Source organism: Cynocephalus volans, chromosome 7 (genome assembly GCF_027409185.1).
Source record: "Cynocephalus volans isolate mCynVol1 chromosome 7, mCynVol1.pri, whole genome shotgun sequence".
NCBI classification, from domain to species: domain Eukaryota; kingdom Metazoa; phylum Chordata; class Mammalia; order Dermoptera; family Cynocephalidae; genus Cynocephalus; species Cynocephalus volans.
This window is the reverse complement of record NC_084466.1, coordinates 39,555,881-39,700,059: the sequence shown is the minus strand read 5'-3', so window position 1 is coordinate 39,700,059 and position 144,179 is coordinate 39,555,881.

Sequence of the window (144,179 nt, the reverse complement as noted above, 5' to 3'; positions counted from 1 at the left end):
AAGCAAGGGAGAGAAGGTGGAGATGGCTGATATGCTTCTCTGTTGAGTGGGCATCATTGGAGGGATAAAGGAGCTAGCATTTACATAAAGACAGAAAGGCAAGCCTTTGTAAATATTTGCCAACTAGGAAGTCAGAGCAGCATGTGTTGGAAGGATATTATCATCCATTAAGAAACTTTTGCTGAGTTTTGTTTGCTACGTTTTTGAGATAATCTGCTGTATTATAGTAATTGGAATCCCATGTGCATTAAACTGTTGAAAAACTTCACGTACAAATATTTATATTTTATCTACTCTTGAATAAAACTTTCTTCTATTCTGTGGTGCTATTGTCTGTTGTACACCTTTTGCCTATTATCAGTCACAAAGTATCAGCACTGAATTATTCTGTCAAGTGTGAATCTAGGAACTTTACACCTGCCAGTTCAGACTGATTTTCAATATTGTGTGAAAATGCCAAGGAATGACCTGTCATTCTATGTTTGTGATAAGAGTCCTGTTCATGTTGCTCAATGGCTTGTAGAGTGTATCTTTGAAGAATTATTTTTGTATGGTCCAGTACATCTCAATATCCCAGGCCATAATTATCTTGTATACTAGGCCCTGAATAAAAATAGAGAAACTAAATTGAAAGGGTTTCTTTAGCTGGTAATGATATGTAAATATGGTAGGGAAAAAATTATCATCTCACTTTTATCTGAGACTATATAAACCCCAATTGTAAATAAATGCAAATTTTGTACATATGAATGTCTAAGGCATTTGTGACCAGGTAACATAAGTATACTTTAATAAGGTAGTTCCCCTCTTGTTATGATAACTGATATAAAATTATAATAACGTGAATGAGGGTTGTGGCAAATGTAGTCAAACTTCTTTCCCAGATTCAATAAAGCTCTCTTAAAATTAAGATGATGTTTTTAGAGGTCTGTGGTAAATTGCTCCATCTTTCTTTGGATAGATTCTGGCCTCTTATTTTGAACAGGGGTCAACAATAACAAGGCTGGGAGGCAATAGCAAATCTGTTTGATCGATGACTTCTGCTGGCAGGTCTGAGCCAAAAAACTGCTTTCCTGATACGTCTGGGGCCGCCTTCAGGTTCAGTCTTCACTTCTTGCCCAAGCACCGCCAGAGGCATTAGGCTACAGTTCCAGGCAATGAGATAGTAGCTAACACCGTGAGTGCTCACTGCACTCACCAGCGCACGTGATCTGTTCATAACAAACCTTTGTGCCAGTCACTGTTCTCAGCACTCTACAAATAGTAGCTCATTCAATCCTTGTAATAAAATGATGTCTCTCTTACTGAAAAGGAAACTTAGGTACAGAGAGTTAAAGAACCTGCCCAAGGTCACACAGTCAGTCATGACAAAGCCGGGACTCAACTCCAGACAAGCTGGCTCTGGAGTGTGCCCTCTTTACTGCTCAGCTATGTGAGGCACTACACAACACAGTGCTAAAGTTTCTGTGCTTTGCCCACGCTACGCTCTGTGTCTCATTTAATCCTCATAGCAACCAAATGAAGTAGATGATATTATTATAGCCACCTACTGGGGTTTGAATGTTTGTCCCCTCCAAAATTCATGTTGAAATTTAATTGCCAATGTAATGGTATGGGCAGGTGGGGCATTGACAAGGTGATTAGACCATAAGGGCTCTGCCTTAATGTGTGGGTTTAATACCTTTAAACCTGTTTGGCCTTCTGCCATGTGAGGAACAGTGTGCCTCCCTCTGGAGGATGCAGCCTTCAAGATGCCATCTTAGAAGTGGTGACCAGGCTCTTCACTAGACACTAAACCTTCCAACACCTTGATCTTGGACTTCCCAGCCTCCAGAGCTATAAGAAATTAATTTCTGTTCTTCATAAATTACCCAGTCTCAGAGTTTTTGTTATAGCAGCACAAATAGACTATGACATCCCCATTCTCCAGGTGAGAAAACAGAGGACTAACTTGGTAGAGGAGAGAGTTATGGGCAGGTGGAATATGACTCTAAATCCCATTTTCTTAACCAATTTGCTCTATCTAGATCTCCAAATGCAGGACAGAACAATGAAGATACTTTAGATTAAGAGTAAACATATTAATTACAAAGACCAAAATAAAGGGGGGCAGAATGATGATTAGGTTTAAAGTTAGTCACCAGAGGTGAAGCCTGCTCCCTTTCCTAGAGGATCAAGTGTAAACTCTCCACCATCAGAGCTAACCACCTCCAACTTTGGGGTCATTGCTTGCCTTTTAGCTGTACTACCTGTTGTTCTGTGTCCCCTTCTTCTCATGCCGATGTCAGCAAGCTCCTGATATCTCTCACCAGAATGCCCTGGGATGCACTGTCCACTGCCTGGAGTCTTTCTCTTCTGCCTACCCCCTTGGCTACAGTCCTCTTTTCAGTAAATACCTTATTAAAACTCAGCTCAAGGATCACTTCAACCAACATCCCTACCTTTACCTTCTCCTTCAGTCTATATGGAGTACTTGTTCCCCTTTTCTGGGCTGCCCTGCTATCCTTTCTACATCTCTACATTATAATTCTCTATTATGTATCTGCTTACCCAACTAGAGCACATCCTTCTTGGAGGCAAAGATTTTGTTTTACTTCTATTTGTGTCCACAGTGCCTAACACTGTACTTGGGAGACAGTAGGTTCTCAATAAATGATTACACATCAATGTACTAGCACAAGCCTGAAAAATCCTCATGGGAGGTTCTCAGAGTCTCCACAGAAAATCACATGCATTTCTGCTTGCTTTTCTACTTTGAGAAGACAGGTCAAGAATGTGCCAAGATTTAGAAAGAAAATTGTAAAAAGTAGAGGGGGAGGAAGGATGTGTTGAGGCTTTTTTGTGTGGTCCTAGTGTTGAATAGAGATAGAAAAAAAGGGGAAGGAATAGAATACACTGGAGGTTTTTTCTATCATGACCTAGGTTAATGCAGAATTCATTCAAAGGCTTTGTTTATTTTATTGTTTATTTTAATAATGTTTTTACTTTGGAATAATTTTATATTTACAGAATGGTTGCAAAGATCATACGAAACATGCCCATATACCCCTCACTCAGTTTTCCCTAACGATAATATCTTACATGACTGTGGTGCATTTGTCAAAACTAAGAAGCCAACGTTGTTGTATTACTATTAACTAAAGTCCAGTTTATTAGGATTTCACTAGTTCTTCCCTAATCTCCTTTTTTCTGTCCCAGGATTCCATCCAGGAAGCCACCTTACATTTAGTTACCATGCCTTCTTAGCTGGTTGTTAACTGTGGCAATTTCAGAGACTTTTCTTATTTTTAATAACCTTGACATTGTGTTGTAACCCTCTAGTTTGACTCAAAGTTCAGCAAAATTCCAACAAAATAGCAATATAAAATTATAATCTTTCTTATACATTTCTGAAATATCATGTGTCCTGACAGATTCACTTCCTGCCCTGCCCCCAGTCTCCTTGAGCCAACCAACTCTTTGGCTAGCTCTGAGTGACATTTTAGCTATCGGCCCCAGAAACGGTAGCATCGTGAGCTTCCTATGGCTTAGGCATTGGTAAGAATCTTTTATCCACCAATACAAGATATGATTGGAGGTCTGTGTCAAAGAGGTTGAAGCAATAAGAAGATATTTATTGATATAAACTACATCTTTCAAATATTTTTCAAGCCCTGCATATGTTAAACTTTAAAAGATTAATTTACAACAATGAGTAACGAACAGGAAAGCACTGGCTTTGGAATTTAGAAACTCTCAGTACATTTTCCAACTCTGCCACTTAAAAACTGTGTGTTTTCAATCCCAGCACTTAACCTCAATAATTCCACTGATATCCATCTGTAATTATAATTTTCTAACATGATAATATATGTAAAGAATTTTTGTGATCTCTGTAGCCTGATACACAAATTATTTTTTGTGGATCACCATTACTACTATCCTAGGCAAAAGTACATACAGACTAAAAAGATTTCTTGCATTTTACAAATTTCTATTTCAAATTTTCTCTTCTTAGTTATGTCTGGTTTAGGAATAGCTATGAAAACTATTTTGGTCTCTGGAACAAAATACTAACAGCCTGCTGTTGCTATCCAGTACTTACAATGTACCAAGCACCTATTTCACCTTCACTGCAACCCTACCACATAGGTGGTAGCATTTTCCAATTCTAATGGTAGAGAAGCTGAAGCCCAGGGAGGTTTATATAGCTTATTCAAGGTTATGCAGACATGTAAGGAGAGGAACCAGGATATGAATTCAGGAAGCCTGGCTCACACATGACAGCTCTTAACCATGAATTTCTATCACCTTTTATGAAGCTCCTCTAAGTCTATGACAAATCACAGAGAATGTTATAAAATTCTCTTACATCAATGAGGGAAAACTTGGGAAGAGCATAACTTTTTTTTTTTTTTTTTTTTTTTTTTCAGTTAGTTGGTATTACTTGGGCTTCATACCTTTATGATTGCAAGTTGAGGACACTGGTTCTACCACCCTGGTCCCTGGTTATGTCCCTCATTAAATTTAGAATTATTACTTTCCACTCTTTTAGATCATTAGTGGCCAACACATTCCCTGTGTGGCTTTTCAAGTCTTGATATATCTTTATTTATTTTTTTATTTTAATTTATTCAAATACAGTGTAGTTTATTTTCGTGTCCTTTACCAATTCCTCTTTCCCCCCCCACTCCCCCTGCATCAGCATCACATCTGTTCACTTGTCTTAATAAGTTCAAGCAATTGTTGTGTCTTCTTCCCCCCACCCCACCCCCTGTTTATTTGTTTGTATGTTTATTTATTTGTTTGTTTGTTTATTTGTTTATTTATTTATTTATAGCTCCCACAAATAAGTGGGAATATGTGATATTTCTCTTTCTGTGCTTGGCTTACTTCACTTAATATAATTTTCTCTAAGTCCATCCACGTTGCTGCGAATGGTAGTATTTATTTATTTTTTTATATAGCAAAGTAGTATTCCATGGTGTAGATATACCACAGTTGCCTTATCTATTCATCTGATGATGGACATATGGGCTGGTTCCAACTCTTGGCTATTGTAAATAGTGCTGCAATAAACATGAGAGTACAAGTATTCCTTTGACATGATGATTTCCATTCCTCTGGATATATTCCCAGCAGTGGAATAGCTGAGTCATATGGTAGATCTCTATCTATAATAGTTTGAGGAACCTCCATACCATTTTCTCTAAAGGCTGCACCATTTTGCGGTCCCACCAACAGTGTAGGAGGGTTCCTTTTTCTCTGCAACCTCGCCAGCATTTATCATTCTCAGTCTTTTGAATATTAGCCATCCTAACTGCAGTGAGATGGTGTCTCAAAGTGGTTTGGATTTGCATTTCCCAAATGCTGAGCACTGTTGAGCATTTTTTCATGTGTCTATTGGCCATTCATATATCTTCCTTTAAGAAATGCCTGTTCAGCTCCTTTGCCCATTTTTTAATTGGGCTTTTTTTTGTTTTGTTTTGCTTTGTTTTGTTTTTGGCTGAAAGTTGTTTGAGTTCCTTATATATTCTGGATATTAATCTTTTGTCAGATGTATATTTTGCAAATATTTTCTCCCACTCTGTTGGTTGTCTTTTCACTCTGTTAATTGTTTATTTTGCTGTGCAGGAGCTTTTTAGTTTGATATAATCCCATTTGTTTATTTGTTTTCCTCTGGTTGCCTGTGCTTTTGGGGTCATATTCATAAAGTCTGTTCCCAATCCTACTTCCTGGAGTGTTTATACTGTGTTTTCTTTAAGGAGTTTTATTGTTTCAGGATATATATTTAATTCTTTAATCTATTTTGAGTTGATTTTGGTATATGGTGAGAAGTATGGGTCTAGTTTCATTCTCCTACATATGAATTTAGATCAGAGTGCTATGGGTTAAATGTGTCCCCCAAGAGTTCATGTATTGAAAACTTGACACCCCCATTGTAACAGCATTAGGAGGATGGGAAATCCAATTACAGTATTTGAAAGGGGAGGGCCTTTATGAGGTGATTAGATTAAGTGCCACACCCTAGTGAATGAATTGATCCATTCATGAAGTAATGGGTTGATGGTTTAATGGGTGGTCATGGGTATGGTTCTGATGGCTCTATAAGTAGAGAGAATGAGCATGTTAACTCTCTCTTGCTTAGCCCATTCTTGCCATGTAATAGCCTGGTTGCCACAGGACCTTTCCCACACAAAAGAAGACCCTCACCAGATGTGTTTGCCGGACTTTGGACTTCCCAGCCTCTGAAATTGTAAGAAATAAATTTCATTCCTTTACCCAGTTTCAGGTATTCTGTTATAAGCAACAGAAATGAACTAAAACATATAGGGAACCAAAACTATAAAAAACTCAAAAAAGTAAACATTAGACACAAATAAATTATTGTCAAGATGTGGGGAAGGATGCAATAGTCTGACCATTTTTTAAAAATGTGGACTGTGAAGCTTATGAAGCTGACTCAGAAATAATCCATCTTCCCTGTTATTATGTGTGGCTGCCCCAGGTGCCTGGAATCTATCCCAGGATGGCTGCATTCTGAAGAATTCTCCAGCATGGAGCCAGCCCAGGGTTCACAGTGTGGGTGGAAACATCCATAATCCTGGTTGTAGCTATCAGATAGCCTCTTAAATGATACAGAATGAACTTTATGACAGGGAGCAAGTGTTATCCAACTGATGCAGGAATTTGAGAAATAAGCTTTATTCTAACTTGGTTAGCTATTGCAGCAATTAATATTGTTATGTTCTTGCCTTTGTATACTACTTTTTCCTTTTCATGGTGCTTTCTCAATGTTGCTTCTTCATACTTATTCAAAGTGGTGGCACAATGAACTTTAGACATGCTTTTACCTGCATTATACTTACTAAAGAAAATGCACATCCAGGAATTGCATTTATAGCATAATTTATTAGCTTATTTAAGTAGGGAGAAATTCAGTATGTAACTTATGATACCCACTTAGGCTAAAGGTAATTTCTTTCCCCACTGCATCAGTTCCTTAGGAATCTCAGTCACCTCAAATTATTCCCAAATATTTTTTTGAGTTCCTGGGGTGGGTGTTCAGGAAGTGGTCTCTTTCTAATCCTTCTGCTTACCAGTGCTGGCTGGTTAGCTCACTTGGGAGAGCGTGGTGCTGGTAACACCAAGATCACGGGTTCAGATCTCCATACTGGCCAGCCATCAAAAACAAACAAACAAACAAACAAACAAACAAACAAACAAAAAACCCCACCACCTAATCCTTCTGTTACCTACTACCAGGCAGTGATGGCCATTTTCCTCTTCTGCTCCTTTCTAGTGGGTGACATCTCCTTTCTCAGCTGATGTTCTCTCAAGGGACCCAGACCAGACTCTCCTCTCCTAACATGTAATCCCACTGCCCCATTTCTTCCCTTAGTGTAGATGTTTTCCCAGTAAGCCCCTCATTTACATAGACCTCGGCACGTTTTACTTCACCAATCGTCCCAATGTGTGAGACTTGCCTAAATCTTGAAGTGAACACTGTTTACACTCCAGTTTTCAGAATCACTATCTAAAGAAGCCAACTTTCCATAATACTGGTAATGCAACATTTTCATATCATAATGAAAATGCATTTCCTTATTATATAAGGGCTGCTTATGAAATCCCAGTACATTTCTCACAGCCAGATTAAACATTTTATTGCCTTTATTTTTCATCAACTATGCAAATTCTTTTTAGCAGGTTTCATTTTTGATTTAAAACCATTTTTTCATGAAGAACTAAATCATTTATGGCCATATGGTCTCATGACAATGCATAGTTAAGGAAAAACTCAGTGAATTTTATACAGGAATGCCTCTTTGATGTCCTTTCAAGTGAGAGAAACACACTTTAGGCCATGGAGTGAGGCGCTTTAAGAAAGAGCTCTTAAGTGATGATAAACATGTAATGTGGATAGTTGCCAAAGATAAAAGACATAAGTAAATACCATCTCCTTCCTTTTATAGAAAAAGAAGATATGGATGGTTTCTAGCAGGAGGAGTCAAAACAATGTACTCCCATATGTTACTTTCTATATGGAAGAAAAACAACAAAAAAAGGACATGTTATGGTAGATGCAAGGGGAAGCGAGAATTGATAGCACTGTGTGATGTGTTGGGGTTCTGCACTGACATATTCCACATGGTTTCTCTCCTGGATGCAAGGAGTTCAGACAAAACTGTAGGAACTGCCAATAATAAAAATAGTTATTTACTGAGAACCTCCTATGTTCTAGGTAATACAAGCTATGCATGCATTAACTTATTTCAGCCTCACAGCAGTATTCAAAGAACACGTCAATATTCCTACATGCAAACAAGGAAACCAAGGGTCGGGAAAGAAAAACAGCCTTCCAAGGGCCTCTAGCTAGTAAAGGGCAGTGCTGGGATCTGAGCTCAGGGATGCGTGACTTTAAAGCCATCACTCTTTCCACAATGCTGTTTCAGTAAATACATGAATAAGTGAATAAATAAATATTCCACGCTGTGACATATCCTATCCTCTATTCAAGTAAACACCTATCTGGAATAAACAGCCAATCAGAAAGCAAGTTCCAAGCCATTAGGAAGCAATGTGACATGGTCATAAGGAACACCTGTATGGGAGATCATTAAAGCTTGAGTTTGAATCTCAGAACCACCATTGATTAACTGTGTTACCTTAAGAAACTAATTTGCCTAAGCATTTATTTCTTCATCTGAAAACGAGGATAGCCCTATTCTCAAAAGACATTTTAAAGAATTAAATGTTGTCATGTATATGTCATCTGACCCTCTTTCTTGTTGAAACAAATGGGATAATATTAACATGTATGGCTACTGGAGTCCACCTGCATGACCATGGTCTTCCTGCACTATCCTCTCAGCTATCTCTGACAGCCCTATTTCTGTCTCATGTCATGTTCTTGCCGCAGAACCTCATCATTACCTCTTCTTCCTACTCTCCACGAGAGAACTCCTCTCCTAGACTCAGCCCGCCTTAGCTAGTAGCTTTCCTGATCTCTCAAGCTGCACTATGGTTTGTGGTAGAGTCAGGAAGCAAATAGATTTCTTCCCAGTTGGGGGCCATACTTTATCATGTGAGCCTCTAAAGCAGGCTTTTGTTTCCTGCCTAGAGCAAAATTTCCTTCATAAACATAACTTCTTTACTTAATGGTTCTAAACCATCCCTTCTTTGACCTATAAAACCAGTTTCTCCACCTAGGAGAGGACAGATGTCATGCATTCCCCATACATCATCCATTTCCTCATTCTCTCTTCCCATCTCCTTTCTCCCCACCTCCATTCCTCTACCATCAGCCAAAATACTAAAGTCCCCTATGTACGTGCTACCATACGAAGATACCTAGAATGGCTACCAGCTCATTCATTTTGCCAAAGTCTAGACTCTGAATTCTAATTTGGTTCAACTCAGTCTGATGAGACAATTTCATAATATAGCTTCTGTTATATGGCAACTGTTAAGTGCTAACGGCCTTCCCTAATCCTGGTATTATGTAGGAGCCTACAGATTTAAAGTAATGCAATCTGGGCCCTCCAGGATGTGGCAGTTGAAGACAGTGTTGCGAACACAGGACAAAGAAAGAAAATTATTACTATAAATGCCTTGCCGTTAAATATGCAAATATCAGCACCTAGCAATAGGGCAAATGCCTACAAAAAGATAGACATGAAAATTCTACATTAATAGACAAAGAGAGTCTTTCCCCATTTTCTTATCTAGGGAAGATATTCATGGGGAAGTTTGGATTCCAGAGTGTGATGTATGGAGGTATTGGAGGCTTTATCCATCCCTGGAAAAGTGTGTGAGGACTAGGTAAAGCCTAACAAAAATTCCAGAGTGATCAACTAAGGAATGGGGACAGACAGAAAAGCCTGCAAAGGCAGAGAAGCTAGGCAAAGAAATGTTACCTTTGTTTTAAACTTATGGTGAATATGGCCTAGAATTAGAGTGTTCTGGCCCTCAGAATACACAGAAGTGATAGAAGACTCACAAAAAAATTACCCAAAAGAAATACAGAAAATTGCATCTTTCTTAAAATGTCAACATAATGCTGACATCTTTCTTTATACCTCTAATGTCTCTCCTTTCTAGGTCTCTAATTTGGCCTTTTAGACTCTGCATGACCCGGCACCTACCTAACTCTCCAGTCTAGAAACACAGTTCTTTCAATTCCCCAGAAAGTATCATCTCCTTAAATCAGTGCCTTTGTTTGTACTGATTCCTTCCACCAACGCTTGGCTTTAGGTCTTGACTGTACTGTTACCTTGCTGGGCAACCTCAGGCAAGCCACTTCCAGTCTCTGAGACACAATATCTTCCTCTTTATTAGAGTGAATTGGGTGAGAGCATCTCTAATTACCTCTTCTCATCAAACATTCTATGAGTCTATGAAGATTCAGTAGAATGTTATTGGCATAATACCAGGCTCTGGGAAAAGGGCAGGTAGGTAATTGACATTTTTTAAGAGGCTACTGTAAGGCTTTGTTTTGACCTAGCAAGAAAAAAACATGCTTCACTTATAGAATTTCCCCAATTGCAGGAAGTGTGAGGAAGGAAAAGTAATCATCCATTACAGGAGTAGAAATATATTATAAATATGTTACCTTAAAAATATTATTTACTAAACATATGTAGGTCAATAAAGAAGTCATTTCTACTATAACTGCTGACCTACAGTCATTATCATTACAAATTGACCCCCTTTCTTAAACATTTCCATAACCCTATGCGTTTACTCTGCATACCTTCTGAAGATTACTCAAAACCTCTCAAAATCCTTGGTCTACCTCTTCCACTAAGATCCTGAGATCTTAAATATTTTTAACTGATTCTTACACTTGTTTTAGGTCTACTCTTCTTTTTTTCCCCCCTTTCCAGAGATTCCTCCATTTCCTCAATCATGTCAATTCTCAGGAATGTGGCTTGTGGATATGAGGAGGGATAGAATCTGGGAAAGGAGAAGAAACAAGTGAGAGTACAGATCAGCCCCAGGGAAAGCCATCCCTAGAAAGGGCCAGTCATCACAAACCTAGGTTCATAGACGTCATGGAAACATAGTGAAATGCTACGCAGTTGTTAAGATTAAATGACCCACTGATCTGGGAGGATTGGACCAGGGTCCAATTCAGAAGCACAGGCAGGTGCCCAGTTCAATGTTGGTAGCAAAATGGGTAAAACCAGGAGCTTCTACTCAAATCAGGTATAGAGATACAAGAAATGAAGTGAAGTGGATGGAAGAGATGTAGGAACATCGCCAAGTGGGGCAAAAACAAGGAACTGAGACTGAAACAGAAGATATGGACCCTCTCTTAAAACAAACTGAAATCACAAGTTCCTCAGTATTTCTTGTTCCTATTGGGATTTTTGTCAGTCTTTCCTTTCCAACTCTAATACATATGAGAAAACACATATTGTACCACATGCAAACTAAGCACACAAACTCTGAACATAAAATACATAAAGTAGCTATTTAATTCCTTTATTTTGCCAGACAAATATTTCCTTTAAAAAATGAGTAGCATACATTAAATATAAATGTGATTATTTAATTTTAGCCATAATGTGGAAATGATAATAATTCTACTAATATTGTGGATTTTTAATTCAGCATTAATTCTGACTTTTGAAGTACCGAGTACAAGTTGAAAGACCCTGACAACAATATGGGGATTTTCAACTACACATGCAAATATGAATTCACGTATAAGGGTATTGTGGAAATAAGACTCTCAATGTGCTGACAAGAATCATAGAACCTGTCCATCTTCTCGTAGTATTTACTCAAGAACAGCTTTTTCCTGATTTGATAATCCTGGTTTACTCAGTGTAGAAAAGAAGTAATAACAATAAATAGGAACACACTGTATGCTTATCTAACAAAAAGATTCTAGCTGGGTTGCTGAGTTTGTTAAATCCTATGTTCTTGGAGAAGAACACTGTAGGGTACCAGTTCAATATGAAAGAGTAAATTTGGCAACTGATTCATGTTGGGAAAAAAATTAGAATGAAGTCTTATTGAAAATCACTTCTTCTACCTGTTGTTCTCTTTGTGATTAAGGTGTCTAAGATTTATCTTTGCTTTACAATACACAATTTTGGGATATTAATGCAAGGGAGATGTCTATTTCAGAAGAGTGAAAGATGTTCTTTGAGAAAAATTATAACCTTTCCACATATACACCTCTATACCACCTGCAGTGACTTTTCCATTACCTGAGCAAGGATACCTGTGAAACTCCTAAATCTTCAAAGCGTTATCTAATTTGCTACTTGAACAGCTGGTAAGAGATGTATACCTTTGTTTAATCGATAGCTCAGAAGATGTGCATTGCAGGCCCTCATGAGAAAACTCAGCTTTAATTTCACTGTGATAAACCATTTGCCAAAAGCTCAGTGGAAGTGCTGATTTTTGAGAGGAAAGCAATGCTTATGATGTGGGTAGGGAGGGTGACAGCCTGCTAAAGCATTTGAGAATCACCTTGAGTGCTTTTGCAAATTCCATGTTGACTGCTAACATCAGATGTGGATACTCAGGGTGACTCCATTCCTCCCAATCTTTCCCTCTCTTACTCTCTCATATGCCCTAGACCACCGTAGCCCTAACTCCCAAAGCTGAGAATCGTATCTTCACTATTACTATTACTGATGGAAGAAAATCCTATTCTTCAGATTTGTTGAGGCCATCAGAGGCCCAAAACATTGAAAATATTGTGGTTTCCACTGACATTAGTTCAAGATTTAAATAATTTTAACAGTCTAAATAACAATGACACTGTTCAGAATGACAGAATTTACATGTATGCAGAAGTTAAAACTGTGTCTTTCCAGATTTTTTGGCTTTATTCTCCTTTTCTTTCTCCCATGCTTTGCTTGTTGAGTTATTCAGCACGGGCTAGGGCAGAAAATATTTGAGGACCATTGATCTAAGGGATGTTAACTTTCTATTCCTCCAAAGTTCTCTAAATGCTATTACTGACCTAGGTGAGGGCATCTGAAAGTAATATACCTGGACTATATTATCTTATTTTCTGGAAAAATGTCTTCACTGAATTATGATTTAATTTTATGCCCTCAGCTTTTATAAAAGGTCATTTTTGAAGAATAGTCATTCATCCATTTGGAGAGCCATTCTGTATCTTTTGCAAAAGCTGGTGGAAGACTGCACATCCTGTAACCCGAAGTCTCTTCCATGAGCATTCATGTGACAGATTTCTCCTGTAATTTAGTGAGAGGGAAAAATTTTTTTCTCTCCAGTTAAGTCTGCATTCCGCTTTTGGAAGAACATTTAAAACTATATAATCCAAAGTGTTTTTCTTTTTATTTGGCTGTTAAAAAGTGCAAAATTAGTTTTAGTTCTTTTAGCTATAACTAGTTCACCCTCCCAAAGGAAAATGTTTCTCTGATCACAGGATAAAACATCATCCTGCCTCTCCTAAAATGTGATTTATTTTTCATCTAAAGGACACTGAATCTTTCCTTCATATTTCCTGCAAGAAAGCTTGAAGCAATTTTGTGCCCCATCTTCAGTAAGTGATAAGGTTTTTGGGGTGCACTTTGTTTTCTAATCTCTGTTAGGTTCTCCTCCTTGCCTCTTCCTTGCCTCTACATTTGCCCTGTGTAGTCTAGTGGAGCATATCTGACCATATTGTTAATGTCTGTATAAGCCACTTTTAACCTCCCTTCATCACTTTTTTTTGATTAAAGGAGAATAATCAATGAGTGAATGAATGAATGAATGAGTAGATATATAATTTTGAATGGCTACTGGAGATTTTTGTTACATTTCTTCATATAACTATTTTTAAAATTTTCATTTTTATGTACTTTCCCATTTTAAAGTCATATGATTTCTTTCTGTAATTAGACATAGTGTGATATATAAAAACATTATGATAAAAATAATAATACCAATAATAATGGCTAAAAAGTTATAAAGGAGTAAGAAAGGCAGAGAGTTTGGTTTGGTAAGTAGGCTGAGAGAATGATAAAAGCATCTGCCTCTAGCTAGACAGAAATCGTGAAAAAATATGGAGGACACACAAAGCATGACTAATTTTTATTGATGAGGCGTTCTCCAGTTCTCTCTTCCTCTTGGTTTTTGTCTTTGTCTTAGGTGTTTTTATTTCCCCCAGATACAATTTCTTTGTTGAAATCTCCACATTTACTGCTCTATTTCTTTTTTCTTTAATGCTCCACTCAGTATTAAAAATACTCTCAACTATGAACCTACTTAGGTCTAAATTATGAAAATGTTGATAATGTAAGAAAAGTCCATGGAATTTACACTGCTAAACTTTGATTCTTCATTGAAATATGTATCTAAGTACAACACTGATTAGAGAATACCTTGCCAAGCCAAACTCATTTTACTGTTAAGACAGTATTCTCAAAATCACATGTGCAAGAGAGAAGGTGGGCATAAAGCTAGCAGCATCTGAATATAATGAGGAAACATTCTAGCATAAACCTGAGCAAATTAATAAGTGTTAATGGGAACGTATGAAGATGGTGTGGGAGAGGGAAATATACAGCTATGAGGGTTTGTGAGTATAAACAATGAGGTGATTTAATAGGGCTAAATACTTTGTAGATTGTGTTGATAATTTATGGCTTTCTTCGAAAATGCTATACTAACCTTTCACTCTGCATTTCAGATGGATGTGTTTGTGTGTGTGTGTGTGTGTGTGTGTGTGTGTGTGTGTGTGTATCAGTAGTTCTCAATGCGGGAGGGAATATGTGATAATTTTGCCTCCCAGGGGACATTGGCAATGTCTGGAGACTTTTTTGATTGCTACAACTTAGGTTAGGAGACCTTCTAACATCTAGTGGGTAGAGGCCAAGGATGCTACTAAAATCCTGTAATGCACAGGACAGCCCCCACAACAAAGAATTATCTGGCCCCAAATGTCAATAGTGCTGAGGTTGAGAAACCCTGCTCTATCTTAGCCCTGTTTCTGCACTCAGTCATTTAGTGTGTTATTGTGTAGGACACTCTGAACACAATACCTGGCCCAGTGGAGATAATATAGTTTATAAAATATAGTTGAACCCTTTCAAAGGGCTTATAGTGGAATCTGGCATATAATATACAAACAACAATAATTGAAGTAGAAAATAAGTACAAATAGGGTGATTATTAAAAAGTGCTATATGAACACAGAATGAAGGAAAGATCATTAATTCCTCACTTGGTATAGTTAAGAGAAATCTTTTTTAGTAGAGTGGCACTTGAATAAGACTTCAAAACTGTGAAAATATGACCACATTAAATAAGTATATGACTACACTGACTACACAAAAAATATTTCCTTTTAAACTAAACATAAACATGCTTAAAATACCAAGTTCCTTTCATTTGCATCACAGAGAGAAGATAATATATCTGTGTAGAATTTCTTTTCCTGTTATTCATTTTTGTTGTTTAAGAGAAAATACGCATGGAGGTGCCCTATATTATCCATTACACAGCCTTGGAATTTGCTACTTCTCATGGGCCCAAGGGACTTTTACTGACGATCTTGAACTACATTCAGAAGCATTTGAAATCCACCTGACCAAAATGTGATTTTGCACTTCTCTGTTAAACCAGATCAGCCCGGAATGCACCCCTACTTTTCAATCAGCTGCAGCAGTTCCATTAGGAGAAAAAAGTCTACACGCAGCTAGCCTGGTTTGTGCACAATTTTTCTGCAAATTTGACCTTTTTGAGAATACAATAAGTATATTTTAATTTTTATTTTGGGAAACTGAATAACCTAAATATTTACTTGCAATGGCATAATGTTTAAGGAAACATTATGAAGACGTTTCAGGATCCTCACTAGATAAAAATAGCATCGTCTACTTTGAAACCAGTTAGATTCAAATGGAATAATGAACCCTAGGTCATTCACACTGAGATTCATCCAAGAGAGTTCAGTAAATTAAAAATTTGTAGGGAAGTGAATCAAAGAATCCTTATTTTGTTGGAGACCTTTTAATCATTCTAGAATTCAAGCTATCTATTTAAAAGTATATATTTTAATAATCTTGGAAGCTATTGAAAACATAATAAAGCGCAGTGCAAAAGATCTCTTCCTCTAATCATAGCATTTATGTATTTTATAAATATGGGCAGACATTATGAGCTATAACTCAAATACACATTTGTAAAAAAGAAAAGGTTAAACTGCGCATATTTAGTAACATCTTACAAAATTGCATGTGTTCCTTGTTTTATGAACCACATTGTTCAATATCTTACAAGCTGCACTTTAATCCCAATAAAATTTTTTTAAGTGGAAATGACATTAGGACTTTAAGTGAAACAGCAGACCTGGCTCCCCCGTACTGCCATGTCAGCTGTTTCTAACTTGCCGATACAGATCTGCATTCAAGTGTCGCAATTCAGGTCAGAACCAATGTTTGGTTCGCTAGCTCCGAAAAGTAATAACTCTTACAACTGCCTGGCTAGATAAATATCTGATTAAAGAAAAGTCTAAATGAATCTGAAGATGGTTTGTCCATACAGAGATGTAAAACAGTTATTACTCCAGGCTTTCTGCAAGGTTTGAGGAAGACTGGAAAATTAACATAGGCCACACAGAAAGGCAGAGAGCACCAGCGAACTGACTGAGTTTCAAACTGTCTAACTTTTCAGTTGTGTGTTTTTTACATGTTAAGTATGGTTCAGAAGATTAAAGTCTTCATTTTAGGCAAAGAAAGGAAATAATGTTTCCTGTCCCATTTGCCAAGCTAAGTGAACAACTGTTCCTGCACAATTAGAATTGTTAATTGATTTGAAAACATAGGGCTTTGAAGGTGGAAAACTGCTGACATTATTTCAATGGGGAAATACACTCCTGAGAGAGAGTGCTGCAGTACAATTTCTCTCCTTGTTTTGTTGAATATACATCTATAAAAACACTGTGAATCATGCAGTAAAAACTGCTGTGCTGATATCATAAATCTCTGATAATAAAAATTTCATTGTTGAAACAATAAAATAGACTTTTATTATAACACAGAGTATCCACCTAAACATTGTCCTTTTAGCTTCTTCGAGTTAAATGTATGCACAGTTTTACAGTCTATAAACAGATCTGGAATAAAAGTTAATAAATGTCAAAATTTGCATTTCAAAAAATTCTTGCTGCATTTTAGGGAAGATCAATCTATGAACCTTTCAACATTATGTCAAATGAAATGCTAATTGTACCTTTAGGAATTTCAGAGACAGTGACAAGAAACTAAATGCTCTGTTCCTTTGCATCAGCAAGTCGAGGATAATTGTATATCTACTCTTGTGAACTTCTAAGAAAAAAAAAGAAAAAAAACTATGAAAAAAGGGTTTTCTATTCTTTAACTCAGGAGGGTAAACTCCTTCAGCCACCCTCCATCAATCTACCTTCAAATAAAGTGTGTTAACATGTTGACAGTGGACAAATCACACAGTGCTGCATTTATTCATTTTATAATAGGTTTGTCAAATGAGCTTCAGTTAAAGAGATTTAAGAGTAAGAAAAATTTTCAGCCAGAAATAACTGACTTATTCCATTCAAATTGATGTAAAGTTTTAAAGGTGTACTTCTTAAAAGCCTAATCTTTATTAAAATGCACAATTTTTGAAGGCTAAGTCACAAAAATAAATACCAGTGGCCCAAAAAGTGCTTTTATTTTCCCTACCCTTAAGATAAAGCACTAATACATCCCTTCCCTTTTCTGTAATAAATCTTAGCACTGTATCTCTAAGAGATACAAATTATCCTCTACACTGTCTTACAAGTGTGAGTATAGATTGTACCAATGAGCAATGTTATCTGGAAAACAGCACTTAGTGTAAGGTTTGTACCATTTTTTTGAACATTATCCTATTTGTGACACTGCCTTCATTTCAGAGACAGGTTGCTGAAATATTTGATACACTTACACAACAGTGAAAAACGAAGGTCTGTGCACCTGAGAAGCAGCTCATGTTGTTAACCTGCAGCGTTTGGTCACCTGTCATCACTTTGAAAGTAAAATAGGCATTTTTACCTTCTTCGAATACCATTATAGATAGCGCTGAGTCCGAAGCAACAATTGCTCTCCTCCACATTTCTAATCTGTACGTTGTCTATTGATATGTTTTAGGAATAGGAGGCAAAACCACTTCAAGTGTTTAAAAGACTTCATTTACAAAGTATATGACCCAGGGCCATTTTCGGGCTCATATCGGACAGCCAATTTGTAATCCTGCTGCTTGTATGAAAGAAAAACACCCGAGCATTCTTACAGAACACTCACAATTTGATTTAATAAACTCTGTGCTTTAGAAAATTCAGATGAAAATACACGTTTCTTACTCTACTGGATGGCACAATTTTATACAAACTCAAAGTTGCCTAAAAAATTTTTATTTTAGGTCTTTGCTCCACATTTTTTTCCACTTAATTGAGGAATATGTTTGATCTAATCCCATTAATCTTTAATAAAAATCGGAATTCTCTACAAATCAACAGAAATAAAAATATATTTAATAAAAATATGTAAATAAATTAGAAACATTAATAAGCATTGTCACAAAACAGCAGCTTCAACTTACTTCAGATGTTGATAATTTCTATATAGTGAGCAACTCTTTGATGGCCTATTTATGAGCATCCTTTTGCACATGTGACTTGCATGACTGGATATGGATTCTATTTAATTTCTGGATATAAGACAGTACACCTTTAGGGGTAATGAAACAATAGGGGATAAAAGAGCATGTGCCTGCTTTGAAAAAAGTTGAATATGTAAGAGTGGTTCCCAGGCATAAGTATTATGAACAGTTGGTCCAGTATAAGAAAACAGTAACATACTATTTTACAGTAAATAATGTTTTACAGAAATTTCCCAACTCTCGCTAAAATGTACAATTCCCAAAATGAATGCAAAGCTAGCAGCTATTCTGAGAAACTGGCAAGCAAATTTCTCAAGACCAGCATTGTTATTAATCATCCTAATTTTGTTCATGTTGTGTTACATTGGGGAAAAATAGTTGTACACTGGACAAGTATACTACTAAACAAAATGCTCGTCTTTTTCTTAAGAGTCAAAATGGAAGGCTAATAAAGACCATTTAAAATAAAAGGGCCCATTACTCCTCAGTTTTATATGAGCTTACATGCTTTCATTGTGCAGAGTGTGTTATTAATTTAACATGCCAGATTCATAGGTTTCTGCAATATCAGGTTTGATGTATTCATTATCGGCACTCAGTACATTAATTCACGCTGAAGTCCGGTAAATCAAAATTATACCATCTGGCTTCCTGTTCTTAATGATGAATTTGATGTAGGGGTGATTAAGATTGTTAGGCTTTTGAATTTTAATGTAAAAATTAGGGGATTAAAAAGGCATTTAGAAATGACCAATAGTTAGAATAAACTTACTGACAGGATCTAATTTGTGTACTTGCTAGTAAAGCTCTATTTTAATTAGCAGCCACAGTCTTTCAGCACAAGCTCAAAGAGACAGAAGTTTAGTGATTAAGAAGATGAAGCTGTTAAATTGATAAATTGACCTTGAAATACTTGTAACTGTGGGGGATGGCCCAGTAACTCAAATTGTTAGTGTGTTGCATTGTCACGTGGGGAACTGAGTCCACAAGTGACCCCAGACACAGAATTTTGCTTTTTCATTCTCCTTTCTTCTTTCTTCAGGGGGTAGGATGGAGGCGTGGTTCACTTCACATTCTCACCTTGAGGGTAGAAGCTGGGAAGCAAAGATAAACAAATAGAAAAACCTGCAGACCTAGACCTACCAGTTGGCACTATAACAGCAGGAAGGTGAGGCTTCCATCACTGTTTCAGAGCCCCTTGACAGGTGACATTTGAATAGTATGTCTAAACTTGAAAGCATTGTATTGGTCCTCTCGATTGCCTGCTACAATGATGCTGTACACACTCGGTGAGGTGTCTGGAAGGAAGACACTCGAGCAGTGAATTAATTCAGGAAATCTAGGGAACAGCCACCAATAGTCTCCCTTTGCACCATATTTCAGAAGATTTCTAAGTATCTGCAATATAGAGCATGTATATAATACACAGTGATTGCACTCAAACTTGACATGAGACTTCTTTTAATTGAAAGACCAATCTGACGTGGATGTTCCTTTGACAGTTAAAATTACCTCTGATTTTAACAAAAGCACTTGAAATATTACACCGAACTCATTACACCTTTTCTGCATAAAGAAGTTTAATAGTTAAAACAAGTTAAGACAGAATAGAATCTTAATGTACAATATTATTAGAATAATATAAAGAAACATCCTCATTTTTTTCTAATACATAAAGCTAAAAGTGCAAGAAGACGTACAATAGAAAAGTGAGGTTGAAAAGAGAATTATTTCCTGAGAATAAAAAAAAAAAATCTACTATCTTGTGCAGTCCCTTAAAATAAGAGGCTTTAGTTCCTGTGAAATTAATAAATGTAGTCACTAATGCACTAAAATACAATACAGTCAGAATGACTTACATCAGAAAACAAGTACATCTGTATATATCAACAATTTGAAGGATTCTGATTCCTGGCAAGTCAAGGAATATTTTAAATCTTATATTTTAGAGGAAATCGAATCTTGACTAACCACTGCAATTTATGTCATTTTAAATAAGATATATTTGAATAAGTATATTTTTCATGCCCTAAAAAGACTGATGTCTTCTTTTATAAGATCATCCTGTGACACACTTGAGTAGGTAGGTATATTGATTTTTTTTTCTTTTTCTGATGGCAATGAAGTGTAAATGGAAAATATCAGACTTGGCAATCACTTAAACCATGTGAAAATTTCAGAGTGAAGGCTATTAGAGTCACTTTGTGATCTCCCCAGATGACCAAGGGTGGGGGGAGGAGGAAAAAAAAAAAACATTTCTACATTTCTGCAGATCCTTTGTGTGACAGCTAAGGAGAATAACATTCTTTCTAATACGCCAGTTTTCGTCTCTAGTTGAGAATAACCTCGGTGCTTTCTTATGTCACTGGCTGAGAGAAGATGAAAGACCCAGCCTTGTGTAAATGGCTTTGTCTAACCATCAGTCTTTAGCTCTGCATGGCAGCTGTACTATTGACATTAGCTTGTGCACTGGGTGAAATTGAAGTGAGTTAAATGTGACCTTGGCTTAGTTGTTGAAGTAGAAATGAACTCTACTGGGAGTGAAAAAAAATAAGACCAGTTTCTCTAACTTCATTTTTTCTTTAATGAGTTTAACAGCACTCTTAGGATTTGATACATTTTATAAAAACGCTTTATTTCCTTCTCTATTATATACTGAGTAATCAGCATTTAGTAAGTGTAGCCTGCCCTTTCATTGTAAAATCCTTGTTTCAGGTATTTATATGCCATATTCTTTAAAAAAAGAAAAAAAGTCACGTTTATTTCCCCTTTTTCTCCCTTATTAGTCATAACCCATAAATATGGACTGAAAGTTTGCACGCATATATTTCTATTGACTTCAATAATAAATACTGAACTACTGAAACATTCTTAAATGCTCAGTGTTTCTTATGACATCACATTGTTCACTACGTTACATGTGTGTTCACTAAACAAACTGCTGGTAAATCATTTGCAGTGAATACGTGAGACCTGCAGGTAGACAGGATAGCCTGGAATGCTTCTAAGGCTGCACCTCCTTTGTTTTTCAAATACAATATGAGACAGTGTTTGTATCAAAAGAATGCAGGATTGATTATATTTTTTTGATGTAGACAATGCCAAAAGTCTTTGGAGTTTAACTTCTATCCTGAACATTTGTAACTCATATATACATGTACATACATAAATACATTTATTATATATGTGTATGTTATGTATATATGTGTATGTGCATATGTATTCATGTTGCAGATATGTGTATACAGATAAGTGTGGTTTATGTATGGACATATTATTTTAGCTCATAATAATGATACATGAGCAACAACTTAGCTATTTCAAGTTGTTTCTGTCATCAAATTTATCAAAAAACCTCATGATGGGAGCATTAATTAGTCTACCTAATCGAACTTGAATAAGCACAATCTAATCTCCTTACATTTTGCAATTTACATATATTTCACCAATAACACATTTCTACCTATGCCCTGTAGTGATATCACTGCTGGGTGTTAATGTAGTATGCATTTTTGGCTTCTTTCTTCAATCATCTTTATATTACTTTTGTGCTCCAAACTTTTTTCCTTCTCCCTGATTGTTTTAGGTGGAATCATAACTCTCCAAAGATATCCACATTCTAGTCTTTGCAAGCTGTAAATATGTTAATTCACATGACAAGAGGACTTTGCAGATGGAATTAAGATAAGAATCTTGAGATGACAAAATTATCCTGGATTATTACATGGGTCCAGTGTAATCACAAGGGTCCTTACAAGAGGGAGACAAGGGGGTCAGAGTCAGAGAAGGAGATGTAAGAACAGAAGCAGAGGTCAAAATGATGTGGGGCCATGAGTCAAGGAATACAGGTAACCTCTAGAAGCTGGAAAAGGCCAGGATAGAAACAAATTCTTGCTTAGAGCCTCCAGAAGGAACACAGTTCCACCAACCTAATTTTAGACTTCTGACCTCCAGAATTACAGGATAATAATTTTGTGTTAATTTAAACCACTGTTTGTAGTAATTTTTTACAACAGCAAAAGAAAACCAATACATTGATGCATGCATATTTCAGTTATTTGTGCACAGTAGAACACAGTAAAGCATAGTTACAGTCATTTAAATAATTTGCTTACTAATTATTGTTTTCTCAGCTTTCACATTTGTGTTCAAGCAAGTATAGAATTCATAGTTACCACATTTAGGAAAGGTTCACGAGTAAATTTCAAAAATGGAATCACCACAGTCTTTAGAAATAGATGACAAATTGGAAAGCCTGTAGGCAACCCTGCATGTATCTAACCATAAAAAGAAAATGTTGTGACCAACTGCAGAAGATCAACATAACACGAACAGAGAAATGGAAAAGGTCTTCATTTGGACGAAGTGTTTTGGGACAACGCCACTGTGGAGAGCTGACCAGATGCCATTCCTTCCAGAGGGCAGGGTCAGAATTGTTTATGGTGAGGCCTTTCAGGCAAATTGAAAGGAGGATGGAACCAGGAGGTTTGTGATCGACCGAACCTGACCGCTGCAGATTTACACAGGGGACACCCATGGGACAACAGAGAAGATGACCAAGGATTTTAAGGCTAGAACAAGAGAGAGTTGCTGTGCTTATGCTTCTGCATGTATTTGCTTACAGGGTATACACGTTTTTGTTTCACATATGAAGATACTTCAAAAAGTTCATGGACAAATAGAATTGAAAGACAGTACAAGCTGGCCAGTTAACTCACCTGAGGGAACGTGGGTATCACCAAGGTCAAGGGTTCAAATCCCTGTACCGACCAACTGCTAAAAAAAAAAAAAAAAAAAAGATAATACAAATCTTTCCATGAACCTTCTGAATTTGGAGATAAAAGCTAACTAGGTATGGAGTGAAGCACTTTCCCCTACAGTCTGTACAGTGTCTTTGGAATGGATCTGATCAGAAGGCCTTACTCATGCTAAACAGGCCGTGCTCTTACTGCCTCTCTGCAGAGGCGATGCATGCTTGGTGAGGCGCCTTGCCATGATAGACTGAGCAAGGGCTTTGGACTTTTAAAGCAGACACACCACACTGGAACTGCAGCACTGCCCCTTTGTGAATACGTATAAGTAGGTTACCTAATCTCTCTGAACCTCACTTATCTCTACCAAATGGCACCAATAATGCCTACTTGGCATAATTCTTATGGGGGTTAAAAGAGAAGGTAAGAGAAGTATCTAGTGATGTCTGGTGTGGAGGAGGTGCTCTCACTTCCCCTAGGTCTATGTTAAAGGAGAGGGGCTATAATCATTTTGAATGATCAGTGTGGCCTGAAGTTGGCTGTTCTCCCATACACAGCTTATTCTGGGTTTCTCCTTGGCTTTCTACAGTCTGTATTCATCTTGCTTCTTCCTCCTTCTCGTCATCTCCAGTTATCTAGCATTCTGAAGACCTCCTAAAGATAGATGCCTCAATTCCTTTCTCGAATCATTAGAACAGAACCACATTTATAACATTTCCAATTACCCTTCTCCAATTCCACTTATAGAGGAGACAAAAGAGAAAATATTTACTTGATATTTGCTTCATGCCAGGTACAGTGACACGTATTTTCACATATACTAAAATATCACATGTACATGTTTTTGGTGTTGTCATATACTCTTATTGGTTGCTGTGCAGGTAGAAAAGTAAAAACACACAAAATGGTGAAATCCTTTTAGAAAATTGATTAGAATCAATAGAATAAATTGATTAGAATTGATTAGAATAATTGTAATATGATTTTAGAAAAGGGAATATATCACCAGGGTGCCATGATACCAAAGCCATGAATTTAAAAAGGAACCACATATAACTCATGTAATCTTTTCAACATTAGGCTGACATAATATAGATGTTCGTTTATCATGCAGATGGTAGGAATGAAAAATTTTCAACTGCTATTCCACATACATGTATTGTGCAAGGGATCACCGGAATGCTTTTTCAGCTGGCCAGATGGACCCCACATCTAGAGTGTGTATGGAGAGAGGGGAATGTATGGAGAGATACCAGAATAATTCGGGGGCTTTTCATATTGTACCCCTTCATCAAGATTTTGATAATTTGCCTCAAAGGAAGACATATCTGCTCTATCTTAGTGAAGGAGTATGCCAGAAATATCCAGAGCACATCTTAACTTGCACCCCTCCCCCCCCAACAGAAGTGGTTAAATGTCCTCTTGGAAAGGTGCCTGCCCTTCTGGCATTGAGAATAATTTCCCTGTGGTGAGTCACTGCTCCTGATGAAGTATATCAGCATCTTGCTGGGAACCGCTTTGGTTCTTAAGCATTCTTAAATTCTTAAAATTGCCCACAAAATCATTATGAGTGCTGAGGAGGAAAAAAATGTATTCCCTTAAGACACACATAGTAATATGTAACATAATTCCACTATAGATGCATCTATTACAAATATATAAATACAGTTTTTTAAGCAACAGGTAGAGATTAAAAAACAAAAGCAATAACAACAAAACCCACATACACAATGGAACACAAATAGAGATTAAAATTCAGTGACATCCAGAAACCACAGCAGGCACTTTCATGTTTGCTATCTCACGTTAGTTTTACTCCACCTAGATGAGCTAGCATCACCCCCACTTTTCAGATAAAATGACTGACTTGCCTAGTGCATAAAGCTAGAAGGTGGCAGAAAGCAGATATTAGTTCTGAGATTTGCTTCATTATGCTGTCTTTGAAAAGTTAAATCGAAGGCCTCAAGGAGAAACTGGGAGTATATGAAGTCGGGGGGACCAAGCTCCAGGGGAAACCCCCGTCATCAAACACAGCAAGATTTCCAAAGAGAATGAAGAAATGGAGGAAGCAGAGAGAGCTTCCACTCAGGGAAAGAATGTGCTCTCTCTCAGTTGAGAAGTACACCAGGCACAGACAGGTCTCCAGCCCCTTGAGTAGGTCTGGGTGAAAGAATTTTGGTGCAAGGTCTGAGAATAAGGCAGACACTCGGTGATTTAAACCAGGATGCAGCTTTAGGGCATAAAAGGCAGCAAGTTTGACTTGATGCTGAGTCAGCTGAGCAACAAAATTGGGGCTTCCTTCTTGTGGAGGTGAGTGATCCCAGAGCCTGGGAGTGAACCTTGCCTATTTAGAAGGTCAAGTGTTCCCAAATGCACATGGAGGCTGGCGGTGGGAATGTGAGGTTTGGGAAGGGGGCAGTTAAGTGACTGGAAATATGAAACCCTAGGCTATTTCTCTCCAAAGAATTTGGAAAATAGCTTAACTGGAAATTTTACTCACCTATGTAACTTTTACCAAATCTCAGTACTTGTGACAGAGAAATAATGCTTGCTGTGTTTTGGGCTATGGGTCATATTTTTCGTATAAATAAAAATTGGTTCATTTGGAAAAAGAATAACCCTCCTGCCTGGGTTTTATTAGTTTTATTAAGCTGGGCGAGTCATCCTGCTGTCTGGGTGGGTGGCTGTGGTTATAACATGGCAAAGGTACTGTCACACTGGGTCTGAACTGAATAGAACCTCTCCCTGGAATGGGAAGGGTTTACACCAAAATAGGTCAAAATATTCCCCTGACATGCAGCCATTACGACAACAGCGACAGTCCCCTCCTTACCCACTTGATCTCACTTTTTCTAATCTATTTTTAAAAATTTTTCTTCATTTGTTTTCATGTTTGTGCACTACATAATTTTGTTTTTGCTTTTATCTACCTTCTCCCACTGGAATATAAGCATTACGAGGATGGGGATTTTGGCTGTTCTGTTCACTCAGGTATATGTCCAGCACATAGGAGGATGCCTGGCCCAGGACAGGCACTCAGTAAATATGGGTAGCCTGGCTGACCAAATGGCTTAATAGTGTGAGTGATTTTTTCCCAGGGTTTTTGTTCTGACTTCAGGGTTTTGCTCTAACTCTGTACTCAAACCTCGTTTATTTAAATATTTTTTAAATTTTGAATTAATCTCAGTCTTATAGAAAAGTTGCAAAAGCAATACAAACAATTATTAATCTTTTACTAAAGCATATTTCCCTGATGTTAACATTATATCATGTTGGCCTAATTCTTTTTATTCTCTCTCTCTCTCTCTACACACACACACCTTTTAGCAACACTTTACAGAAAGTTGCAAACATAATGCCTCTTTAACCCTAAATATTTCAATGTGTATTTTCTAAAATCAGGAATATATGTTGGTGGGTTAGCTCACTTGGGAGAGCATGGTGCTGATAACAGCCAGATCAAGGGTACAGATCTCCATACCTGCTGGCCGCCCCCCCAAAAAAGAACAAAGGCACAGTGCAGTTATCAAAATTGTGAAGTTAATATTGATACAATATGATTTCTAACACACCAACCTTATTCAAATTTCACCAGTCGTCCCACAATGAACTATGTAGCATTTATTTTTCCATTTTTCAGATTCAGGATCCAATCCAAGATCATACATTACAAATTATTGTCATACCTCTTTAGTCTTTTTTGATCTGGAACAGTTTATCAAAAATTCTTTATTGTTCATGTCTTTAACATTTTTGAAAAATGCAGTTATTTCTACAGTGTTTCTCAATTTAGGATTGTCTGTTATATACTCCTGATTAAATTCAGGTTATGCATTTTTGGGGAGGAATATCTTAAAAGAGATTGTGTCCCACTCATTGCATCATATCAGGAGGCAGATGATGTCTTTTTCATCCCCTTAGTAGTGATGTTAACACTGATTACTTGGTTAAGGTGGTATCTACTAAGGCTCACCACTGAAGTGTTCTTATTTGTCCCTTTGCAATGTATAAGTACCTGGAGGGGAGATACTGTGAGACCCTGTAAATATGTTATTTCTCATATTACTTTCACTGTCATTTTTTGGAGGGGTTTTACTCTATATATGTGCATTCTCTGTGAAAGTTTCAACAGAGAATTGGTTTCTGAATATCTGGACTTAGTAATCTGAGAATAAATTGACACCTTGACTCACTATATAAATCTAGTCTAACTCACCTTCTCACCCTGCCCATCATCTTTTAGCTATAGGTGAAAAAACTGGAGTACTTCTTAGAATAAAGTGGCATGTCCAAAGGTGGAATTTTTTCTCTTATTTATTTGATTATTTGTTAGTTATTTTACTAAAATGTAGCTGGTTGTACATATCTGTGGGGTACAAAGTTGAATACCAGTAGTTGTGTGCAATATGTGACGCTCAAAACAAGATAATTAGTATATTTAACATTATTCATTGGAATCATTTTTCATGGCTTTACCAATTCCTGCCTTACCCCTTTTCCCACCTCTGGTAAACTCAATTTTATTCTCTCCATTTGAGAGTTCGACATATTATCGTAACTGCTGTACCTTTCTTTCTTTTTAAAATTTATTTGTTTATTATTTTTTACTCCCATTTATGAGTGAGGACTTGCACTGTTTCTCTTTCTGTGCCTGGCTTATTTCACTTACCATAATAATTTTCTCTAAGTTCATCCATGTTGTTGCAAACAGCAGTTTTTCATTCTTTTTTATGTCAGAGTAGTATTTCATTGTGCATATATAGCACATTTTCCTTATCCAGTTATCTGACAATGGACATTTAGGTTGGTTCCATATATAGGCTATTGTAAATAGAGCCACAGTAAACATAGGGGTGCAGGTATCTCTTTGACATGATGATTTCCATTCCTTTGGGTATATACTTAGCAGTGGAATTTCTGCATTGAATGATAGTTCTATCAGTAGTTGTTTGAAGAATCTCCATATCATTTTCTATAATGGCTTTACCAACTTACAGTCCCACCGACAGAGTAGAAGTGTTCCCCTTTCTCTGCCTCCTTGCCATCATTTGCTATTCTCTGTGTTTTTGATAATGGCCAGCCTATCTGGGGTGAGATGATATCTCAGTGTGGTTGATTTGCATTTCCCTGATGCTGAGTGATGTTGAGCATTTTTTCATTATCTGTTAGCCATTTGTATATCTGCCTTCAAGAAATGCCTGTTCAGCTCCTTTGCCCATTTTTCAATCAAGTTATTTGCTTTTTTACTATTCAGTTGTTTGAGTTTCTTATATTTTCCAGATATTAATTCTTTGTCAGATGCATAGTTTGCAAATATTTTCTCCTGCTCTGTAGGTTATCTTTTTGCTCTGTTGATTTCTTCTTTTGCTGGGCAGAAGCTTTTTAGTTTGATATAATCTCATTTGTTTATTTTTTTCTTTTGTTGCCTGTGCTTTTGGGGTCTTATTCATAAAGTCTTTGCCCCATTCTACTTCCTGAAGTGTTTCCCTTATGTTTTGCTTAAGGAGTTTGATAGTTTCAGGTCCTATATTTAAGTCTTTAATCCATTTTGAGTTGACTTTGGTATATGGCAAGAGGTACAGGACAGTTTCATTTTTCAACATATGGATGTCCAGTTTTCCCAGCACAACTTACTGAAGAGGCATCCTTTCTACAATGTTCCTGTTGCCCTTGCCAAAAATCAGTTGGCTTTAAGTATGTGGGTTGATTTCTGGGTTCTCTATTCTGTTCCATTGGTACGAGTGTGGGTTTTCATGCCAGTACCATGTTGTTTTGGTTACCACAGCTCTGTAGTATTATTTGAAGTCAGGTAGTGTTATGCCTCCAGCTTTATTTTTATTTTTATTTATATTTTGCTCAGGATTGCTTTAGCTATTCAGAGTCTTCTGTTGTTCTATGCGAATGTTAGGATTATTTTTTCTATTTCTGTAAAGAATGTCATTGGTATTTTGATGGGGATTGCATTGAATCTGTAGATCACTTTGGGTAGTATAGACATTTTTTATGATGATAATTCTTCCAATCCCACACCATGGAATGTCTTTCCATCTTAAGAATATTACTCATGATACCAGATAATTCGGTCCAGCAAATGTAAATAATTTTGTTTGGATGAATATATTGCTTTTATTTTTAGGTAAATATTCAATAAAATTCTGAATTCAAATAATGTTTTTTGAAACAAAGATGTGAAAAGAGATGAATCCACCAAAAGAGTCTTAAATTACATTTCCAAACTTTCCTTTTTCTTACTATTGTCCTGATAGGGCAGTTTAAGAAGGAAGCAATCATTTTTATAAGTGTTTTTGCATAAGAGAAAACATAGGAACATAGGTATATGGAAAACCATTTAGCAATGGAAATATTTTTTAAAATTTATTTATTTATTAATATTATTATTATTATTTCATTCTAAGATGTTGTTGCAGAGCAGTTTGGGGGAGGTGGAGAGGAGAAAGGAGAAGGAAATAGGGTTGGAGGAGTAGAAAGGGGGGGCTTGCTTGATGTCCATGCCACCCCCATCCTTCCAGCAGGGGAAAGCAGGGGGGTTCTGGCAGTGGCTGGGTGGTTGTCACTGGGCTGGTTGCAGGTGTTGGGTGGGAGGTGGCTGAGACTCTTGACCCCCTATCACCATGGCTCAGGAGCCCAGGGAGCTTCCAGTCCTTCTAGGTTTAATAGTTGTTCTTTGGTAGTGTTAGAACTTTCCTAGTTAATATCAGACTTTGCCTTTGATCTGTGGGTTTTTTGTTTTTTCTTTCAGTTCTGTGTTTGATTTTTCACTGTTCCCACCACTTAAACTCTGCACTGGAACTAATTTGTTGTCCTCTGCTTACTTCTAAAATGGTGGAATTTCCTGTGGGGACCAGCACTTGAGCCCTATAGTTGAGGTAAATTGCTGTTTTGCTGCTGATTCCCTGGGGAAGGCTTTTTGTGCACCCCAGGTTTTAATTGTTGGCATTGTATGTACTTCTGGGTCTTGTGAGGTTCAGTACACATGGATTGTGTGGAAACTCTGGTCTGGGCCTGAGCTTTATCAGAAAACTGCAACCCCTGCAGTTCTATATTCCTGACCAGTCTCCACTGGGTGGTCCTGTGCTGATTGGGGGCAGATCAACTGTCCATGCTGTGCCCCAGTGTTCCCCCAGTGGGCCCATCTCCCCCACCAGCCATACTCCAAACACTTCCCATGGGGCAGGCTGTGAGCTGGTCCCTGTGATGACTCGCGAGCCTCTGAGTGGCTCCTTTTTTCAGTTGTCTGTGGCCCCTCACTCCTATGTGGGTCCATGGGAACCCTGTTAGTGGTCTTGCTGGCCTGGGGGCCACCAAGGCCCTCTTCTCCCCTGCTGCCTCCAAGCAACTTCATATGAAGGGTACAGCTGTGGCTTTTGCCAGCTCTTTCTCCGTGTGCACACCAGAGTCAGCCTTGAATCAGCTGGGGTTCAAAATGGTGGGAGCAGTTTTTTCTTTCTCTCATCATGGCTTCTCTCACCTTCATGCACTCTGTAGGTCTCTCCTCCTCTTCTTTTGAGCTCTAGCAGCAGCCCCAGCTTGGCTGTTATTGCTTTTTAATAGTTGTAAATTGGTTGATTTGTGGGAGAGAGTGACTCTGGGGACTGTCTATTCCACCATCTTGACCGCACATGGGGTTTCCATTTACCAGTGAAATATTAAAAGATGTGAAGAAATCACTGTTGGGAGTAAAAACCTGAAGTTCTCATAATAGTCATTGCATATTATATTATTGATTTGTTCACTTTTAATTTAAAAAATTAAATAAAATTTATATTCAAGTTAGTCATTATTAACCAGACACTGAGCTAAATAAGGCAAAAATTAAACTTTGCGTGGTTGAAAATATATGTCCACACTGTCTTTTTCATTCCACATGAAAGTCATTATTTTCAAAAGAACTCCTCAATTCTCACTGCTTCTATTTCTGCCACCATGTATCTGTTTTCACCCTTCCTCAGGTTCACCAATGATTGGAAAAATGCTCTACATACATGGTGCTTTCTCCTATGTCAGGGCCAAAATCTGACACAAAAAGGATCACTGATTTAAATTTTCTACACAAAGAGTTTTGCATAATTGATACCTTCTTATTATCCTGGCTCTGTAACTTACCATAGATGGGCAAGATATTTCTCTGCCTTGGTTTCCTCAAGTTAAAATGGTGGTATTAATAGTATCTACATTATGGGGATGGAGTGAGGAATTGATGAGTTCGTGTGTATAATGTTCTTAGAACAGTGCCTAGAACAGACTAATTTCTATGCACAAGTTAGTGAGTATAATTGTTATTTAAATTAGTGTGTGAGGGGTAGCCAAGTCCACTTCCTAGATTTGATCTCACTAGGACTAGAAGGACTTACAGAACTCAAACATTTAGTCAGACCGACAGCTATGATCTATTACACTGAAGGGATACAAAACAAAATCAGCAATGGGCAAAGGCATTTTGATTAAAGTACAGAGAAATCAGAAACAAGTTTCTAAGAGTCCTCTTCTAGTACAGTGACACAGGATATATTTAATCCCCCTGTGATGTGTTGAGACAACACTGGTGAAGTGTTGGCCACTAGGAAATCTGATTAGAGACTTAGTGCTTAGGGTTTTTTATAGGAACCGATCAGATAAGCATCTTCTGCCTAGCATGTACCAAAACTTCATAACCAGAAGGAAATTAGGTGTTGAACATAAGCCATTTTGTTGGCACAGATCATTTAGGCACAGTGAGCCACTCGTGTCAGTTAAGGTATTGAAACTCTCTTGAAATCCAAGTTTCCAGATGCCAGCCAAGGCCCAACCTTGTAAACAGACCTTCTAAGGATAGCAGGACTGCTATATTAATTCTTTTCTGTATAGCTAAATATTGTTATCATACCACTCTCCATAAGGATTTTTGCCGGACACTTAACTGGTTACTTTCAGTAACCAATTAACTGGACAATTAACTGGAAAAGTAATGTGCCTTAGAAGCATAAATCAAATTCTCTGACGTGTACCAAAATCAGTTGTATGTTACCAGGTGTTACTTCTAGACAATGCCTTCATGCAAATATTTTCTATGTACAATAGAACCAAGACAACGTAATGATTACCTTCCTCATTAAGAACAAAAGGCACCTTTTAGGGCAAAAATAAGCTAGACTTGTGAGCAGCTTGAACTTAATTCCTCAGTTCTCTGATTTTATATATCCAGTTTTCCAGTAACACCTTCCATGCCCAATTTAAAAACAAGCTCAACTTAGAACTCTGAACAGCTAACTGTCAAATGTGTTCAGAGTAGAGAGGTGAGTAAGATAAGGCCTCCAGTATCAATAATGTCAATGGAGGTGCTACACATCATGTGGAACATGTAGAGGCAGAAGACTCTTGCATCCATATTTGACAATGCATATGATAGTTAAGGACAACCATGCCTAATAATCTCCAAGCAAAGAACTCAACTATTGTTTATGTGGTGACGTAACAAAGGGAGTATATTCATCCTTAATTCTAGAGGAGGCACGTAGTCAGATCAGTTCATCAATTATATAGTGCTAAATTTGGGCTAAGCAATGAGGTCCTGACCTTGAGGAGTTTACAGTCTCTGGGGGAACCATAGACATGTGATGTGAATACAATGCAGTAAGGTATTTTACAGATACATGATTAAAATGCTATTAAAAATGTTCATCAGAGAAGTTGCAACTTAAGGTATTTTGCTTTGTGAACTTGAGCACATCATTTAACCTCTCTGGGTTTAATTCCTCCTATTTGTGAAGCATTATAGAATTGTGCTAAAATTGAAAGATTTCAGTTAAGAAAAATTCTATTCCTCTTTTTATAATTTACAAAAGTGGTAAGGGTAAATGAAGAGGCTGTATTTTTAAAAAATAACCTTAAGATGACAGAAGTTTGAAATACTAAGAATGTTTTCACTCAATAAATTTTGCTCTAGAATATAGAGATATTAAAAACCATTCATTTAACCTTAGAATGATTCTAAAAATAGTACAATCAGTATATATATGTGTGGTGAATGTCAAAGGTAGTGCTACCAAGATAAAGTAAGAGCCCTTAATTCACTGACTTCAAACTTTATTGGAAAAGTCTTTCAACAAGTACTAAGTCATTAGTATAGAGTTTAAAACAGAAGCTCCAAAACATCTCCCACAGCATTTAAAAATTTAATAAAAGATCCCGGCTGGACAGAATCTTTGCCTTGCAAGTTAAGAAATCACAAGATGCCTAGAAAGCCTAGGGTAAAGCTGAGAGAACTGATGTATGGGTATTAATTAAGACTAAAGAAAGTGTAGAGCCTACTGAAAGAAGTTATTGCTTCTACTCTGGAACAGATATGAACATCTAGTTATTATGCAACAAAAGATTATTCTTACTGTAAAATAAAGCTTAATAGGCTATATCTCTTGAATTTACCACCATACGTGTGAGCTAGATTTCAATAAAATAGTGCTTTTTAAAAAGCCATGTGGTAGCATAGAGTAAGGGACTGAATCACTGGACATTCCACCTTGAATTTCTTCCTAACTGTGATAGAAAATCTATCAAGAAGATGAAAAATAGAACATTCGAAGTTAATTGAATCATTGCCAGAAAGAAGAAAAATGCAAGTGATGATTTTGCACTTTGGACAATATTATCTCTAGGGTCCATTTCATCTCTAAAATTCTATGAAATGCTAATATTAAGAATCTAGAATAATTAAAAACATCACATTAGGATGTTATGATGGAAAATCACTTTAAGGAATTATATAAGTAAGAGACTATTGCAGAAGCTGTGAAATCTAAGGGAGGCATTTTTAAGCTAGAAAAAAATAATCATCAAGTTCACCTCTTTCTATAATTTTCCATTGTTATTTTTTCCAGTAAAAATTTTGCTATTCATTTGTTTCTTCTTTAATCCTCAAGTCTCTTATTAATGGGTTATTTTGGAATTGGAGTATTTTTTAGATAATCAAACAACACTCCCTTGTGGTGGCTACTCTTAAGAAAATAAAGCAAAAAAACACATTCACCTCTTTATATCATCTTTATTCCTTTCATTTCCTAATCTATCAGCTGAGGAGAAACACTATGGAATCTACTTCTCTACTATGAAGTTCCACCAACATTTTTCATGATTCTTTGCATGTTTCATGATGTTCAACCTTCAAGGATGTCCTCAAGACCAATTTACATAAATGGAATTAATTGTAACATATTCTAGGCCGATTCAGGATCACTGTTGTTGTCAAATATCTTTACTATTGAAAAGGAAATTTAGAAGAAGTGATTCAGAATTTTGAAATCCAATGTCAACAATAACAAAACAGTAAACTTAGCTAAGATAGATTTTTGTCCATTAAATTAATAAACTTCTTACATCTACTACCCAGGATATATTCTAGTCAGCCATACCCAGCTAAGTTTCATTAGGTATTTATGAACACTTAGATAATACATTCATGGAAGACATTATCTGTGACATCATGAGGAATTACCCAATAATACATTTAAGCTGTCTTTCCAGATTGGATATGGAATTTTATATGTTCTACATCTTCATTTCTCCAATAGTAAGCTCAATATCATATACCCCAGAAAATAATAGATAGGAATAATTTTTCTCAGTTAAAACAGGAAATCTTTGTTGTTGCTGTTGTTGTTATATCCCTGGGTCTTAAGACAAGGAAGAAAATAATATAAAGTTTTGAAAATAACACATGTATCTGTCATTCTTATATAACACTATCATTACAGTTGATTTAGTAACTTCACATTTTATCACTAATACTTTATTAAATTCAGGATAAAGTTTGAAACTTTGTAGCCCCTCATTCATATATGAAGCCTACATTTCTTGTGATACCCCCCTCTCCTCTTTTCAGTGTGGTTTGAAATTTTTACAGAAAGGAGTAAATATCTTTTTAGTTTGGGACAAGTTTAAATGCATATAACTTGTTTAAAACAGGTTCTAAAAGAGGAGACAAAGGGGCATCACTTTATTTAAAAAATTGTATACATACAAAGTTGAGAAAATCAATGAGCAAATATGGATGTTCTTCCTAAAAATCATTCCAAGCTAGTAAATATGAGGTAAGCCCTGGGTAGGGAGAGAGAAGACTTATCTCTCTCACTGGGGCCTGGTTCCAAAGGCAAGGAGATATCTATCTGGATTTTCTCCTAAGGTTGAGCGATTAACCACACTACACCTGAACAAATTCAAGTTAGACAGAAATTTCAGATTACGTTTAGATTAGGTGAGAGTTGATTCTTAAAGATAACCATTTCTAATAACAGCTGTAAATTACTCAGGTATGTATTCATCTTTTGCCCCAAGTCCTCTATAACTTTTTGTTAAACATCAGTCTCTGGTTTGGGGAGGAATTAAGCAGAAGCCTATGTCTAGACTTGGGACAAATGGCATCGATTTGGAGAAGACAATGACATGACAGGAGGTGATCTGTAAGCATGTCAACTACTGCAACAAGCGAACACCAGGAAGGATTTGTAGAAAATGGAAGTTTTATTTGGGTTTCCCAGAAATCATCAGAGCTAAGATATCTGAAAGAATGACAAATATATTCGTAGGACATTGAGTCAATTGATATTTGATTATTAAAATAAAATTACTTACAGCCCCATGTCAAAAAAAAAAAAATATTCTCAGGTCTGCAATAGACTTTTAAAATCTAAAAAGAGTTGCTATTTATCACTTTTCATTTAGTATTTATTCTATAACACAGTGAATACAGGGTACTTCAAAATGTTTGTAAAAAATGAAATTAAAAAAGAGTACAAATCTTTCCATGAACTTTTTTGAAAACCCTCATATTTTCAAAGCTACATTTCAGAAGGCTTTTCAATTTTACATATACACTTAACCCTTGAACAACATGGGTTTGAACTGAGCAGGTCCACCCACCCAAACATGGATTTTTTTCAATAAATACTGACAGATAGACAATTCTTGTTAACAAGCAGTGTAAACTTACGGTATCAATAAATGAAAGTACAGTGCAGTACTGTCGATTTATTTTCTCTTCCTTAACAACATTTTTCTTAACATTTTTTTCTCTAGCTTACTTTATTGTAAGAATACAGTATATAATACACATAATATACAAGATATGTGTTAATTGACTGTTTATGTTATTGGTAAAGCCTGGTCAACAGTAGGCTATTAGCAGTTAAATTTTGGGGGAGTCAAAAGTTACATATGGATTTTTGACTGTGCAGAAGGGATGGTGCATCTAACCCCTGCGTTGTTCAGGGGTCAACTGTATTTTATATTTAATATCTTGAGAAGAGAGTTAAATAGGTATGTACACACTGAACACTCCAACTCCTCTTACAAACCAACAATCTTAGATACATTTTTTAATGCATTCCCATTTACTTCCCTCCATCATCAAGGGAAAAAAAGCCCATCTCTTCTTTCACAAGGGAGATGCTTCCATCAGAACTATATTCTACATGCTTTCTTCCCCCTTCCTTGGGTATCGCGTGGCATCAATTATGTGCCCATCTGGCTTTTACTTTTCAACTGTCTATTCTCACTGAGACAGATTCTGCAGCATATAAACATACTTGTATTTTCTCCACAAAGGAAAAAAAGCAACTACACTTACCTGACATCTAGGGAGCACAGCACCCAACCAGAGCAGAACACACATTCATCTCAAGTGCACATGGAACATTCTCCAGAATAGACCATATGTTGGAGGCCACAAAACAAGTTTCAATAAATATAAAAAGATTGAAATCATACAAGGTATTTTCTCCACCATTCTGGATATTCATCCTTTGTCAGATGTATATTGTGCAAATATTTTCTCCCACTCTGTTGGATGTTTTTTTACACTGTTGATTGTTTCTTTTGCTGTGCAGAAGCTTTTCAGTTTGATATAATCCCATTTGTTTATTTTACTTTTAGTAGCCTGTGCTTTTTGGGTCCTATTCATGAATTCTGTACCCACTCCTACTTCCTGGAGTGTTTCCCCTATGTTTTTCTTTAAGAAGTTTTATTGTTTCAGGATGTATATTTAATTCTTTAATCCATTTTGAGTTGATATTGGTATATAGTGAAAGATAAGGGTCTAGTTACATTCTCCTACATATGAGTATCCAGTTTTCCCCGCACCACTTGTTGAAAAGGCAGTCTCTTCCCCAGTATGTAGACTTACTGCCTTGTCAAAGATCAGATGGCTGTAGGTGTGTGGAATGCTCTCTGGGTTCTCTGTTCTATTCCATTGGTCTCTGTGTCTATTTTTATGCCAGTACTATGCTGTTTTGGTTATTATAGCTTGTAATATAGTTTAAAGTCAGGTAGTGTTATGCCTCCAGCTTTAATTTTTTTGCGCAAGATTGCTTTTGCTATGCATGGTCTTTTGCTGTTCCTTATAAATGTCTGGAGAGCTTTTTCCATCTCAGAGATAAATGTCATTGGAATTTTGATGGGGATTGCATTGAATCTGTAGATAACTTTGGGTAATATGGACATTTTCACAATGTTAATTCTTCCAATCCAAGAGCACGGATATCTTTCCATCTTCTTGTGTCCTCTTTAATTTCTCTCAGCAGTGGTTTGTAGTTCTCTCCATAGAGATTTTTCACATCTTTGGTTAACTTTATTCCTAAGCATTTTATTTTTTTGGTGGTTATTGCAAATGGGCTAGCTTTCTTGATTTCTTTTTCTGCATGCTCACTGGTGGAGTATAGAAACGCTACTGTTTTTGTATGTTGATTTTGTAATCTGCAACTTTGCTGAAATTATTTATCAACTCTAGGAGTTTCTTTTATTGAAGCTTTAGGCTGTTCAATATATAAGATCATATCATCTGCAAAAAGGAACAGCTTGACTTCATCCTTTCCAATCTGGATGCCCTTTATTTTCTTCTCTTCTCTGCTTGCTCTGGCTAGTACTTCCAACACTATGTTGAACAGGAGTGGTGAGAGTGGGCATCCTTGTCTAGCCCCTGTTTTTAAGGGAAAAGCTTTCAGATTTTCTTGTTCAGGATGATATTGGCAGTGGGCCTATTGTATAAGGCTTTAATTACGTTGAGATACTTTCCATCTATGCCTAACTTGTAGAGAGTCTTTATCATGAAAGAATGTTGAATTTTGTCAAACACTTTTTTGGTGTCAATAGAGATGATCATATTGTTTTTGTCTGTGCTTTTATTAACGTGGTGTATCACATTTATTGACTTGCATCTTTTGAACCAACCTTGCATCCCTGCAATGAATCCCACTTGATCATGGTGTGTAATTTTCTGTATGCGTTGCTGTATTCTGTTAGCTAGTATTTTATTGAGGATTTTTTCATCTATATTAATCAAGGATATTGGCCTGTAGTTTTCTATTTTTGACGCATCTTTGTCTGGTTTTGGTATCAGGGTGATATTTGCCTCATAGAGTGAGTTTGGGAGAATGGCCTCTCTGTTTCAATCTTTTGGAACAGTTTGTACAGAACTGGTGGTATCAGTTCCTCTTTGGTGATTTGGTAGAACTCTGCAGTGAACCCATCCTGTCCTGGACTTTTCTTTGTTGGGAGCCTTCTGATAACAGCATCAATCTCTTTTATTGTTCTTGGTCTGTTCAGATATTCTATATCTTCTTGGCTCAGTTTTGGTAATTTGTATGGATCCAGAAATTTATCCATTTCCTCCAGATTTTCAAATTTGTTGGCTCATATTTGTTTATAGTAGTCTCTAATGATTCCTTGCATTGCTGAGGTATCAGTTGTAATATCACCTTTTTGATTTCTAATTTTTGTTATTTGGATCTTCTCTCTTCTTTTCTTAGTCTTGCTAAAGGTTTGTCAATTTTATTAATCTTTTCAAAAAACCAACTTTTTGTTTTATTGATCTTTTGTATTGTTTTTCAGGTTTCTATTTCATTTAGTTCTGCTCTGATCTTAATTGTTTCTTTCCATCTGCTAACTTTGGGGTTTGGATTGCTTTTGTTTTCCTAGATCTTTAAGGTGAAGTGTTAGGTTGTTTATTTGCCATCTTTCCATTCTTCTGAAGTAAGCATTTAATGAGATAAATTTCCCCTTAAAACTGCTTTTACAGTATCCAACAGGTTTTGGTATGATGTGTCATTATCTTCATTAGTTTCAAGAAATTTTTTGATTTCCTGTTTAATTTCTTCTTGGACCCATGTGTCATTAAGTAGAATGCTGTTTAATTTCCATGAGTTTGTATATTTTTCAGAGTTTCATTTATTATTGATTTCTAATTTTAATCCATTGTGATCAGAAAAAAATACATAGAATAATTCCAATTTTTTGAATTTGTTGAGACTTGCTTTGTGACTTAACATGTGGTCTATCCTGGAGGATGTTCCATGTGCTGATGGAAGAATGAGTATTCTGAGGTCGTTGGGTGGAATGTTCTGTAGATATCTGCCAAGTCCAATTGGTCTAGAGGGTTGTGTAGATGTTGTGTTTCTCTGCTGATTTTTTGCCTAGATGATCTGTCCAATGATGAGAGTGGGGTGTTCAGTTTCCCCACTATTATGGTGTTCGTGTCTATTTCTTTGTTTAGATCTAATAGTGTTTGCTTTGTAAATCTGGCTGCTCCAACATTAGGTGCATATATATTTATGATTGTTATGCCTTCTTGATGGATAGATCCTTTTGTCATTACATAGTGGCCTTCTTTATCCCTTTTATGGCATTTGCTTTAAAGTCTATTTTATCTGATATAAGAATAGCTACTCCAGCTCGTTTTTCATTTCTACTTGCATGGTATATCTTTTTCCATCCTTTCACTCTTAGTCTATGTGTGTCTTTACAGGTCAAGTGTGTCTCCTGGAGACAGCATATTGTTTGGTCCATCTTTTTAATCCAGTCAGTCTGTCTGTGTCTTTTGAATGGGAAATTTAGTCCCTTTACATTCAGTTATTATTGAAAGGTGTTGATTTACTCCTAGCATTATACTGATTTTTGTTATATGTCTTAAGTACCTTTTGTTCCTTTCTTTCAAATTTTCTGTTTGTCTTCTGTATTTGTTTGTTTCTTGGGGTGGTAGATAAACTATTTTTTTCTCTTTTGTTAGCATTTTTGTTTTGCTGGTAGGTATTGTTCTTTCTTGTGTATTCATGGTAGTGATGGTTGTTTTTGTGGTATCAAACCCAGTACTTCCTTGAGAATTTCTTGTAGGGCTGGTCATGTGGTAATGAACTCCCACAGTTTTTGTTTGTCTAAGAAATATACTATTTGTCCTTCATTTCAGAAGGATAGCCTTGCTGGGTAAAGTATTCTTGGCTGGCAATTTTTGTCCTTTAGTATTTTGAATATATCATCCCATTCTTTTCTGGTTTTTAGAGTTTCTGATGAAAAGTCTGATGTTATTCTGATTGGGGCTCCCTTATAGGTGACTTGCCAGTTCTTTCTTGAAGCCTTTAAGATTCTCTCTTTGTCTTTGTTTTGTCAGTTTGATTATCATATTTCTTGGAGAAGACCTTTTTGTGCTGAATGTGTTTGGTGATTTTGGGCTTCCTGAATGTGGGGATCTGTGACTTTCCCTATACCTCGGAAGTTTTCTGCTATTATCTCATTGAATATGTTTTCAATGCCATTTCCATTTTCTTCCCCTTCTAGAATACCCATGTTTCAGATATTTGAGCACTTATGTTTGTCAAACTCTCAAATTTTCTTCAATTTTTTTTATTTTTCTTTTTTCTGGTCTGCCTGTGATAATTCAAACAGCCTGTCTTGGAGGTCAGAAATTCTCTCTTCTGTTTACTGAAGTCTGCTGGTTAAAATCTCTGTTGTGTTTTTTATTTCATTGAGTGAATCCTTCAGCTCCACAAGTTCAGCTAAATTCTTTTTCAAGGTATTGATATCTTTGTACGTTTCTTCTTTCAGATCCTATACATTTTTTCCATTTCATTGTGTTGTTTCACTGAGTTTTCTTGTATCTTGTTTAGTTTCCTTAGAATAGTTACTCTAAATTCCTTGTCTGTCATTTCAAAGACTTCCTGTTCTATAGGATCTAGTGCTTGAAATTTATTAATTTCCTTTGGTGGTGATGTGCTTTCTTGATTTTTCATATTTCTGTTTTCTTTCCTTTGGTGTTTTGTCATTGTGGCAGGGGGTATCACAGTCCACTCATTTTACCCTGATGTCTGGCTTGGATCCTGAAAGGACTGCTGCTTCTGGACAGCAGAAATTAGCCTGGACCGGAGGTCCTGCCCATCCTGCCTTCACCAGCTGGTCTGGCTTGGGGTGTGGGAGCCTGGAGCCTTTCAAGTCACTCACAGAGATGGGATGGCCTGGGTCTGAAGTCCCTCTCTGCCTGCCTTCGCTGGCTCATCTGGCTTGGGGTTTAGGAGCCCAGAGCCTCTCAAGTCACTCACAGAGATGGGACAGCCTGCACCCTAAGTCCTGCCCCAGCTTTGTCTGACTACTCTGGCCAGCAGACTCAAGGCATGTGGGCCCAGAAGCTGTAAAGTCTCTCTATGAAATGGGGAAAAATCTGAACTGGGGTCCCATAGCGGCCAGCTCCTGTCTGCTCCAGCACAGATTTTGGGTCCTCCATTGCTGCTCCTCAAAAGCTGCAAATTGGTCTTTCTGTGGGAGGGAGTGACACCAGGAACCGACTACTCCACCATCCTGACTCCGACTACTCCACCATCCTGACTGGAACACCTCCCCCCCCCCGGTTCTCTGTATTGTATGTTTGCTTACTAGTTTATTAGTGCCTATTCATATTTTTATATTTTCTTTTTTGGACTGCTTTTGAATTTATTTTGTTCTTTTGTTAACTTATTCAGTTCTTTTTCAGCTCTTATTGGCTCTTAAGCTCATAAATTCTCCTCTAAATACAGCTTAGCCGCATCCCACATGGTTCAGTTTTAGGAATCTTATTTCCACTAAGATTGCTTTTACACTTGTGGGTTATTTAGAATTTTTAAAAAATGTATGCTTAAATATTTTTTACTGTTTTCTAATTAATTGTATTTATGTTGGAAAATGTGAGACTCTAGTAATTTTTTTTTTTTATTTTTAAAATTTGCCCTAACCTCTATTGTGTCCAATAAAAGTATAATTAAACCAGCTTCCTTTTGGTTATTTTTTGTGTTATGATTTTTCTGTAATGCTTTTCCTTTCAGCTTTTCTGGTTTTGTTTGGTTGTTTGTTTTTGTTGTGCCTTTTACAAATTGTATATATTTAAACCATGTCTTATTAACAAAATCAGACAATTCTTAATATTTAGATAGCAAAGACTACTTACATTGATATTGTTGACCAACTTGCTTTGTGCCTTTCATGCATCCCACTTTGTCTATGTTTCTGTTTTTCTTCCTTTTTCTTGCCTTCTCTTGGACTGATTGATACTCATATTAGTATTCTTGTCTCCCTCCCCTAATTTTCCACAATTTCCCTCTGCTTTGTTTTGGAATTTATGTATTCCTTTCTTTTCTATCCTTTTAGTAATTATCTTAGAAAATTTTAGTAGTTCCCATAGAAAATATATACATATATAACTTATACCCCCAAATTAAGTAATGTGTTTGCTTACAATCAACCAAAAGTAATGCTTTATCTTTGATGAACACCCTCATAATATAAATGATAATTTTGTCCAGGATTTCAGTTTCATCTCAATTTTTAACAACACAAATTAGACATCATTATTACTCTTTTATAAAGTGCCATGTTTGTTTACATTTTTTTTCTACTCATTCTTATTTGTATACCAGTCTTCTTTCTTAGGTTTATTTTCCTTTTTCCTAAAATATCTTGTAGAAATATTATCAGTGATAATTTATTAGTAGTAGACTCTTACAGTTTTTGTCTTACAATACCCTTATTTTGCCTATATCTTAAAAGGAAGTTAATTGATTATATAATTCTAGTTTCTAAGCTAATTTCTCTGAGTGCATTGAAGTTACTATTCCACTATCTTGTACCTCTCATTGATACTGTTGAAAAGTTGGCTGTCTATCTAATAGCTATTACTTGCAGATTGTCTTTCTTTTTCTTTTTTTTACTGATAGTGTCCAGCGTCTTCTCTCTATTTTGAGTTTTTTCAATTTTTCTATGATGTGTCTAGGTTTGAATTTGTTTTTATGTATACCATTTGGAGTTCTTTGGGATTCTTGAATCTGAGGATTATAGCCTTTCATCAATTCTGAGTGTTTCCTTGACATCATCTTTTAAAGCATTGCCTCTCTGCCATTTTCTCCAGTATTTCCTTCTGGAATTCTGATTGTATATACATACATACACAAAATATCTATATTATCATATATAAAAATAGATAAATATGTATTATTTTAAAGTATACATGTACGCTTTTTATATATGTATATACTATTGTATTTGTCCATTTCTATTGCTTATAACAAAATAACTAGAACTGGGCAACTTGTAAGAAAACAAAATTTATTGCCAACAGTTTCAGAGGCTAGGAAGTCCAAAGTCCAGGGAACACATCTGGTAGGGATCTTCTTTGGTGATGGCTTTACAGCAACACGGTGGTCTCACATAGCAGAAAATAGTGGAGCAGACAGAGAGAGAGACTCTCACATGCTCTACTTTTAAAGCCCTCAGAACCACACCCATGACCATCATTATTAATTCATTCAGTATACATGGTCCTCAGAATCCAATCACTTCTTCAAGGCCCCACCTTTCAATTACCACAATAGGATTTCCTACCTTCAATGGTTAGAATGGGGATTAAGTAAGCTTCAATGACTTAAAACTTGGGGGACACAATTCGATCCACATCAATGACAAATATATAATAACCTTTCTACTGTATCATCTCTGTCTCTTATTTTCAAATTATTTTTCTCCCCATGCTGAATTCTAGAAAAGATTTTAAAATTGCTCTTTGTATTAGTCCATTTCTGTTGCTTACAACAGAATACTTGGATCTGGGTGATTTATAAAGAAAATGAAATTTATTGTTTATAATTTCTGAGGCTAGGAGGTCCAAAGTCCATCTGGTGGTGGTGACAGTGACCCAGGGCTCTCACATTGCAAGATGATGGAAGCAGAGAGGGCAGAGAGAGAAAAAGATAGACTCTCCTCTTCTTTAAAAGTCTTCAGAACCACATCCCTGACCATCATTTTTAATCCATTCACAGTCTTACAATCCAATCACCTCTTTAAGGCTCCACCTTTTGATTAATCCATAATAGGATTTCCCACCCCCTTAATAGTCACAGTGGGGGCTAAGTTTCTAATACATAAAACTTGTGGGACACATTTCAAGCTTCAGGGAGTTTTGGGGGCTCATAATTCAATCCACTTCATTCTTTCAATATATTAATTCTCTGTTTATGTCTAAAACTTGCTGTTTAATTTCATTGTTTTTAATTCAGTTCTTAAATTTTTTATTTCCAGAATTTTGTTTCAAATTATCCTGATTAATTTTAATATGCTCTTATTCCTTAGACACCTTTTAAACTATCCTCTTATGTCTCATGTCTCAGCCTGGATTTTCTCAGAAAGCTGAGGTTGAGACAAATGGTTGCTTGTAGCTGAAGTGATTTGGTAAAGTGATTCCATGAAATAGAAGTAGGTTGCCAGGAAAATTAAAACAGGAGAAGAAAAGCAGAAAAGAAAGTCAAGTTGCTTTTTCAAGCTGATCACTATTATGAAAAATCAGAATATGATCCCACCAGCATCATTTTAGGAGCTCTGTAGAACAAGCTTTAGGATAATTTACCTCAGGAATTATAGAAGGGAACATTAATTCACTAGTTTCTGTTTCTCCTTTTTTCAAGAGATGCTAATTTCCTATATTTCCAAACTAAGTATTAGGCAAGTGGAAGCTATTGAGAGAAGCAGCTATCCTGCTGTGTCCAGGGAGTGTCTCCAAACCTGATAACATTACCACTGTGCTAATAGGCTTATTTCAGGCAAGACTGGGACATCTGAGGAAAGAGGCTAACCTACATTCACTAGAAAAGTCATCTGGTCAGCCTGACAGTTGAGAAATTTCTCTACAGTGGATGCTCTTTGGTGGGCATTAACCTGAAACCCCCAAATCTGCAATCTTTGTACCCAGTCACATGAGTTTATTCTCATGCATCTTTCTCAAACTCCCTTGTTTCCAACCTTCTAGAGTTGCTCCTTCCAAACCTTTGCTAAACCAGTCAAGCCATTTGCCACTATGTAGGAGTCCACATTTTTCTGTAACTCAGGCTATTTTTTTCCTCTCTGTAAAATTAATTACACAATGCACTACCTACAGTTCTTCCCACTGGGAAAATTTATTTTCACCACTGTCCTTCAGGTCCCATGGAAGAGGGACATAGTAGGGCATGAACGCACTGGCAGACCACTGGCAGCTGGTATCAACATATCAGGCCAATCCACTTTTGAACCAAGACTGAGCTGTCAGTTGATTATGTAAAATGCATCCCCTACCCACATGAGGACATAGGGGTAAAATGAGAGAGTCCCTGATACAGCAGAAGTGGGTGATGAGGAGACTGGTCATCACTTGGTGCTACTTATTTATGCTCTTTGGACCTTTTTGGTCTTAGCCTTGAAAGTACAAATAATTCCCATTGTGTGATGGGTAATCACTGCACCCAGCTTTCTTTAGGATTCAATATACCTAATTGTATCTGTTCATGACAGGTAGTTTTGATGAAATAATCATTTGGTATCCTATGATCAGTTTCTGAGAGTAGGAACAGTAGCATGCCAGGAGCTGCTTTCAAATAGCTTTTGAATCTGCTACAGAGAGCATTTTTCCTTTTCTTCAGAAGCCTAGAGATCTGTACTGTGACTCCTCTATTAAAGGTCACTAAAGATTCCAAACACATCCGCCACAGACATTCCCAGCATTATTATATGTGCTGTGTTATGTGTACATACAATAATCAGCAAGACAGCTTGCATCCCGGCCTGGTCCTGCTGCAGAATTCTCTTTTGCTATCAGCCCCCTTCAAAATCAGCAGTCTTTTAATTCACTCAGTAAAAGAGTCAGTACAATATTCCCCAAAATGATGACTCTAAAGTACAAACAGATTCACCAGGGACTGTATGGATAAATGGTTCAACAACCTATCCTTTACTTGGAAGGAATTTCCTAGCATAATCCAGACCGTTAAATTCCTTAAAACCTTGCTGATGTGGCAGGCCCCTCAATCTCTGTGGCATACATCTGTCTTATCAGGCCATTCAGAATATATTCCCTTCCTACTCACCAGGTATGTATTAGTATAGTGTTATTAATATAGTGAATAAGTACAGTGCCCGTCAATATGAACAGGCTCCTTTCAACCTACATTGTGAGAAAGAATGGAGAGTTAACTCAACCTTGAACTATGTGTTTCTATCTCTCCCATACAAAACAAAATGCCTGTGGGTCTCATTATGAATAAGGATTAAATAGAACACATTTGCCATGTCTAACCTATGGACCAAGTGCCAAAACATGAGTGATATTATGATACATTTCTTGAGCTATTGTTCCAAATATATAAAGGATCAGAGGAGGTTGTAATTTAAGGGTCTTCACTTAGCCCTTCTTAACATAATGGCTCGTAATGCAGAGAATAGGGAACAAATGTCAATTTCTCTAAGCTACTAAGTACATCCTTTTCAAGTATGCACTAGGGGCCAAAGAAATAGTCACCAGGTAGTTTATGGGTCCATTGGACCAATGTGAGACCAACTTAGGTAGATCTTCATTTATCATGTGGACTTCCCACTCTGGATAGGGGACCAGGATGGTATTTTGAGTTTCCTAGTATATACATCACCTGAGAATCTTTCTCCCGTGCTCAGCTGATCTAGCACATGACCACAGGTCTATTCAGGGAATGATTGGGAGAATATTTGTCATATATACTCATAGTACTGTGTTATGTTTCTTACTCCAGGGGATCCAGTTCCCCTTCAATCAATACTCTGAGTTGGGAAACTAGTTCAGATCTGAAAACTTGATGAAAGGCACTGATTTGCCAATGCAGCACCTGACTTCACCCTTCAACTTGCCAGCTCTCCATTATTTTGTGGTCATATGAGTCCAGGAACACCCAACACGACTGCCCATCTATGTAATCCTAAGAATACCATCACCATAGATCCCTGCTGGTCCAGTCATTCATTTGTCACTCTGGTCTTACTGGCATTAATAGTAATTATATCCACCTTGCTTCTGATGGTTCACTGTTACAACTTGGCCTCTGAATTTTGAATCATTATTCCTATTGTTACTAAGGAACCCAATATCATGACACCCCATGTTACTCTCAACCCTAGCCCATAGAGGATAGCCACCACCTACTTTCTCAAGAAACATCCGCTTACCAGTGTATTACTTAGTGAGGGAATCTTTTGCACCTCTCTGGGAACCCAGACAGTAGATACTCTGATCTCATGTAATAAATCTGTTTTACAATTATCATTTCCCTGAGGTTTCTGACTCTTGATCTCAATACACTACCAAGGCACATCCTGTATCTATACTCCATTTTCTTTAGGCTAGAAGCATGTCCAATTTTCAAAGATCCACTGAGCAGGATAAAGGTCACTTGCCAAGACTTTATACCTGAGTCATAGGAGAGGACTCGATGACAATTAATGTCCCTCCAGTCCACCACTCTGAAATTTCACTCAACATGTGATTTTGCAACTCCCGCTGGTATATGTACTGTGATACTGCAATGTATATTCTACTTCCTCCCAGTACAGGGTCAATATTTCCCTGCTAGGGCTATCCTAATTCCTCACCCTGGTTCTTGGTCTGGGACAATAAGGAAGGGCAGGGCTAGACCTTGGGGAACATGTGCATCAATTTGTGAGGGACCTGCCTCAGCTGAGGTCCTTACAGGTTCTCAAGGAGAAAGTCTAGTTCAAGTTTCAGAAGAATCTGTGACTCAAGATTTTCCAGCTTGTTCATGAAATGTCCCCATGCCAGGTCTGAAAGTGCTACTCCTTATCTATTAGGGGCCTGCATTTAACATAGGACTGTGAAGACTGTGCATTATCTTCTTTGCCATTCTGTCAACCTTACAATTAAATCCTGAGCCTGGTTTTCATTACTATCTGTTCTATGGCTGCAAGAGATAAGGGGCTTTTTAAACACTGACATACAGAACCTGTTATTTTCACAGCACACCTTGAAATGATGGTTACCCTGAGCCCGTCATCTTCTTTTTTTGTCTTTTAAGGCTCCTAAAGCAGAGAACAAAGGCCAGCAAACTCCACAATACTTATAGTTACCATTGCCTTCATAGCTTTCAAGTGCCATTGCGACTGTGTAAGCAGCCTGTTTCACTTGGGCTAATATTGGAATCCTGTCGACATAGCCAATTGCAGAGCTACTTATCCTGTTCGTGACACCAATTGTAAAGCTACATGACCATGCCAGTAGTTGGGCTCTTTTACCTGCCCATAATCCTGCCCTGACTGGGCCAATTGTCAAGTTAGGGCTAGGTATGGAGCTCACAGACCCCTCAAGCCCATTCACAGACTGGGTCACAAACCCTTCACATGCCAGGCTGGGTCACCAGACCCCTCACATGCAGGTCTATGAGCTAGGTAACAGGCAAACAGGTCCTTGGAAGCCATAGGTTGGAAAGCATAGCTGCATTCACAATGGGTGACAGAGGCAGTAAAATGCCAGCCAAAGTGGCGGTGCCATGCAGGTGCACTAACTCCACCCACATACAACCTATTCGCAGCAAATGCTTGGCAAGATTCTGAACATCTGAGGGACCCTGGCCATTTTCCTATATATTCCCAACAATCCACCCCTTCAGAGTCCCTCACTGTATAATCTACATGTTCAGAATCTTCCATGGCATTCCCTAATGAGGATAAATTACCCTTGCATTCACACATTACACATTCTATTCCAGTCCCAAAAGTATTTAGCATGTTGCAGCACCAACTCAAAAGTCCGAAGTCCAAAGGCTCATCTGAGACCAAAAGCAAAAGTCCTTTCAGCTGTGAACCTGTAAAAACAAAACCAAATTTATCTACCTCCAAGACACACTGGTGGAACAGACATTGGGTATACATTTCCATTCCAAAAGGGAGAAATAGGCCAGAAGAAAGAAAAAAAAGGCCCCAAACAATTCCAAAACCAGGCAGGACAGACATTAAATCTTAAAGTTCCAAAATAGTCTTCTTTGATTCCAAGTCCTGCATCCTGGGCACAACTGGGCATCAGGATCCCCAAAGCATCAGGCAGCCTCACTCCCACAGCTCTGCCAGGTGCAGCCCACTGGTGCCTGTGGCTTTTCCAGGCTGGTGTTGCACGTTGCCAGTGGCCTTACAGTTCTGGGGTCCTTGTAGCAGCCCTACTGCCTTGGCTCTACTAGACATTTCCCTGGTGGGGACTCTCTGTGGGGGCTCCAATCCCACTTTTCTGCTCCACGTTGCTCTAGTAGATGGCCTCTGTGGTGGCTCTGCCCCTGATGCAGGTCTCTGCCTGGGTCCCAGGCTTTTCCATACATCCTCTGGAATCTGAGTGGAGGCTGCCATGCCTCCACTGCTCTCACATCCTGCCAACCTACAGACTTAAAACAATGTGGACACCACCGAGGTTTCAGGCCTCTACTCTCCAGGACTGCTTCACGAACCACACTTGGGGCCACTCCAGCCGGAGCAGCTGGGATGCAGGGAGCAGGTTCCTGATGGCAGCTGCCCCACAGGTCTGTCCTCTGGGACATCTCAGTCCTTCTAAGCCTCATGGTCTGTGATGGGTGGGGTACCCTTCCAGTCTTCTCAAATGTCTTTAGGGCTTTTTTCCCATTGTCTTGGCTCTTAGCATCTGGCTGCCTCACCACCAAAGTAATGTCTTTTGCAAACAGTTTATCTGCTTCACCCTTGCATTTTTCTCCTGCTCTCCACTTCTCTACCTCATGGCCAGGCTGAAAATTTTCTAAATCTTTATGTGCTGCTTCCCTTATAAATTCTGGCTTTTGAATTACTTCAATCATCTCAGCTTACACCGGCTACTCACTCAGTCTCAGGCAGTTCAGCAGCATTCACCCACAGTTCAAACAACTGCGTTTTCCCAGTCCATCAAGGAGTGATTACCTTACCCTTCTGCATAACTGCAGCTGTTCTGCAGCTGCTGCCTCAGGGATGGGTGTATGGTAATGGAGGCCTACTTCGCCACCTCCTCACCAGAGCACATCACACTATCCATCCCTAGGTCCCATAACGACAACAGCCAAGCAGTCAGGGTCTCCCCATGTTTCTGCCTGAACCGTCTCTCCAAGTCAACCAGTTCAACCTGGGTATATGGGACATAGGTGGTGAACTGGGTCACCTGTGGATCACCCACTGGTTGTCCATCTGGTCCCATAGACTGCTCATTTCTCAATTTCTTGTGCACAACAGGTCAGGCCTAGAGATGCACGGTTTCTCCCAACTCATCACTAGGTTGGTCGTTTTCCCTGGTGTGAGAAGCAAGAGTGGCCAGTTGCTGCATGTCATCCTCCAGGATATTCATCTGTGCTTCCAACAACTCTGCTTTCTGCCACAAATCTCAATCAGTTTGCAGCACAGTGAGCATCAGCCAGGCTCCCGTCAGCAGAAAAGTGTCCACCAGGCACCATATGCTCAAGGACAGCCACATTTCCTCCCCTTCCCAAGGGGTTTTGCATTGTAGTACCTGGTCTATGCTGCCTTGCAGTACAGTGTACAGCAACCAGATCCCAGTCAACAGGAAGGTGGCCATAGGGCAGAGCATATTCAAAAGTAGCTACATTTTCTCCTTCTTCCAAGGGCTTTTGGCTCCTGTACCTGCTCAGAATCCTGCCAACTACGCCAATTGTCATGCTCAGCTAATGTCGGAATCTTGTGGACATAGCCGATTGCAGAGCTACTTATCTTGTTTGTGACACCAATTGTAAAGCTACACAACCATGCCAGTTGTCAGACTCTTTTACCTGCCTGTAATCCTTCCCTGACTGGGCCAATTGTTGAGCTAGGGCTGGGTATGGAGCTCTCAGACCCCTCAAGCCCATTCACAGACTGGGTCACAAACCCTTCACATGCCAGGCTGGGTCATCAGACCCCTCACATGCAGGTCTATGAGCTAGGTAACAGGCAAACAGGTCCTTGGAAGCATGGCTGCATGTGTGGCGGCCACCCAAGGCAGTAAAATACCAGCTAAAGCGGCAGTGCGACACAGGTATACTAACTCTGCCCACACACAACCTATTCACAGCAAACGCTTGGCAAGATTCTGAACATCTAAGGGGCCCTGACCATTTTCCTTTATTTTCCCAACACCACCCCTCACCATTTCATCTTTCTCTGCCAGGGAGGGTCTTAGTACTTATAATGCTACTGCATGCCAGGGGTTGTCCCCACTTTACCTTTTCTCAACAATGGAAGTTCCAGAATTTCATCCTGAGTGTGTGTTTTTCATGGCAGTTGCAGTCCTAACTGTCTTTGCCAGGTTCCTCTTTCAGCACAGAAAGCGGAGTCTTGGGTTTCAGAAAAGTAGAGCCTGAGACACAGACTTGCATGCAGGTAGCATACATTAGGATATCGGAAGTTTGAAAGAGGAAGCCAATAAAAAGCTATGCCGTCAATATGGTCACTGTTGTGGGCAACTGGGGTTTGATCTTATTCAGACCTTCTGAACAGCCATTTGGAAAGTTCTTCAGGATTGCCCCCACTCACCCCACCCCCAGACAAGAGATGAAAGAGAGGAACATGCATTTACTAGGCCCCATGCCTCATTGGTCAAAGCCTGTCCTCACACGTCCACAAATGTGAAAGCATGCCAAGTGGGTATGTGAAGACACTCTACATTTGGAGTCAGGATGACTATGCAAGAAAGTAAGAGATGCATTAGTTCAGCTAAGGTGAGATGCATGCAAGTCACAGCAGTTGAAAGCAGGTTACTACAGTGAGGGCCGAGTAAGAGGTGGGCCAAGCCACCGTCAGATAGGATGCAGCGCAGGTCTGATACTTTTATTTAAGCTTTGAAAACATACTCATTTTGTATTTTGTGTCTGATCATCTCAACATCCACAATTCTTGCCAGTGAAATTCAATATTTTGTTTTGATAACTTTCATTAATAGAAACTTGTTACATCATGTGTTTAGTAATTTTAAATTGTGAGTTCTCATTTCTTGAGAGTATCTGTGAGATAATGGTAAATTTGAGGCCTGTGTTTAAAATTTTTCCCTCCAGACAAACTATTGATTCCCCTCCACCAAATTTCTGTGGACATTATCAACCAGAGGCTACACTAAACTAAATTTCGACTTGGATTTTTTTGGACACATAAATCATGACTTTCAGTTCCCATCCTCCTGTGTGAGCCTACAGCTAGAAAGTCTCAGGAGACACTTTCTTTTCTTTCTTTGCCAAGAGCCAAGGTCAAGATAGACTGGTAGTACTACTTTCTCCTATTATGGGCAGATATTTCTAGTTGTCCACTGAGAGTGTCACCCTTTGGGAATGCCAGCCCTTGGGAAATCTCCATGTTATCCTCTGTCCCTCTTCCACTCATGTTTGATCTCCTGAACCCAAAACAGGCTGACCAATTAATCCAGCCCCTAAGATGCTCCTTGAAGGTAGAAACAGGCACCAATGCTCAATTATCTCTCTGGATATGTGTTTCCCCGTAATATCTATACCAATTATTTTTTTAATTTGCTAACACTTCAATTACATTTTTTAAATATATTTTTAATATTTGGGGAATTCTGTACCAACAGAGTGTTCTCTGAATATTTAATGTACCATCTGCCAGAATATCAGTTTCTAGAACTTGAACTTCTTTACCTGAATATAGCATAGAAACTTTTAAAACTTCATGTCTGAAACTGCGCTCATGTCTTTTCTCCACAAACCTGCTCCTCTTCCTGTACTATCTCCGTTAGTATTACCCCTACCTACTTAGTCACACAAAACTTTTAGACACCGTTATATAGCTCGTTCTTTCCAACATATTACCACATCAATTTTTACCACTTACATCTCTTCAGCTTGCCCACATTCTACTTTCCATTTGCATGCCACTACTGCTTTAATTGAAGTTTTTTTAAAAAAATATTTCTCTCCTGGACCATTAAAATAACCCAATAAATAGCCACCATATTTTTATCTATTTTTTAAACTATTCTCCAGGTTTATTCAAAATGTCATAGTGATATTTTGAACATTCAATCTAGCCATGGCACTCACTTGTAATATTTTACATCACTCTTCTTTCTACAGAATACTATCAGCACAATTTAGAACAATCTATAAGGTAATTCTCATCTAGCTCCTGGACTTGCATGCTTCTCTTTCATGGTCTATGCTCTTCTTCCCTGTGCCTGGAAAGCCCTTCTCACATTGTCCTTACCTACATTGAGTACTCTTAATCCTTCTCCTGTAGCTTCAACAGGTATCCCTTCTTTGGGGCTAGCATGACAGCTTGGGTATCCCTCTGTTTTAGAGCTTTCCACAGTGTGATGAAAATTTAGTCATTTGTCTGTCTCCACTAGTAGATTATAAGCACTTTTTTACTTTCTGCTCTCAGCAAGTAGCAGAAACCATGGATAATGGTATATTCAATAAATGTTCATTAAATAAATACACAAATGAATGAATGAATAGGCTTTATATTTCCTTTGAGATCTAATGCTAAACAAGATTAGAGGTTGTTAACTGTTGAAAAGCAAGAGAAATAACACAAGCTTACCTAAAACAAAATATTAATGAAAGATACTAAAAATACTTCTTTATATCCTGTACATTCAATTTTTATTTATTTTTGTTTTCTACATATTTTCCAGGCTTTTGTTTAAATTTAATCACATTAAATTTTTATTGTAAAAAGACTATCAGATGATAGCATTTGTTTCTTAAAAATTATTATGCAGCATATTTTTGCAGAAATTACAATTTATACTAAGTAATAGAAACATCCTTTGAATAGAATGGTTTCACATTAATGTAAGTTTAAATTGTTTCATATGGAATTGTAGCAAGCAATAATGTTCTGGTGTTACTTTAATGCATCACAACATTAATTTTTTTGCTCTGATTTCATGATGCAACTTACAAATATGTGAAAAGAAATATTTAAAATGATTTTTGTATTAAAATAATGTCAAAGCATTTATATGTTGTAATAAGGATAATGAGATTAACAATAATAAAAATATATGAGGTATTAAAACTCGTGCATAGGTTCAGAAAAATAAAAAGGATAAAGGGATGCGGTATTCACATACTACAGAACATAATGTTTCTATAAAAATAAACAAGAGATAAAACACCAATGGATATAAAATAAATGATATGATATAGGCTTACCATGTGACCTTAAAGGATGTAATTAAGTCTCTCACGAAGACTGTTGCTTCAGATGTAAAATATACTATAATATATGTGTGACATGTAATGTACACATAGACATATATGTCATATGCCAGTCAACATTATGTTAAAAAAATTTTCTTTCACAATGTAGTTCTGCTGAAGTTTCACTAATGAACACATGTAAGGTAAGATCCCCTTCCACCCCAAATTTCCTATCCTCCTTTTATTGCTTTATGATTTCTAAAGCATTCTTACCCTTCCAACATATTACACAATTTACTCATGTATTTTTTTTATTGCTCTCTCCTCCATCTAGAATTTAAGCTCTAAGAGCTTACAAAGTAGATTGTCTATTAGTATTGGTTGAATAAACGAATACTGTCATTTTTATTCAGTCAGTCTCTAGTCTATGCTTATCTTACTATGTGTGCTAGTCCATTTCTGTTGCTTATAACAAAATACCTGAAACTGGGTAATTTATAAACAAATAATATGTATTGCTTACAGTTTCAAATGCTGGGAAGTCCAAAGTCCAGGGAACACATCTGGTAACAGCCTTGTTGGTGGGTATTGACTCTTCACAGCAAAGCAAGGCATCATATGGTGGATGACAGAAGCAGAGAGAGCTGACACCTCACTCCTCCTTTTAAAGCCCTTAGAACCACACCTGTGACGGCCATTAAACCACCAATGGGTTAATCCATTTATTTGGTCTTCACAATCTAATCACCTCTTCAAGGCCCCACCTGTCAATTACCATATAGAATTTCCTACCCTCTTAACTCTGTCACAATGAGGGTTAAGTTTCTGATACATGGACTTTGGGGGACACAATTCGATCCACAGCACTATGTAACTACATTGCTCTCATGGCTTAGTGTTGCCGAACATTCTATTAAATTAAGAAAAGTGAAAAATATTATGAGGATATAAAAGACATTGTTTATGTATATATACATGCATGCAGTTACATATATTATGTATTAAATTAATATATATATAATTATATGAATATATTAGATATTACCAAACATTTAATTAATTGCTGCAATTACCTGAAGTGAAATGAACAATAATTATCCCTCATATTTTTATACAAAAGAAATAATGACAATAGAGAAAGCAGATGACTTAGCAAGGTATTTGTAGATTTCTAATGAAATCACCACTTACTTCTTGTGTACTTAATTGTCAATTTTAAAAGAGCAAGATGAAAGTCCTCACACAGCACCTCCATTTAGGAAACTTACTGAAATTGATATCCATTTATTTGGAGGAATTACATTAACTATATTATAAATGGGATCACAGAATTATGTTAAGAATTATTTCCAACTGCTTACTCTGAATTGATTCTATATTAGAAATGGAAAATAAGGAAGACAGAAACACAATCTAACATTTTACCAATTAGAATATGCTACCCAAAAAAATTTAAAACACTCATTTCTTTTATGTTTTTAATCCATTATAAGTAGCATTACCATTCAGACATTCAAAACTAGCAATCAGTCAAACAATTCTTTAAATTAGCAAGAAGAAAGAAAACTCTTTTTAAGATCTTTTACAAATCAAAAATATTAAGTAAATTTTTAGTTATCAAAATATAAATTTAAATGTTTGGGAAAATACTTCCCACCTGCTTTCCTAAAACCACCACTATCCCACAGAAACCTTATGTCCCGTAAGATCTTGATCAATCTTTAAAAATATGTATTTTGATCAAATAATTTGGAAAACTCTAGATGAAGCATATTTAGGTAAATTAGTTGCAGAATTTCCCATGTCCTATCCCAAACTTACTCGTCCTATTGCCCTGAGAATACTCCCCCCTGCCACACACACTAGGATCACCTATCCTGAGGTACACTTATGTTCCAAAAACAGCAGCATCAATATAAAAATTATCAAAATCATTATTCATTTTATTATCATTATTTCTATGAAACTCTAGATTAAACCAAAAAGAATTTTTATAACAATAAGTTCAGTAGTTTGCACATTGTACTATTTTTGATTTCACCTGAGGACAAAACTAAAAGAAAAAATCTGTATTATAGTTGAAAAAATTTTAAATAGTTAGAATGAAAAATTAATGAAAGACATTACTTACAATTGGTATCAACAGTGCTTATATAGAAAATTTTAAAATAGGGCTTTGAAGGCGTAGATGATGATAATGCTGACTCTTGGTTAATTCTTGGAAAGAAACATTTTCTGAACTGATGGGTGACACACTTATCTATGTGCACAAGGGACTTATACAAGAAAGCTTTTCTAGCAGTGTTTGTAACAGTAAAAAACTGGAAGCAATCCAAACTTTAACCACTGTGAAAATGGATATATACATGGCAAAAATTTAATATATTGAAATACTAAACAGCGGGGACCAAGAACTAAATTTTTCATCATTAAGGAAGCTCACATACATAATATTGAGCAAAAAAAATTGTATAAGATTATATATAATACTTCTAATATTGTTTTAAAGCATACAAAGTAATGCCACTTATATATAACAGATATATAATATACGAGATAAAATGTAAAAACATGTAAAAATGATGAACAAGATGATGGATACCTCTTGGAAGGGTGGGAAATACAATCAGGAAAGAATAAGCCAAAGCCTTGACTATAATTGTAACATTTCATTTCTTATATTGGGTGGTGGTACACAGATGTTCATAAATAAATATACTATCTTCTTATTTTGTATGAAATATGTCAAGATTTAATAAAATATAACAAATGTTTAGTGAAGCTTATTTTGGGGAAGAGGGAGACAGTGGAGCATTATGTCCAATGTTTTGATGAAATTAAGACTAATTGGTTTTCATTAATCAAGACTCCAGTTCCTAAAAAAAAAAGAATATTTTATTCCTTCTTCATTTCTTACACTTTCTCAGTTCTCTCTGCTTGGGCTTTCATTCCCACTATGTTATTAAAACTGTCCCTATCAAAGACATCAACTTACATATCTTCATGGTCAATACTCTGTCTTTACATGACATCATCCCAGCAGCATTTAAGACACTCCTCTTCAAGACGTTTTGATTATTGTCTTCTCTGTAATCCAACTAGTAGTCTTGCTACAACGGCAGATCATTCTTTTTTTTTACTAGTTCCTCATAATCTAAACTGTTTTTAGTTCACACATGACCTCCATGTGACCAAATTGTTAATTCTCAGTTCTAACCTGTGATGATTAATTTTATGTATCAACTAGACTGAGCAATGGGCTGCCCAGATATCTGGTTAAATATTATTTCTAAGTGTGTCTGTGAGGAAGTTTCTGGAAGAGATTAGCATTTGAATTTGTGGACTGAATAAAGCATTTGACTCTCCTCAATGTGAGTTGGCATCAGGCGATCCATTGAGGGCCTCAATATAACAAAAGAACAAAGAAACAAAGAATTCTCACTTTCTACCTGACTGCTTGAGCTGAGCCATTGATTTTCTCCTGCGCTTGGACTACAACTACACCACTAGTTTTCCTGGGTCTCCAATTTGCAGATGACAGATCATGAAACTTCTCAGCCTCCATAATCTCATGAGCCAATTTCTTATAATAAATCTCTTTATATATAACTATATATTCTTTTGTTTTCTCTTCTCTAGAGAGCCCTGACTAGTGACTTTATATAATCAATCAGTAGCATTTACTATGCTGGATCACTACCTCCTCAAAGTAATTTATCACTTGGCTTTCAAGCTAACCATACTTTTATAGTTTTTCTACCTAATTCCCTGCTCCTTCTCAGTCTCCCATGCTGGTTTCTCTTCATCTCCTTAATATCCTTATGTGCTCATTTCTTTATCTACATTCCCTCTCTAGGTGACCTAATACAATTTCATGGTTTTATATGCCATCTGTATGCTGATGACTCTATCTCTATGCTGATAATTCTTAAACCCACTTTCTCTAATCCTGACTTCTGAAATATCCTATTGCCTACCTGACATATCCACTTTGATATCTAGTAAGCATCTTAAATTAATGTAACCTAAACTGAATTATTTCATTTTAGTAACTTACATAGAATTGTCTCCCCCTACCTCTACATAGCTTTTTCCCGTACCATTCTTATCTGCATATTTGTTGCCACCATCTGCCCAATAGCTCAGGCCTTTGTACACATCCTTGATTCCTCTCTTTTCTTAAAACTCTACTCCTAATTTACCGACAAGTCCTTTGGGATCTTCTTCCGAAATACATTCTGAATCTGACTACTTTTTACCAACTCCACAGCCTCAACTCTAATTCAAGTCACCACAATTTATCCCCTAAATGATTGAAATAGGCTTGTAAAATTCTTCCACTTTCCATTCTCCAATTTTACACAGAGATGCCAATATTAATTTTCTAAAGCATAATTAGATAATGTGTCTCACCTATTTAACACCATCTAATAAATGCTATTTTTAGAATAAAATAGATCCCTCACCATGACCTAAGATTCTACATGATCTGGCTTCTACCTGATCTTCTAGTTCTATGCTCTAACCACAGTGGCTTTTTTCTGCCCCTTCAAACCTCTAGCTTGTTGCCTTCTCAATACTCGTGACCTTATTCTTCTTTATGTCTGTTCTATTCCCCTCACTTAGATCTTTATATGGCTATTTTTTTTCCCCATTCAGATTTTAGCTTCAATGTATCCTTCTCACAGTAGTCTTCTGTGAACCCCCAGCTAAAGAATCCTCCATAGAATTATAACATATTAACATATTTTATTCTCAGATGGGATATATTTCTCTCTGAAATTATCTTTTTCATGTGCAATAATTGCTTATCTCTTTATACTAGAATATAAGCTCTTTTAGGGCAGGGATTTTACAGTCTCGTTTGCCAATAAATCTAGAATAATGCATAGCACAAAGTAGATGCTCAGTCAACATTTGTTCACTGACTAACTGTGAACACCCCAGCAAGTTACCCAGTGAGTAGATCATTTCATCTCACTTATTTTGGGGATATCTTCTCTCCTCTTAATAGTCATGTAAGGGTCCTAGGAGGCTTAGCAGATATTAATAGAAAGAGTTTTTCAGCCTTCAGTGTGTACTGGTGTGGTAACCAGACTACAAGATGCTTCCCAATGACTCTTATCTTCTGGCACTCATACTTTTTTGTACTCTCCTCCCACATTGTATCACAGATGGTTTACGTGACCAACAGAATATGGCAGAAACTACATTGACTGCTAAGGCAAGTCACAGAAGATATTTCTACATTCACCTTGGATCACTCCCTCTGCAGAAAGCCAGCCACCATGTCATGGCCATCCTTAAGCAGCCTCTACAGAGAGGTACATTTGTTAAGGAACTAAAGCCTCTGGCCAACAGCCACTAACTATTTATCAACCATGTCAATGAGCTGTCTTAGAAACAGATCCCCTAGTTCCCATCAAGTCATCAGATGACTGCAACTCTGCACAACATCTTGGCTACGACTTCCTGAGAGACCCTGAACCACAATCATCCAGCTAAGATGCTCCTGAATTCTTAACCAACAGATATTATGTGAGATAAATATTTATGGTTGTTTTATGCTAATAAACTATAGGGCTATCATAACACAACAACAGGTAACTAATACAACTGGTCTCCGCTTGTATGCTCATTTCTCAAGTCCCTCAATTTCTTTGAAAGTTAGAAATAATATGTGAAATAATAACTTGATGCTGCTTCCCTGCACTTCTTTCTCCGTTGGGCTCACTGCTCCCTCTCAAAATATTAGCCCACTTTTCCCTGCAATCCCTGTGCCTCAGTGAACCTAGGATGCTGCAATTAAGAGACAAGAGAGGAGGGACTTCTGGGTGTCTGATATCTTTGCTTTTAGCCCTGTAACACAATGTCACTTAGCCACAACTGCTAAGGTTGGGTAGCTTCTTGGAAAACAAGAAGGAAAAATCACATATTATTAAAAAAAAAAAAAAACAATTTCAAATGGAAATAAGAATAGTACCTACTTTATAAGTATTTTGAAAGGAACAAATGAGAAAATGCATACAGAGCTCTTAGCATAATGACTGATTCATGGTTAGTGTTAAATAAACATTGGCTATTATTATTGACTTTTCCTTTACCTGACTCCTTTTTTATTTGAACAGACTTTTAATTCACTAAAATAGATTAGTGAAAATAGTATATGATAAATTCCTAGCACTACACAATAGCTGATTATTTATATGAGAGAAGTGTTTTCTAAAACCTGTTATCATAAATTGTGAATAGAGTTTTTAATACATACATATTCAGAGAAAAAATTAGGCTGAAAATTAACCAAAGGCTATGCTATCTAAATTATAATAAGAGATTGTCATCTTAACATATTGAAAACTAGAGAGGGATGAGCAAGAGACTTTAAAAATGTAGTAAGAAAGTAAAAGCAGCAAGAGATTGACTTGAATGTCATTATCTTATTGCCTTTTGGAACTAAAAATGTATTGTTTCTCACATAAAGCAAAGCACTGAAAACTATTTGGCAGCAAGGTTATTATTTCACATATAATTACATCTCATACAGTGGTACATTGGCAGACATGTGGTGGCTAAATTGTCCATTTTCAACTGAAAAAAAGAAATGTAGTTCTTTTTTCACTTACATCAGTCAAGAAGATAGCTGCTCACAGGAAGAGATAAAGACTTATTTGACACTAGATCTATAACCAATGATTTTAGTTATCACTTGAAATTAGTGAGAATTTTGAAATAGGCTTAAGATTCTTTGAAGAGCAATTTGGCACCACAGTGAAACAGCAGATGAAATGGAAAAGTGGGGGTGGGGGGGAAGAAAAATGCTATTTTCGTTCCTTGGCTGTGTTTGGATTTAAGGATTTCAAAAAAAGAATTTCTCATGGACAGATAACATCTAAAAGCGCAGATGTATTCATTTACCATTTCTGAAAATAAATTAAGTATCTGATTAGATTATCTTCTTATAAACCAATTAGATAAGTCCTGAGTCAATGAATATACTAAAACATTATCCAGAGTGCCAACAAGTGAGAATACTATTTATAAATGTCAGACAACTAAATTTTAACCCTCTAAGCTGCCTGTTCTATTTATCAAAGCATCAGAAGAATTTTGGTTATTATAATCTCAGATAAGTATGGTCTGCAGGTATCTGCAATATAGATGTAGTAGCAAATCCTAACATGCTTGAAAACATTGAAAAAATGTTATCACCTGAATTCCATTTAGGGAGAACTCATATCTATATGAAACAAATACTTGATTCTACTAAGGTATGGAGGGTAATATTCCCAACGTATGTTCAAATTATAAAAATGTGCCTGTAAGTTACTGTGTATAAGATACAGAGAGAAATCATTTTCACTTTTGAGGTTGAGAAGAAAGAAGAAAGATAGAGGCAATGGGAAGAGCCACTGGACCTAAGGAGATGAGAGACGGTTGACACAATGACAGGCCTCACAAACTCCCCAAGTTTGGTAAGATCAACCGTAGTCACAAAATATTGAAAGAGTGTGTGTAGTCTGTGTGTGAGTGTGTGTGTGTCTGTGTGTGTGTGTGTGTACTGATAAAATATTTGATTTTCAAAGATAAGGGAGCATGGAGCAGAGAGAACTGCAAGAACATAAGCCCTAGAGAATTCTCAGGAATCGTGAAGATTTGGACATTCACAGGCTCCTAGAACTGAGAGTTTGAGGTATGTTCACTTTGCTCTTCAGAGAACAGAGACACCAGTGGGCTACACGATGCCTGTTACTCAGTAAATACTTGCTTCCTTTGCACCTATGATCTTCCATCACCGAGTAAACAAATTTTTATATTAGTTAGACTTCTTACCTCACCTTCAGTGAATTCTATGAGTTTTCACTGTATAGTTGTTGTCATAAGGATATAGTTAGACACTGGAAGGAACATTCACAATCTTAAGGAGACATTGGGAAAGAAAACCAAAGTACAGACAGTCAGCCAATAAACCTAAAAGGATAAGAGGACACAGAGTAAACGAGCTGAATAATTTCACTCAATTCTGTGCTTGTTCTCCTATGAGATTATCTTTTCCTTCAAATCCCTCAAATTCTTGATGGTTTACATTTTCACGATCACGTCTATTCAGAGTTCTTACTTCTCCCAATCTCATCTTGTCTCCCTTCCTACAGCTTGTACACACTGTTCACAAAACCAGCTGTGAAACATACCCTTTTTTCCTGATTTCAAAGTGTCGGGGAGTATATATATGTAGAGCATATAAGTGTAGAACATTTTACTGAAGGTTTGGGGTACTGTGAATATTAAATCTCAGAGCCACACAGCAAATGCCATACCACTGAGAACTAAGCATCTCTGGTCACCAAGAATTTTCACCACCTGTGCTTTAAGTAATCCTCCCGACTTGCTCTGAGCACCTTCGCCTTCCTCCTCTCTACCTTATCATCTTCTCTTTGCTCTTTCCCCCTTTAAATTCATCTTCGTTTCTTATGTGGAGAAGTCTAGCTGTCTTTTTGTTTTGGAGTCTCCCTCTATCCTAGAAACCTTACTTTCTGATGAAGGCCACCTACACGTGAAACGAATCATACCACTCACTTAGGGGTAGAATTGTGCTTTAAAGTAGCATTTTCCTTCTCCTTTACATATAACCTTTTTCCGGGGCATTGGCAAAGACCTGTACTTTTAGTATACTTTCTTGAGCTCTGCACATTACAGGATTTTAAACTTAATTAATGCTTGCTGAAGATTTAATAAACTTGGAGACCCAATTCAAGGAAAAGAAACATGCATTAGAATTATCCTTACATCTAATACAATTTGGCTTTGCTAACTATGATAGGCTAATAATTCCATTCTTTTTACTTTGGATATCAAAAGACTAACATATATATAAATATAAATATAAATATAAATATAAATAAATAAATAAAATATATAATTATTTTGAAAGTTAAGAAGTTTTCTACAAACACCTGGCAACATTACTAATCTTTATCTTCCTCCCTCCAAATAAGGTTGGTATAAAGAGTATTTAAGCATTTAGTGAGGATTGAAGTTCTGCTTTTATAAACACAAATGAGAGAAAGAGAAAGAGAGCATGGTAGAATCCTATATACACTAAGTTTTCAATAAACGAGATAATTTAAACATTTGTAATATGCATCAAAGGTTTTCAGCAGATTTATAAAATGGAAATAAGCATTACCATTTATAGATGTAACCTTAGAAACTGTCACTAATGAGGACTGCCTCTGTGAATCCAGTTTAATCATCAGGGAGCAAGTCCTAGTCACTATTGTACCCATAAAAATCCAAATTTATTTCATACTGGAAAAAGAAAGAACTAGGTATTTTTAAGACACAAAGTCAAAGGCAGAAATCTGTAAATTACAGTGACAAGCATATTAGGAAAACTCTATGTCAGCCACATAATCCTACTCTTTTATTTCTCATCCTGCAAAAGCATCTCTTCAGTATCAGCATTTTACTTTGGGATAAGATTTTATCAGCCTAACATTACCTTTTCTTTAATTCTCCCTTGCTATGTCTTGCTTGGTGCCTGAGAAGGACAAAGCTGGAACACTTAATGCCCTAAAATGGCATTTATCTAGGTCTCAGGGATAAAAGGAAAGTTGGGGGTGGATCCCATCCCCGATTAATCATGGGTGTTGATGTCTTTATTGGCTACTGACCTTGCAATGAGTTGCATGAGTTATAAGAAGGTTCTCTGTTACCCCAATCCCTATTTTCTTGAAGGAGGATATAAATCACTGAGTCTCATGAATTTCTCATATTTACAAAGTATACCTCCAAATTTTCCACAGAGGATGCAGTGTAACCACTTATTTTTCCAATTTAAAAAAAAATAATTTTTCAGCTTGTTCAGATGTCACATAAGGAGGCCGATGATTGAGATGATCTGGCTGAGAGTGACCTGAGGATCGAAGGTGGATGTCAGCAAGAAGCCTGGAGAGAAGCGGATAGTTTCCATCATCCCCATTTGGAGGTTGTTTGCATTACTTCTTCCCTAAGCTTATGCTCGAAGCAACAATCATGGTAGATTGCCTTATTCTATTCCATTAAGAACTGAAGCATGTAATAAATCAAATTCCATAGTGACATATCTTGCTTCAGTGGCATGATAAGTTGCTTCTTGGCTGAAATTTAGATGAAGAATATCTGAATTTTGTAAATATACTCCTCCATATTCCCTTGAAACTTAAACTTAAAATGTAAGTATTATATGGTGCCAGAAAAAATTAATGAAAAAGAGAAGAGAGAGGAAATGCATTCTTCATAAATATCAAAAGATCTCATTGGGCATATACTGTAGTATAAATTTTAAATAATCATATATATGTGTGTGTGTGTGTGTGTGTATACACACACACACACACACACACACACATATATGTAGTTATGCCCATGAGGAGAAAAGTAGTATAAATATATTCAGCCTTGCTCTTAAAGACTTTACTTACTAAAGGTGAATGTTCAAGATCACTACACAGTACCATACTACACAAAATATATATTGTACTATGTAGAAAAGCATAATTTTACCAAGATAAGTGTTCTCTCAAAAGAAATGAGCCTAGTTGTGTTTCATTAAGTCCAAGAAAAATCTATGCTAACAAAGACTATCTATTAAAGAACTTCTAGCCACATGCCAAAATTTCAAGCTATGAAAAGGAGTTTAGTTACAGACTAACATGAGATTCACACTTGGAAAGACATAGCATTAAAATGTTTAGTCATTAAAGAGATTTTTTTCAATATTTACTCTGTCTGACTGCTATTTTGATAGATTGAGGGCACAACAATGTATAGGGTGTCATTTTGCCCCTAAGCGTTCAGTCACCTGTAGGCAAGATAAAAACACCTGTGCACGCAACTAAGGTATAAAGCAAGCTAGGGGAAGGGCATTATTATAGAAATAAACCTTGCTTTAGTAATTTGTAGCAAAATCTTTCGTTTTAATAACCACACAATTTTCTTGATAGATAAAACATCTGATCCTGGCCTTAAAAAGGAGTGGTAATTTGATATGCAGAGACTGGGAGATATGTCACGTAGTAACGACAGCAGGAGCAAAGCCACAGAGCAGCAGTAGTACTAGTAATATCTGCCATTTAATGTATGCTTACTGTATACTAGGCACCACTGTAAGTATTTATATGTTTTAATTCATTTCATTCTCACAAAAGGACTAGGAGATGGAACTATTATTGTCATCCATTCCACAGACGTGGAACTGAAGCGTGGAGTAGATAAGTAAATCTGCCTAAGTAAGAGAAGTTGAGTTTGGTATTCATACTCAGTCTGGTTCACCCCCACACTATTTTCAGTAATGTTCAGTGGACCAATTGGATTTCAAGAGAATAAACAGATAAAGCTGAACAACATATTGTAGAGGATGTCAGGCAATGAGGAACCACTGATTGTTTCTGAGAAATGACTGAAGTACTACTTTAGAAAGACATCTGATATCAACATGTATATTAGATTTGGAAGATAAGCTTTGTAATCAAAGCGGTTGGTTAAGAAACTGTTACAATAATCTATGATGTAGGAATGGGAGAGTGCAATTGTGAAGAAAAAATGCTAACATGCAGCCCAATCTTCTTTTCTCAACTTAAAATGATACTTACCTCCCACCCCCACCCCTGGGTTTTCTGGACTTGACAGAATGACAAGATAATCCATTGAATAGTGTATTTATTCTGTCTTATTTTCCAGTGAATTAAGTTGCATCCTCAGAGTAAATTACAAATCTATAGAGATTATTATTTAATTTCACAAAGGTAATACTACAGTTGTACAGGCCAAGTGGCCTGAAGGAATTAATGCACCTTTCAAGAAGTAACTAATATGTATGCAAAAAAATCAAAACTTATTAGCACGCAAACAATCTGGGCAAATATTTCTTCCAATGTTTTAAGAATTCCCCCATTTTAAAAACTTTACAGAGACAGTTCAATATTGATTGATACCCAGTAACTATTACATTTTAATGGCAATGGATATTCTATGTCTCTCTTTCACTTTTAAAATTAAGGTCCCAATGATCTTGGCGAATTTTTTATTTTAACATTATATTTAAAAAATATGTATCTAACTCAAAATTTTTTATGTAAATTTTCACTTAATTTTTTTCCTGCACTTTGAAAAAAAAGCAGAATTTCACTGGTTTGTTCTCAGTGCCATCTGTGTTATTAGCAAAGAAAAGCCAGCATAAGTTTAAAACAATACAAGAGAAAACTATGTAAAATGAAGCTAAAACGGACACAGTGAAACTGCTAAATTTCACAGAGATCAAATTCCAGTACACTGAAAATGTTTCTTGGGCCTGCCTAGGATTTCTCACCTCATTAGGTGTGAAAAACATAAATTGAGCACTGTTTTGTTTTGGTTGTTTTTCAAAAATTTTGTTCATGATGAGAACAGTTGGGGAAACAAAGCTCGTTAGGTCTGGTATTTGGAGCAGTGAGGAAAGCGACAGAAGGTTGCACCCTTTACAGATTCTGGGCCACTTGCTTAGTGATTGTTTTTGAATCTTCAAGTCATTTATGAAATAATTAATTCATTCCCACATTTCCCTTTCTTTCTAGAATACAACATTAGCGCTATCTTTATAAAAGAAAATGAAGGGAGATTGAGAGTCAAAATATCTGGTCAAATATAATATTCCAAGACCAGTTTCGAGGTCCAGAACTCATGTTTTCTAAATCAAACTATTCCACTCTACATCCCGCTTTTTGTAATAGTTCCCATCTTTAAATTTCAGGATTACCTGTCTGCTTGCCAGACATCTAGGTGGGATTTAGCTCTATGTGCATATTAATACATTCAATTTATAAAGGTTGAAAACTCTGACTCATTGCCCATCGAGGTAAAGTGCAAAGTTCAAGACTTTTAAGTACTTAATCTGTACCATGTAATGAGATTTGCATCACAAGTTGAAAAAAGAAGTGCACTCAGGGTGCAGTCCAAAATAAAACTACCTAGCATGAGTGTGAATGTGTACTTCCAAACTGTTTATATTCCACACTTTCTCCCCCATTGTCTATAAATGGAACATCTTTTATTACCCCCTAATCTTGTACCACAAAATCCTACTGTCCTGCAAGGACTATCAAATTCTACATCATGCCACCTGAAATTGGGCATCTTTTTATAATAATGCTTAAGAGCATTCTGCATTTTCTATAATTTAACTCAACATTTCTCCTTACTTAAAAGAATGGAGACCTGCTGAAAGTACACCCACATTTGATAGATATAGCCATCATATATTTCCATGGCAACCTGTACATTCTTGCTGCAAAAAGTAAAACATGGTTCAAAAGTGAGTAATACTGAAGGTCATTTCATCTTCCAATACCCAAAATATTTTTATACTGTACCTCCCACACACTCCCACCCTCAAAAGCAAAGGACTTTGAAGATGAAAATAATAAAGGGTAATTGTAATAAAGTTTAATGAAGTTGGAAACTAAGGTATTTTATATTAGTGAGTGTGTTATAATTAACTCTGGTAAATGATACCAAAATGAATATTTTAGCTTCTACTATTCCAGGCAAAAACCTGAAGGGAGATATCAGTGTAATCATGCTTTCTTCCATAAAATAATGGGGAAGAATAAATCTCCATTATTACTCCACAGTATAGTTTCTAATATATTTTGCTAAAAAAAAAAAAAAACCTGCCATAGAAGACGTATCTCAGCTATAGTATTTACTGAGAAATGGTAACTTCCAGCCAGTGAGGTTAACGTTGATAGATAACGTCCTATGGATATTTCAGAAGACACAGTATTGATCTGTTGTCTGCTTACTTAACTTGCGTTCACTGGGAGGATGAAATGCTTAGAGTTTTTAACTTTTCTCTAAATAAAAAGAATCTACTTTTATCAACCAGAGAATAGTATGAGAGGAAAAGAGATGAGAGACAATACACTTTTATTGTCAACAGAGCAGCAGACGGTAAGAATTGAAAACTTATGACATGATACGTACTGGGATCTGTGAAAGAGCACAACTCTTGTCCTCACTGAGCTTATGCTGTATTATAAGGAAGCACGAAACCAAGACTATAGAATGCTTATGATGCATGCTAGCAGGATGAGTAGGGTCTTTTTCCTGATAAGAGTTAAGCAAGGGCCCCTGCCTCAGGATTCTCAGATCTACCAAACCTAGGATCCTGGTGAACAGGACAAGGGAAGAACTATAGCATTTCATTTTCATTTCACAGGTTTAATGAAAAAATGCAATATTGAGGCCAGAAACTTAAATAGAAACACATCGTGTCATATTTTTTCTCCCTCCAAAGTTATATATGTATATACATAAACATACACATATATACATATATATGTATGTGTATATATACATATATAACACATATTCTACACAATGTAGAATATGCCCTTTATCAGAAACATCCTTCTTCTTGCTGTTTACATGTAACCAAATCCAAAGGGTATAACCATTTGTTCAAACTCTCAAACCTCCAAAATCTAAGGTACGTTCTGTTCAAGTAGGAGTTGCCACTTTGGAGCTCTTTGACAAGGTCTTTCTGTGCAAGGGAAATTATTATTGAAACATGGAATGTAGTACTTTTCTCTTTAGGCAGATGGAGTTCAAGTACATTTTCTCACTATGTCTCAATAAATGTTGACTGACCAAGTACCACCAAAGTAAAGACACCTTGCCTCAGTCTCTTTGGTTTGGATCTTGCTGTGGATTGAATGTCCCCCCAAAATTCAATGGAGCTTAATCCTCACTGTGACTGTTAAGAGGGTGAGAAATTGTATTATGGTAATTCAAAGGTGGGGCCTTGAAAAGTTGATTAGATGGTACCATGCACTTGTCCATGAATTGATCCATTTTGATGACATCATAAGGAGAGCAAGTGAGGAGGTTATCCTCTCTTGCCCAGCCATTTCCCCACGTGATAATCTTCATGGCTATGGAGTCACCACCAGAATAAATCCCTCACCGGATGCACTCTCTGCACTTTGGACTTAGCCTCTGAAATATAAGAAATGAATTTCATTTCTTTATAAATTACCCAGTTTCAGGTATTCTGTTTTAAGCAACAGAAACAGACTCACACAGACCTGTATACGCACCCTGTTAAAATGTGTTTGATTCTCATACTTATCATCTAATTTGTAGCTTCCTAGCCCTCTCCACTCAAATCTATCTACGGATTTAAGAAGAAACCTCCCTGTGTTTGCAGAAGGACAGAGTGAATGAGACAGTTAGTTCAGTAGCAATAGACGTAGGCCTCCTCCCTTGGGTTTCTATGTGTTTGAGTTTGAATGGTCAGCCAGTTATGAGGGCACCCATCATTCCCATCTTACTTACAATGCTTCCATGACAAATTGTCAAGTATATGACACTTACATCACCTCCCAATCTAGCAACACTATTAGGAAGGAAATAGGATCAGCAAATGCTGTGGGCTGATTGAACTGTGTCCTCCAAAGTTCATTTATTGGAAGCTTAATCCCCACTGTAACTGTTGAGGGTGGGAAATCCTATTATGGTAATTGAAAGGTGGTACCTTGAAGAGCTGATTAGTTTGTAGGACCATGCCATAGTGAATGGATTAAAAGTGGTGGTCAGGGGCATGGTTCATGGCGTTAAAAGAAGAGAGAAGACAGTCTGTCTCTCACACTCTCTCTCCTCTGCCATTTTGCAATGTGATACTCTGCCATCACTGAAGTTATCACCAAAGAAAGCTTTCACCAAATGTGTTCCCTGGACTTTGAACTTCCAGCCTCTGAAAGTGTAATCAATAAATTTCATTTTCTTTATAAATCACCCAGTTCTGTGTATTTTGTTATAAGCAACAGAAGTAGACTAATACAGCATAGGTTTAGAATCCACACTGACTGCTAGTGTCCCTTTCTTTATTCACTGACTATTCTAGACTACTAGTGGGAATAAACAATGGGACTGTAGATCTATACATTTTAAATATATCTTTTTTAAAAAAATTAAGACAATTTTCCATCTATAATCTTCTGACTTCTTATTTTCTTTAAGATTATTGGCAGAAACATTGAGAACACTTCTAAAAATTCTTTAGCCCTCAGAAATAATGGTGCATGATGCAGGAATGCAGAAGGATTTCATCCCCACAGTGCCACCACCACAAAGCTTTCCCTTAAGCCTGTGTAGTAAGTTTATAAACACCTACTGCAGGGAAGAGGTGCCTTCACTGTCCTCCCCAAGCTCACCTCTCTCTTGGCTTTTCCTCTTTCTCCCCTCCATGCCTGTTGAGTAGTCATAAGAGGGTATGTTAGGACACCCTTTAGGAAGCATGCTTCATAATCTGTGGAGTATACTAACATTTATAAAGCAAATGTATTTCACAGGGCCTAGTTTCCAAAGCCCTGTAGTTTCAGGTTTAACCTAACTTTTAAAAATTACATATAGAAATGTTAACCTTGCAAAAGACAGGAAACTTTCCCCAGGCTAAAGTCTCTGATATAGATATAGAATTGTAACACAGCAAAGTTGCTGGCTCAAGGACAGATGCCCTTGGAGCAGGTTAACCTACTGATTGATATGTTAAGAAAGTTGCTTTATTGTTATGTAAAAATACTGAGGAAACTGTTGTAGGAAAACACAGTATTTGCTAAGAACAAGCTTTTGTTGGTGGATTGACTTAACCTTTTACAAATTGCATTATGGAATGTCACTTTGTTATTTCACTGATGTTATCAGCTTCTATTGTTAAACTATACTTAGCTGTAACTCCACCTATGTTCCTTTTCTATAACTTTCTAGTTTGGAGAATTAATACTAAGACAGAACCCCAGTTCAGGTTTAATTTGCCAATGGCGGAATGCCTCTCTCTTGAGGGTTCTGGGAAGTTAACCCCTTCGAGGTGTCCCACTGTTCAGAAGAAATGGGCTTTGAGTAATCCTTTTTTGCATCTCTGTTACCCCATGTGAGGCAAAGCAACAATAATCCTAAGATTAATTCTCAGACAGAAGCAGAATTGCTCCAGGTATGTGAACCTGGAGAATATTTGGTTGAATGTGTTAATATGTCTTAAGAAAGAAAATGCAAAATACAAAAGTAGGAGTAAATTGGCCAGCCTCAGATATTGGGAAAAGAGAGCAACAGCGATGAGCATTAGCATCACCCATCTAGGATCTCCACTGGGCACAGGAAAACTTCACCACTTGGATTTAATTCCCATGGTTCCTTTGGGATTATCATCAATACTGATGTCTTGGCTAAGAAAATTTAAGACCAAATTGCCTTTGTTTTTATTCCATACTCATCAGGAAAATTTCTGATGATTTTGCTTCCCAGGTAGTTTCTCTGCTGAGAGAAGTGCATTTTGGTAAATGTGTGTGTGTAACTGTGTGTGTGTGTGTGTGTGTGTGTGTGTGTGTGTGTGTGTGTATTTCCAGTATGAGCCAGAGCTTGGTATGAATTTGTTTAATCTTTACAATCCTTCCTCTTTTCCTGTTCATCTTTTGAAAACCGTAACATTGCTCTTTTAATAAGAAGATCAGTTTCTTCATTGTGGTCTCTTTGGTCTCTGATTTTCCAATTATCCTGATCCACATTAGGTCTAATTCACTTTCTAAATCCCTAAGATGAAATAACTGGAGAATCTGTTCAGTTCGCTACTGCTGCTGTTTCTGTGTATAACACTGTTGAAAATTGATCTTGTACAGTCTAACAAGTGCTGTTCCATTACTGCTCTGGGCCTCAAGCTATACTGAATTTACATTCATATTTGCAGTCATTTTTCTGTAAGCAAAATACAATGCCAGGAGTCCTTATTCCTGAGCACTAGTCCCAGCCATATAGGTCCCAGATCTCCCTTCCCTCTCAAAACTTAGGTCTTTGGATTATGCTCAGGTCCCTTGATTATAGTTCTCTTTTGGAACCATCAATGCCTTCTCTTCCCTACAACTTGGATCTTAATCACCCACGTCCATTCCAATGAGTTTCCCTAACTTTTAACCTGAGAGATCAAGAAATTGAGGTCTCAGTCTCTCATTTTCCTGAAGGTACCTGGACACCATTTGCAAACTGGTTTTTCCTTTCCCATATTAACATATTAAGTGGTACTTGTGTGGGGCTTACTTTTGTCAGAAGATTCTATTGTACTTTCCTCCAAGCATAATAGTGGTGAAATAGGACCTTTACCTAACCAAGAGGCCACATAGTGTCACTTCTATGAAAAAGACTGATGACTTGCTAAGACCTTGATCAATAATATCTGGAGTTATTTTTTATTTTTCTGTAAATTTGTATTACCGTCACCTGTCCATACACTCATTATATGTAATTAATTAATGTACTTATTTCAATTTCCCCTTAAGAAACAGATCTACTTTTTTATGCACTAGTATGATCTACATGCATTGAGGTAAAGGACAAAAACTAGAATCCTGTTGAATTGAGGAGAACATGCCACTCTGCACAGTCCAGTGATGCTAAATACTCCCTTGAATGTACCAGGCTCTCTCTTCCCTCAAGCATTTATATGTGCTGCCCATCTTTGTCTCAGACATTCTTCCTCTCTCTTCCTTTGGCCTGGTTTATTACCCTTAACCCCCAAGTCCTCAGCTAGACATCACCTCCTTCCTGGGAGGCAAGGAACATCTATTTCTTTTTCACAGTTGGATCCCTACTGTCTAGCATGTTATCTGGCATGTGGTAAATGCTCAATAAATAATGTTGAATGAATTGATGCTCTGCAGGGATGGCAACCAAATTCCCCCAAGTGACCCCAGCTGTGTCTACCCACAATCAAACTCTGTCCTCTCCTTCAAAATCAGTTCTCCCTCTGCACTTCCTTATCAAGAGACACAGCACTCTTCGTATCACTCTGAATCGAAATCTTCTAATCACCTTTTACATATCCCTCCCTTTTATATTCTTCTCCAATTACTTTGAAATACCCAATTCCTTTTTTTTATAATGTCTTTTGGAGTCTATCTCCCTCCAATCTGACTATGTGATTATGCCCTTATGATCTAATATATGAATTACTACAATTATCTCTTAAATGGTCACCCAGGTTTCAGACTCCACCAGCATTCCAGATCATCCTAAATATCACTGCTAGGTTCATTTTCCTAAAATACCACCTTCATTATGTTACTCACTAGTCTACTAAATCAGGGACAAATGTCTCTGTCTTTGTTAAGGACCTTCATAATGGTACCTATGCTAATCTCCAAGTTACTTTTCATTTACACCCTACACTCTAGTCAAAGAAAATTCCTCACCATCCCAACAGGTAAAACATCCATGTCACTTCTTGGTTCATGGTTACCCCGTATTGTAATGACACATCATCCCAGGCTAAGTTCAAGTCCCAGTTCCTACAAGAAGATATCTGCCACTAAGCCACATGAATCTCCTGGTTATCTCGAAACCCTTACCAAAACAAAACAAAACAAGACATTTCATACAATAATTTTTCTTCATTTCATTACAGATCACCCATCATGCTTTTCTAACAACTACAAGTGATCTAAGGATCTTTTTTTTTTAATATCAGTGAGCATATGTATGATTCTTTTTAATCCACCAAGTCACTAGAACAACACTGCACATAGTAGGTATTCCATAGATTCTTGAGTAACGACTGTATTCATTCATTCAGTAAATAACTCATTGAGAAACTACTACGTACTGGGCACTGAGAGACAGCAGAAAAGAAAACAGCTTACATTCTAACTGTGAATATTGGAAACACAAAAGGAAACAAATAAAAAACACAATTTCAGGTAGTGGTAAGTGTGTGAACTGCATATAAATAATATCATATTTACATCAAATCACAGTATGTTGCGATTACAAATAGGAGCTTCTTAGATTCATGTGTTGTACTTGACAATTCTTACCTTCTCTTACTACTACCCCCAAATCAGCCATCACTTGTATTGCTTTTTAGGCATGTATTAGGTCCTTATTTGTACAAATAAACATTGGTGAGACTTAATGTCTTCAAACCAGAATGGAACTGAAATATTATTTTTAAGAATTAATTATAGTTGAACATATGCCAAAAGTACATAAAGAAAAAGAGCTCTGGCATGGTACACTGCCAGAATAGAAATAGATTTTGGACTCGATTCAGTTTCTAGTAAATTAATGTCCTGAAACACACAGGAGCAAATGTGCACATGTTTGTAATCTCAGCAAAGAGGCCAGGGTACACATGGACCCTAGAATTTTATCTTTCCATCCCCCCCAGATGGTAATCTCATCCATGGTCACCATACAGAGTTTAGCATTCATAATCTCCTGATGCTTCCTGAAGTCCACTTAAAAAAAATATTTTAAGTATATTCATTATTACAAATCATGATTTTTCTGTATGCCCTTTACCCAACCTATCCCTCCCCAAACCCCCACCCTGCCTCCGCCCCCATCTCTAGTACCCTTAGGTTTGTTTTCCCCTTCTGAAAGTTCAATACATTGTTTTGGTCTCTCTCTCTCTCTCTCTCTCTCTCTCTCTCTCTCTCTCTCTCTCTCTCTCTCTCTCTCTCTCTCTCTCTCTCTCTCTCTCCCCCCCTCAACTCTCTCTAACTCTCTCTAACTCACTCTCTCTCTCCAGTTATGAGTGAGAACATGCAGTATTTTTCTTTCCTTGTCTGGTTTATTTCACGTAACATAATTTTCTCCAGATTCATCCACATTGCTGCAAATGGAAGAATCTCATTCTTTTTTATGGCTGAGTAGTAGTAGTCCATTGTGTATATATACCACATTTTCCTTATCCGGTCATCTGTTGATGGATACTTAAGTTGGTTTCATATTTTGGCTATTGTAAATAGAGTTGCAGTGAACATAGGAGTGCAGGTATCCCTTCAATTAAATATCCATTTCTTTGGATATACGTGCAGTAGTGAGATTGCTGGGTCATATGGTAGTTCTATCTGTAGTTGTTTGAGGAACCTCCATATGTACTCATGTACGTGAATTAGGAGTGCAGTTTCACTGTTTTTCCTGATAAGGGGCACATTTTATCCCTTCTATATAGTGAAAATGAGGCATAATGTGTTCAGCTGATTTGCCTCCATAACCACCTGCAGTGTGATACTCACTGAACTATTTATGTTTATCAGAAGAATCATAGCTGTGTATATATTCATCACCCCTTATTAAGTAACAACTGTGTGCCAGGCATAGTGCTCAGCTCTGATGCTGAAATAAAATTTTACACTTCTTGCTAGGGAAGAGTTCGCAGTCCAGAGGGGATGACAAAACCCACAAATGATCAACTATGATATTGGCTGATATGTGAAGTCCTAGAAATATAAATGGCTTCGCTTTCAAGAAATTTTAGAGCTGAAAGAAACCTTGACACCATTGTCTTCAACACAAGTGAGAGAAGGAGGTCCATATATTATGTTTCTTCCTAAAGGACAATTGGAACCCAGGTCCCTTGACAGCAGGAGGATGCTGCACTGCTACTGCTTTCTAATTCAGACATTTGCTAAAAGGTCGATTTTGTTTTCTAAGACCTGGTGGTTTGCACAATCAACAAATTAGCTTCAGTGTATAAAACAAGCTTTAAAATGTATTCAAATAGTAACAATTTATTTTTGGTTAATATCTCACAAACCGCGATGGTAAATAATGTCATACGTGACATGTATCACACTTTCTGTTACTCCTGTCTAATTTCCTGGTTCCTTCCAGTGTTGTGGGTAAGGCAATTTATTAAATTAACTTCAAGGTTTACTTCGTACTGAACCACCGCCAGATTCTGTGACAGAGGGAAAGAAATAAAAGTGGCTGTATATAAGATACTGTTGGATTAAACAAATTATTGTTCTTTGGTTATAAAAAAAGAAATGCACACTTTTCTGGCGAATTTTCTCATGCAAATATGCAATATTCTTATCACATGAGTTTTATGTTCTCAACTTAGTTCTGCATATATATATATATATATATATGAAATATATTTGGCTTTTTTCTTTTATAATTGCTTGCATTACACAAAACCCTGTGTGTATATGAATAACTGATATAAGAATGTTGCATATTGTGTGTGTTTTCAGGATCCAACTTTATAAGCTCAACAGGACTTTTATGGGAAAGCCAAGACTAAATTGGGCCATTTTTTGTAACTATTATAATATCGCATTACATTTATTAAAGTGATTTTGCTAATGCTTCTTTTCAGAAAACACTGATGCTTTTTGATCCTTTTTCCATTTACTTTCGAATGAAGACTATTTTAAGATGATTGTTTTAAATTTTATCCACTTATACATTTAAAAGTATATGCAACACTGCAAAAGAACCACACAAAAATAAAACATGTAACAGCAATCATATCAGAAAAACAGAAAGACAGTTTAAAGCAAAGGAGAAATGCTACTTATTCAGCCAATATAAAATATTTTTTAACCAATGAAAAAGACTATTAAATTTACAAGGAAATGGCATTTCTTAAAAAGTTATTTGTTCTAAAAGATATTTTAAAAAATATGAACTACAGAAATTATTTTAATATCCTATTAATTCAAATCAAACATCATTTTTTCTTGTGAAATATCCAGGTAATTAGGGTAATTTAAAGGAACTTTTTTAATTACCTGGGAAATTGCCTCAATTTTCCACCTTAATCTTTTATTTCACTTTGCAGATTAAATAGCCTTTCAAAAAAATAGAACTATTTTCTCCTATCTCTCCTTTTGGGTCATTGTAAGTTCCCTGTGGAGTTGTAAGATTAAAGGTGTCTAGTATGTGCAAGGAGATGCCAACTTTTAAATCAATCTGATTTCCAGATGATTTCCTGTTTTAATCAGGTAATTACCATATCAAAACTTCTTGAATTCTGTTTCCCCAAGCCATAGAAAAATGGAATCCTGAATAGTTTCCATGGTAACTTTGACATGTCATCTTTATATAGTTTCAGTAAACTAAAGTTTTCTTAAATACTACCAGCAAGAGTATTGGTAAAATGTGTGTTTTTACTCTCATCAATTCTAAGTTAAAGTGCCTCAATTTATAGAATTCTTAAAACACTTGCTCCCAACATCTACTTTCTGTTCATTGGGACAGAATAGCAGTCCTTTTTAAGCCATAGGCACATCTGTAACTATATAGGCCTTACAATTATAAGCCTATTCTTTGGAAAGTAATATTTGAAGAGTAACAAATATCATAGTTTATCTGACCTGCATATAAAGTCATTTAAGTATACTACATTTATCATATTAAAAATGCATCATTAAAATTTAAAAGCAGGTGCAGTTGCTCAATAAGCTAATGGTATAGTCTGAAGACTCCACTCAAGATTGTATTGTTGTATTCCCAATTGGATAAAGGAGAAAGAGAAAAACAGAGGGAGGGAATTTGAATGACCTTGCACCAAGGTGGCAGGGCCCTGTGATCCTCTGCTGTAGGCTGTGGTTGAGCTCCACTCCGAGGATCTTTACTGCACTGCATTCTGACGGCTGAGAATGAAAGTGTCCTTACAAACAGACGAGCTTGAAATTGCCACACCTCAGAGCCGAAACCTCCGTGAGTCTACACATGTGTGACTATGAACACGTATTTGTATTTGGGGGATGAATTTATGGGCTGTTTGTCTGTGGGCATCAATGTCTCACTGCTTGTGAGGGAACACATTGCAGAAAATGGCATGAAGAAATTTAACTAGAAAAAAACTAGTGAAAAAAATTTAATCTTCGTAAGAGTCGTGTCAATCTATAACTATTAAATGATCACCTTTATTACTGGTGGTTTTATTCACCTCACATCATCTTAGGAAGAGCCAGACAAGATTCCTGAAATCTATTAATTAGTTTCCTCTAGCAAATATTAACTCAGCAAAATCTTATTCTTTCATTAAATATGTTTAAAATTTTAAATTGAAATATCTAAATCTGTATACCTATTCCCTGATTAGATAAATCTAACTTGTATAACATTTCCTTTAAAAATACAATTTAATGGCAAACTTACTTGTTTTCCATAACTCTTTTTAAACAAAATGTGCACATCTGAAGTTACTATAGCTAACATATCTGCTCATTGGTAACAAGAACAACACAAAATAATGGTAAATATAATTTTCACCTGAAATCTTTTACAGGTGAGAGGCCCACAGAGTAGAAATTAAAGAGAGAGAGAGAGATAAAAGAAAATTAGTTAGCAATTGCCTTCTTGGTCCTTGGGACATTCTTTTTAAAGTGGTAGTTGTGGTATAAAATAGCTGGTATATCTATATGTGGTCTTTGTGAAATGCCATTTTCCTTGATGGACATTTTACATATTTCTTGGGAAAAATGCATTTTCCCCTCTTTCTAATATAAATACCTTGCTGTAGAAATCCAATCTGTGAACGAAAAAAAAAAAAAATGATCCACATGTGTATATCATCATCATCATCATTTTATTATTATTATTATTATTATTATTATTATTATTATTATTATTATTAATTATTTTAGTAGTAGTAGAACCCTTTGGCCCTCAATAACTATCCCCAATTATTAAAAATAAGGAAACCTTATCAAAATATCAGTTAAATTACTATGTTAGCCAAACTTTCAGAAATATTATTTCTCACTTTTGGATAAATCAGTGCATGTTTAGAATCTAGAACATTATGGTAGGCTTTCGGGGCAAAAGCACTAAAAATCTAAAATCCTTATGCATTATTTAAAATAAGCCTTCAATTCTTTTAGGCAACCTAATACTGTTTCTTCTATTTGTCTTTCAGATATTAGTGATTTTAGGAACTGGTTCTTTTCATTCTCCACTATCATATTTTCTTGATCTTTTCACATTACTCTTTCTCTGATTGCTGTCTCTCTGTAAGCAACTATTTACTTGTGTTTATAAGCAGATCTAATATCCTACTGTGAGATAATTTACAATCCTTATGAAATATCAATCCATGTGCATATTTTTTAATGTAATAGATTTAAGAGAACCACAGCTTGAAAGGTAACCTTCAGTAGATAGATGCATTTTATATTAAAAATTAGCATCTCTTGCTTTCTAACTCTGACTATCCCAACACGAACCATTACACCACTTTCTCTTCTACCAACTTTGTATTCACCTATTCTTGCATCTGAAATAGCAAGACACTCCCCTATTTAGTCTCTCAAAAAAATCATATAGGGTTCATGAAATTTGCATAGTTTTATGAAATAAGCAAATGTACCACCAAATGTAAAAAATTAGAAAGAAATTGTTTTGTTCCAATGAAATTTTTTTGTTGGTTATTGTACTCCATTAGTAGGGATTAAGTTCTCAAAGATTTGTATAACTGCTGTCTACTAATCTTACCCACTTTGGCAGGTTTTTTAATCAAAATAGAGACAAGATTTTCACTGAAGGAGAATGAGCTGAATGAACTTAGCATATATCCATTCATTTACTTTATTTGTTTAATAAACTATCATTTAGCATTTTCTGTGTGCCTGGCACTACAAAGTGTTTATTTTAATACACAATCTCCTCAGGTAACAGAAGCCTGAAAATTCTCAGTTGGGCTTTTGAAGTAAAATTTTAGAGATTATTTACAGAAATGTGGGCAAACTTAAGAAAAACCAACTGGATATTTCAGGTCTCCAACATTATAAATAGTCAGAATTCAGAAAGTCATTAATCTTACCATTAGGCTTGGTGGGGCAAAAGAAGAAAAATGGTATAACCAGAGTCTGATTAGATCTGTAGCCACGAGGGTGTGGGAAAGGAATGCCTCCAAACTGGAGCTGATGTCCTAGAGGCTGGCAGCTATGCAGCAGGAGACTGCAAACCCAGCCCTTCCTTTCTTGCCCCACCTTGGTGGTGAACTCAATGGGAACTCAACTGGCTGAACTCAATGGGAAGGCAAAGAGAAAGGAGCCCAGGTGATGGGATCCACAGTCAGCCTTCAGGGGCACTGGGAGGCAAAAAGGGCTGAGAATTGAGGGAGGGAGCTGGCAACTGAGAATAGTCAACACAGTGCTGAAGACAGAACGTGAGTAGTACAAGGGGCTCATACATGAACCTGGTATTTGGATGTAAATAAATATAAGCAAATAGCTTTAATACTGTGTGAAAGTACTATGCCAGAAGAAATATATATATGTTAGTAATGACCCAAAGCAGGCAGGGATTATTTCCACTGATTGGGTCCACATAGGCTTTAGAGAGAATCAGAGCAGCCAGAACTAAGAGTGCATTTTGTATTTTTTTCTCTTAGGCACAGCAATTGAGTGAACTACAGTGTTATAGCAGGAGGGTGGAATTGCAAATAGCCTAATTTAGCAATGAAGGAAGTAATGTAGACCAATGTAAAGGCCTACACTCTGTCACCTTAAAAGTACATCTTTATTTTTTCACTCAAAATATTTGAAGAATTTCTACACGCATGGTACTGTGCTAGGTTCTAATGATGCCTAAAGTCAGGTTAAAGATATCAGCAGATTGAGGATATGAAAGATGCTTTGTGAGCACGTAGCAATCTACTGTCTGGGTATCAGAGATGTTGTCTGTCAGGAAGTGATGATAAGTGGAGGTCCAAGAGAGGGAAGGATTTCCAGGAAGAACCATCTGTGAAGTGTAGAGATGAGAGGCAGTATGGTATGCTCAGAAAACTGAAAGGAGTTCGGTTTGAGGGAACACAGGGCATCCATAATAAGGGTACTTATTTTCTGAGCACTTAGTGTGTGCCAGGAACTACTCCTGATGTGTCCTGCTTAATTTTTAAAGCAATATCTTGAGGGGGTCCTACTGTTGTCTGCATTTAGTAGTGGAGGAAGCTGAAAAATTGAGAGTTTAAGTCACTCCAGTGGTAAGTCCTGGGAGTGACATGATCAATTTGAATGTTAGAAAGATCCCTCCAACAGCAAAAGAGGGAATGGTTCAGAGGATTTTAGGACTGGATGCTGGGAGACAAATTAGGAGATAATTGCATTACAGCAGTTGATATTTGATGAGGACTTAACCTAAGGCAGTGTGGCTTATGTAATGAAGAGAAGAAAGAGATGAGGTTGAGATCAGTAAGATAGAACCACACGATCTGTTCCTGTAAAAGTAGGATGCAGAAAATGAAAACTCTAGGAAGAGCCCTAGTCTCTGGCTTGGTTCACTGAGAGGAAAACAATACCATTAACCAAAATGTAAAAGAAAAAAAAAAGCTTATAAGAAAAAAAATCGGGTCCCTTGATAACTTGGTAAGGGGCACTTGAGGGACATGAAGAGTAAAGTGTCTGGGAACAGCAGGATCGATGTAGGAATGACAGTAGGAAAGGTGAACTGAAGCTATGGATGGAGGAGCTGTCAGCACAGGAGAAGCACCTGTTTGATGAGAGGGATTAAATCCCTGAAGGAGAGTGTATTGCATAACAAGTCAGTAGAGTCCGAGGTAGAAATCTGAAGAATACCAGCATAGAAGGAGGCAGCGAGAGAAGCAGGACAGAAGCAAGACAGAAAAGTTACAATCAGGCAGGAGAGGCAGGAGGAATGACTCTTACTGCTGCTAAGCAAGAACAGAATTCCAAATAAGGCTGGAGAAACATCATCAAACACCATAAATAAGTTCAGGAGAGAGTCTTGAAGTTGGGCATTTGGAGGTCACTGATAAGCTTTCTTGAACTATTAACATATTAGTAGCATAAGACATCTTGCTATAGGCCAAAAAATGAACAGAGGACAACTTCCCCATTCTCCTCTCTTACACCAGATACAACCACAAATGAATAAAATACCGAGAAACCGTCCTTCGTGAAAGCAGGAAATAACCATAACAGCAGCCCACAAACCCTGCAAAACAATTCCAGATACAGTGAACTTTGGGCGAACTCCATGGAGCTGATCCCATTTGTGCAGATCCCACACAGCACCAGATTTCTCTGATGGAGGGGCACAGTCCTGTTTTTTTAACCCATAAAAACAAGTTCCAAAGTCATGGACAAGCTCATGGGGTTTCCTGAATCTGGTTCTGTGTCTCAGAGCAGCAGGGACATTCAGGCTGAAGGAAATTTATGAATCCATAGGCAAGTCCAGTGTGATCATGGCCAAGGGGTGAAGGGGTGGGGGAGTGGCAATGAGGTTTGCAGCTGCTGGTCACATTCAGCTGACAATCAGCCTTCAAATATCCCAGGCCAAGTGGGGCTGGGCACCCCCAGCTTACGGAACAAAGCAGATTTGGGGGGAAGGAGTTCAGAGACACTGTTGCTTAATTGAAGCTGCCTGTGGAATTCCTCAGTCCCTCAAGCTCCTTGCTCTACTCCTTCACTCAAAATTCTGCAGAATACCCAACTTTTAAAAGTTATCATCACTCGAAGATGAGTATTCATCATAAAAGAACCAGAATGGAACTAAATAAAAGTAATCCACTAAAAACAGACACACACGAAATGGGGATTACACGGCAATCAATAAAACAAGCAAGGGGGCAAAAGGACATTTCAAACAGACCCTTCTTCATTATTTCAAAAGAGTTAAATAGGCAGCGACGCGTAGTGGTTTATCACAGGGGCTCTCCTCCAGACAGTGGAGGTTCAAAACCCTAGTTCTGCAGATTATTAGCTGAATGACCTGGAAGGTTGCTCATTATTTCTATTTTAATTTCTTCATTGGCAAAATGAGGAAGATGATAATAGGTTCTCAATGAGAAGTAAATGATTGGATAGAAGTAAAGTGCTTGAAGCAGTACCTGGCAAATACCGAATGTGGTGTAAGTACAAGCACTGATTATTATCATCCTCCTTGAAATGAAAAGTCAAAATAAAAATAAGGATGAAAAAAGAGATCATATGGCAATAAAAATAGATTCTACATGAGGTAACCAAACTTAAGAAATAAACAGTAAAGATAAAACTAAACAAAAATAAAAATAAATCATTGCAGAAGTTATGATAGTGTGGCAAATACATAAATACTGGAAATATGAGAAGTTGACTCTTTTTTGGCATTAGGAAATATTTTAAAATATTAAATAATTAAATGTTTTGAGTTTGTTAAGTGTAAAGGCATTTAACTTTTTAAAAATGATATGTATTTGCAGTTATGGAAAAATCATATGCTTCAGATGTTTTTACATTTCTTCCAGGTGTTACTTTAAATCTTCACTTTGAGGCTTTTTTTCAGGCTAATAAGCTCTTTTCCTCAACCTCCATCAGTTAAATGAAGGAAGAGGACAGCCGAGTCATTATCAGTCAGTGAAGGCACTAAATCTTCATATTTTTAGGTCAAACCTTTCTCTTTTTCATGAATGGCAGCTTATTAATATATTTAATCTTAACTTTACCGCTTTTAATGTAGATTTAAGAAATAAATGAAATTCATGGTTCCCACCTTAACACCAACCTTTCTGATAAGAAAAAATGTATTTCTAAGATAAGGAAGGTACCTTTTGTTTGGAGAAACATCGTCAGTCCTTGCCATTACCTCCCTTGAATAAAATTTATTTATTATTCTTAAAACATCTCATAAAGGAATGTCACGTATTTTATTGATAATATCTTATTTTGAGTTTTGCTTGAAAGGATTATCTGTTAATTAGTAAAATGGGATCATAAAAGTAAGATAAATGGTCATTTTTGTCTAGTTTTTTATCTCATTTTCACATCTGTCTTTATTTCACATGCATACTTTAATTTTTAGAACATTGTTTTATGTGTACTTTTCTGTGATATTGCATAGTTAGTCTTAGATTCATATCTGAGTTTAGCCAAGAATTTAAAAAGACTGTTAAGCTAGTTTCAATTCATTATAAAAATGTGATGCTCTCACTTTCAAGTAGTCTTACAGAAAATGTGAATAATGGAAAACCATATATAACAAAAATATCTTAATTTTAGAAATAGAGCATGTTTGTTATTTTCCAATAATATTTTGTATTCTGCTTCTTGTCTGTGTGTGTGTGTGTGTGTGCTTGAAATTTTAAAAAAACTGGAACTCTGAAGCGATTTTTGTTGAAAATATCTCTGTAAAACCTCAGGCCTTTTTTTTAGCATCTAGAAGAGAATCTCCTGTTTGTTTATAAATTATACTAAGTAGCACCCAAATTAAGTTAAACAAGTTACCTAATTTTCAGTGTATTTAAGAAAAAATAAGGACACAGAGCACATAAACTCTTGAACATCAAGTGAATGAGTAAACAGCATTGAGAGTAAATAATGTTTACGAGGGTAAATACACTTGAGCTGCATGTAAAGATAGTTGTATATTTAAACACAGTCTGTCGTGGGTGAGGACTTCCTGGAAGAGGTGAGTTTGTTGGAGCTACGTGAGGGAAAGAAAGGGAAGACATTTCTGGATTCCTTTTGTTGTCTCTAGGTGGCTTTTGAATCAATGCAAGTGGGTGAGATCACCCAGACAGAGTGTGAATTGAGAAGAAAGAATTGGGAAGCAAAAAGGACCAATGAAACAACCTGAGAAAGACTTTTTAAAAATGAACAGACACAGTAAAGAAACTAAGGAGGACTCACCAATGAGACAGGGCACAAAACAGGAGAAAGCAGCACGTTGGAAGAAAAGTACTGGAGAAAAAAAAAGCACTTGGAGCAAAGGGAAAACAGATATTTGACATGGAGCAAGCGTTCAAACCATCAATGCTACAGAAATTTCAAAACCAGAAATTTTCCCACTACTGAATAATTGAGAGTTCACTGGTTCCCTTTACCACGGGAAAGAGCAACTGGTGATATTAGAAGCCGTACGTCAGGGTGATTAGCACTGGTGATTGTTGGTGATTAAAATTGGAGAAATAGAGACAGCTACTATAGACTATTCTTTCTAGAAACTTGGCTGTGAATGAAGGAGGTTACTGGATTTGGGAATAGGCCCCATAATCTTGGAGTAAACGTAGGGTCACAATAATGGTAATAAAATATTATTTTGACCATCCTCCAAATTTTTCCAATATTTTAGGAAGTCTCTGCATGTGTCTCATTTGCAATCAGAACTGTCATCCGTGAGCGTCATGGAATCCACTCTTGCCTTCAGCATGTGCGTGATGGCACATCTTTTCTCTCCTGCTTTAGTTACTTTTGCTGTGACTGCTGTGTGACATCACCAATTTATTTTATTTCAAACATATGTTAATTTGGTCATAATTTAGATCAGTGATTCTCCTCTTTCGTCCTTCTCAATGTGTGCTGTCTTCTTCCATCTCTTTAATTCCTGCTTTAATGAGGCCTCTCAAGTGAGGAAAACACCTTTACCCTGCATTGTTCTGTCTCTATTGCACAGAGTGGCTGAGATTTTTTTCCTTATAGTAGTGTTATATCACTTTTAACGTCTTCTCAGGCCCTGAGTAGACGATGTTGGAGTAAATAATGGAACCACAAAATAGTCTGAGCAGCTCATACTCTGAACACTATGGGCAGAGCAGAGTAATTTGGACAAGCAAGTCCAAAGTAATCCCATGGCATTTAGAGTGCAGAATGAGAAGCAGATCGGAAATGACTGGAGATGGATGGATTAGGAACACTTATGCATTTCTCGGATTTTGTAAAACAAGTGTATGTTGATTGCCCATTGCTTTGGGAGAAAATTTAGGAAGAAGGGATTTCCTCAGTAAATCCCCTATAGCACCTGTAAAGCTACACAACTAAGCCAGTTGTCGAGTAAGACAAATCATAACTGAAGACAAAATGTTTCATTATTTTAGTTATTATTTTAGTTATACTAAGTTTCCCCTTATATTGTCAGAGCTAGGGCTCAGACCCTTCAAACCCATTGTAAAGACTGGGTCACCAGACCCCTCACATGCCAGGCAGGGTCGCCAGACCCCTCACATGCAGGTCCATGCTAGGTAATTGGGAAAGATTCTGGGAGCTGTTGGCAGATGACAGGAGCTCAGTCCTCAGCTTCCTCAGCAGCAGCAGCTTACAGGTCCAGTAGCTTACAGGTCCGGTGGTGGTGGTGGCCTTGTGGAGGGTCCTGGAGGGCACTAGCAGCAGCAGCAGCAGCCGCCTCCAGCAGCAGTAGTGGACTCCCCATGGCCACTCATGCCCCCCCCCCCAGGGACATCCCGGGGGTGGGAGGTGCCGTAGATCAGAGACACTCATCCTTTATACTTAAGTCCATAACCCAGGACACCTGGGTGCACATGCACTATTACACTAGACAATAACCAAAGAACACCTGAGCCCACGCACCTATTTACATCAGATGCTCGGCAAGATTCTGAACATCTGAGGGGCCCTGACCATTTTCCTATATTTTCCCAGCAGCAGCTAACGCATTGTAGTGGGTAGGCTCCATGTTTGGAGACTAATTTACCCTAAAAGATCCAAATATGATATTAACTAAATGATCAAATTGACGTACAATAACTAATTGTCCATCCAGTAAAGTTACACCAGATAAACCAAAGTTTACAAGTCCCAAACTCTTCATAAGAATTTCAAAATCATGATAAACTCATAAAATTTTATGTTAATTTAAAAATAATAAAAAATAATTTTAGAATCACTATTTGATAGGTGATGACGATATTAGTTCATTCTCATTAAAATACTTAAGTCTGATCCTTAGTTTTTTTAATAAACATAAAATTAAATGTTTATTTTTCAAAATTTGCTATTATTATTCACTAAAGAAAATTAACTGTTTCATTTTTTTATAATTATTAGTGGTCCATTTATGTAATGTGACCAGTTAACTTTTTGCTGTTTGTCTTTGAAAAATTAACAATGCATTTGAATTCTTTCAAGCATCAGACCCTTAAAGTTACACGTGAAATAGTTCTCAGAATCTATTTTATGCTACTCTTTTAAAACAAAACATTAAATGACTATTACTCAGCACTTTTTCCTAAAATCTTTTTATATTTTTATAAAATTCTTATCCAGATAATTTATTCTTTGCTGATTAAAAATAAAGGCCATAAGTTTATTAATTGTTAGATTTATATCTGCAACATGAAAGTAAGTGAATCAAATGTAAATTTCATGTCATATGCTAATGCGTTAGATTTATATACTCTAACAAATTTAGCAAGGAAATTTAAGGGTATGGACTAATAGTTATTTTGCAGCACACATAACATAAAATTTGCATTGCAAACCAAGGTGCTGTCTGAAATTCACGCATGCACAAAAACATGTTTGCAATCTCCACACCATTCTCATCCTTCAAGTATACCTAACAACTTTATAGTTTGGAGAAGGCATTGCAATTTGCTAGAATGGAAATTGTTTCTTTCAATCCACAAAAGTAAACTAAAGTCATCACACACAAAACTGAAAAACAGAATCCCCAATGCTCACCAAGGTTTGCATCTGGCATGGAATTCAAATCCTATGTGGATGCATATATACTCTGGATTGGACCATGTCCTGGTCCTTCTAGTGTCATATCATATGAAATTCAATATTCTCAACACTTCACTGCCATCTTCATATTTTCAAACAAAGAATGGCATATAATTGAAGGAGAGAATTTGCAACTGAGAACAGCCAGCACAGTGCTGACGATAGAATGTGAGTAATAAACGGGGCTCACAGATGAACCAGGTAGTTGGATATGCAGATAAATATAAGCAAATAACGTTAAGACTGTGTGAAAGTGCTATACTAGAAGAAATTTATGAGTAATGACACAAAGCAGAGATTATTTCCACCAATTGGGTCCACATAGGCCTTAGAGAGAATCAGAGTAGCCAGATCTAGGGTGCACTGAGCTGAGTTCCCTTGACAGGCACAGGAACTGAATGAACCACAGTGTTACGGCAGGAGGATGGAATCACAAATACCAAATTTAGCAATAGAGGAAGTAATGTGGAACAATGTAATGGCCTACTCTCTTCACCCTTTAAAAGTACATTCTTATTCCTTCACTCAAAATATTTAAAGCATTTCTGCATGCCTGGGACTATGCTAGGTTCTCACAATACTTAAAAACTAGTTAAAGATATCAGCAGATTGAGCACATGAAGGATGCTTTGAGAGCACATAGCAATCTACTATTCAGATATTAGAGATGCTGTCTGTCAGGAAGTGATGATAAGTGGAGACCCAAGAGATGACTAGAATTTATTCAGTTGAAGAAAGAGGGAAAGATTTCCAGGAAGAACCATATGCAAAGGTGTAGAGATGAGAGAAAGTCCTGTCTTTGTATTACTTTTGTTGATATTTACTTTAGAAGTAGTCAGAGGTGATATTTCATTATTTTAGATGATACCTACTTTATTGAGAGAAGGTAATTTCATACTTCATGAAAATTAAAATCCTTTGATTCTAACACTTTTAACCAAAATCAAGATCTATTGAAATGATGCTCTATAGCTTTATAGGGATCCAGCCAAAGGGTAGTTTGGTTTCGTAGATAACTATGTTAATGATAATATTTAATTTTCCTATTATTAATATAGCTTTATATTTAGAAGAATTAGAGAACAAAATAATTATCCATTTTGAGTACAGAGCTTTTCTTTCTACCTGTCCTACATAAAATCTTTAGAGAAAAAATTAAAGCTTTGTAGAACAAATGAATTAATCAGGAAATTAATTGGGCCATGTTTCTACTTTAAAAAATCAAGTTACATTTTAGTTAGTCTGTGAAAAACTTTTACAAAGGAAATTTCCTCATCAGGCAGAATACACTAATAAAATTGGCTTCCTACATTTGGGGAAATATTTTATGTTCTTATCAAGGATGCTTAACAGACATTATAAAGTAAAAACAAGGAAAATTACTAATAAAATAATGGTAAATATTTTATGATTTTTCTATAGAAAAGAAATACCACCGACTTATCAGTGATATAAATGCTTTTTGCATCAGGTTTAGATTGGAAGCTTCAATTTCCAAAGATTTTGCATGAAGAAATTTTTCAATTTCTTCATAGTAAATCCATTACAATAATATAAGAAAGTATGCTTTGTACCCAGATTGAATGATATTTTACTCATCATTTTTTTCACTGATTTTTTAATCTTGCTTTAACATTTTCACCACAGCATTAGAGGAATCAAGTGAGACACTGTAGAAGAATTTTGCAACATCTTAAAATAGTTCTACAAATTGTTCTGTTTTTTAAAAATGTGCCCTTTGATTAAGTAAATGCATCAGAGTTGGTTTTTAGTGAGCTTCAGGATGCTGAGAATTAGAACACTTTCTTCAGATACAAATATCAAGATATGGTATACAAAGAACCAGAGCTGTTACAAAAGAGAGAGGTATGGAGGGAGGGAGGGAGGGAGGGAGGAAGGAAGGAAGGAAGGAAGGAAGGAAGGAAGGAAGGAAGGAAGGAAGGAAGGAAGGAAGGAAGATGAATTTATTTCTTGCCAAAATATCTATCTTTTTTCTTTTGTGGCTACACATGGTATTTTCATTTTCCTCCCTCAAATTTATTCTCTTATGTGATTTTTATAGGAGATATCCTCAGAGCATCACCTCTCTAACAATTTCCTCCACTGTCACATGCCCTAAAAATGTGATGCCTGCCACCAGCACCTCGGGCCCTGCCCAGGGGCCTGGGGTATGGAGCCAGCACACAGATCCCCCCACCCACAACCAGGCAAACCATCAGCGCCTTGGGGCCCCACCCAGAGGCCCAGGGTATGGAGCCTGGGACTGGACCCCTCCCACACAACCAGGCACACCACCAGCACCAAGGAGCATGCCAAAAACATCACCTCCATGTGGGTGGCCCACCACAACCACCACAGTAACCTCAGCTGCTACAAAAGTAGCTAGACATCACAAACACTACGCAGGTGGTCTGCCAGCCACTGGAGTGCATTGACACAAAGAGAGTCACCAGCAGAGACCAATGAAAAGAAGAGGACATCTCTCTCCACAAAGCTCATTCCAGAGTGACAGAAGAAGCATCTGCTCTATGATAATATTGGGGAAACTGAACACACCTCTCAGCATTGGACAGATCATCTAGGCAACAAATCAACAGAGTAACCATTACTCTTTCAGAGGGAGAGAAGAAATCTAGGGTTATCAGTGGTGGGAGGGGGGAGGAGGGGGGAAGAGGGAGAGATTGGACAAGAGGCATAAAGAATAAGTACAATTTGTAACAATATACATACTAGTAATATTGATTTGATCAACAGATGTCAACATTGAATCCCCAAAATATGTATAATCAATTATGATTCAATAAAAAAATTTTTTAAAATAATTAAAAAATAATAATTAAAAAAATGTGATGCCTGGAATACTTTAACACTCCCACAAATACAAATGTAGAAAATAAATAACACTGTATTCACATAGAGTGCAACAATCCATAAATACTTTATTGACAGAGTGAGTAGAGCTTTGAAATAAGAATGTGGGCTTTGAAATTAAGGTTGATCTGAGTTGTGTTCTGGAGTCACTACTTAATTGCTTAATGACTGTGACCAAGTTTATCATTCCTACCACTCTGGTATGGCAACATCTGTGTCTTCTTGGTTTAATTCCTGTTTTACAGAGCACACTATAAAGCCTGGCTCTAAGTAATATATTGAATATATTAATATATAAATGTAGCCTAAAGTTATAATCTAAGTAGAAAAATAATAGGGGATGTAATAGATACAACTAAAATTGTGTGATCAATGTTTATGATTGAAAGAATCAGAGATTTCTGTGAAGGAATGGCATTTCACAGTTGACTGGAGTGAATCATGAAGGAACCTGAATGATGCGTAGGGCATTTGGCTGCTTTCTCAGGCAATTTAGGGTATTTATTAGGATACTATCTTCACTTATACTTTATCAGTGACTGTATCAGGTACACGAACCCTGAAAGCAGGAGTACTGGACAAGGAGGATGAGGCCAGGAAGGAGAGAGGTCCAATATGGAGATGCATTTCAGGTCAGTTGAAACTGAAGGATTGCTTGGTCTTGCAGGAACTTCCTCCAAAAACTAAATGAAGTCAGGCCAGTTGTGTCTAGAGGAAGGAATGGGGGAAAATAAAGCCACTTGTTCCCATGAGTTAAATAGGTATGACAAAGGCTCGTTGACTCTCTTCAACTTCCAAGTTTGGCTTTCAACCCTGAGTGGGATGAGCAAAATCTTTTACCCTCACATCAACATGGAAGCCCTGGGCAGTAAGCAAGAGGTGTGATCACACTGCACTAAAATCATGCAGGAGGTGTTGTGTTGAGATCTTGTAGCCACAAGATTCATGGAGCAAAAATTGCTGCAGGGAGTGACTAGATAGTCGCCTTTGCCCTCATCTGAACATTTTATGAGATGTAAATCAAATCTGTGGGATCAAGCTGCTGATATTTAGGGACTGTTTGCTACTGCAGCATAGCCTGGTTTATCCTGACTAATACAGAAATTGCACAGGAAATGGAGTGTTACAATAACAAAAGAATTAAAATATGTGGCATTGACTTAGCTGTTGGGTTGGGACAGTAAGGCAAGAGATACTGGAATTCAGGAAAATGGAAATCCATATTTTGCAGAAGCAAAATATTTGATAAAACTGTTGCCTGCTATGATTTGTGAAATGGCATGTGTGTTTAATGAACTTGCAGTATTAGAAGATGTTAGAGAATAGAATCATAATGGTGTGCTTTTTGTATAAATTCCTGCATTTGGTGTGATATTAAAAGAAGATGTGCATTCAGAAAAAAACTATCTTGAATGAAAGCAGAAAAGAAAGATAATCAAGCAATTTACAGCAAAAAAACCAAATAACCCAATTAAAAAATGGGCAAAGGAGCTGAATCGGCAATTTTCAAAGGAAGATATATGAATGGCCAACAGACACATGAAAAAATGCTCAACATCACTCAGCATTCAGGAAATGCAAATCAAAACCACTTTGAGATACCATCTCACTCCAGTTAGGATGGCTAATATCCCCAAAACAGAATGATAAATGCTGACGAGGTTGCAGGGAAAAAGGAACTCTCTTTCACTGTTGGTGGGACTGTAAAATGGTGCAGCCTTTATGGAAAATGGTATGGAGGTTCCTCAAACAATTACAGACAGATCTACCATATGACCCAGCAATTCCACTGCTGGGAATATACCCAGAGTAATAGAAATCATCACGTGGAAGGGATACCTGTTCTCCAATGTTCATCGCAGCACTCTTTACAATAGCTAAGAGTTGGAACCAGCCCAAATGTCCATCATCAAATAAGTGGATACGGACACTGTTATATATCTACACAATGGATTTCTACTCTGCTATAAAAAAGAGTGAAATACTACTATCACAACAACATGGATGTACTTAGAGAAAATTATATTAAGTGAAACAAGTCAGGCACAGAAAGAGAAATGCCACATGTTCTCACTTATTTGTGGGAGCTAAAAATAAATAAATAAATGAATATACAAACAAATGGTAGGGGGGGAAGACACAACAATCACAACAATTCCTTGAACTTGTTAAGGCAAGTGAGCAGATATGATGCAGTTGGGGGTGGAGGGGAGAGAGGGAGGGAGGAAAGAGGAATGGGTAAAGGGTCATGAAAATCAACTACAATGTATATTGAGAAGTTAAATAAAATAAAATAAAAAATTGAGGGACTTTCAACTTTAGAATTGATGACTTACTTCTTCGCACAACAAAACCTGATTAAAACCTGTTTCATAACAAGAAAAGTTCTGGTTAGGGTATAGGTTTCCCTCAGAAGCTGGAAGATCTCAAAAAAGTCTTCTTCAAATTGAGAGAGAAGTAAAAAGATGAGAAAACAGAGAAATACAACAGATCTATGAACTATTTTACAAACAAATAGCTGCAGATGTGGTTACTGGCATATGGAACATATTGGACCAATTTTTTTTGAGAGTTGTACTTCCAAAGAAACTCTGAGCCTGGACTAAAAAATTCTGTAACTTAGAGATTTAGGTGACTGTTGGGCCTCCAACCTTTCTTGAGCAGGAAGTTGCCTGAGGAATCCATTAAGCTATCAGGTAGAGCATATTTCCCAATACCATTTCTGATATGATCCAAAAGGATAGCAGAAAAGGGAGAAACTTCCACAAGGTGGAACCAGGAGCCACAGAGAAAATTAGACAAATTAGGTCATCCTGAGAGAGAAGAATTGTGTCTTAATCAAGGAGCACCCTTAGTACCCCCAGAGTAGGAGCCCTCACAAAATCTTGCCAAGGTAGATTTCAGATTTGTTATAGACCAGAGACTGCTGTTTGTCTTCTATTCTTCTCTTCTCCCCCCCAAAAAAGTGTTTACTGCAGTTTTCCTGCTCTGTTTCATCATTGCATATTGTGTAAACTCATAGGGTGAGAGAGCTGGGGAGACAGACAACTTGTCATATTGGTCCCAGTAGAAGTATGCATTCATAGATCCCAAACTTCAGCCTCAACAAGGTGACTGGATGGAGTTTAGGGGTGGAATGTTACATAAGAAGTCAAATGGCCAGACTAGCTCAATAATAGCATGGTCTGGGCTACTCCATCTCTGAAATTCTCTGATGTCATCAATGCCCATCTAGTTTCTAAATCTGATAAACTATCTATATGGCAGCATCCAACAAAAATGTCTTGAATTCCTCACATGTGCCAAGTATTCTTTTGGACAGTGTAAATGGCAAAAACAAAATAAAAATAACTGGTCCCTGTTTTCCCAGAACTAACATTCTTATGGGAGAAAGAGAGAGAGACCATAAGCAAGTGAAAAGTTTTTTTTTTTATTGTAGTAATAATACATTTTGTAAAAATAACACACCCAAATGTGTGCATCAATGGGTAGATGAATTTTCATCTATATAAAAGAACTGATAATCACCACAAAGATAAATGAACTAGGGTGAGAGGATAAGAGAAACAAGGAGGTCAGGGAAGAGCTCTTTGAGGCTATAGTTTATCACATTTAATGCACTATTGCCATCTTAACTCTAACTTTGAAGTTTATGACATTACACTTCTTTTTTTTAATGCAGATTCTTGTGCAGGAACTTCCATAAAATGGAGATAATCTCCACCTCTTCTTTGCCTTTTCCTCAGCACTGTCAACCTATGAAATATTGCTGAGCCTCAGTTTGCCTCATTTTCTCTCTCCATCTACTCTGCTGGGCAACATTTGGAGAAGAACAAACACTCAACAAATTTTTCTTAAGCAAATACTTTAGATAATCAGTGATAATGAAAAAGAATGACAGCAATAAAGGTATTGGAATAATTGAGAAATTAGCAAGACATATGTTAAAATTCATAAAACATGCTTTACTAGCAAGAGTTTGCTAATTCCTTCATTAGGAGCACCATTCATTTATTCATTCATTCATTCATTCATTCATTCATATTTTCTACAAATATTTTGGAACAGCTACTATATGTAAGGCACTGTGCTAGGCTCTGGGGAAACAATGTTCTCATGGTATATACAATATAGTAGACAATATAGCTGTTAAACAAATGATTACATAAATAATTTTTTAATTACGGTTGTGATAAATGCTTAAGGAAAAAGTTCAGGCTGCTCAGATAGTATGTTAAGGACACCTAGAGAGGATGGGTTAGTGGGGGAGCTTTCTAAATGGAAAGAACAACCTGGGCAAAAATCCTGTGGCAGAGAGGAGTCACTTCAGGACCAGCAACCCTTAATGGTAGGATAGAGAATGCCTATAATTCCTACTTGTATCTCCAGCAATGGCACAGCATTTGGAGCAGAATAAAAACCCAACAAAATTCTCTTAAGCAAATACTTTAAATAATTAGTGATGGGGAAAAATAAAGCCAGGGAGAAAACTATTGGGATAATTGAGAAATTAGCAAGGATTGTATAAGGGTAAAATTTATATAACATGACTTGCTAGTGAGAATCTGTTAATTCTTTTGTTAGTGGGAAAATACTATTTAAAGACAAGTGTTAACTTTATGAGTAACCCATGTGCTGTATAGAACTAAACTAATTCTCAAATTCAAATTAAATTTTCATGGCTTATAAAAGAAATTATTTTTCTTGCTATCTGAAATGAAGGTATGTTAAAAAGAAATATGGGCTGGATTTACTTATGTAGTACTTCTAATATAAAGTTGGGATTTATAGCCTACATTAATTATATAAGCTATAAAACAATGGTTCTGTGCTCTGGCTTTAAAATTCACTTCCACTCCATGGTAGCAAGATGGTTTCTTGTTGTTGCTACTCCTATTTTTTGTTAAAGACATAGAAAGAATGAACGAATTTGAGAGTCTTCCAGTCTGAGACCTACTTATCACTTTACACTACATAGTAGAATTTAATTCAAAATGCTTTCTCATACATTGCCTCAGTTAATCCTAACCTAGGAGGACAATAGTATAGTTATTTATATCCTGCCTTAAAGCTGAGTGTTTTATAGATTCAGATGGAATTATATGGTTGCCAGGGTAAATCAATATTGTAATTTTATGTTCTAAATATTTTTTTGAGTTTTCCCTTTCCTACCATACCCTCTACCCCATCCTTCCAGGCAACCATCTTCTAACTCCTAGGTCTCTGGAAAAGTGTCCTAACTAATCCCACAGCTAGTTTTGTCATTTCAGTAACTAGAGTAATGATTTTTTAATAGATACCTAAGAATGTTTTTCCTCCTCTTAAAAAGGTTTGATGGAAACTGGGAACAATTCTTTCTGTGCTACAGAGAGAGAGGAAGAGGAGTCAGATTGCAGTGAGTTAAGGAATGAATGTAAAAGAAACAGAGGCAATGGGTGCAAATTGAATTTTCAACAATCCTGGCCAGGAAAGAAAGGAGAAGAAATAGGAGGTTGAGGAAACCAAAAAACCAAGATGTGCTAATTGTTAGAAGAAGGTCTTGGAGGGCTCTAAAGGAAGAAGAGAGAAGGCATAAATGAAGTCCCTAGTCTCAGAGAAGAATGGATGGCTAAGTTTGATATTTATCTTGCTGATAGAAGAGACAAGGCAAAGAAGTGGGAGACGATGCAGAGATACTAGAAATTTGAAAAAGGACAACATGAAGAAAAACATATCAGATAATCTTCATCTTCCCATTAAACTAAGAGATAAGGTTATCTACAAAAAAAATCATAAAAATTAAAATACAGAACCTGTGATGTCCAGCAAGTGTTAAAATTTTACTATCTTTATTTCATAAACTGAAAAAAAATGCATTGTTATTTTTCTGTACGACCACTACCAAACATCTTCAGATGCCTGTCTCGTAAACCTAAGGCAAAATGAGCACAAACTATGATTATAACTCAATTGAAGGTGAATTATATACCTATGCCAATACTGTAGAAAAATAATCATTATAGAAGCCAAGGTTATGGTCAAAAACTCTTGAGTCTAAATTGAAACTATGCCCAGATCAAATGTGGAATACTTATAAGGTCATTTAAAATATTTTTTAATGATTATAATAATAGTTAATATATGTTTAAATCTCATGTTAAAATAAGTTCTTTCTTTTACAAAGATAAAATTATTAACATTTCTGTTATACAAAAAAAAAAAAACAAGTTTGAATGGTGATGGTGAGAGATGGTAATAATATCACTTAAATTAGCATAAATCATTGGGAAAATCTTATTATAAAAAGGCAAAGCAATTTAGCACATGGTCATACTTCATATCGTAACTGTGAAATATTATAATTCTATTGTCTATTCTTTCTATGAAAGTTTGCTCCTTCAGGAATGTCTTAATGAATAATAAAACCGACTTGATTTTTCCCACTGCAGTAAACTTTTCTGTCATGCTATTAATGATTAATAATGACTGTATGCACAATCCCTTTTTCTTCCCCAGACAAAAGTAGCACTCTAACATAAGACTTTAATTTTTTAGTTGTATAGGGGGTAAAAAGATACTCTGAACATACAGAACAGTTGAAATAAAAAGAAAAAAATGTCAATCAATATCTCCATTCTATTAAAGAAAAAAAAATCAACTTAATACCTAAGCTTCAGTAAGTTTTTTCCATCATGTTTTAGAAGAGATAGCATATTTTTTGCATGTATTATATTGTCTCCGTTGTTATTTTTATAATACGGTGGATTTGAACTTAGGGCTAGACATTTTCTGAATAAGAAAGAACAGTACCAGTTCAAGAATATCTTAGCTGAATAAAAAAAATGAAAATTCATATTTTTTAAACCATAGGAGTTCATGCTTGTATAAATGTTTCTCAACACATTTACATGAACGGTGTCCTTTGACAAAGGTCTAAAAATTCCTGTGAAAGCCAAGCATAATAACATTGTTATTCTGCTGCTTATTAACAGAACAACACATCCTATAACAACTAGATATGAATATTGCAAACTGAATTTAAGATTAAGCTGTCTTTGAAATGCCACTTTGCAGCAGGTTTTCAAATGCTTAAAGCACAGCAGGAGGTTAACTCCGTCTTCAAATATTAAATCAAAACCTTTTTTTAACTTGATAAATTTTACTGAAAGCAAGGGCTTCTTTTCAAGAGAGAATTATTCAACTACCGGGTACAAAAGCTAAACCTCCCAATTATTGTTGGCACATAGTCTATTTCCACAATGAAATAAAAAAATAAGAAGACTAAACAGACAGGATGGATGGATAGATAGATGGACAGACCGACAGAATAGTCATCGTATTTGTGAATTGGTTTCTATAAATGTGTTTACACGTACTCATGACTGAAGCCCAATTGTTGTCTTAAAATGATAATTAAGTACATCATTTAACTTTTTCTATGTTTACATATTATCTCTCATCTACATAAGCTCCTTGAAGATCTTATATTTCTTTGTATTCATCAAGGATGACCAACATTTATTGCTTTTATAGTTCTTCATAAAATGATACAAATACATTTATGCTCCATATAAAGATACCACAAATTTTTTATCTACATACCTATTTACTTCCTGTCCATTCATCCAGGTAACTAATTTCTACCTTTTTATATGTCATCAATTATCAATTTTTCCTGATTTTAAAGCAATGTTATTCCAGCCAAGGTTACACTATACAATCCTCAAGTTCATCATATGAACTCTAAGACTATATCATCAGTCATACTGCACCCATGTCAAAGGCAAACTGCCCCAATGCTGACTGGCAGCCTGATGTAGGTTGAGCCAGCATTCCACACTACTTAACTCCCTTGTGGAGCTGGGATTCTCTTCCTGAACTCCTCCTACAGTTCTAAACACCCAGAAACTTGAAATAACTAAGTCATTTGCATGATAGAAAAATGTAATAAAAAACCAGAATAAATGCATTGTGACATATTACTAAGTATCTTACATAAAGAGTCATACTTAACTCATTTGAGTTCAGGAAAAAATGCTAATATAATGTTGTTAACCATCCAAATGACACTGTGTTTCTTTCTCTGGTTTTGCTAATTTCTACCTTTATTTTTTTTCTAGCAGAGAAATGGCAGGTATGGGGCCAACTGAAGAAATTATTTTTAAGTATTTATTTATTCCCCCAAATTTATAGGATATGAGTTTTTTAAGGCCAAAGAGCTCAGAGATAGATAGTAACAACTCATACCTAACTTATCAAACATAGAGAGGCAAATTCACTCTGCACACAAGGTTATTTGCTTTCTCTATTTTATGGGCATTGCCACTCTCTTTAAAATTGAGTCTATAAATAATATATAAGTGGAAATCTATCAGATGGTGCTTGTTTACTTGTATAATACTAATATTTCAAGATTTATATCTTGTATTTTAACTGAAAATCTGATTAAATCATAGGCCTACTGAATATAATTTTTCAATTCTATAGATCTGTGCTAAAAAAAAATTAAAGTTATAGGGACTGAACAGATTTACAAAGTTGAAGTAAGATGCCATAGTGTAAATGTGGAAGCTAAAGCTCCAAAGCTTATTCATCTCCAAAGCTCAGATGAATAAGGCACTCAAAAGCCTACCTTCTTTAACAAATCCTCCAGGGCTAATTAAGGAATGGCAAAACGTATTCTAACACCAACACCAGCCATTCAACCTCAACTTCCCTGGCCATATAAGAACAGATGGGAGAAGAGGAACAAGTCATATTCTGCATTGTAAAAAGTATAGTGTTTGAGGTGAGAACCTTTTTTCATTCCTTCCTCTGGGGGACAAGGTGGGGTCAACCCCACCATGTCACATTGGATAGAACTTCAACAAAATCACCTGTAGAGACCAGGGTTTTCTACAACATGAGAGCTCATGGCCAGATAGAAAATCCGCTGCCCCAGGCTGGCACTGCAATCACTATGGATCTTGGAAGAGCATGATGATGTCCCCACAAATCTGGAAGGTGTAATAATCATAGACACTGGTGTCTCCTTGGTGTCTGGATTCAAAGGTGTCAGGCCATGTAGTGAGAAATGACTGTGGTGCAGGGTGTGTGGAAAGAAAATTAGGTCCACCTCTACCTCATCTCAGCACTTCCAGAAAGCGTCAAACGAGAACACCATGGTTTCTCTTTCCCTACCTAAAAGCACGAAGTGGTCAGAGGAGGTGGAAGGCATTGTGGGGCTGCTCAGGACGTTCCTAGTCCAGTCACACCAACTCTATACTTAGAGCATGGATTTGGGGCTTTGTCTTCTGGCAGGACAGAAAGGAAGACTGTCTGTCTTCACTGAGTGAATCTTCAAATGTGGGGGGGGGGAGGTTAAAGAGAACACCACCCAAGAAAACAATGGACTGCATCAGCAGAAACCACCAGAAGAAATGAGAAAAAAAATTAGTGGAAATAAAACCAGAAGATTTAGCAAAAAAAAAATTTAAATTCTCACTTGATAAACAGTAATATACAGAAAGTTTCAAGTGATCAAGGCAGGAAGTTGAGAAATAAAAAGAGCATAGGGAGACTAACACTTGGGTTATTCTAGTAACTTTCAGGTGGACACCGTCATACCAACCTATATGGTAGCTATGTGCCGGATAAATCTTTCCTAAGTATACTTGTGTGTGTGTGTGTGTGTGTGTGTGTGTGTGTGTGTGTAATTTGACCTCAGAAAATTAGAGATTTCCTGTGCCTCAATTCTTCAAAAAAAATTATATTATTACTATTATTGTTATTATTATTTGATGCTTACTATAGACCAGGCATTTTGCTAAGTGCTTTACTTATATCATTTATTTTTTATTACCTCCGTTTCTGAAGATAAGAAAGTGGCCCAAGATTACACAATTACTAAGTGTAGACCCAGGAATCAAACTTGCCGTACTCCACAAGTCATGCCCTTAACCACTACGCATCCTGACTCCCAGTGTTTCTCCTTAATGCTTCTCAGTGTAAGACCAGGTTTATTATGTGATGACCTCCTCACCGTTCTTCATGATTTTCCTTCTCTCTGAAGCACGTTCCCATTCCTCCTGTACTATACAAAACTTACCCAATATTCAAAGCTCGTCTTTTCAGAGCATATATAAAGCACAAAAAGTGTATAGGGCGGTATAGGCACACACATAAATATATTTAGAAAAATGTATTTGAGTTCCTTATATATTCTGGATATTAATCCTTTGTCAGATGTACAACTTTACAAGAAGAAAACAAGCAACCCAATTAAAAAATGGGCAAAAGAGCTAAGTAGGCATTTCTCTAAGGAAGATATCCAAATGGCCAACAGACATATGAAAAAATGCTCAACATCACTCAGCATCCGGGAAATGCAAATCAAAACCACATTGAGATACCATCTAACCCCAGTTAGGATGGCTAAAATCCAAAAGACTATGAACGATAAATGCTGGCGAGGCTGCGGAGAAAAAGGAACTCTCATACATTGTTGGTGGGACTGCAAAATGGTGCAGCCTCTATGGAAAATGGTATGGAGGTTCCTTAAACAATTGCAGATAGATCTACCATACGACCCAGCCATCCCACTGTTGGGAATATACCCAGAGGAATGGAAATCATCAAGTCGAAGGTATACCTGTTCCCCAATGTTCATCGCAGCACTCTTTACAATAGCCAAGAGTTGGAACCAGCCCAAATGCCCATCATCAGATGAGTGGATACGGAAAATGTGGTACATCTACACAATGGAATACTACTCAGCTATAAAAACGAATGAAATACTGCCATTTGCAACAACATGGATGGACCTTGAGAGAATTATATTAAGTGAAACAAGTCAGGCACAGAAAGAGAAATACCACATGTTCTCACTTATTGGTGGGAGCTAAAAATTAATATATAAATTCACACACACACATACACACATACACACACAAACCGGGGGGGGGGGGGAAGAAGATATAACAACCACAATTATTTGAAGTTGATACAACAAACAAACAGAAAGGACATGGTTGGGGGGGAGGGGGGGAGGGAGAAGGGAGGGAGGTTTTGGTGATGGGGAGCATTAATCAGCTACAATGTATATCGACAAAATAAAATTAAAAAAAAAAAAAAAAAAAAAAAGAAATAAACCACTTTTCTATATTAAAAAAAAAAAAAAAAAAAAAAAAAAAAAGAAAAATGTATTTGACTGATTCTACAAAAATAAAACATTTGTAATTGTTTACTTTCACATCAAATTGCATTTCCCGTCATCCTAAGTCCTTTTTTGTGCCTTACTATTTTCTTCTAGATACTTTGGAAATTTCTGACAATCTGTGATGTTCACTAACACTTTTCTGTTTAATTGGTTTGATGAATATATTCTGTTTGCATAAAATTTCTTTCGTATGTTCTCCACTATTCAGAAAATTTTATAAACGAGGTTATAATTTATGGAACAGGAGATCGTCCTGGAACAAGAAACCAAACAGATTTTTAACTACTGAATTAAAACAACCTATAAATAAAACAAAACACAATGCCAAGATAGACTTTGTATAGTCAAGTTTCTAACAATTACTTTTTCCATTAGTGGAAGTGGTGTAATATGCAGGCGATAATCACCTTGTTTTACATTTTAAGAATTATTTTCTCATGAATGTGTCTCACTATCCAAGGTATCCAAATATAATTAAGTATATTGTCAATTGACTTTCTTTCTTAATATATCCTGATTTTCCCCCCATTCTTTAAATAGAACAACTTATGGTGGAAAATTCAGGAGTTAAAATACCTGTATTCAAAGTCCTGTTCCAACCTTGTTCCAACATTGCCCAACCATTTGATCTTTGGCCAATCTCTGTTCCCCTTGTTTTCCTCATCTCAAAAGCAGGGGGAATCTTACATAGCTCATTCAAATTTTTAGGATGTTAATAAAGTAACATGAAGTGTGTAGTAAATTGTTTACTTCATGTGTAAGAGTTTACTCCTTATTAAAACCAAAATAACTCCAGTTCTCAGATATGCCCTTCTTTCCAATCAAATGTCTTTCCAGCTAGGCTGTATTTCCCAGACTCTTTTGCAGTTAGGTATGTGACGAAGTTCTTGCAAAGGGACTTGAACAGAAGTGATGTATACAGCTTCAAACTTAAGTCACAGGGCTTGCATACTTCGCAGTAGTACATTTTTCTCTCATTCTTACAGGAACTTAAACATGGAAACTATCCAACTTTTACCATGCCTAAGACAATATCACCCTTGGGAGAGGGAGAGTAACCTGATGGAAGAAGCCTGGGTCTCTGAGTAACAACGAGTAGCATAGTCACCTTGATGCCCTAGATAATTCACCTCAAAACTATGTAATAAACATTAAACCATTGTACTTTGGTACCTTTTTAATTCCAGTAACTTAGCTTTATCCTAATAATACACATAGCATTAGCCCCATTTCGCAGATGTGGAAACTGATGCTCAGTGAATTTATGTAAATTGTCTAAGGTTACAAAGATAGTAATTGGTTGGATTAAAATTTAAAACTCAGAGAAACTGTACACTGATTTCCTCTGGTGGTCATTTTCACTGAGAATGACTATTCAATATTTGATTGTGTCAAGTTACACATTTAGAGGTGTGAAGGGCATGCTTAGCTTTTCTAAATTTTATGCTTCAACATTATCTTTGAAGTTTAGACATTTGGAAAAGGGAGGAGGAAATCTCCAAGCAGGGAATAACATGAAAAATTAAGGCAAAATATATTCATTATAATACAAAAATTAAAATGTACTGCATGCCATTGCAAATCAAGTAATTTACCCATATATTATTTATATCCATTAATTATGGCCACTTTATGGTAGGAAAAATGAAGCTCAAAGAGGTTATGTACACTATAACACTCACAGCAAGAGTCTGAGAAGAGTTTCAAGTCCAAGACAATTTGATTCCAAAACATATGATATTTCCACGATGCGATGGTGCTTTTCAAGGAACAGGAAAACATATGCACTTGAGTGTGCGTATGTGTGTGTCTTCCTAATCTGAAGAGGCATATATTTCTAGTCTAGATCCAGAGTTCACTTTTATTTATCTCTATTTTACCTTTTGCTTTAAAGAAACTTCTCAGTCCATGGACTGGTATATATTATAACTTGAAAGCAGAAATTTTGAGAGATCTAGTAATTTAATTGTACATCCAGTTTGTGAAGTTAACCCTTGTGCTTAATTGTACAATAAAAAAAATAGTAGATTGAGAATAAATAATGAAAATGCATTTTGCCAGTACTTGAATAGTTAAAATGTATGGATTACATAAGAGTAGAAGAAACAAAACAAACCTAGAAAGCTAGAGTTCTAGATAAATTCCTGCAACAATATGAGCTATTTTGTATGATTAGTACATAAGTATGTATGTTTCTTTTTCCAAGATGCATTTGTATAACCCCTTTTCTGGACTCTGTGGGGAATAAAAAGCAGATATAATATATGTGTTTGAATGGGTTGCGTTTATGTTATAGTTTAATGAAAGGCAATGAAACTCAAGCATAAAACTAATAGGCAACATCCATAAAAGCAAAATAAAAACAGCGCAGCTCTTAATTAGCTATACATGTAAGACTTCATTTCAAGTGCATGTTGTTGAGGACAATTTTGCTAAGAGGTTAAGAGAAAAATTCTGGAATCCTCCATTCTGACCTTGAATCCTGGCTTTGGAATTCATTCACTCAGCAGAGGACCTTGGGCAGATTATTTAACCTTTTTCAACTTCTTCATTTGTAAAATGAGGTTGTTCTAAAATTTAGTAATATAATATTAATAAAGAACTTAACGACAGTGCCTGGTGCATAGTAAACATTCAATAAATAATAGTTGTTATTTATTGGACTCCATACAATCTTTCCTCATATATCTCTATTCCTTCTAACTGAGCTTGGGCAGAGATAAAGTCTTCTTAACCAAAACCAATCCTATATTTAGATTCTCTTGTATTATTTAAATTAAGAAATTATTTAAGTTACCCCATCTTTACCGTCTGTTTAAGCAAAATCATGAGCTCTGTAGAAAAAAAATAAGCTTTTTCTCCCACTTTAAGTGGCATTTTCCATTACTCTGAAAGGGGATACTTTCTATTCTAGTCATGAATGGCATCAGAAGAGACTTCAAAATGGGAAAATTGAAATACTGAAAAATTTCCTGGGCCATGCTTTATACTCTTTTTAAATTTTAAATGAGCAATGGCTACTCATTAACAAGCAACAGTAAAAAATAAAATGCATTCTGCTGATGTGGCAGTCAGACAGCCTCCTGAACCTGAATTTAACAGGCCTCTAGAAGTAATTATCAATATACAAGAAGTAGAGAGAATAGAGGAACATCTCAAATTAGACCGCAGATATGCAATCTGCGAAATCCAGAGAGGAGACTCTACAGGACACACAACTTGGTTTCTTCAAAATATAAATTATAAGACACACACAAAAAAGTTGGGAGGAGAGCTATAGATTAAAAGATACTTCAAACACACGTTGATCATACATAATGTGTGCACTTTATTTGGATTCTGGTTAAAATAAACATTGCAAAAAATGCCATTTATGAGACAAATAGAAATTTGAACACTATCTGGCTACTTAATGATGTTGAGATATCACTAGGTTTTTAAATGTGATGGGATATGTTAATGTGTTTATATTGAAACAAATAATTGTTTTAACTTAGTGCTATATACTAAAATATGTATGTATGAATGAATTTATCTGAATGTGGAATTTGCTTAAGTAGAGTATTATGAGGAGAAAAATAAGTGAGGAATAGATGAAACAAGATTGGCCATGGTTAATAATTGTTGAAGCTGGATGCTGAGTACATGCAGGTTCATTATAATATTTTGTTTACTGTTGCATATCCTTGAAATTGTCCATAACAAAAGTTTTTTTTTTTAAAAGGAAAAACTTGTAATTGTGTAACAATGCAACATAATGAATATATAAATATTAATTATTTTAAATTTAGAACATTCTCTAATTTCAATTACAGCTTCAAAATATGAGAGTGACCATTCTAAGATATTTTATGCTGATTTTTTGTAGACTACAATTCTAGTGTGTCATATTTTTTGATTTTTATCCAATATTCCTGTATGGTAGTTATGGAATGGTATTGAGAGAAATCATTTTTCTATAGCTACAGAATGTTATTGATATATATGTATCAATAGAAACTATCTATGTATAGCACAGTAGGTATACGCTAAAGTACACTTCACAAAATACAAATAACTTTTCTATTTGCTTCAACAATATACTCAACACATTTGTAAAAAATGCATTCCAAAGCCAAAAATAAACTATTTGATAATTATCAATAATTTTGATTTATCATCAATTACTAAAATGTTTTCTGAAGAAACAGACTAGAGGTGAGACATGACTAACCTAATCCAACATAATGTTTTCTGTAAAAGATAGATCTTGATGCATATATTTAAAAAGCTAACATATAAATTTGTGCAAAGGAAAAGTTGAAGAATGCTATATCTAGTTTCAGGTACTGTTCAAAATGCAAGGCTTTGTATAAGGCTAACAGTAAACATTACAATTTTTATGGAAAATTTTATTTGAAGTTTCCTTATTACTCAGAAGTCAAATCTTATTTTGAAAATAGACTTAATTAGTTTCTTATTGCTGCTCTAACAAATTACCACAAATTTAATGGATTAAAACAATGCATATGGATTATTTTACAGTCCTGGAGGTCAGAAGTCTGCACTGGGTCTCACTGGGCTAAAATCAAGTTGTCAACAAAGCTGTGCTCCTTGCAGTGAGAATCTGATTTCTAGCTTTGTCCAGCTTCTAGATGCTGCTTATTTTCCTCGGCTCATGGCCCCCTTACATTTCCAAAGCCAACAATGTCCAATTGAATCCTTTTCACATTCCATCACCTTGACACTAGCTCTTTTGTCTCCCTCTTCCACATTTTAGGGTTCTTATGATAACACTGAGTCCCCCTAAATAATCCAGGATAATCTTCCCGTTTTAAGGTCAGCTCATTATCAGCTTTAATTCCATCTGCTACCTCAATTCCTCTTTGCCACGTAACCTAATATGTTCACAGGTTACAGGGATAAGGATGTAGATGTGGACATTTTGGGGGAACTTGTTATTCTGCCTACCTCATAGTCCAACTAAATTCCATAATTGTGAAGTCTTTTTCTTTTTCACAGATACTTCTTTTTCACAAATAGTTTACATTGCTATTTTACTAGTAGAAAAATAAGGTTGCTTGAAACTAGTAGTGATGCTGAGTTCTTTCAGGTGACTCCAATAAAAGAGCTATAAAAGCCATTTTGAATGCATATTCAAACCCAGAAGAAATACTGATGTATTCAAGTGACACATCTATAGTTTCAAAACACTGAACAAAGTACGGTGGACTAAGGAATACCCTTATCTCAGCAGCATTTGTTTACAACTTAGGCGTAATGTATGATGCAGTTTCTGAGCTGGGTGATTTATCCAAACATCTAAAAGAAAGACATAACATTGCCAGAAGCCTATTCTGGCGTGTCAAAGCAGATTCAGGTCTTTGCATCAATGGCTGACAATCCTGGCTCTTTTGCTGAAGAGGCTGTCAGAGCTTTTCAGAACGTGCTCTTTTAACAAAATTCACTACACACAATAAAATGCCTCAAAAGAAGTGATGGAGAAAAATCCCATTAGTACTCAAGATAAAAAGAGCAAAATTCTACACAATGGCATTCTTTAAAAGTATAATTTTTTTAAGATAGCTGTATGCAAAACCATAAACAATGTCACAGATTAACATGTCTTCTGAAAACGATTTTGATACCTGAACCAAGAAGGGTACACCTAAACTCCAGCCCACTTTCTTATTGGGACAATTATAGTTTTCTATAACTCGTTCATTCGTAGATTCAACAGTCATAATAACTGATTTCTGATACAGATTTCTTTCATGAACCTAATCATCAGCTCCTAAAGTAACTGCATTTCAGTGGTAGCTCTTGCAGATCATTTGATAAAGTACAATATAGAAACACATTATGTGTTTAGCTAAACCCACATTAAACATTCAATATATGAGTAAGATGCAAAGTAGCCTAATGGATTTTACACTGAAATTAGAAGTCTGGTTCAACAAAAGAAGTCCTCTCTACCATGGAGTCTAGTCAACTGTTTCAGTGCTCCAGTGTCCATTCTCTCTATTTTTTCCTGTTTTATTTTCCAGAAATCTATCAGATTCATTATCAAAAATAAGCTTATTTATGTATAACTGTGCTAGCTATTGACTACAGATAAATTAAGAAAACTATCATTCGATGTAGTAGATATATCTGAACCAACTGCACCTTTTGCCTCCCTCATTCTTTCAATGGAATCACAATCCTCTCAGTTCCTAGGGTGCAAAACATCAACCATCTCTCATTTTCCAAACATATCTTCCTAACTTATCCCATATATAACAATAATAAAAAAACGATGATTATTGTCATCTATGTTCAATATACAAATTTGTATATCCAGTCCAGTGTTTATATTTCAAGATAGATATTCAATATTTCCTTATCTTCTTGACAGACGAGGAAAACTGGGATCAGAAAAGTTAAGTGACCTGCCCAAGGCCATACAGCTAGTACGTATTAAACTTAAAAATCAAATGCACCGGGTCAGTTTTGCTCAAAGTATAAGCCAGTTCCATTGAAGAATGATGTCTCTAGTCAACTAAGCCATATCAATTGTTTTTCTGAAATTGTCTGTGTTGGTTCCTTCCAGTCTCATTGCTTTGTTCCTGCATCCAGGCCTTTATTCTTATTCAGCCTCCTGCAACAGCATCTCAACTGATTTCCTTATTTCCAATATTTCAGCCCTTAAAAGTCAGATTAAACAACTTTGATCATGTCCATCTCCTGCTCAAAACCTCCAATGGTGCCACATTGCCTAGAGATGGGTTTTCCAACAGGTTGATCACAGACCTTTGCCAGATGGATCATGAAATCACATTACCACATTCTTTGCTGGCTTCCTCCTCTCTAATATTGTGACTCACACATTTGAAATTGCACAGGGAGGGCTGCCACACCAGTCACTTCCTTGCATTCAAATGCCCCAGATGAAAGAAAATATAAATGATTAGAAATTTTCAGCATGTCCTTCCTCACTGCCACATATCATTCATTAGGGGGCGTTGGCTAGAAACCACACAGAATGAAATACCAAAGACTGCCTGAAAACTCCTAATTCTTCCCTTGATCCTTGTGGTTTTCTGACAGAATGTTCCTTTCATCAAAATATCTGATACTTTCTGAATTACTTTTCTAAACAAATACTCAAATACCAGACTGCCCAATTGAAATCATGCTCACAAAATTCCAGAGATGTCAGTCTATTAGATGCAGTGCAAACTCCTTACCCTCTATCCCAAGTTCTTCATAATTTGGCCCCATTTTCCTTTTAGGCTTATTTTCACTGCCTTTCAGCACTCACCCTGACTCCAGCTATCCCTGGCTACACTCTCACCATCCCACCATCTTGCACATGTGTTCATAGTTCTCTTCATTCATTCAAAGCATCTCTCCTGCCTAATGGGTCATCTGTATTGTTCTTTACCTGAATGTTAAACAACTTTCTCTGCTCAACTAATGCTATGAAATGGAGAACTAAAGCCTCCCATAAGCAGTGAAGTATTGGCCCAAATAACCTCTTTACTCCATTGCTGAGAATATGGGTTTCTAAGCAGCCCCTACTGCAGGGAGGTTTCTGAATGAACATTGTCCAGAAAGATCACTCCCTACTAAGAACACCTGGAGTACCCCTTGATCATAAACTTGGTGACACAGTTCCAGGATTATAGAGCTTGAAAAAGTTTAGAGATAATTTCACCCAATTCTTTCACTTTGCATTCAACTGCCACATATATTATTGTTCTTTGTATTGGTAGTTATGCATGTGTATGTGTTTTATGTCTTAAACTAGATTCCTCCCTTAAGGGAGGAAAAGAGTCTTATATACATCTTTGTATTTCCTAATAGTGGATATTTATTTGATATAAGATATATTGACAAGATGACAAATTCAAGATGATATTAGTGATTAAACATTACCCGAATTTACATAAAGTGTTAAATCTAATTCAGGAGAGGATTGTCATCACAATTAAATGTGAAAATGGCCAAGGGGCAAAATCGTGCATAGAAATAAATTTTGTGTTTCCTCCAAAACAATCTGGTCACAAGAAATATACAAAAGAAAGCATATAAACAAAGAATAAAAAAAATAAAAATTTCCCATTTTGTTTTTCTTTTCTTTAAGATTGACTTTCAGTAACATCATAGGATAACAAAACAAACAAACAAACAAAGAAAAACCAGTAAGAATACGGTTTTAGGAAAAGTTCAAATATAGTCCAGGATCTCAAAAAATAAAATTTTAAAAATGAAGTCTCTTGATGACAGTTGAAATTTTAACAAAGCCACACACTAAAAATTCTACAAACAATTATCTGTAATTTTCACTAAACTGCTTATTTTAAACAAATAGTTGCTATTCTAAGGTGAATTAATTAGGGACTATATTTGTTTTCTTTGGATGTACAACTGCAATCAAATCATGCATAAAGTTTATCAAAGCTTGATAATTTTTTTTTCAACAGCACTTTAGGCTCTATTCAATTCAAGTTCACATGTACCAAAAATATCTACCTCCACTTCAAGTCTTAAGCCTCTTAAAAAGGTACAATCGTACTTTAATTACTCAAGAGTTTGTTGAACAAACACTAAAGAGTTTGATTACCAAATTTGTTATCTTAGAAAGAGACTGATACGTTAAAGACAAAGAGTTTCTAATATTAAAAATTAATTAACATATAACTATCAACCTACCACCACTGGGTTCTAAGTATGAGATATGGGGTAGGGGTTTCCTTTTATCTCAACAATGCTGCGGGGAATTCAAGAAAGTGACTTGCCTTTGAGATAGGGGGCAAAGGAGAGAGCAGGCTACGTCTGGTAAGGCCAGAGGGATGATCACTACTGGCGTCACCAGGAGAATACAGTGTGACGTTTTGCTGGCTGATCTTATGAGATGAATTTCCATTTTCTCCATCTGTACAATGGTTAGACTCTGATGCTCACTGTTCATTTTTGTTCAAACAGTTCTAATGTCATAGAGTAAGGTCAGGTACAGTGATATTGCCCAACCTGAGGAGTTTTAATAGTGAGTCTAGGAATCTACGTAAATATTCCAAGGATACTTTCAAAAGTTCTTTCAAAGATCAAATTTGATCATTATTATAGCAAAAAGGAGGGTTTTTTTGGTTTGTTTGCTTTTTTTTTTAAAGACTGCTCTCATTGAAAATTCTAATTCCTTTGCCCTATATTTGCCACGCCTGGTATTGTGCTAGTGAGTTGTGATATATAGGTGTACAAGACATGGTTTCTTCCTTTAGACTCATGGTCTAGTGAGTGAAAACCAGTAAGAACACAAATTACAAGAGGGCATAAAGGTAGAGGAAAAAACCAGGGTTCTGTGGGTACTCAGGTTAGGCATGCACAACTGAGCTCTGAGAAGGCTTGTACGAGACAAAGGTTTACTTTCTCCAAATCTCAAAAGATGAACAAAAAAAGAAAAAGAAAAGGAGCGGTGGTGGAAATAATGGGGCGGGATGGGCGTCAATAAGTGCAAAGAATGGGAGACACCATAGCATATATGGCCATAGGTGGGAATTTACTTACCAGAACTATAATACACATATTAAAACATAACTTTGGGGATTTTAAAAAAATAAATTTCTTTTTGCTTTGGACACCTTCTCCCTCTCCTGCCATTTTCACTAATTAGTAGACAGAATACTGAAACAATTATTCGAGGTTCTGTACGAGCCCTCCTGTCCTGACTTAAACTGTGTCTCTTTTGAGAAGCTTGGGGTATCTAGGCTTTTCTCACCCTTCCCCCTTTCCCTTTGCTTCTCCTCTGGTAGCCTCCAGATGGCACAAGCAAAGCTCATGTATTTCATTGTGGAAGGGAGTGGGGTGTCTTATCTCTGTGTGGCCCTTCCCTACAGGCTGTCACTGATTTCCACTTGAGTTGCCATTTTCTTGACTGGTCTCCAGATGTCATCCAGCTGCTATAACTTGTGGGGGAATTCTCTCTGTATGAGCTAGTGTGAGTGAGTGTGGCCCCTGGAGAATGCAGTTCTTTTCCCCTGTCCTTAGCCACCTGAAACTCAACTGTGTCTTCATTTGGCCAATATTTTGGGAGGATTCACCTCAAAGCGTTTGCTATGGGATTCACTTACCCCACATTGTGGCTTTCTTTTCACTGACACACTCAGATACTCTAAGGCTCCCATAGCATCCTATGACAACCTCTGAATCTCTTCCATGACATTTGGAGGTCATAAGAAATAAGGGATATCAAGGCTTCTCACATTCTCTACCTCATCCTGCCACAATTTTTGCTCTGATTCAGGTCCATCTATTGGTACAGGGACTGAATCAGAGAGTTTGAAATTTTTTCTTTCTATGGTCTTGAGGTTCAGAAGGACTAGCTCTGGCATTGTCCCATACCTTCCTCCTTGTTTGACAGACTTCACTTAAGCAGGTGGATGGGTCAGAAGACAAGATGTTTATGATTACTTGTTTATTGTCTCCCCCCCACCCCCCAGATAAAGAGAAGGGCTCTCTATACCCTTCTTGTGAGAGAAGAATTTTCTTTGTATTATTTTTATTATTTTTTTTATGTTCTCCCACCTTTGCCTTAAGGGGGAAAAGGCTGAAGGAAAAAGATGTTAGATTGCTAATAAGGGATGTATTTCAAAAATATTATCTTCAATAAATGTATTTGGGGAATTGCAAGCAGTTTGGTATAGTGGCCAATTAATTCCTTAAGGCCGAGACACCTGAATTGGGAAATAATGCACCTGGGCTATTTCAGCTGATAGTACATTCAGTAAAACAGCTTTGCAGTGACACATTTTCTTGATTTAGGAAGGTGGTTTAGTGGTTAAGAACAAAAGCTGTGAAGCCATATTATCTGGCCTGAAATCCTATATCCACTACCTACTTATTGCGCACCTTTGGGAAATTTACATTACTTCTCGTTATGTTTTAGTTTCCTCATCTATAAAATAGCAAAAGCAATAATATCTACTTTGGATGGTTGTTGTGATAATTCATCAATTGTATGTAAAAATTAAGAGTGACTGGCATGCAGAAAACATTCCAAAAATGTTAGCTTTATTAACATTAATATTCTGAAAATAAAACGTGTTATTTTTTAATCTGATGAGAAAATGCATCATGACCTATGGTGAATGTGTGGTACATATAATGACTCCTTAGCCACTAAAGTTATCCTTAAAATTTTAGCCATTTTCCTTTTAGTTGAATAGGAACAAATAAACACCATGTAGAATTTCATTGATATTTAGGCATGTAACCCAAAATGACAAGGCTTAGTCAAGTCAGTATTAGATTTTAGATTATCGGCATATGTGTTTAGCTACCTAGAAGGTAGCAGTCACACAATGCTTACATTTTCTCTTTATTTCATTTGAAAATAAATTTTTCACTCTGGTGGATTCACAGCTTTCATTACAGTTCATGGAAATCTTGGGGTCAAACCCAAAGGTAAAATTTGTCCCTAAGTGAGACTAGGCAAGGTACCATGACAATTTGTTTACCCTTAGTCATATAAAACAACTCAAACAAGTATTATTATTGAATAGTTTGATCCTTAGATCTACTATAACTGGTGAGGCACCTCAAGGTTATCCTGCAAATTATGATTTAATGAAGATCTGAGTACTTCCTTGACTCATTCATAATTATACTTTAATTTCTCTTTACTACTCCATTTGCTACATGGATTTGATTTTTAAATTAACTGATTTTTTTTTTCATCAGCAAACAGTAAGAAACTGTGACTTTTTTTCAGGTACATTTATCTCTGAAAAATCTAGAAACATATTTAGTGAAATTTTAATTTGACAGGAATTAAAAAAAACTAACAGCCATCCAAAAGTGAACGTGGAAAAATATGGCCATAAGTCCCTATGATGTTCCTGGTTTTAAAGAAGACAACTAAGTGAGATAATTTACTTTCAATTTTTGAATATAAACAGTGATTAGAAAATTAAATGTCAATACAAAAGGTTAAAATAAATATTTCATGCCAAAGATATTTTGAAGTTAAAAAGATAGACAAGTAAGATACCTTTATCTTTTCTAACAAAATTCAGCAAGCTAGAATACTCCAAACACAAGCAATAAAGGCATTAAAAGATGTGAAGCCAAACTTTAAACTTATAATTACTGTAAAAATCTACATTATTTCTGGAGAATGGATGATTTGCCGAATAAAAGATTTACCGGCAAGAGGTAGCCTCATGCCCATATAAAGATGTTTTAGCATGATAAAGTTCTTTCATTCTCACAGACAGTAAGGAAATTCTCAGATTTGACACAGCAGGTTTATAGTGGGTTGTGAACAGAGTGAACTTTCTTGTCTCTGAGTTTGTTTTTTTCTTTCATATTACATTTTGTGAGTACCACTATAAGCCTTGGGAAAGCTTTGTTTTTGTTATATGAACGCTGGAAATTGCTCTGTGTATAAACGGCATAAAGATAATACTTTCAATCCTTGAGCAACAGATCAGACTCTTCCTCACTAATAAAACTGATAATACATTAGAAGTTACAATATAGTTCTGTGCTTAGTAGAAATAATCACATATGAAGTGTTTTTTAATAACTCAATAAATGAGGAAATATAAGCAATGATAGAATTGTAAAATGTAATACTAAAATGCAAATTTGTGCATTCAGATCAGAAAAAGGGTAATTAAAAGAAATTAAGCCACTTATTGAGAAGATTTATAGACAAATTTTAAAAATTGGGACTCTAGAAATCAAAAGCACTTTGGGATATTTGTCATTTCATTATGAAAATGCTATCATTACTATTCTACCTAAAGAAACAGAATGGGCCAATGGGGCACTTATTTTTATTTTTAGAATGACTTAAGAGAAAATTTTGATTAATTTCTTAGTGCTTGTAATATACTGAGAATTTCCCTATAGCCTCAAAGTGGTCTGAACATGCATTAAAACGTAAGACCATCAGAGTTTAGCAAACTGGAAATGTATCTACTTTTTTCTCTAGCTACCTCCCTACCACTTGTAGTCCTACTTCCCAAAGGCAGTAAGAATGTATTAAATAAATTAATGCTCAAATCAGACAATTTATATTACTTAGTTTTCACTTCCAACTGCCCATATATTTACCTTATTTGCAAATTTACGTATTGTTTTCAAACTCCAACATACAACAATTTATGTCAGTCACATACTTTCTTCTAAAAGCTCTCACTCATGTATCAAGTATTTCCCATGCCATGACTACCTATTTCCAAAGAGGGTTAGGCTAGGTGAGGATACAAATATAAATAGAAACATATATATATATATATATATAAGTGACAATGCCAACCAGAAACATTCTTCTAAAAGAAGTGTAGGAGCTAAAAGATCATAGAAACCTGGACTTACCTCAAAATCATTTGTCTTAATAATATTATGTTCATTAGAAATTGCGCAGAAATACTTTATAACCTGAGCCAATATAAGACAAGATTTTAAATTTCCAACATAGAACAATTATAGCAAATCTCACAGAGCAATAAATATTTAGCATCAGTACAACTTGTCAAATGACAGGCTAACAGGAAGGTGTAGACAAAACAATGAAATCATTTCGTTATGCCATGTTTGTGTGCATTCAAGTCAGGAAAAGAGTGAACAAAAGAGTAATAAAACTGGCAGGAAAACACATTTCTAACATTTTCTTGTAATCTGAGCTAATTTCTCAATATTGCATTCAATTTATATGGAAAAGTCACTATATAGTTTCTATACAGAAATGTACTTGCCTGTTATCCCAAGGTTATCGTTTTTTAAGCATGTAAAAATTAAGGTTTTTAAAATGTTTCTTAAATTCATTTTATTAGAACAGTCAAAAACACTAAGAATTATTTCATTGGCCAATTACTCTAACCTTACACTGTATATTACAGCTTGGACTAACCAATCAAAATGCAAAGTATTAGCAAGGTCATAGTAGTATAACAAAACATACTACCATATTTCACAGATTACAAAAGACATTAAAATTCTGATACCCCATTCATAAGGAAAAGATTGTAATGAGAATAGAAAATGGCACAACATTAATTCATTGTGTGACAAAGAATATAATGAGAATGGGAAATAGTACAAACATAACTCATTCTTGTTACAGTTTTAAGATTGTAATGTCATGGTTCATATCACATACTTAGCAAGAAGGTGGTAGCCAACGTGTTGCAATATTCAATGGCTATTCTGAATTTAGTGAGAACATTATTATATCTATCTATCTATATAATATTTTAAAACTTTCATTTTTAGGAATGGGTGTCTTTAAAAATTAAACAATGCTACTAAAAAGTTTCATTTGAAAATATAGCATGTGTATGATTAAAATATGAAGTGTCATAAATCCACTAGACACATGAAAATATGAAACTAAAATGTGCAATTGGATACATTCAAATTAATATTTTAAAATAGAATAAAATATATTGGTAAGCAATTGCCCTGAATCATCTTATAAAGCAGTGCATGATTTTATAAAATATTCAGCTATCACATTGCAAAGTCAGGGAATGTTTGCAGAGTGGTTGCAAGTCTTCACCTGATAATCAGTTCTGCTCTTTGACTTTTCTGAGAAGAACAAATATACTTCCTATAAGTAGTGGAGGTGATATTCTAGTAACTGTAGGATACTGGGAAAGTGAAGTTGGCATTTTTACAATCAAAATGTAATTTTTAATTGCAATATAAAAAGTCTAATAAGCACTTGTGGCCCGGAAGACATTACCAAAAAAATCTACAAAGTTGCTTTTAAGTAATTAGAATATAACCAATGACAACTCCATTTCATCAGCTCTAAATTATCCACACTAGTAGGAGGGCATAAAATGGATTATCGCAAACATTTTGTGTATGTGTCCGTGTGTGTGTGTGTGTGTGTGTGTGTGTGTGTGTGTATACTTAAAACTGCATTCCCTTTTTTTCCCCTAGTTGATCGTATTTTTTAATTACATAAGCAGTGGTTAACATTAAGATTAGATTTAAACTTATTTGCATTCCTTAAATAAATATCCAATAACATGCTGGGATGTGAGGTCAAATTTAATTAACCCAGGATTTAAAAATTGACATAAATTATCCCAAAAATAGATAACCTGCACATTTTTAATTGAGTGGTTGGCATGGGAATATTCCACTTTTAAATATCTTTAGTTTGTGGGGAAAGTTGAATGCAAAAAGAATTTTTGTAAATTGAATAATTAACTCTGTTAAAAATGTGTTCTATGAAAATAAAGTGCTAGTTCCATCATTAAATCAAAATTTGCACCTAACAACCTGCTTAAAACCACACTAAACGTTTCTAAAAAGTATTTTGCAAAATCTAAAGTTGTGCTAACTTTCAAGATTTCCCCGATTATTTAGTACATTCAAATAATATTTAAAATAACAATTTCTTCTATAAAGTAGGTTTCTGTATGAAATCTAAAAATGACATGGAAGTATAGACACAGATAGTTTTATTGGGTGTAAGTGATGCTATTACTCATTAACTGAATAGGTTATAAAACTGTGGCTTAGTGAAACTAACTAGTACCAGTCTAAGGGGAATAGTATTTTTAATGGATTTTAAAGGAGACTAGAATTTAGGGATTACATTGCCCAAAACTAACTAATGTATCTAAAGGATAGTCAGTATCTTTTTCTTAACAACTCACTCTATGGCATAGAAAACTCATATCTACTTTAGTTGCCCACTAACGATTGTCAGTTTAAAAAAAGTAAAGGAACTTGCAGAATTCTACGTTGTAGGGTCATGACATAATGATCTTAAAGTACAAATAGATTACAAAAAATGAGATGATTCCAATATTTAACATGTCCCTTGGAAAATAAATTACTTGGTCTAGAAATTTTAAAGAAAAAAGGAGGTATATCAAGGTCAATTGTGATGAATTTAGACAACTGTGGATTCCCAGATCAAGGAATCTAAAGGACAATTTTGATGTGTAATCACAATGCTTAAAAACAGACGTGGTTTGTTTGTTTGTTTACTAAGTGTGTGTATTTTGAATTTGCTGTAGACAATTGAACAACTGCTCTGTATTGCAAAGGTTTTTTTTTTTTTTCTAGCTTTCCTGGCAAAAGTTTCAAGATAAGCTAATTTAATGCAGAAAAAACTGTGATGCTTTCTTAACCGTGGAATATTGTGCTATAGTTTATGCACATAAGCAGCTTTATGTAACTAACATGACTTTAGCTCTTTAACTTTTAATGCACTAATTAAGATGTTCAAACCTCAGATTTAAATAGCTGTCTATGACTGCTGACGGTTGATTTATTTCCTGATAATCATTGGAGCTGCTAAGTGAAAAAACAGAGAAAGCATCTCTTTAAAAACATGGCTCTTTTGTGTAACACTTGCTGAATTAAGACTGTGATTGTGACAGGGAAAGGGACTAGTGTGACAGTTTAGAAATCCAAACACATTGCTCCCTGTTTTGGAGAATTGTTTTTCATCATCTAACAAACATTTCAAACCATTATTAATATATTAACCAGGCACGAATTTTGATTTAATGATGGAACTAGCACTTTTTTAGGATTTGGAATTCAATACTGAACTTGTTATACTGAGATTGAAGATATACTCAGGTTTTTAAATTTTCAGATAGGGTATAAAGGTGATAGTGTTGACAAACAACTTTTCACATGAAAGCAAAATGTTTTTATCCCCTGTGGTAGGCAGAATAATGGTCTTCCAAAGATGTCTACATCCTGATCTCCAGAACCTATGAATAAATATAAGAGGGTACTTCAAAAAGTTCATGGAAAAATTCATATTATCTTTTAATTCTATTTTTCCATGAAATTTTTAAAGTACCCTCATGGTATCTCACATGGCAAAAGAGACTTTGCACATGTGATTAAATAAAAGATCCTGAGATGGAGAGATTATCCTGGGTAATCCAGGTGGGCCTAATGCAATCACAAAGGTCCTTGTGAGTAAAAGTGGGAGGCAGGAGAGTCAGAAAGAGATGGAAAGATGCTTTGCTGCTGGCTTTGAAGATGGGGAAAGGTGTCAGGAGCCAAGAAAGGCAGGGGGCTGCTGGAAGCTGGAAAAGGAAAGGGAACAGATTCTTTTCTACAACCTTCAGAAAGAACATGGCCCTGCCAACACATTGATTTTAACCAACTGAAACCAGTTTGGAACTTCTAATCTCCATATCTATAAGACAATAAATTTATGTTACCCTAAGCCACTAAGTTTGTGGTTATCTGTTAACAGCAAGAATAGGAACTAGTACCACCCCCAACACTTCTCAAAGAAGACCAACTGTTTTTTAAGAGCCAGTTTCAATACATACATGTTTAAAATCATTCACACAGATAAAATGATTTTTTAACTAAAATTGTGCAATAGCTCCGTTAAAACTCACCACTATAAAGGATTTGTTGGGTTTTAGAGTTGAAAATTCTTACTTAGAGTTCAAAGAATGATTTCAAGTTAAATGTATATTTAAATGTCTTTCCTCTGAAAATAAAATTGTAATTTGGCAGTTCCTTCCATTTCTTCTTCAGCACAGTAAATGCCAGATAACATAGTAACTAACAATAAAACAACTAAGAAATGATAATTCTATTTTTAATTTCTCTATAGCTGGTTCCTAGGACAAAGAAAGCTTCCTACCTTACTTATTCGTTTGCTGCAGTAATCCTTGGCAAATACATTTCATCACCTGATTGTACCCTTGGTAAATTTCCTTATTTTGCCATCTTTATAGAGGAAAGATACTCATCATCATAAATCTTAAATGTCTTTGCAAGTACAAGTGAAAATACAAGCCCATATATGTTAACAGCTGTACAACTGCCTCTTGGGATAAATGTATTATAGATGTAGAACAGTCATAATAGCATTCACAATCTCATTTTTCCCATTTCATAAGTTTTATACTTGTGCCATCTGGGCAATACACCTGGATGTATGGCAGGATACTTATAAGGCCTGGCTTTCTAGATGGCCTTTCCTGGCCTCTGATTTTTGTGGTGTCCTTTTAATTTTTTATTCCACACCAAACCTAAGTGCCCTATATATGTTGTGATGCATATAAAATTTAATAATAGAAGAAAGCATATTTTGTGTGATGAAAAGAACATGGGATTTATGAGGTACGAATGAATGAGATCAAACTTTTTTTTTTTCATTCTCTTCATTAACAAGGACACTTCGGCCAAGTCATTTGACTAATGTATGCTCATGTCCTCATCTTTCTGCAAACTGAAGAAACAGTTGAGGTTATTGCTAGGATTAAATAAGATAAATATACTAGAAGGGATTTTTTGAAGTAATGTTTACACAATGTTTTACTGTTTAATTGGTGATATTTACTCAAATTAAATAAAATGTGGTTGAATAGGAAAACTACTTTTATTTCCTTTACCTCTTTCCAACTTTCCTTTCTTTCTTACTTCTCATTCACTGTTATTTTCCCTCACCTAACAACAGTATTACTACCATATCAGTTTTCTACATATTTGGGGTAGAAAAATTAGAGTGAGTGGAAGACAGGCTGATGTGACTCAAGTCAACATAAATACACCATAAGATAGTTTTTCATCATCTATTCTTGCTTACCTCTGTTTATAGAGGAAGGTCTGTTTTCTTTAAAAAGGAAAAGTCAGAAGAAATGCCTAGCACATCCCAAAATGATTACTATAATTGCATCATCATTTCAAGGACACTGTTCCTGGTAATGACCAAGTCATTCATTTGAGTGAAGTTGGTCTGTAGTGGTCTTCCCCTCTTTTATTTGGATACTCCCACTCCTTTGCAGAGCTTTTAATCTTCTCTTCTTGTGCCAATGCCCTAAAACAGTCCTCAAAACCCGGGACCACCACTAGATTGTCCACTCAAGCAATCTTTCTGAAAACATTCAGTTTTTACTCCTTTCCTTAGAATAGCTGCATTAAGAAATTCTGTTGAAGGTGATTTGTTCCCCAAAATGCGAACTGATTAACATGAAACTTGGCTCATGAGTTATGTCCGATCTCATTTCAAGTCTTGGACCTGTCGTGACATATAACCTAGTTTTTCCCTACTGGAAATAATTTTAATAAAAATAAATGTCCTTGAATTTCTAAAGACAAGAAACAGTAGCAAATGGTGAAAAGTGATGTTATTCTTTCAATGAATTATAGTTGTAAAATAAATATTAGGTGGTAGGGAGGTGGGCAAATGAAAAACTAAATCACCATCACTTTGATTAAAGTACAAGTATGTATATACATCTTTTTAATCCAGCTTTTAGAAAAAAGCATTCACAGAAACACCATTATATAGTATTTCAAATGTGCATCTTCAGGTTATGATGCTCACTTGGGAGTCAGGACTCACACTGTGGTTTTATCTGTGTGCCCCACTGGTTGAGTATACAATTGCTGGTCATCATCTTAGCCATTTGGGCCCTGTAATGCTGAAAAAAAAAACCACAGACAACTTTTCTCCCCATTACGTGCAGTTAAGTTCCTGTTTGCAAGTGTTATTTATAAGAAAGGCAGCAGGACTGGGAAACAAACCAAAGAAAATAATGTTAGCATAAATGCTTCGAAGGAGGCATGTGTCGCTAATGGCTTTTCAGAAACCATAGGGAGTGAGGGAGTAGCACTTCCACTCCATTGAGCTGGCTTAATTTTTTTAAGCCATGTGAACTATTTGAAGAGCTTTATAGAATTTCACTTCTGAATCAGGACTTTGTTACTTTGAAAGTGGCTGTTGCTATTCAAATAGTCAGCATGAAAGACAATAAGAAAATACAAAGAAAAAAATTCGTAACGCAACTTCTGGAAATGCATCTGCCATTTTCATGGTGGTCAGGCACACATCCAGGGCAGCAACCGTTCTTCCGTGGTGATAAATATAAAAGATGACTTTGAGGAAAACTATGCATGTAGATGAGGATCACACTAGGACAAAGTCATAATTTTATATATAGCTTAGGAAGAGGTAGTAGTTCAAACTTTCCTCGACACCTCTTTTTAAATGAATGCATATCATCCAAATCAGTCCTACAAATCATCTCTAAGCAGGGAGGGGGAGGGAAGAAAATTATTTTTATTTAATCTTTAATATTACCGTGGTTATTATCTTTAACTTAGGCGAAGTCAATTGGTGGGATGGTAAGTTTGAATCTTTTATGTGGGGTGTTTATACTGTATGAAAATTACATACAAGTTCCCTGTTTATCAGCAAGGGTGTTTGCACCCATTTTACAAAATATTCATAAGGAACTCATATGTGGTAAAATGAAGAAGTCAAGAGATTTGTGTTCTGCAGATTTGCTGAATAAATGCCGTGAACTGATGGTGTTATTCTTAGATGGTCGTTTAATTCCCTTGTTCAAAATATTTACATCTGTGAGACAAATACTTTTAAATCAGTGACCTGTAGCCTCTCTTCTATCTCCAGAGTTCTGTGGCTTTTATAATAAACTTACAAATTAGTAAGGAAGTTGAATTCAGGGCTCTAGACAATAAGTTTAGAGAAATTTTTTTTTTCAAGACCCCCGGCAAGAACAAACAAACTAAAAGCCTTTGCATAGGTTGGTCCCAGCCCTCTTCTGGTTCCCTGGCCCTCAGAATCTACACTGACACCTCACTGCCAACACACTCCAGTTCTGCTATTGTCTATTACTAAGCACAATTTTTTTGTGTGCTATTACTAAGCCCAATTTTTGAGGTAATTTTCAATAACTGTTATTGTTGTTGCTATCATTTTTAGTGACTCCCAACAAGGATGTTGAGACATACATTATTTGGGCAATAATTCCAACTTGTTTCTAACATAGATGGTTAACTTTAAGAATTCTTGACTGCTAGCCAATCCCTTCCCTCCCCACCAACCTGCCCAAACAACTTTACTTAAGAAAAGGGGCAAGGGGGGAAGAAGAGAATTATGGAAAAGCATGGAAAAGTCAGGTTACTTTGTTTATAAGTAACCGTTGTCTTCTGGTATTTATATGTAATCAAAGTTTACAGATCCTCAATTCATTCAAAAGCAAACAATTGAGCCAAAATCAATTTAATTTTCCATAGGCACATATACATGGTGTGTTAAAGAGGTCAATACCAGGGATATCTGCTGCACAAAGGTACAGATGTTATCTCATTAGTTGGTGAAGAAATGCTTATAACTTTGAAGTAGGCAATTCTTTGAATAATCTGATCACTAACTATTAAGGCTTTACTAAATATTCATTTAGACTTCCAGGTCATTAATTCTCAGCATTCTGTTCTAAGATATAAAGTCAAATCTGGTCATAGTTACTTAAAAAGAAGAAAGATGGTCTATCTGAAGTTCAATTGAATACGGACTTTTATGGAGTGTTTGGAATTTCCTTCCTGCGCTATGCAATGACAGTAATAGCATCCTGGGTTCTAGTAAATGGAAGACAACTGAAGAAATAAGAAGAGTATTATCCTTTCTGGGTTGTGAAAGCTGTTTTCTAATATGAGAAATGCTTTGATAATTATGTGGAACAATGAGGGCATTTATTTTATGATTTTAATTGAGCCTCCCAGGTCATGCCTACTGAATTTTGGATCTTCCCTCAGCCATTCATCTTTTGATCTGATGATTTATATTGTTTCCAGAAACTTTCAATAAAATCAATACTGAAATTTTCACTTGTATAACCTTATTCTTTCCTTTTAATAAAACAAAGGAATGTCTCCTGAATCAAATAGTTAAAAAATGTCACGGATATTTAAAAAGTGAATTTGGTTTAAGGTCTCATATATATATTAGTGACTGACAAAATTAAGCATCCAATAGAATCATTTAGTTTAGAAATAGATATTTGTGGTTTTAAATTATACATAAATGGGAGCTTTAGAGCTGAAAATCTGTTTTAAAGCAGATATTATAGAATAGTGACTTTAAATGGAAAGGGGGAGGGGGGGGTTGTGCATCCTTCCCAGAAAAAAATCAGATAGGGAAAGAGACTTTTCATTCTTTACACACCCGCCTTTTACCTCCCTGGGATTCTAACACACCTCTCCTTGGGCAGATCCTACCACCCACCTCAGAATACTACCATTACTATGAATGGGAGTCTATGCTGACTTCCTGTGATGATGTAGCAGAAAAGTTGAGAACCACTGCACTCTAGCGAGCATTGGACCCTCACATGCTGTTGAGAGCTAGACACAAAATCTAACTGAAGGACTGGGGTGGGGGAACAGAACATTTTTTTCCTGGAAACATGCTTTTGTTTTTCAAATTTTGAGAGACCTGTGGGTACAAGAAATATTTTCATCCCCTCTTAACTCTACTATTGAAAAACAAGAGTGAAGGAGTAAGAAAAAGAATCACCACGTGGTCTCAGCCTTACAGGGAGACCAAGGTGAACTGGAAGGCAAATGCCCTGTAGGAGCAGCAACTGCTAGTCATTTCCTACTGCTGGCTACCATGAAGAAATGTGGGCATGGGATTTTTTTTAAAAGGTGTTTTTAATACGTATTTTTATGTGAAATCTCACACATTTAAATGTTGGCTACTAATTTAGACAATAGTTTAATAGCGTGAGACAAGCAAAGCTCAATTGCAGGTTACCCAGTTGGAACTTTTGATCTGTAATCTTATTTTATCTTGTTTTATTAGGTCCAGATTAGACAAATAGATAGATAGATAGATAGATTTGTTATAAATCCTCAAAATCAAGGATCAAGGACAAAGGGAGAATGGTATATAGGAAGAGCAAAGTTGGAATTAAAAAGAAATGATCTGTGTGATGGGTTATATTAGATGAGTCACAATTTTCTGTGCCCCAGTTTCCTCTCGGAAGTAAGAGTTGGATTAAATGACCTCTAAGCTTCATTAACCAAAAAGTTCTAAAATTTTAATATCCCTGGGGAGTTCCCCACAGTATTTTGAAAAAGTATGAATGTAAATGTGCATGTTTTCACTATAGGTCAGGATTTACAAACACAGAAGTAGTCAAAGGTATAATTAATGACAGGTATTGGTCTAAACTAGTCTATTTAACAAATGTTCTACGTCATTTAGGCCCACACTCTTAACTACTATGCTACATTGCAATGCCCATCCAAGAATCTATACAAAGAACAAAATTATTGAACTATTTGTCTACAGAATAAATTTCTGTTTTGAGATGGGGAAACACTATTGTAATCTAATACTTTTATTTACAGATAAGGAAGTGTTTATGCAGCTAAGTTAAATGGTTTCTAGATAGGAATTTGTTTTTGGCTTTTGACTTGAGCAGGTTGTAGTTGGACCAACTAAAAGCAGCTTTTTGGGACCTAGACTAGCTGCAAATGCAGATCTTTATCTAGGTTCCTTTCCACCTGCATTCTTCAAGTCCAAAAAAAAAAATTAATTTCTAATTATAACACTTTCAAATGTTTAATGTAACCTAATCAGAATTCACAAATAAATATAAAATATGTTATGTATTTGTTATGGCCAAAATGTCCTCTGAAAATTGATATGAGTTAGAGCCCTAATCCCCCAGTACCTCAGAATATGCCTGCTTTTGGAGATGGGGCCTTAAAAAGATGATCAAGTTAAAATGAGGCCATTAGGGTGGATTGTAATCCAATCTGACTGCTGATGGGACACACGAGAGACACCAGGGATGCACCTGCACAGAGAAAGGACCACGTGAGGACCGAGCAAAAAGGCAAACCGAAGAGAGAGGCTTCAGCAAAAAACATGTGCTGACACCCCGATCTTGGACATTTAGCCTCCAGATCTGTGAGAAAATAAATTTCTGCTGTTTAAGCCATCTAGTCTGCGGTATTTTGTTATGGCAGCCCTAGCTAACTAATATAGTATTCTTAGGTAAAATCAACTATATATATATATAAAATGTCTTCTACATTTATTGCAATTTTTCTGGACCTCTGAAAGTGCAGTTTCCAAAGAAACAATGTTAAAATGGAAGTTGTATACTTGACTAAAGACTCGATATCAAATGAAACATAAAACTGACAAATTGTGCACAACACAGAAAAAGGTGCCATTATAAACAGGGCTGGGGTGGGGTAGGAGGGTGAGGGGAATAAAATTCCTGGGCCCAGAATCCAAATGAGGCCAGGAATAGCTCATGTGAAGGTGTGCAGCCAATTGGTTTTTACTGAAGAGCTTGAATTTTTTTACCCCTATACTTATTCTCTGAAGTGCTGAATTCAGCTTCTATAGTAATTTGAAACAGTTGCTTCATTGTAAAAGCCATAGACCTCTGGAGGTGGAAGAGAGACTACTGAGATGAAAATGTCCAGGACGAGAGAATTAAATCACTGGCTCACTGTAACACCATTGGTTCATGGCAGATGCATTCATTCAGAAAATCTTTAGAACTTGAGTCTCCTGACTCCTTCATTTCATCACGTAGAGCTATCTTATATTTTGTAAAGTTGGTGCAAATATCCTTGCTGATAAACAGGAAACTTCCACGTAATTTTCATAAAGTATAAGCACCATAGACAAAGGATTCAAACTGACTGTCTCATTCACTGACCTTCCCAAAGTTAAACATCCTAACTGTAATAACATTGAATATTGAATAAAAATTATTTTCTTTCTCCCTTAGATATATAAATAAGTTCCAGTGCACTTGAGATCACCTGGCTGGGAAGTAACTGAATGAATGACATTCTTGCTGGCCATGCAGGGCCACCTATCTGCTCATGGCACCCTCCTGAGGGAGCATAGACAAAACCAGTGAAAGAACCATCCAGTCAAACCAAGAATGGTGAGAAACAATCAACTCTTCTTGTTTCGAGTCTTTAAGTTTTGAGTTAGTTTGTTACATCAAAGACTAAATTTAAAAAGAACTTTAAAAATACCATATAATTAATATCCTCTTAAAATAGCAGATGCTGTACCCACTAAATGACAAAAATGTGCTGTAGAAAAAAAAAAAGATCAGAGAACAAAAAAAAAAAAGTTCTTAGAAATTATAAAATAACCAAAATGAAATATCCAATGGAGCCCTTGAAAGATAAAATTGTCATCTCATGGAACTAAAAAACGAGCTTATAAAAAAATGGAGAGAAACATAATATGAGAGAATTAATATGGGAGGCTCAACAGTTTATTATTTTTTTAATGCTCCACAAAAAGAGGCCAGAAGAGAAGCTACCAAAAAGAATGACAGAAAAATTTTCTGATATGGAAGGTCACATTGATCTAGATTAAAAAGGGCCACATAATCAATTTAAAAAAGAAAGAAAGACCCATGCCAAAGGTTATCACATTTCCTAAAAGCCTTTAGAAAGAAGAAAAAGAGTCATGTATACAAGATTATTGATTATAATCATCTCAGACTTCTCAACAGTTATTGTGGATGCTAAGTATCTTGAAGTAATATCTTCAATATTTGGAGAGAACATTGTTTTGATCATTAAATGATGCACCCATCAAAACTTTCAACCAAACATTAGAGTAGAATAAACACAGGTTTGCCATGCAATAGCTAAAAAGTAGTTCTATGCTCCTTTTGTTAAGTAGCTGTTAGTGGGTCTCCATTAGTAAAAGAAGTAAGAAACCCATCAAGGAGGAAACCATGGGACTCAGGAAATGGGAGCTCCTATATAGGAGAGCAGTGAGAGATCCCAGGATACCGGCCATGCACAGATGGGAGCTGGAGGACAGAGGGCTGCAGGAGGAAGATGTCCAAGGGAAAAACTGAAAAGATAGAAATCATTTGATTTGTCTGAACATGTGGAAAAAGTACTAATAAGTCTTTAATAGATCTGTTGGAGCATTTAGGGGGGAAAAAACGGCCAAAGATCTATAAAAATTTTAGCAAATTTTTTAAATGATAATCTTCGAGAAAAGAAATAAAAATTTAAAAGAAAATTAATAACAAGCTTTAGTTCTACGAAGATTTTCCCAGTATGAGCTTGAAATAATTTTAGAGGAACTATTTGATTTTTCCAGAGTCTTAGGGGAATAAGTCATTTTGGAGAGAATATGAATTTCAGAGGGAAGGATTCTTTTTCACAGACGGCTCCCTATTGCCTAAAACTGAAACTTTGTAGTAATCAATAAAATTATTTGAATAGACGTGTATCTGGGTTCCCAAACATGGAAGGCTTACATCTTCAGACCAACAAATTTTTTCTAAATGCTTTCAAAATGAATTACAGCATTCTCTGCCTTAACAGAACATTCCTGTACAACGATGGATCATGGTACTCTCTACAAGACAGGGAAGTTACTAAGCAGACCCAGTTTGCTATGCTTTTTGAGTCACCTAATTGCCTTTTTTAAATGGATTTGCTGAGCAGTTATTCATTCAGCAAATATTTGTGTATTTACTGAAAACTTACTATATGCAAGGCACTATGCTAGGGCTTGAGGACATAGAGTGGGGGAAAAATAAAAACAAAAAAACAACAGATCACTCTTCCTATCATCATGGAATGAAGCATTAATTCTAGGAAAGGCAGCTGTTAAACAAGTAAATGAAACCAAAATGTGTTATAAGGGAAACTACAGAATACAAAAACATAATCACGATGATGGGTAGATACTGAAAAAGCTTTAATCTGAAACCTAAAGTACAGTGACATCGTTCTGTAATACTGAGCACTTACTCTGCAATGTTCTATGTGTTTTACATGAAATCTTCATGACAACTCTATGAGGCAGGCACTATCATAATTTCCATTTTACAGATGAGGAAAAAGAAGACTAGACATTGCTTGGAAGTTTACACAGTCAGTAAGCAGTGTTGCTGTGATATAAATCAGTTAATCTGTCTCCAGTGCCCACACTAAAGTACTATGCTACATTGTGTTTCTAGAATAATCTCTATGAACATAGCTAACATTTACAGTGTGCTTATTACATTCAGGCATTATATGAAGTGCTTTATACAGATAATCTTATTTAGTTTTCACAAAACCCTGTGAGTAGGTACTATTGTCACAGATTGAAAACATGAGCACAATATTTTTTGACTCCTCCTATAAAGAGGTAGAGTCTACTTCCCTACCCCTAATTTAAGAAGGCCTTGTGACTTGTTGACCCCGGGTGTCTGAGTGAGGTCATCTTACACACTCTGGCCTCAGACAATCTACCAGCTGGTACAGTTGTCTGATGTGAGACCAGGATAGACCAGCAGAAAAATTGCCCACCCAACCTGCAGAATCATGAGAAATCAGGTCATTGCGTAAGCCACTAGCTCCTGAAGCATATCGTCATGCAGCAATAGACAGCTGTTACAGTTATCTGCATGCCCAGTTAGCTTAAAAATGCAGCCCTCCACAAACCAGAAAGAGATCAGCTGATAGTTGATCTAGAATCAAACCCACATTGGACGGCCAGAGTCCAGGCAAGGAGGTAGAAAAGTGGGAAAAGGAGAGATTGTGGAGACAATTTCAAATGGCAAAGAGAACATCACGTGCAAGTTCCCAAATGTAAAAACTGAAAGAAGCAAGTCCAGCCACAGCTTAGTGAAAGAAACAAGTGAGGCTGGCAGGGGCTGGACCACAGACCCCAGAGTCCTGCTGCACATGCGGCCATCAGGCACTTTCCTTTCCTTTCTCACTGGTGGTTTGAAAACATGTCTGCAATTTTTTTTTAAACACTTCTCTTCTCATCTCCCCAAAAGAAGGTAGAGTCTAATTCCTCTACCCATGATTATGGGCTGGTCTTAGAGACTTGCTTCTAATGAGCAGGATATGGCAAAAGTGAATGTTATGGACTGAATGTTTGGTCCCCCAGAATGTATATGTTGAAGCCCTAACCCCAATGTGATGATACTGAGAGGTGAGGCCGTTGCGAGGTAATTAGGTGCAGATGAGAACATGAGAGTGGGGTCTGTCACCAAGATAGAATAAGTGACCTTCTAAGAAGAGAAAGAGACACCAGTGCTTCCTCTCTCTGCCATGTGAGAACACAGCAAGAAAGCAGCCCTCTGCAAACCAGAAAGAGACATCCTGGTCTCAGACTCCCAGCCTCCAGTATTGTGAGAAATACATGTCTGTTGTTTAAGCCACTTAGTTTATGGTATTTTGTTACAGCGGCTTGAGGTGACTACAACAGTGAAGCTGTGGGACTTCCAAGGCTAGGCTGTAAAGGCCATTCAGCTTCCTCCTGGCTCCCTCTTTCTCTCTCAAAACATGCTGCTCGGAATCCTGAACCTACCATGTGTGCAGTCCAGTTACCCTGAAGCCGCCATGCTGGAGAGACCAGGTGGAGAAAACACATAGAGACAGAGGGCAAGGCCTGATGAATCCCAGCTGTTCCAGCCTCCAGGTGTTTGAGTCTTCCCAACCCAAGTGCCAAACATGTGAGTGAGTGAGACTTCAGAAGATTCTGCAGAGCAGTCCCCCAGATGGCCTGGAACTGACCCAGTTCTCCCCCATTTCTTGATTGTAGGTCTCAAGAATAACTATAGACTGTGCTTGGAATACAATATCCTGAATTAAGCCCAGACTCTGTTTCAGTTTCTCTTAGAAACAGCATGTCCTGCAGTGCTTTAGCCCTGTGTGTCATATTGCCCAGGGGTAGGGGCAAAACCCAAGGTGGGCTGCTCTCCTGGGTCCCTCAGCTGCGATGCAAGTGGGACATGTACAGACAAGGTTCCATCCATCCTGGGAAGATCTCCTGAGACTTAGGGGACTAGATCACTATGAGTCCTAGACTTCTATTGTTCCTTGCTGCCTATTGGTAAATAATAAGCCCATTTTGTGTAACTTATATGTGTGTGTTCTATCTCACTGTACTTGAGCAGAAAGTAAAAGTGCACCCCAGATATAGTGGGATGAAGTGTAACTGTGTACAGTGAACCTACTTTGCAGATTCCAATCCCAAGCCTTGGAGCTGCCCTTTCTGATTCCAAGTGGAGCAGAGATGTCCCATCCCCACTGAGCCCAAACTTCATAGCCATGAGCAAAATAAATGTAGTCTGAGGTGATTTGTTACACAGCAATTGATAACCAACACTGTGAGTGTGTTTGATCTCTGCAGCCGTCCTCTTCCTTCTAATTTGCTACTTCTAAGAAACTAGATAAGTAAGCATGTTGAAATTTTGTGTAAAGAGGGAAAAGAATACACCGAGAATAAACCTAGATCCTTTTTTTATAAGTAAAGTGTGTAACTTCTGTTTCTGAATTTTTCAGTGTTGATTTAGATTTTCTAGAACACTTTTGTGCTTATTTCCTGTTTGTTTTTCTCTTTTTATTTTATTTTTTAATGGACACATGATAATTGTACATATTTCTGAGGTACAAGTAATATTTTGATACATGTATATACTGTATGATGATCAAATCAGGCTAAATAGCATATCCATCAGTGCAAACATTTATTATTTCCTTGTGATGAGAACATTTGAGTTCCTTCTAGCCATTTGAAAATGTACAATAAATTGTTGTTAATTATAGTCAGTACCACTACAGAATACTAGAACTTATTCTTCCCATCTAACTGTAATTCTATATCTGTTTGTTTAGTTTTGTTTTGTTTTGTTTCAGAGACGTGCTGCTGAATTCTAGATAATAAAAAGGATATATTTCGTAGTATTTTCTCTTCTCCAATACTATTTTTCACAGGCTGTACTTACGACATTTAACTAAACAGAGAGAATAATTACTAATACTGTGATCCTTCTCTGTATTATGTAAAAACAGTCTGAAGATAGGAGTAATTTTCTAAAGGTGAAGCGCACACAGATGGTAATTCAAGCCACTTTTAATTTTTGGAGCAAAGATTCTACATTGAGGCCACAAATGCTAAGAGCACTGAAATCCTCACTTTTATTCAATCAAGAAACTTTAAGGACCCCGTTAAAACATGCAAACAGACTAAGAAAAAATAACTTTCCTGTGAAACTAAAGCTCTCCACAGCAGAGTCATTCACTTTTTATGATCATTTTAATTATTAGTAGTGATGGTGATAACAGTATATCATTTATATAGCACTTTAGAATTGCACAGAGCTTTCCTTTCATCATTTATTAGCTAATCTTCAGAAGACTCTTCAGTAATAAGTCAATATTTCTGCTTCCATTTAACAGGTAGGAAATTGAGGCACAATGTGCTTGAGTCCCTTGTCTAAAATCAGTTCCTACCCTGCGCTGGACCCTCAGTGACATTACTAAAAATACCTTTCTCCTAGGCCAGCCTGTGTCTCACTCAATAACTTTCATGTATTGCTTCTAACAGAAGTGACTAAGAGCTTGATTTTTCAAACAAATTCTCCGTTTCAGGATGTAATCTTAAGAAGATTTCCCCAAAGTAGAAATTCTTCTCAATCGAGAGTCTAACTTAAAGACAAAAATAAATGTGTAAGTTAACACTTCTAACTGTATAAGGAACATGTCTTAATAACTGAGCCTTTCAAGGTTAATGTCAGAGCTCTTTTGAAAATAATGGAAAAGTTGAATTATGTACCTGAAATGTAGCACATATAACCTGCAGAGGTCATGGAATTATCCTCTTTAGTTAATTTTAGGAATGGCCTACCTCTCAATGGTGTCTCATGTGCAGCTAAATAATACATAATATTTAATAACTAGATTAAATAGAAAATGTCAAATTCAATAGGTAATGTTACCACACTGTTTAGGTCCATACCAGAGGCAAATTTTAAAATCTCTGTTGTTAGAGATACTGGTGATGTCTAAGTCTTAGTATCCTGTGGCTATTAGCCTAACTATTCATTTCTCCATAGATCATGTAGGCATTTCTTATGCTATATTGAGATATTTCTTTATACTGAAGACTCTACCTCTACCTTCTCTCCTCTCTCCCATGTCTTACTCTCTACCCAACCAATACAACACAGTCAATGTCTAGCTAGAATGTACCACCTCAGTTTTCCCCAATGCAAACTGACATTTTGTTCTCAAACAGTGGAACAAAATAGAATATGTTAATATGCTCTTGCAAAACTCATTGCAACTTGGCACTTGAGCTTTCAGCACAAATATGAAAAGCAAAGACCCATACTACTGGCCTCCCCTTGGAGTTGTCCATCACCCCAGCATCCATTTCATTTCAGGCCCTGCCAATAGTGCCCTGTGGCTGACACACTAGCCCACACACACACAACTATGGCACAGTCTCTATGGAATCAGAAGATTTCGTTTCTTTTGCTGGCTCTCTCATCCTCCAAGCAAGAATTCAAATGTCAATCACATTTAGTTAGATTTCATGGAGTAGCATCATAAAAATGGTAACCAATCCAATTGCAAATCACTTGATGAATCTTCTTTGAAGAGTTGCCAATAATGCTAATCATCAAATGGTTGAATCCAGCTTTGTAAAGATGCATTTGTGAAGAACAGCAATCTCTGTGACTTTGACAAAGGAACTGCTGACTTGCATCACTGTTTGTCTTTTGATGTGAAAGAGCAAATCGATTTATAGAGCTTTTGCTTGCAGATGTAGGATATGATTAGTATGCAGAAAGACCTTTCCACAGTGTCATTTGTTTATTTAGCTGCCTCTGCACTCAGCTCTGATTGTGTATACCTAATTAATGTACACAAAGCTAAAAGAAATAAAATGGACCTAGAATCACAGGATACTGTATAGCATGTCATTTGTCACCATTGAGTGGGGGCACACTACAATTTTACTAGCTACACACCAAATAAAGTATGTAGGTTTATAAAACATAACAAAAATGCAAGAATTTTTCTCATCGAAGTTCTTCTTAGGTATTTATAAAATCAGATAGGTGAGAAAAACCTGTTTAAAGATGAAAAGAAGATACTTTCTTTTCTGTCTTGGTATTTGAATTGTTATTCAAAGCAGTTGTTGAGGCTTTATGAAAAGTACCTGTGATTTCTGCCAGAGGTCAAAGTACTTTGTAAAACATCCTGAGACCTGAATCATCCTGTTCTTCAAGGCCTCACTGTTCAGATGCTTGGAAATTTTAGCTGAGAAAGAGTTTAAAGTGAAAAGCAGAGACGCTAGAGACCTTCATGTCAATAATGAATGATCAATAGAAGTCACACACTCGAAAATTGACATTCAGTCAGCAGTTCCCTGTTATTCATGCACATTTTACATTGTCTATTCAGGTTCTGCAAGAGGCATTGGTAGCAAAATGGCAAAGCTGCTAAAATCTTTAGACTACCAAATAATGAAATCCAGAGTGACATCTAGTGACATCCTACATTAGAAGCATTCACTTTTCATCTCGTAAACCCAGGCACATTATCCAGCACCATCAAAGAGCTAGCCTTTCCAGAACTGACCAACACTTTCTGTGTAATCACTGACTAAAGGCTACATCATTTTCTTCAATAATGGTTGCCTCCAGTGTTTACCTTGGCCTGATACGGTACAAACGTCTCTTCTTTTCAGTCACCAAACTACGAAAACTTCAGTCATTGACTACAAGTTTACATGGTTCTTTGCATTTCTCCACAGCCATTCGATCCATGATAAGCCAGCTTTTCACTAGTTCCCGCACTGATCTCATCTCTGCTTTAGTGTGAGCAGCATGCCAGAGTCACTGCCTTAAATCATGCCAGGGAGCTGCCAGAATAGTTCAAACCTCTCCAAGAGCAGAAGCCAAGGGAGCTGTTATCTTATTGCTGAAACCCAGCACATGCTATCCCACCTAAATCACTGGTGTCATGGTCTCATTTGCAATGAAATTTCTTTCATCTTTTTTTCTAGTGTATTGGGGAACTTTTATTTTTCCAGGAGTGTGTGTTGGGGGGGAGGGGAAGGAAATGTTCTGAATAATGTGGCTACTTTAGAAACTGAGAAAACAATATTGAAATGAAAGGAATGAAATTAATCTAGTGTTAAAAATAAAAGATTCAACGCATCTGATTTTCATGCATTTTAGGCATTTTACAAAAACTTTTTAACCTGATGTGAACTTCAATTGTAGTATAACAAAGACATGTTCAATAAATTCAGTATAATGAATGTCTTTATTTTAAATAATTCTCCTTTAAATAGAACTATTCTCTTTTCCCTAAGTTCCTCCACAAATGGGACATAAACAGTATGTCATATATAAAGCAAAATAAATAAATTCCCAGGGGGAAAGTGCAATGGTCTGTGGGCAAGAGACATGTTTCCTGCAAAAACTGTAATTAAAAACAGAACAATATAAAACCATCCTGTGATTTCATAACAAAGAAAGAATTAAGCAATATTCCCTCATATCATAAAAATCATTGGACAAAGAAGACTATGCTAGTGCTAACATTTCTCTAGGTTTTCAGGTATGAGATTCATGAATTAATGCATAGTGAGATGCCTTCGGTGGTAGGTACTGAAGGTAAAATATGGAAGGATCCTGTCAAGTTCCTGTCTTTAACATTACAACTAAAGATATCAATTCCAGGACTCACATGAAGAAGGGATACCTACACTGATTAATGAGCCTCAATTTACCTTTTTGTGAGCTCATTACTTTGGCAATTGTCTCTACTTTGAAATTCACAAGATTGCTCTTTACTTCATGGAATCATCTTAACACTTTCAAGTTCATTGCATCCAACCCCCTTACTTTAAAGATGGAGAAACAGGACAGAGAATTGAACACTTTCCCCCAAGGTCACAATTTTAACACATAGCAGATCTGGATGAGAAATTAGGTTTCCTGATTTGCTATTATTTTTTCTTCACTGTATTGCTTGGTTTCATGTTGTCATACTTTAAGACCAGGCAGAAAGCATAATAATTAGTGTCAGTATCAGGACAGTAAACAATTTCATAGTTTTGTTCATTTTTAATTCTTTGTTCTTCTCAAAATTTTATTTGGAATTAATTTACAGAAAGAATATATATTTAAAGCAATTTAAAACTCCTCTAATTTGAAGGAGGCAGTTTTTGTGGGGAAAACAACACAATATTAGAGAAAAGGATACTTGGATATTTATTCTTATTTATTTCAGTAAATATTTGGGAGTAAACATTTCTTATTTGTTTTAAAAAAAAAAGCTCATGACATGATCTCTAAACTGTTTACTAGCTCAAATATTTTTATTCTAGATATATGCATATTTAACTTTTAATAACTAATCTGCATATCTTGGAATATAATTCTGTCATCATCCAATACAAAACATTGTGCTCTCATGTAATTAGATAATGGGTTTAAATTATATACATTTTAAACACATCGATTTTCTCAATATTTAAATTGAAACTACTCATCAATTACTAGAAACCTTATTATATATTCAAAAAATAAGCAGCATGTTTCTTTTTCCTAAACATAAATAACAAGGGCATCTCTTAGGTAATGTAGGGGATGAAAAATATCTTTTCATCTTAGGTTTATAGCTGAGCCCTGTGTAATAAAAGACAGATTAACAAGAGAAAAGCACACAAATTTACTTTTTTATTGTAACATAGTTGATTGTACGTATCTGTGGGGTACAGATTTTAATAATCCATACCTGTGTGCAATATGTGATGCTCAAATCAGGATAATTAGTATATTCAGCATTATACAGTGTAATCATTTTTCCTGTCCCTTTCCCAATTCCTCCCTTACTCCCTTCGCCTTCCCCCTTTCCCACCTCTGGTAACCTCAGTTCTGTTCTCTCCTTTTGAAAGTTCAATGCTTTATTGTGATTATTGTATATTTCCTTTAAAAAAAAGTTATTTGTTTATTTTTTAGCTCCAACTTATGAGTAAGGACATGTGGTGTTTCTCTTCCTGTGCCTGGCTTTTTTCACTTAACATGATTTTTTCTAAGTTCATCCATGTTGATGTAAATGGCAGAATTTCATTCTTTTTTATGGCAGAGCAGTATTCCACTATGTATATATACCATATTTTCCTTATCCAGTTGTCATTGATGGACATTTAGGTTGATTCCAACTCTTGGCTATTGTAAATATAAAGCTACAGTAAACAGGGAGGTGCAGGTATCCCTTTGACATAATGATTTCCATTCCTTGGGTATATATCCAGCAGTGGAATTGCTGGATTGTATAGCAGTTCTATCTGTAGTTGTTTGAGGAAGCTCCATACAATTTTCCTAATGAACCAATTTACATTACCACCAACAGTGTAGCAGGGTTCCTCTTTCTCTGAATCCTCACCAGCATTTGTTATGCTCTGTGTTTTTGATAATAGTCTAACTGGGGTGAGATAATATCTCAATGTAGTTTTGATTTGCATTTCCCTCATGCTGAGTGTTGTTAAGTATTTTTTCATGTGTCTGTTGGCCATTTGTATATCTTCCTTTAAGAAATGCCTGTTCAACTCCTTTGCCCATTTTTAAAATTGGGTTATATGTTTTTTTTTTACTATTAAGTTGTTTGAGTTCCTTGTATGTCGGGCCTTAAAAACTAACGCCACCTTAAGTGACATTACAAGTGGCGCCATTATGGGCCCACAAGGGCGTATTAATGTGGCAGCCTAAGACGGCACCAGGAGGAAGTAGGGTGGGGGTGTCTGTGGGAACCTTGCCTTAGCCCTTATTGGCCAAATACGTGCTTCCGCACTCATGAACACTGCGTGGTTGCAATAGCTAGGCATTGAGACAGGATACATGCCCTTGACCTTTAAGCTGATAGGATTATGTAAAAAACCTCCCTTCCCCATTTGCCTTTAAAAGCAAGTGCTTGTGTGATAATAAACGGAACTGCTCGACAGAACCCCCACCGTGTCTGAGTGTCCTTTAACCGGGCTGGTTGGGGCCGGCGGCTGTGCTCACCTCTCTTCATGGCTCTCTTCCCCTGTCTCCTTCCAAAGGGGACAGGAGAGAAAGAGGAATCTGGGCCATTTGCTCACCCACTGAAAGGAAAAAGGCTAGGGAACAAGGCTAGGGCTGTGCAGGTCGGCCGGCAGTGGACCCAACAGAGTGGTGCCCCGTGTGAGGCGTTTTTTAAAACTCATGGGTGAAAGGCAAGCGAGTGAGGCCCCTGGCTGCTCGGTCCTGAAAGAAGGTCAACAAAGGGTGATCAACCAGTGGAGTGGCCCCCGCAACTGCGGTAGTCCCCGTGAAGTAATCCGCCTGCGTGTCAGGGTGAGTACCATAACAGGGGGAAGTCCCTGCACTTCTCTGCTCTGTTGCTTCCCTTTGTCCCTTCCTCGTGGGGCAACATGGGAGGTGTGTGTGGAAAGAGTGACAAGACAGCCTGAAAAGCTCTAAAGTACATGTTAAAAAGCAGAGGCCTAGAAATATCTGACTCCACGGCCATCAATGCCTGGCGTCATGTGGTGAAGGTGGCCTCTTCGGCACCTTCGTCCAACTTGTTCTCGTATGAGACTTGGGACCGGGTTCAGACCCTGGCCAGAAAGAATGAGATTAGTCACGGGCTAGACCCCGCCTTTGGGTTCTACCCAACCATCTCTGCCCTAAAGCTTTGCTTCCGTCCCGAGCATCAGGAAGGGGCAGAAAGGGATTGGGCACAGTTCGATGAGGAGAGAAAAAAAGAAACAAAGCTGCCAATGCAAGGTCCTGAGCCATTGCATGATACCTATGCCCCTACCCTGTACCCTCCTCTCCCGGCATACTCACCTGCCAAAGTTTAGCCGAAGGAGAGAAAGTGGCACCTGAAGAAGTGGAGGAGGCTAGCCCACCTTTAAAAACATCCCCGGCAGAGCTGCAGGTTTTTCCTGTCATGGCTCGCTGGGAATCCCCAGCTGTCTGCAGCCCAAGGGAGGAAGCGGCCCCTCAGGCCTATCCAGTCAACGTTGTAAAAGAACTAAAAAAGGCTGTTGCTGAGGCCAGGACTTTATCCTCAGCCTTGCAGACTCAGACACAAAACTTAACTGAAGCCTTCAAGGCGTTTACCGCCCTGATCCCCTCAGGAACCAATACTTCCCCACCCTTCAAGGAACAATGTTTTGGTTGCGGAAGAGAAGGTCATTTTAAAAGCCAATGTCCCAAGGCTAAAGGCAAAAAAACCCTACCACACCTTGCCCCTGATGTAAAAAAGGATTACATTGGAAAAAGGACCCTTGGGAAGCTCATGACCTTAAAGAGCTGAAAAAGGCTGTCGCAGAGGATGGGCCCAATTCCCCATGGGCAGAAACCATCCTCCAGGGCTTAGCGCACCAACCCTGCACGACCTGAGATTGGAAAATGCTCTGTAAGGCTGTCCTCCCCCCAAACTTGTTTATCAAGTTCTGTGCCTTCTTTAAAGAAGAGTGCCATGTGCAGGCAGAGATAAATCAAACAGTAGCATTGCCCAATGCCACCAACCCCAGACTCACCTTCCCGCGGGTCCTTGGCAAAGGTTCCTGCGTAGGTGCCAACAAAGCCTTTTGCAGCACTGTGGCAAATCTCACTGCACCCAAAACCCGAAATAAATGGACCCAAAACAAGCGGGTCGCAGGGGCAGCTGTGGTGGCCATCAGCTCCCTCTTGGGAGTTATTGGAGCGGGTACCGGGACAGCCGGAATAGCCTTGGCACATCAACAGGTAGCTTCCCTTAGGGAGGCAGTGGACATAGATCTTGGCCGCTTGGAGGTGTCTGTATCACATTTTTAAAAATCGCTAACATCACTTTTTGAAGTTGTTTACAGAATCGACGTGGACTAGACCTGTTGTTCTTACAGCAAGGAGGATTATGCGCTGCCCTCAAAGAAAAGTGCTGCTTCTATGCCGACCACTCTGGAGTGGTCAAAGATTCCCTAGCTAAGCTTAGAGAAGTGCTAGAAAAGCGCAAAAAAAAAAAAAAGAGCAAGAAGCCAATAGTAATTGGTTCCAAGGCTGGCTTTCAGGTTCCCCATGGCTCACTACCCTGCTGTCCTCCCTGGCGGGCCCCCTAGCCATTTTCCTTGTCTTAATCATCTTGGGGCCTTATGCCATTTGCCAGGTTGTGTCCCTTATAAGGCACAACACCACTTCTCTCGTAATGCTCACCCAGGTGGTAGAGGAGGTGGCCCACAATGAAAGCCCTGACAGCCCTTGGGTCAATATGGCCCTTCAAGAAATCAATGCCAATCTCTAAGGCTCCGCCCCACCCCCGCTTGGCTGGATAGTCAATGACGGGTAAGATTTCCAGAGGGAAACAACCTAAGACATGCACAGCCACCAGAGGGAATGGAGGTGAGGCTGGAAAGGTTAGCCGCCTCCAGCTGCATTATTAAAACAAAAAGGGGGAATTGTCGGGCCTTAAAAACTAACGCCACCTTAAGTGACATTACAAGCTGCGCCATTATGGGACCACAAGGGCGTATTAATGTGGCAGCCTAAGACAGCACCGGGAGGAAGTAGGGTGGGGGTGTCTGCGGGAAACTTGCCTTAGCCCTTATTGGCCAAATACGTGCTTCCGCGCTCGTGAACACTGCGTGGTTGCAATAGCTAGGCATTGAGACAGGATGCATGCTCTCGACCTTTAGGCTGATAGGATTATGTAAAAAACCTCCCTTCCCCATTTGCCTTTAAAAGCAAGTGCTTGTGTGATAATAAATGGAACTGCTCAACAGAACCCCCACCGTGTCTGAGTGTCCTTTAACCAGGCTGGTTGGGGCCGGTGGCTGTGCTCACCTCTCTTCACGGCTCTCTTCCCCTGTCTCCTTCCAAAGGGGACAGGAGGGAAAGAGGAATCCGGGCCATTTGCTCGCCCACCAAAAGAAATGAGGCTAGGGAACGAGGCTAGGGCTGTTCGGGTCGGCCGGCAGCAGACCCGACACTTGTATATTGTGGATATTAATCTTTTGTTAGATAAATAGTTTGCTAATATTTTCTCCCACTCTGTAGGTTGTCATTTTGTTCTGTTAATTATTTATATTGCTGTGCAGAAGATTTTTAGTTTGATATAATCCCGTTTGTTTATTTTTCCTTTTGTTGCCTATGCTTTTGGCATCATATTCATAAAGTCTTTGCCCAGTCTTACTTCCTGAAGTGTTTCCCCTATGTTTTCTTCTAAGAGTTTTATGGTTTCAGGTCTTATATTTAAGTATTTAATCCATTTTGAGTTGATTTTGATATATGGCAAGAGGTATGGGTCTAGTATCATTCTTCTACATTTGGATGTCCAGTTTCCCCAGCACCAGTTATTGAAGATAGAGTCTTTTCCCCAATGTATGTTCTTGGTGACTTTATCAAAGATCAGTTGGCTATAAGTTTGTGCATTGATTTCTGGATTCTCTATTCCATTTGTCCAAGAGTCTGTTTTTATGCCAGTACCATGATGTTTTGGTTACTGTAGATTTGTAGTATAATTTGAAGTCAGGTAGTATTATGCTTCTGACTTTATTTTTTTTTGCTCAGGATTGCTTTGGTTATTTGGGGCCTTTTGTTGTTCCATATGAATGTTAAGATTGTTTTTTCTATTTCTGTGAAGAATGTCATTGGTATTTTTATGGGGATTGCTTTAAATCTGTAGATTGCTTTGGATAGTATGGACATTTTCACAATGTTAATTCTTCTAATCCAAGAGCATAGAATGTCATTCTGTCTTTTTGTGTCTTTTCTTTCAACACCAATTTGTACATCTTGTAGAGATCTTTCACCTCCTTGGTAAATTTATTCCTAGGTTATTGTTTGCTTGTTTGTTTGTTTTTGGTTACTTTTATAAATGAGCTTGCTTTCTTGATTTCTTTTTCAGCTAGTTCATTGTTGAAGTATAAAAATGCTACTGATTTTTGCTTGAGGATTTTGTATCCTGCAACTTTACTGAAATTGCTTATCAACTCTAGTTTTTTTGGTAGAATCTTTAGGCTTTTTTATATATAGGATTGTGATGATTTGGGCTTTGGGTTTCTTGTACATCATTTTTTTGTGTGTTGAGATACTTTTCCTCTGTACTTAATTAGCTGAGAGTTTTTATCATGAAGGGATATTGAAATTTTCAAATTCTTTTCTGCATCTATTAAGATAATCATATGGTTTTTGTCCTTGATTTTATTAATGTGCTGTATCACATTTATTGACTTTCATTTGTTGAACCATCCTTGCATTCCTGGGATAAATGCCACTTGATTGTGGTGTATAATTTTTTTAATGTGCTGCTATATTCTATTTGCAAGTATTTTATGGAGGGTTTTTGAGTCTATGTTCATCAAAAATAAAGGCCTACAGTTTTCTTTTTTTTTGTATCTTTGTCTGGCTTTGGTATCAGGATGATGCTGCTCTCATAAAATGAGTTTGTGAGAATGGCTTCTGTTTCAATTTTTTGGAAAAGTTTGAAGAGAATCGATATTAATTCTTCTTTAAAGGTTTGGTAGAATTCAGCAGTAAAGCCATTGAGTCCTGGGATTTTCTTTGTTGGGAGACTGCTGATTACTGCTTCAATCTCATTGCTTCTTATTGGTCTGTTCAGGTTTTCTATTTCTTCTTGGTTCTGTCTTGGTAGTTTGTATGCATCCAGAAATTCATATTTCCTCTAGGTTTTCAAATTTGTTGTTGTGTAGTTGTTTATAATACTCTCTAATGACTCTTTGTATTTCTGTGGTGTTGGTTGTAATGTCTCCTTTTTCATTTCTGATTTTTGGTTTTTGGGTCTTCTCTCTTCTTTTTGTGGTTAGCCTAGCTAACGATTTGTCTATTTGGTTTATCTTCTCAAAAAAACAACTTTTTATTTCATTGATCTTTTGTATCATTATTTGGGTCTCTATTTCACTTAGTTCTGTGCTGACCTTAATTATTTCTTTCTGACTACTGATTTTGAGATTGGGTTTTTCTTGTTTTTCTAATCCTTAGAAGTGTAGCATTAGGCTGTTTATTTGAAATCTTTCTATTCTTTTGGTATAAGCATTTATTGCAATAAACTTCCTTTAGTTCTTCTTTTGCAGCATCCCATAGGTTTTGGTATGATGTGTTATCATTTTCATTAGTTTCAAGAAATTTGTTGATTTCCTTTTAGATTTTTTCTTGGCCCCATATGTCATTAAGGAGCATGTTGTTTAATTTCCATGAGGTCGTATAGTTTCCAGAGTTTCACTTGTTATTGATTTCTGGTTTTAATCCATTGTGGTCTGAGAAGGTATTTAAAGTGATTTCAATTTTTAAAAAATTTGTTGAGGCTTGATTTGTTCCTAATGTGTGGTCTATCTTGGAGAATATTCCATGTGCAGATGAGAATAATGTATATTCTATGGTTGTTGGATGAAATGTTCTGTAGATATCTGCCAAGTCCAATTGGTCTAAAGTGTGGTTTAAATCCTGAATTTCTCTGTTGATTTGTTACCTAGATGGTCTATCCAATGTTCAGAGAGGCGTGCTCTGGTCCCCAGCTTTATTGTATCTGTATCTCTCTCCGTCCATAGTTCTAACAGTGTTTGCTGTATATATTTGGGTGCTCTGATGTTGGCTGCACATACATTTATGATTGTTATGTCTTCTTGCTGCTCTGCAATGGGTGATGGTTCTAGAACTGGACATGGTTCTGGCAACTTAGGCGACAGTTGTAGTGAGCCTTCTTGATCTTCCTCTGTGGGAGGAATGCACCCTGCTACAAATTTTCTTAATATAAGTTTTATGCAGCACAGAAGCCTTCATAAGGAAGTGAAGACCCAAAGAAATAGGTACCTGTGTATTTTTGTGCCAGGTTTGATGAAGAGGAACAGAGTTAAGGGTATGATCTAATGATAATAAACTGGGGGGAACTTAGCAAGGCCTGTTTGTTTAGATTCTACTCTGTGCCTCTCTGTCTTCAGAAAGAAGATGCTTTTTCCTACAGGTATAAGTACAACACCTCTCAAATGAGGATTTTATGACCTGTTTAAGAGGAAGGTCAGAAAAATAATCTGCCTAGGTTTTACAACTTGTATTAGAGGAGAAGAAGGCAAGGTGAGATTGACTTTCCTGCCTCTGCTGTTTTCTCAAATGCCAAGGTGTCACACTTTGGCATGCCATGTCCTGAATCCCATCATTCCTCTGTGCTATGGATTAAGTGTGCTGCTACTTTTGTTTTTGTGTTTTTAAATTTTTCTTGCAATGCCTACATGCAGTGTCTGTAAAGGACGAGAAACTGTTGTTGCTCAAAACTAGTAACTTTCTATTTTACCTTGGAAATGTAACTTTTGACAAGTGCTGAAGAAGATGTTTGTTCAGTGATGAGGATTCATCTTTCTTGTACTCACCCAAAAGTTCATGTATTGGAAACTTAATCTCCATTATATCAGTGTTAAGAAGGTGGGAAATCCAATTATGTTATTTGAAAAGTGGGCTCCTTAAGGGTAATTAGATTATGAGGACCATGCCCTAGTCTGATTGATTGATCCATTCATGGAGTATTGGGCTGATAGTTTAATGGTTGGTCATGGATGTGGTTCTGATGGCTTTATAAGAAGAGCAAGTAAGCAGGTTAGCTCTCTTGCTCAGGCCATTCTTGCCATGTGATACTCTGGTTGCTAGGGGACTCTGTGTTCCTTGAAGACTCTCACTAGATGTGTTCCTTGGACTTCGGACTTCCCGGTCTC